General features: G+C 38.7%; 1 protein-coding gene across 2 annotated transcripts; it reads right to left on the bottom strand.

Moving 5' to 3' along the window:
• Positions 1–22,401: 22,401 nt before the first annotated feature.
• CWC22 (CWC22 spliceosome associated protein homolog) lies at positions 22,402–95,686 on the bottom strand. 2 transcript variants are annotated; one of them, XM_003406189.4, is made up of 20 exons: positions 95,556–95,686; positions 79,212–79,351; positions 74,657–74,724; positions 72,655–72,765; positions 68,433–68,678; positions 66,904–67,032; positions 60,626–60,794; positions 60,201–60,254; positions 58,634–58,769; positions 58,160–58,366; positions 58,008–58,070; positions 51,666–51,767; positions 50,334–50,415; positions 42,280–42,340; positions 35,302–35,379; positions 33,723–33,875; positions 31,962–32,089; positions 30,253–30,354; positions 29,939–30,159; positions 22,402–25,380 (listed from the first exon to the last, which is right to left on the bottom strand). In XM_003406189.4, the coding sequence occupies exons 2-20, from the start codon at positions 79,236–79,238 to the stop codon at positions 24,794–24,796; spliced, it is 2,724 nt and encodes a 907-aa protein (XP_003406237.1). In that variant the 5' UTR covers positions 79,239–79,351; positions 95,556–95,686; the 3' UTR covers positions 22,402–24,793. The 2 variants fall into 2 exon arrangements, with proteins under 2 accessions (XP_003406237.1, XP_023398565.1); XM_023542797.2 differs by lacking the exon at positions 95,556–95,686 and adding an exon at positions 83,191–85,535.
• Between the last annotated feature and the right edge of the window lie 48,313 nt (positions 95,687–143,999).

Raw genomic sequence — 143,999 nt, 5'->3', positions numbered from 1 at the left:
AAGAGGCACTCAAACAAATACATCTACGTGAATGTTCATAGAAGCACTATTCATAATAACCAAAAGGTGGAAACACCCACATGTCTATCAACAGATGAATGAATAAGCAAAACGTGGTATATATATGCCATGAAATATTACTTAACCATAAAAAGGAATGAAGTACTGATACATGCTACAATATGGGTTAGCCTCGAAAACATTATGCTAAGTGAAAGAAGCCAAACACAAAAGGCCACATATTGTATGATTCCATTTATATAAATATCCAGAATTGGCAAATCTATAGACATAAAAAATAGATTGGGGGTCACCAGGGGCTGAGAGGAAGGGGATAATAGTGATTGACTGTGTAATGAGTATGAGGTTTTTTAATGGGGTTATGAAAATATTTTGGAATTAGATAGAAGCAGTGGTTGTACAACATCGTAATATGCTAAATGGCACTGAATTTGGAAGAAGTACAACCAGAATGCTCCTTAGACGCAAGGATGGTGAGATTGCATATTGTCAGGAGGGATCAGTCCCTGGAGAAGGACATCATGCTTGGTAAATTACAAGGTCAGAGGAAAAGAGGAAGACCCTCAATGAGATGGATTGACACTGTGGCTACAAGAATGGGCTCAAGCATAACAACGATTGTAAGGATGTTGCAGGACCGGGCAGTGTTTTGTTCTGTGGTACATGGGGTCGCTATGAGTCGGGACCGGGTCAACAGCACCTAACGACAACACTGAATTGTACACTTTAAAAATGGTTAATTTTCAACCTATGACTGCCCTGACAGGGAACACAACAGAGAACCCAGGAGGGAGCAGGACAGCAGTGGGATGCAGACTTCGAACTCCAGTGAAAAGACCAGACTTAATGGTCTGACCGAGACTACAAGGACCCCAGAGGCCATGGTCCCCAGACCTTCTGTTAGCCCAAGACTGGAACCATTCCCAAAGCCAACTCTTCAGACAGGGATTGGACTGGACTAGAGGATAGAAAACGATACTGGCGAGGAGTAAGCTTCTCAGATCAGGTAGACACACGAAACTATGTGGGCAGCTCCTGTCTGGAGGGGAGATAAGGCCGAGGGGGTCAGAAGCTGACTGAATGGACATGAAAATAGAGGGTGGAGAGGAGTGTGCTGTCCCATTAGGGGGAGAGCAACTAAGAGTATATAGCAAGGTGTATATAAATTTTTGTATGAGAGACTGACTTGATTTGTAAACTTTCACTTAAAGCACAATAAAAATTAAAAAATGGTAAAAAAAAAAAAAAAAGAGGTTAAGAGATGTTGTAGAATGACTAAAGACACATGCCATAATGCTATAAATAAAAGCATGGGAATGATAAACATGAAATTCAGGATAATGATCATCTGTGAGATGGAGAGAAACATGAGATCATATGGGGCATATAGGACCTCAAAGATGCTAGTAATATCCAAACTTTTTCAACGTGGATGGTGGGTACCCAATTGTTCCTTTTAATTGCCACTCTTTATGCTGTAGATATATATTATAAATACTCTTTTACATGTTGCCAATATTTATTAAAAAGCATTTAAAAAGTAGCCTGAAAGAAAATTCTCCACAGTGTTAACTATAGTTGCATTTGAATCATTAGACTATGGTTATTCTTATTTTTCCATCTTTTCTGATACTTTTAGATTTTCTTTCATGAGGATATATTAATTTTACAATGAAAATATAATAATAAACACACTTAAAAAAAAAGAAGCATATCTTTTCCCAACATTGATAAATTTCTTTGCATAAAAGAGCAAACTCAGATCATCCTGTTATCTAGGATCTTTCTTATTTACAGAGAAATAGACAAATCTAAAAGCTACATACTGAAATTGGGAGGCATTGAGTTCTGTTTTTCCTCTGGTGAGCAAAAAACAATATATTCAGTTTCCAAAGAGTTAAGGAAGCCTTCTAATTGCTCTTTGGAACTTACGAAGGTTTTTAAACTGAATTACTTCAGTTTCTTAATTATATTTAACAATGAATTAATTAGGGATCTGGGACTAGTAAAATTATAATGAGACTGATGAGAATAAAACTTGTTTCACACAGAGTCTGTGGCAAAGATAAGATTGATTTAATTTTTGTTTTAATGTGTTTATCAAAAGATGGGGTTAAAGTAAGGCCTGTTGGTAAGAAAAGCACTGAGACTTGTAGGTTTTTAAATAAAGAATTGTTTAGGCTTCAAAACATTTTTAATAACTAGTTTAATAATCAATCCTAAGAGAAAATTAAAAAAAAAAAACTTTTAAATATCCTAATTCAACTTAATATGAAATTACAGAGTTTCTAAAACTACCTAAGCTAAAAAATTAAATAAAGCTTAAAATAATCTCATTGACAGTTGTTCAGTTTTTCTTACATAAAAAGTCAGTTATCTTGTAATATGCTTAAGCCTGAATACTGTTTCTAATTTTTAAAAGTATAGCTTAACTAGCATTTTTTAAGTATTCTTAAATAAGTTGTCATAAGTATTATTTTTGTTTTCAGCTACATTTATTTAAGTATAACTCTTACACAGCGAAATGTACAAATAAGTGTATAGTTTTGATAAATACATACACCTGTTTAAGCCAAACCCCTATCAAAATATAAACTATTTCCATCATTCCAGAAATTTCTCTTGTATCTGGTCACCCTCTGCAGTTCTAATTTCCGTTACCTTTAATTAGTTTTGCTTTTTCTAGAAGTAATATACATGGAATCATGTGGTATTCCTTATTTTGTGTCTGGCTTCTTTCATTCAGCATAAAGTTTTAAAAATTGATCCATGCTTTTTAGTCTGTTGTATAAATACAACACAATTTGTTTATTCATTTTCCTGTTAATGGACATTTCAGCTGATTCCAGTTTTTGGCTATTATAACAAAACTGCTACGAACGTTTCTGTACGAGGCATTTAGTGAACAAGGTTTTCATTTCTTTTAGATAAATACCTACATGTAGAGGTACAGGATCATAGAGTAAATGTATGTTTAACTTTTTAAAAAACTGTTAAATTTTCCAAAGTAATTGTACCGTTTTATACTCCCACCATGAATGTATGAAAATTTCAGCTGATCCATTCCTTGCCAACATTCTTTATTGTCAGAGGTTTTTTTGTTTGTTTTGTTTTTCGTTTTAGTCATTCCAGTGGGTGTGTAGTTGGCTGTAATTTTCTCTTCTTGAACCTCCTTGTCTGGTCTTATATCAGGGTAATTCTGACTTCACACAATGAGTTGGGAAATGTCTCCTCTTTATTTTTTGAAACTGTAGGATGCTTCAAGTTTATTTTATATGAAAATTTGATTTCTTTAACAGATAAAAGGCTATTGAGGTTTTCTATATCTTGTCATGCTAGTTTTTATAACTTGTGTCTCTGAAGGTATTTGCCTCTTTCACCTAAGTTGCTTAACTTACTGGCATAAAACTATTTATAATAGTCCTTCATTGTCCTTTAATGTCTGTGGGGTTTGTAATTATGTCTCCTCTGTCATTCCTAATATTGACAATTTATATTTTATCTCTTTTCTTGTTCAGTCCTGTTAGATACTTATGAATTTTATTAATCTTTAAAGAAAAAAAAATTCATTCTTGGCATTGCTCATTTTTCTCTATTTATTTTTTCATTTCATTTACTTCAACTCTTATTTTTTTCACTTTTACTTATGCCGGGTTTAATTTTCTCTGTTTTTTCTAGCTTCTTAAGTTGGAAACAAAGGTCATTTAATGTACACCTTTCTTCTTTTGTAATATAAGCATCTGAAGTTACAAATTTACCTCTAAGCTGCATGCCACACATTTTGAAAAGTGTTTAAATTATGCCTCAGTTCTAAGTATTTTTAATTTCCCTTGTAATGTCTTCTCTGATCGCAAATAATTTACAAATATGTTGTTTATTTTTCAATTATTTGGGGATTTTCCCTATATCTTAATGCTATTAATTTCTAATTTAATACTGTTGTAGTCAGAGAAAATACTCTGTATGATTTCAATCCTTGGAATTTATTGAGACAATCATAGCCCAGTGTATGGTCTGTCATGGTAAATGTTCATATGTGATTGACAAGAATGTATATTCCCTTGTTTTTGGCTATAGTGTTTCATAATTGTCAACTAGGTCAAGTGGTTGTTAGAGCTTTTTCAATCTTTTATGTCCTTTCTGATTTTTGTTTGCGTGCTCTATCGATTACTGAGACAGAAGTGTTAAAATTTCCAACTATATTTGTGGTTTTGTCTATCTCACCCTAACTTCAAGCATTTAGGAGCTGTGTTATTAGGTGCATACACATTGGCTTCTTTCTTATTACTATAAAATGTTTCTTTTTTCTAGTAACTGTCTTTGTTTTGAAGAGTCTGATAGTAATATAGCCATACCAGCTTTCTTATGTTTAGTATTTTCACGGCATATCTTTTTCTATCCATTTACTTCCAAGCTATTTGTATCTATGTTTAAAATGTATTACTGTTAAACAGCATATAGGAGCTCAACTTTTTATCCAGGCCGGCAATCTATAACTTTAATTGGAGAATTTACTACTCTTCAATTTAATGAAATTATTAATATGTTTGAGTTTAATTCTACCGTGTTATGTTTACTTAATTTTGTCTATGCGCTTTTTATATCTGTTTCTCTCTTTCTATAACCCTTCGGTGAATGAAGTAATTATTTAATATTCTATTTTAGCTTCTCTATTGATTTTTATTTGTGCCTCTTTGTGCCTTTTAGTGGTTTCTCTAGAGATTACAATATACACCTTTAACTTTTCACTATCTTCTAGAAAAAATTCTATTATTTCATCAACAATACAAATACTTTGCAACAGTGTACTTCTTTCTCACACTTTGTGCTATTCTTATCATAAATTTTACTTTCATATGTGGTATAAATCCAACATATTGTTACCGTTTTCATTTAAACAAGTAATAGTTTTAAAAACAAAATTTGAACATATATATTTCTATATAATATCTTTTTTTAATATCTGTAATTTTTTTTTTCTATTGAGTATCTTTTCCTTTAGTCCAAAGAAATTCTCTTAGCATTCCTTTTAATGCAGGTCTAATGAAGATGAATATTTTTTCAGATTTTCATCATGTGCAAATGCCTTTATTTCACTTAGAATTTTGAAGAATTTTTTTTGCTGGATATTAGGTTGAAGTTTTTTCTTCTGTCACTTGAAAGATATTGTTCTATTGTCTTATAGTCTCCAGTTGTTTCTAATGAGGAGTCAGTCAACATTCTTATTGCTGTTCACCTTATATAATGCACATTTTATTCTCTGATGCTTTTAAGATTTTTTCTTTATCTTTGTATTTTTTTTTTTAGCAGGTTGACTATGATGTGTCTCTGTGTGATTTACTTTGTATTTATCCTGCTTAGGGTTTACTGCTCCCACCTGTCTGTCACTTTGTCACCCTGTGGTGACTTGCATGCTGCTGTGATGCTGGAAGCTATGCCACTGGTATTCAAATACAAGCAGAGTCACTCATGGCGGACAGGTTTTAAAGAGCTTTCAGACTAAGACAAACTCAGAAGAAAGACCGGCAATCTACTTCTGAAAAGAATTAGCCAGTGAAAACCTTATGAATAGCAGCAGAACATTGTCCAATATAGTGCCAGAAGAGGAGCCACTCAGGATGGAAGGTACTCAAAAGACGACTGGGGAAGAGCTGTCTCCTCAAAGTAGAGTCAACATTAATGATATGGATGGAGTTGAGCTTTCAGGACCTTCATTTGCAGATGTGGCACTATTCAAAATGATAAGCAACAGCTGCAAACATCCATTAATAATTGGAATGTGGAATGTACAAAGTATGAATCTAGCAAAAATGGAAATAGTGAAATAAAATGCATAAAGATCAATATCCCAGGCATTAGTGAGCTGAAATGGACTGGCAATGGCCATTTTGAATCAGACAGTCATATGGTCCACTATACCAGGAACAACAACTTGAAGAGGAATGGTGTTGCATCCATTGCCAAAAAGAACATTTCAAGATTTATCTGAAGTACAACGCTGTCAGTGATAGAATAGTATCCATATGCCTACAGGGAAGGCCAGTTAATACAATTATTATTCAAATTTACGCACCAACCGCTAAGGCCAAAAAGGAAAAAATTGAAGATTTTTGCCAAGTTCTGCAGTCTGAAATTGATCAAACATTCAGTTAGGATACACTGATAATTGCTGGTGATTGGAACGTGAAAGTTGGACACAAAGAAAAATGCTCAGTAGTTGGAAAATATGGCCTTGGTGATAGAAATGATGCTGGAGATCACATGATAGAATTTTGCAAGGCCAACAACTTCTTCATTGCAAATACCTTTTTCAACAACATGAACAGTAATTATACACGTGAGCTTCACCAGATGAAATGCATAGGAATCAAATTGACTACATCTGTGGAAAGAGACAATGGAAAACCTCAGTATCATCAGCCAGAAGAAGGCCAGGGGCCAACAATGAAACAGACCATCAATTGCTCATATACAAGTTCAAGCTGAAGTTGAAGAAAATTAGAACAAGTACAAGAGAGCCAAAGTATGACCTTGAGTATATCTCACCTGAATTTAGAGGCCATTTCAAGAGATTTGACACACTGAACAGTAACAAACTAAGACTAGATGAGTTGTGGAGTGACATCAAGGACATGATATATGAAGAAAGCAAAAGGTCACTACAAAGACAGGAAAGAAAGAAAAGACCAAAATGATGTCAGAAGAGACCCTGAAACTTGCTTTTGAATGTAGAGTAGCTTAAGCATACAAAAGAAATGATGCAGTAAAAGCTGAACAGAAGATTTCAAAGGGCAGCTCAAGAAGACAAAGTAAGGTATTATAATGACACGTGGAAAGACCTGGAGTTAGAAAACCAAAAGGGACAAACACATCCAGCATTTCCCAAGCTGAAAGAACTGAACAAAAAATTCAAGCCTCGAATTGCAATATTGAAGAATTCTACTGGGTAAATATTAAACGATGCAGGAAGCATCAAAAGAAGATCAAAGGAATACACAGAGTCACTATACAAAAAAGAATTGGCTGATGTTCAGGCATTTCAGGAGGTAGCATGTCATCAGGAATTCATGGTACTGAAGGAAGAAGTCCAAGCTGCACTGAAGGCATTGGCAAAAAAACAAGGCTGCAACAGTTGACAGAATATCAATTGAGATGTTCCAACAAACAAATGCAGTGCTGGAAGTGGTCACTTGTCTATGCCAAGAAATTTGGAGGACAGCTACCTGGCCAACTGACTGGCATAGATCTATATTTATACCTATTCTAAAGGAAGGTGATCCAGCCAAATGTGGAAATTATTGAACAATATCATTAATATCATATAAGTAGAATTTTGCTAAAGATCATTCAAAAGCATTTGCAGCAGTACGTTTACAGGGAACTGCCAGAAATTCAAGCCAGATTCAGAAGAGGATGTAGAACCAGGGATATTATTGCTAATATCAGATGGATCCTGGCTGAAAGCAGAGAATACCAGAAAGATGTTTACCTGTGCTTTATTGATTACGCAAAGGCATTCAACTGTGTGGATCATAACAAATTATGGCGAAAGATAGGAATTCCAAAACACTTAATCGTGGTCATGAGGAGCCTGTACAATGATCAAGAAAAAGTCGTGTGAATAGAACAAAAAGAATATTGCATGTTTTAAAGTCAGGAAAGGTGTATGTCAAGGTTGTATCATTTCACCATACATATTCAATCTGCATGCTGAGCAAATAATCTGAGAAGCTGGACTATATGAAGAAGACTGGGGAATCAGGATTGGAGGAAGACTGATTAACAACCTACATTACGTAGATGACACAACCTTGTTTACAGAAAGCAAAGAGGACTTGAAGTGCTTACTGATGAAGATCAAAGACCACATCCTTCGGTATGGGTTACACCTCAACATAAAACAAAATGCTCACAACTAGACTAATAAGCAACATTATGATAAACACAGAAAAGACTGAAGTTGTCAAGGATTTCATTTTACTTGGATCCATGATCCATGGAAGCAGGAGCCAAGAAATCAAATGGTGCATTGCACTGGGAAAATCTGATGCAAAAGACCATTTTAAAGTGTTAAAAAGCAAAGATGTTACCTTGAAGGCTAAGGTGTGCTGACCCAAGCCATGGTATTTTCAATCACCTCATATGCATGAGAAAGCTGGACAATGTGAATAAGGAGACTGAAGAATTGATGTGTTTGAATTATGGTATTGGTGAAGAATATTGACTATACCATGAACTGCCAAAAGAACCAACAAATCTATCTCAGAAGAAGTACAGCCAAAATGCTCCTTAGAAGCAAGGATGGCAAGACTACATCTCACATACTTTGGACATGTTAAGAGGAGGGATCAGTCCTTGCAGAAGGACATCATACTTGGCAAAGTAGAGGGTCAGCGAAAAAAGAGGAAAACCCTCAACAAGATGGATTGACACTGTGGCTGCAACAATGGGCTCAAGCATAATAATGATTGTGAGGATGGTGCAGGACCAGGCAGTGTTTTGTTCTGTTGAAAGCAGGGTTGCTATGAGTTGGAACCGATGTGAAGGTGCCTAACAGTAACAATAACAACAACAGGTATACTGGGTTTCTTGAATGTGTGGATTGATGATTTTCCTCATTCAAGGATTGTTTTAGCTTGTTAGATTCATCCATGTTGTTGAATGTTTATTGTGGTTTTATCATTTTCAATGCTGTATAGTATTGCTGTACAGGAATATAACACAATTTAAATACCCATTCTACCGTTGATGGACGTTACATTGTTTCTAATTTTTTGCTATTATGAATAATGTCACTCTGAAAATCTTTGTACCTGTCTTTTGGTTCAGGTATGTTCATATTTCTGTTGGGTATATGCTTAAGAGTAGGATTGCTGTATCATAGGAAATATGTATGTTTAAATTTAGCCAATACTGTCAAATAATTTTCCAAACTGATGATATTCATTTACACTCTATGCATTTTTTTCCTTAACACACTTTTATGCATACATTTTACCTTCATGTTGGTGGTCTAGGTTTTAAGCTAATGTTTTCTTGTCTGCCATTTTCTCTTGCTCTATCAGAAAATGCACACATTTGGAGCCCAGCTGGGTTACTAGTATTTGACCCAGCATTTAAAACTCTATATATTCCCAAGAATCTCAAAGTATATCAAATTATTTTGCTTAGGAGGGAGCCAAAATAATTTAACTGTTCATCTATTTGTTCAACAAATGCTTATCAAGTGCCTACAAGATATTTTAGATTTGAACCTGAGTACACAAAGAAATATAAAATTGAATCCTACCTCCAAGCAGTGTCTACAGTAGTCGCTCAACCTTCTCCATCAGTAACTGTCTGTCCCTCTCCAGTGCCTCCTACCCCTTATCACTTCACCAATACTTGCCTCCAGCGTACGTGAGCAATGCATAGCAGGTTAGCTGCTGTGAATGCTATTATTTGTACTATTGCAAGCAGCATCTTCCATTAACCACAAACACAACTTCCCTCCTCTTTTGGATAACTATTCATAAAATTTTTTTTTCCTTTTTTAAACATGATATTAAGGACATCAGCAAAATAGTTCTCAAAACTTGAGTAATGGTGGTAATATTTGCTTTTCACAATTTTTCAGTATTTTGAGGAAGAGTTTCTGCATGTATATGGGTATAATGGGATTTTCAGACATTTATATTGTGTAAGAAGATTGAAAATGTTTGCAGTGTTATTACTGTTCAGTGTTTCATATTGTAAAATGATCAGGAGAATACATTAGTTGTTAAGGTAATGTGTTCAAGTATCTTTGTGGCTTAAAAGAGGTATTAAAGCTCCCAAAATAGCTGCAGTTAGTCCTCCTCACTGGTAATATGAAACCAATTTTTTTTGTGAACTGAATTGTTGCATCTGTATGGTACATTTCAAAGCCAAGTAGGGTCCTGTAGGAAAGTGAGTTTTTCTGTTATTTATAAAAATAGATCACTGATTTCTGGTAATAAAATTAACCTCATTGAAAATAATTTTAGATGTTTCCATAAAGTGTTTCCACAAAGTGTTTAGAGCTACCCAAAGGCCCTGGCTTGAATTTTCTCCACAGGCCAAATTAATTAGGTCTATATTTCCTTCTATAGTCAAAAGGAAGGGCTTCAAGAAAAAGTACAGTAAGGTGGGAATAGCTGTCCTTACCACCTGAATCCTTACCACTGTTGGTCAACAGGTTGTTGTTGTTTTTAGGTGCTGTTGATTCAGTTTTGACTCATAGTAACCATATGTACAACAGAACAAAACACTGCCCAGGCCTGTGCCTTGCTCAAAATCATTGTTGTGTTTGAACCCATTGTTGCAGCCCCTGTGTAAATCCATCTGGTCGAGAGTCTTCCTTTTTCACTGCCCCTCTGCTTTACCAAGCATGATGTCCTTCCCCAGGGACTGGTCCCTCCTAACAACATGTCCAAAATACTTAAGACAAAGTCTCACCATTTTTACTTCCAAGGAGCACTCTGGCTATATTTCTTCCAAGACAGACTTGTTCGTTTTTCTGGTTGTCCCTGGTATGTTCAATATTCTTTGCCAACACCGTAATTCAAAGTCCTCTTCCCTTTCAGCAAGCAAGCTTGTGTCATCTGCATATCACAGGCTGTTAGTGAGACCTCCACCAATCCTGATGCCGCATTCTTCTTCACATAGCCCAGTTTCTCGGATTATTTGCTCAGCATACAGATGGAATAAGTATGGTGAAAGGATACAACTCTGACACACACCTTTCTTGATTTTAAACCAGGCAGTACCCCTGTGCTCTGTTCAAACTACTGCCTCTTTGTCTATGTACAGGTGGATGAGTACAATTAAACGTTCTGGAATTCCCATTCTTGCCAACGTTATACATAATTTGTTACCATTCACATAGTTGAATGCTTTTGCATAGTCAATAAACCACAAGTAAACATCTTTCTGGCATTCTTGCTTCAGCCAAGGTCCATCTGACATCAGCATTGATACCCCTCATTCCATGTCCTCTTCTGAATTTGGAATAACTTTCTGGCAGTTCCCTGTTGATGTACTGCTGCATCTGCTTTTGAATCATCTTCAGCAAAATCTTACTTGTGTGTGATATTAATGATACTGTTTGATAATTTCCACATTTTTTGGATTACCTCTCTTGGAATGGGCACAAATATGAGTCTCTTCCAGTTGGTTGACCAGGTAGCTGCCTTCCAAATTTCTTGGCATAAACAAGTGAATGTTTATGCCAGCACTGCATCATTTTGTTGAAACATTTCAGTTGGTGTTCACGATGGTTAAGAATGGGTGTCAACTTCGCTGGGCCATGATTTTCAGTGTTTTGGCAGTTGTATAATGTTGTGACCACTTCCCTGTTGAAATCTGATACGTGATCACCCCCACGATAGAATCTGCTGAGTGGTATTGGAGGAGGTGGGGCCTGTGGCGGCTCACTACCCTTCAGCCTTCATTTTATCACCCTCCGCCACCTACTTCCTTTCTGCTCCTCTTGCCAAGGTTTTTGGCTTGTTCTGGATTCAGCAGCTGCCTCTTGTTGTCTGACCTCCGGTTCTTGGGATTTGAGCTAGCAGTTTACCTGTCGATCTTGGGATTCGTCGATCTTCAGAGTCTATGAGCATGAGTCCTTCTCCTTGACCTGCTGATCTTGGGATCACCAGCCCCTGCAGCTACGTGAATCAGGAGAAACCTTGTGGTCTTGCCTGTTGATCTTGGGACTCGTGGATCTTCACAGCACAAGCCCTGCTCTCTGACCTGCCAATCTCGGGTTTGCCAGGCTCTGTGGCTCCGTGAATTGGGAGAGGCCTCCACAGACTTGGGACATTCCAGCCGCTACAATCACTGAGTTGTTTCCTTGATATAAATCTCCTCTATTTATATTTATATGCTTTACTGGTTTTGTTTCTCTAGAGAACCCAGCCTAAGACAGTGTTTCATGAATTCCTGGAACCTTGATGTTTTGCCAGTGCCTTCAGTGCAGCTTGGACTTCTTCCTTCAATACCATCAGTTCTTGATCATATGCTACCTCCTGAAATGGCTCAACATTAACTAATTCTTTTTGGCACCTGATTTTGGGTACTCTTTCCATTTGCTTTTGATGCTTCCTGTGTCATCCAATATTTTGCAATAGAATTCTTCAAGTTGCAACTCAAGGCTTGAATTTTTTTTCTTCAGTTTTTTCAGCTTGAGAAATGCTGAGTGTGTTCTTCTCTTTTGGTTTTCTAACTCTAGGTATTTGCACATGTCATTATAATACTTTGTCTTCTTGAGCTGCCTGTTGAAATCTTCTGTTGAGCTTTTTTACTTCATCGTTTCTTTCATTCGCTTTAGCTACTCTACATTCAAGAGCAAGTTTCAGAGTCTCTTCTGTCACCAATTGGTCTTTTCTTTCTTTCTTGTCTTTTTAATGACCTTTTGCTTTCTTCATATATGATGTCCTTGATGTCTTCCCACAACTGCTGTGGTCTTCAGTCATTAGTCTTCAATGCATCAAATCTACTTTTGAGATGGTCTCCAAATTCAGGTGGGATATACTCAAGGTTGTATTTTGGCTCTTGTGGGGTTGCTTTAATTTTCTTCTGCTTCACCTTGAACTTGCATATGAGCAATCGATGGTCTGTTCCGTTGTTGGCCCCTGGCCTTCTTCTGACTGATGATATTGAGATTTCCATCATCTTTTTCCACGAATGTAGTTGATTTGATTCCTGTGTTTTCCATTCAGTGAGCTCCATAGTCACCATTTATGTTGTTGAAAAAAGGTATTTGCAATGAATAAGTCATTGGTTTTGCAAAATTCTATCATGCTATCTATCACCAAGGCCATGTTTTCCAACTACCAATCTTTCTTTGTTTCCAACTTTTGCATTCCAATCACTAGTAATTATTGATGCATCGTGATTGAATGTTTGATCAGAAGTTGGTAAAAATCTTCAATTTCTTCATCTTTGGCATTAATGGTTGATGCATATATTTGAATAATAGTCGTTGGTCCTTGTAGCTGTATGAGTATTATCCTATCACTGATAGCATTGTACTTTGGGATAAATCTTGAAATATTCTTTTTGACAATGAAAGCAATGCCATTTGTCTTCAACTTGTCATTCCCGGCATAATAGACCATACAATTGTCTGATTCAAAATGACCAATATCAGTAGATTTCAGCTCACTAATGCCTAGGATATTGATCTTTATGAATTCCATTTCATTTTTGATGACTTCCAATTTTCCTAGATTCATACTTGTACTTCTCATGTTCCGATTATTAGTGGATGATTGCAGCTGTTTCTTCTTATTTTGAGTCATTGCCACAACAGCAAATGAAAGCCCCAAAAGCTTGACTCCATCCACATCATTAAGGTCAACTCTACTTTGAGGAGGCAGCTCTTCCCCAGTCATCTTTTGAGTGTCTTCCAACCTGAGGGGCTCACCTTCTGGCACTATATTGGACAATGTTCTGCTGCTATTCATAAGGTTTTCACTGGCAATTTTTTTCAAAAGTAGACTGCCAAGTCCTCCTTTCTAGTCTGTCTTAGCCTGGATGCTCTGTTGAAACCTGTCCACCAAGGGTGACCCTGCTGTTATTTGAAATACCAGTGGCAAAGCTTCCAGTATCACAGCACCACGCAAGCTACCACAGTAAAACAAATTGACAGATGTATGTTGACTATCAACAGGAATCACCTTGAATTAGTAGACGCTTGAGGTAGCAAGTGATATCAAAGTAGCTTAAGTTAAAAAGAGAATTCATTGACTCATATAACTGGGAAGTCTAGGAGTGTAAATAACATCAGCATATTTGAATTCTAACAACAAAATCATTAGAATTCTTCCCCCTACCTGGGCTCTGCATTCTTTTGAGCTGCATTGATCTTCCCCTATTGCAGACTGGCTTTTTCAACATGGGACTGGATGCTCCAACTCCAATGTACATCCTTCCTGCTCTGTGTACCCTTAGAAATGGCCTTGTGCTTCATGCTCCAAATTAAAAACTACCTGGAAAGGACTCTGATTGGCCCAGTTAGGTCATATGCTCATTCCTTGACAAATTACTGTGCCCAGGGGAACAGGATACTCTTCATAGTCAGGCCACGGAGTTCTTTGCTTAGCATATTCACCAGAATTATTTGATTAGAGCAAAGACAAAAACGAATCTTCAGTACAGCCCTCACAGAGGTTTCTCATGTACTTGCCATAAAGATAGCTTTAGGGAAGGAAGATTTCTGGGTAAGCAAAACAGGATGATATATATAAAACATGGGACTCAAAACAAGGACTCCTCCAGTACAACTAGATGGTGCCCGGCTACCACCACTGACTGCTCTGACAAGGATTGCAATAGAGGGTCCCAGACAGAGCTGGAGAAAAAGTTTGGTCAAAATTCTAACTCAAAAAGAAAAACCAGACTTTCTGGCCTCACAGAGACTGGGGAAACCCTGAGAGTATGGCCCCTGGACACCTTATTGGCTCAGTAATGAAGTCGCTCCTGAGGTTCACCCTTCAGCCAAAGATTGAACAGGCCCATAAAACAAAATGAGGTAAAGGGGGACACCAGCCCTGGGGTAAGGACTAGAAGGCAGGAGGGGACAGGAAAGCTGGTAATAGAGAACTCAAGGTCGAGAAGGGGAGAGTATTGAGATGTTGTGGGGTTGTTAACCAATGTCATAAAACAATATGTGTACTGCTTAATGAGAAACTAGTTTGTTCTGTAAACCTTTACCTAAAGTACAATAAAAATAAAAATACAAAAAAAAAAAAGGACTCCTAATTCATACTAGAGATACTTATTTGGGATTTCATTTTTCCAGGACAGAAACTGACTTGTGGCAGATTTAATCCGATTTGCCCAAGCTTTTAGATCTCGTAATGCATAATATTACTGATTAAGCAACCAGTTAACTCAGTTTAACAACTATTTGTCAGTGAAGTGTTTGATTAAAAACTAAGGTGTTTGGATATTGGACAACTTAATTCTCTAATATGTTGTCGTTGTTAAGTGCCATAGAGTTGATTCTAACTCATAGCGACCCTACAGGATAGAGTACAACTGCCCCATAGGGTTTCCAAGGAGTGGCTGGTAGATTTGAACTGCTGACCTTTTGATTAGCAGTCTAGCTCTTAACCACTATGCCACCAGGACTCCAATTCTGTAATATAGGATTAAAAATAATACAATAGTCACAGCTGGTTGTTTTCTATTCCTAAAATAGGTTTTGGTTATAATAAACAGCTACAGTGAGCAACCAGAACTTGCATGGGACAACTGTAATAATAAGCTAATCATGTTCCCGTTTACAGAAGACCTAATTCTAAGAATGCCAACCAGAATATCTCCCCAGAAGGAGATATCAGAATATTCAGCCAAGCAAAAACAGCTGAAATACTGCTGTCCACCACTCTATTAAATGACAAGTTCCTCACAAAAACAAAAGCGCATTGTAAGTAGAAACAGCTTTATATGAGTGGACAACTGTGATATTGCACAGAACAGCACTATCATTGCCACCCACCAAAGAATATTTCCTGAGAGTTAGGTCTACGGTCATTGTTCTTAACTGGAGGTGATTTTGCCCTGAGGGTATATTTGGCAAGGTCTTTAGACACTTCTGATTGTCAGAAGTGTGAGGTAGGTGCTACTTGCATCTAGAGGCCAGAGATGCTGCTAAACATCCTACAATGCACCGTTCCTCACAACAAAGAATTAACTGGCCCAAACACCTATAGAGCTGAGGTTATGAAACCCTGATCTATAGCGAGACACAGAGGGAAAGGCAATGTTTAAGACAAAATTCCTGCCCCAAATGAATGTATAATCTACTTAGGAAGGTAAGATAAATAATAAAAATGACCTCACTGTGGAATATAATAAGCCCCATGTAAAGTCTTTACCATGCATGCCTTGAATTGCATCAAGTGCTATAAAAGGAAACACCACTGTTGTATTCTCTGTCAGAAAAAACTTCTCCTGAGTAAATAGCAGGGTGGATATGTGTGAATCTTGGAGGATCTGGATTGGCAAATAGAAAAGCACATTTCAGGTGGAGGATAAGAGGAATGCAGAAATTCAGAGATGAGAAAGAGTAATGTTTTCAGGGCAACAAATAACCAGCCTGGCTACAGCAAGGTTTGTGTGGCAGGGCAGCCTTAAGGAAAAACATTTCCACCTGTCACGTGGGATGATGGGGTCGATGGAGTCCTGGCTCTGCAACATCTTGGCTGGGTAGATACCAGCATATAACTTGTCAGCTGTAAAACTGGAATATCTCTTACTTTATTATAAAAAATAAGACACTCTAAAATGCCTGTCACATAGTACTACTCAAGATATGGAAGTTCATAGAGCAGACGTTAAGAAAGGCAGGTTGAACTTGAAAGCAGTTTTATTTTTTTCAATTTGATTTTTGGTTTTCCCCACAAGAATTTAGGTTCAACTGAGAACAGATGCCCTGTTGTTTGTTCATCAGTCTATCTTCAGCAGCTGAAACAGTGCCTGGCACACAGTAGATGATCAATAAACTCTTGCTGAACAGTTCAACCACAAAATAAAAAGGGCCAGAACCATGGTGGCAGCAGTTTGAGTGGGAAGATAGAGACATACACCAATTTTAAAAAAGCAACATTAATAGAATTTGGTTATTTGGGCACAGAAGAGCAGCACTGAAAACTCAAAAGTGACAGGGAATTTGTAGAACCAATTGTAGGGAAGTTAGGAAAGATGCTGACTGGAGAAAGAATTGTGTTTTTGATACGTGGAATTAGGAGAAGGTAGGCCAAAGAGAGTAGGCCAGTGCCGAACTAAAACTTGCCAAGTTTCAAAGTGATGTAGCCAGAGGGGACAGCTGAGGTTAGCAAAGTAAATGAGGTTTCTTAAGAAAAAAGGGGCCTTATCCACCATTGGCAAGAGCAGAAACTAAAAGATGGCCTTCTTTGTGTAAGAAATAACATCATCTCAAAATTAAGTGATAGTTTTTGAGCATCTAGACGAGTCAAAACCAGCTACTCAAAATCTGGTTTACCTGTAGATCATTTGTTTGGACTGCTTAATTTTGGTCCAGTTTTAAACTTAAAAAAATTATTGTTAAAAACATTTAAAATTTAGAAAGTACGTAAAATTCTGATCCTTTCTCTTGAAAAGCAGGCAGCTAGATCATCATCAACCTTAGGCCAGCTTTTTGGCAGGCACTATTGGAGGGAGCTGAGCAGTTGTTGCTGCCTTTAAGTGCCTCCAATTGACTAAAACAAACAAAAAAAAACCCAGTGCCATCGAGTCCATTCCAACTCATAGCGACCCTATCAGATAGAGTAGAACTGCCCCATAGAGTTTCTGAGGAGCGCCTGGTGGATTTGAACTGCCGACCCTTTGGTTAGCAGCTGTAGCACTTAACCACTACGCCACCAGGGTTTCCTCCAATTGACTAGCCAATTAAATTTTTCTCATTTGTGTTATCCACCTTACCTCTGTAGGTATTTAAGTTTGCAAGTCCTGGCCCAATGAGATTGTGTCAGCTTTAATGACAATGATAATTATAAAAATAATAACGGTAATAATACACTTTAGCATGAAATTCCAGAGCCCTGGCGGTACCGTGGTTAAAGCTCAGCTGCTAACCAAAAGGTTAGCAATTCGAATCCACCAGCTGCTCCTTAGAAACCCTATGGGGGCAGTTCTACTCTGTCCTATGGGGTCGCTATGAGTTGGATCGACTGGACGGCAATGGGTTTTTATTCTAAGCATGCCACAGAGATCATGCTTTGAGGGAGGTACTATCTGATGCCATTTTAGATGAGAAAACTGAGACAAAGTGGGAGATGAACCTGTCCAAAAGTCAACAACCAGCAAGTGGTAAAGTTGAGATAAAAATCTAATCAGACTTAAATGTGTATTTAGTCAAATAGTATTCAAATTAAATGGTAACGAATTGCTCTATATGAGCTGGAGTCTTTTTCTAAAAGCAAGCACCCCAACTAGAGTTACGAGGACTTGTGCTTTTTCCTGTAGTGTACACACACACAGACATGCACACCCGTATGTGATTTTGGGTAGCTGAATATCTCCTTTATTCTACTTGGTTGCATAGTTAAGGTGAACTCAACAGTCTGATTCCTCACCATAAAGAACGGACTTCAGGTGACAGAGGGGATAGATGGTAGTGGTAAGGAGACTTGTCCTCACTTTTACGTCCAGAAAATAAAATGAAATAAATGGAATAACTTCAAGAAATACATGTTTTAATTGGCGATATGCAACATATCACCAATATGTTTAAGGACCAATATTTTAAAGGACATTTGAATAGAAACATATAATGGGTACAATGGAAGTGGCAGACCTTGTCTAAGGCTTAAAAAAAAAAAAAAGGCTTAGGGGACAAAAAAAGATCAGAATAAGGATGTTGTTGTTGTTGTTAGGTGCCATCAAGTCGATTCTGTCTCATAGTGACCCTGCATACAACAGGACGAAACACTGCCTGGTCCTGATCCATCTTCGTGATTGTTGTTATGCTTGAGCCCTTTGTGCAGCCATGGTGTCAATCCATCTTGCTGAAAGTCTTTCTTTTCTCCCTGACCTTCTACTTTCTGAAGCAGAATGAGGATAGCCAGAAAAACCATTTGGAGGTGTTTCAGTTACGGTTGTGAAATATGTCATGTGAAGATGTCCACATTAAGGGGATAGACATTTCCTAGAGGTCACACTGGATGCTTTGGGATCACTCCTGAAATATCAGTAGATGTGGAAAAAAGTTTGCTTGACTGAAGCATTCAGTGGAATACACTGGAACAGAATAAAAGAATTTGAAAGAGCAAGAACAGAAACTAAAGGGCATTTGATTATATTGGAAAGTGACAAATGGGTTGGGAAAAGTGTCAGGGTTCTAAAACATCTCGATTCATGAAAGCATAAAAGTATGAGGTAGACATGAGTCAGAAAAAAAAAACTTTTTTTTTTTTTCCTTAAGGACACATTTGGGAAATGTGAAATAATGGGTATAAGAAGCAAGTTGCTTAACCTAAAAGGATGTATACATATGGGCAAGAAGTACTACGATAGGAGAAAAGAAAGTAAAGAACTACTCTCTTTGTAACACCTTGTCTCCAGAAAAATCCATATATTTTCCATGTACTGCAATGCTATTACAGACGAGATAAAACAAAGAAATCCTAACGAGCCAGTCTAGGAATTTTCTTCTAAGAGAAGTCTTTGTTGCACACCAGAAAAGAAGAAAACCATTTGTTGAATTCCTACTTCCTGGTACATATTCTAGTGCCCCAGAATGCATTATTTCATTTAATTATCATCACAACTACGAAAGGTAAACACAATAAATATTTTAAGATGAATCTGAAGGTTGGAGAGGTGAAATAACTCTCCTACGTTCTGAGAGCTGCTAGGTGTCAAAGCTGGGAATCAAAAACTTCTCTCTCAAGCTTTTATCCATCTCCACTTATGCTTTGGAACGAAGCCAATCAGGGTTAAAACCTGGCCCTGTTACTTAAACCAGCTCTGTGGCCTGAGCCTACTTAACCTCTGGACTTCAGTCTCTTCCATAATATGGGGGGACAGTATCAATTCCCTTACGGTTTTATTGTTAGAATTAGTTACTCTGTTTACTCACCCATTCAACAAGTATTTGAATGCCTACTATGTTCTAGGTATTAGCTAGTGACGAATAAGTTTCCTAATATCATGGCATTTACGTTACGAGAACGAAGGTGCAGTTAGAAGCTGATAACTAAGTAAGGCAATATCTGACTGTGAAAAATACTATACTTAAAATGAGGCAATGTGATAGAAAATAACTGGGTAGAGTGGGTAGCTCTTTTGGATAGGGTCACCACTGAGAAGATGGCAATTAAATTGAGATCTAAATGAATAAAGGGAGAATACTCTAGGAAAAGGAAAAAATGAATGCAAAAGACCTAAAGTGAGAAGGTGGTTGGCATGTCCTAGGAACATCTTCTAGCAATTACAATGTTTAGGTGGCAAGAGGAAAAGGTAGGATGGGGTCAAGTCTTTATAGGACAAGATAAAAATCCTGGGAATTAATGTTTTTAAAAGGCCACTTTAGATACTGTTTGAAGAAAGGTCGTAGAGGAGCTAGAAACAGGGCCAGTTAGAATTTTAGCACAGGAGAGACAATGGTGTTTTGACTACAGTGATAATGTTATTGGCACTGAGTCATCATTGACTCATGGTGACCTCATGTGGTAATAGTGGAAATAAAAGCATACACATCCAAGTTTTAATAATCCTATATTTTTGGCACGTGCAGTACTAATTTTTTATTTTCGTCATGTTAAATTTGAGATGACAGTATCAGACACCCTTACGGAAATGTCAAGCAGGGAGTTGTACGTGCAGAAGCCAAAACCGTGGTCAAAGAGTTAGGGCTGGAGAAATAGATCTGGGAATTATGTGTGTATAGATTCTATTTGGAGCCCTGGTGGTGCTGTGGTTAAGAGCTCAGCTGCTAACCGAAAGGCTGGCAGTTCAGTTCCACCAGGCACTCCTTGGAAACAATATGGGGCAGTTCTACTCTGTCCTATAGGGTCACTATGAGTTGGAATAGACTCAACAGCAATAGGTTTGGTTTTTTTGGTTAGATGGTATTGATAGCCACAGATCTGAAAGAGGTTACACACAGAGAAAAAGAGGCCCGGAATGGAGCTGTATTTAGACTCGGAGAACTTAAGAGCAAAAGAGATTAGGAGAGTGGTCAGCAAAGTAGAGAAAAACCAAAAATGTGATGTTGCAGAAGATATGAGGAAAGGGTTTCAAAAGTTAGAAAATGGTCAACTGAGTCAAATGCCATAGAGGTCAAGTAGAAAAAGATAAAAAAGTGACTTGGATACGGCAAAAGGGAGGTCACTAGTGACTTTGACCAGGGCAAAGTGGAACTGACTGACACAACAGGACACAGGTTAAGTAACAGAATAGTCAACTCTAGACATTTTAAGGAGTGCAGAAAAATGAAAATTGAACTAGAATATGTGCTTCATTGAAGTGAAAAATTGATGGTGTAGGAGAACGGATTGCTACGATCACTGGGAAGGCAAAGATGGGATCCAGAGAACAAACGGAAGTACTGATCTTTAATAGGAGAGAAGAGACTGAATGCTGGCACAGATGAGGACTACGCACTGGTTTTGGTGTTGAAAAGTTGAGGAAGTTCCTGTCTGACTTATATTTTCAAATACAGTATGATTATCAGCTGAGAAACAGTGTGTGATTTTTTTTGGGTAGATGGGTTTATAAAGAAGGTTGACAAGATGAGAAACAGCCATTTTGAAGAGTAGAAAAGCAAACACAATCAAGAAGTGTAGTGAATCTAGGAGCCCTTGTGGTACAGTGATTAAAGCACTCAGCTGCTGACCAAAAGGCTGGTGGTTTGAACTCACCAGCAGCTCTGCAGAAAGATGTGGCAGTCTGCTTCTGTAAAGATTACAGCCTTGGAAACCAAATGGGGCAATTCTACTCTTGTCCTATATGGTTGCCGTGAGTTGGCACCGACTCCACGGCAGTGGGTTTTTTGTTTGGAAGTGAATCTGCTGGGCAATATTCAGTGCTCATTTAAGATTTGTAGTCATGAGACTAGTCAACCCAGTTGTGTGTTTTTATCCAGCAGTGCCTACTAATGTTTAGTTGCTCAATAGTAGGCAGAGTTGGGTGTAACTGGAGTTGAGCCTTTTGACCAGGGAACAAAGAAAGTGGACAAATCAGGGGAGAGAGATTTCACTGATCTTAAGACAGTGGTAAGGTCAATAGATCAGAAATTTCTATGAGGTGACAGGATTCCTACAGCAGCAGTACTAAATCAGATAAGCTGGATGGGCAGTGCTCAAAGTGTGATGCTTGAAGGAGTGATTACAGAGGTTGGTATGGATTTTGATATCAACATATAGGGAATGGCCTTGAGAACAGGATGAATAAAAACTTGGAGGCCCATAAGTTTATAAACAAAAATGTGTAATTCATGAAAAAATATCTAGAACTCAGCTCACCTTAACACGTTAATCCTAAAAATACTATAAAAATCAGAAACAGCAAACCTAAGAAATGTTTTTTGTCTATACATTAAAAGATGAAAAATCTGCCTGAATGGCAGATAGTAGACATGAACACAGCATGTTTAATGCTGTAAGAAATGCACTGTGACAGCAGAAGAGTCCAGTTCTTCACTGTCTCCAATTTGCCTTACCCTAATGAAAAAAAAAAAAAACTTTTTTTTTTTAATGATTACATTCAAATATTTCTGCTTCGAGGTAGTCAGGCGTTCTGTTAATTGCTTTTATAAAAGTAAATAAAATAGAAGAAAAAAACTACTGATTAATTAGAATAGGAAATGTTAACAAAGGATTTTCAGTCAACACTTACCATTGATAAACATCTATGCATTGACTTTTCCTTCTGCCTAGGTTCTTCCCCTAGAAATTCACATGCTGGAGCCCTCACTTCCTTCAGGTACCTGGGTAAAGGGGATCTTCTAAGAGAAGATTATCACCACCTAATACCTTTTTAATACCTTAGACATTTATTTGTTTACTATCTTTTACTCCCCACTCCACTATGATACAAACTCCATCTGAAGGGAGACTGCTTTGTTCATTATTTTATCTCTAGTTCCTAGGACAGGCCTGGGCACATAATAGGAACTCAATGAAGATTAGTTACATTTTAAAAATAATACACTTTATTAACTCCTGAAAGTCTCAAGTACTCAATGACAAGGGTTTCCCATTTTAACATTTAAAAAGGAAGTTATCAACAAGGTTAAAATGAAGAAAATAAACTAAAATTTCTAGTCCATTTTTTATAACCCCCATCAGTGTTCAGGAGCCCTGGTGGTGTGGTGGTTAAGACCTCAGATGTTAACTAAAGATCAGCAGTTCAAATCCACCAGCCACTCCTTGAAAACCCTATGGGGCATTTCTACCCTGTCCTATAGGGTTGCTATGAGTCGGAATCAACAGCAGTGGGTTTGAGTTTTTTTTTTTTTTTTTTTGGTTTATCAGTGTTCAGTAAAAAAAACAAACTCTTATTTATCTCTTTTAGGGCTCATAGCCTATGTGTTCCTTAAATCCATTTTGCTAATTTCACAGTTCTGTGAAATGCACCATGTCTATGATGTTGTTAGGTGGCATCAAGTTGACTGCAACTCATACGAACCCACGTGACAGAACAGAACTGCTCTGGAGGGTTTTCTTGGCTGTCTTTATGGGAGCAGATTATCAGGTCTTTCTCCCCTGGAGCCGCTGAGAGGGTTTGAACCACCAACCTTTGAGTTAGCAGCCCAGTGTTTAACCATTACACCACTAGGACTCATGTCTATGATAAACCAAAAAAACCCACTGCCGTTGATTCTGACTCATAGTAGTCCTGATGTCATCTAAAGATACCACCTTTTAACTGCCACAAGGGAGAACACAAGTAAGAACCTTTCCAAGCTGCCATATTGTCAATACTTTTTTTTGTTGTTGGGGGGAGGGGTAATATTTCTTTATTTACATGGGCGTTATTGTTAATTATACCTAGGATTTTAAATAACAACAAAAATAGAAAACATTTTGAATCAGAGTATGCTTGTTGTTGTTATTAGGAGCTGTTAAGTTGATCCTATAGGACAGAGGAGAACTGCCCCATAGGGTTTCCAAGGAGTGGCTAGTGGATTTGAACTGCCAGCCTTCTGGTTAGTAGCCGAGATGTTAGCCACTACGCCACCAGGTCTCCAGAGTATGCTTAAGAGCCAAATATTAAGACGGTGGTCTCCCTATTCTTGAACTCATTGACTAATATGAATTTTATGTACTTTTATGAGCAAGCACAAGAAGTCTATCTAGTAAGTAAGGTTAAATATCTTTCAGAAAATCTAAGATCTCAGAGGCAACATTTTATTTCAAATGTAATAAATATAAAAAAAAAATTAATCATTGAGAGTTACAATGATGGAAACCCTTAAAATTCTTATAAAAAACTGGAATTATTTCACACTTAGGCTGTACACATTTTTTATGACTATATCTTTTCCAATGACCTATTAATCCAAATTAAAAATTAAATACACATTAATTCACCAACAGTGAAAAAACTTCAAGGCTGAGAAAAAGCACTAATCACAAAGAATTTCAATTAAATGTTATCTAGCAGTCCAGAAACGTTACTGAGAGAAATTCTAATTACAAACAATATAGCTGTGCATCTTTTAAATAACGAATACACCTAGCTTCACCGCAACACTTAGGAGAAAAATTATACATGCCTATTTGTTTTCAAGACACAATATGAAACTGGCAATAAACCCTCTACTGTTAAAAAAAAAAAAAAAAGGTTCATAACATCTCATTAACAAAGCGTAAATGTTACATTGAACTGGTTCAACTATTTTGGTCTTCAGTTACAAATAAAAAGCCACTACTAATTCATTAGTGGCTGTATGAATAGCAGTACTGTAAACAACTGGTAACATATTTTGAGAAAAAAATATTTTGTCAATGTAAAAAAATCACTGATGCAATGTGCATTTGATCATTTTATTCACAAAATATAAGCAAGTCTTACATCTCTCTCTGGAAAACTCTTCCCTTCAAATAAGTTTATGTGGAGGGGCTTGAGATGTATCAATTATAAAACGTGGTAAAATGAAAACATTTTTTAAATGTACAAATACAAATCAGTGCTTTATACAAGAATTTTCCATAAAGTTCGTCAATCAATGTCAATGTAAAAAATATTTTGTTTCAACTGAATGTAAGGCATGTTCAGTTTATATTATTTTTTAGAATTATTTTTGCCTTGTTGGAGACTTTTCTCTTCGCCGGTCCTGATTTTTCTTTGATTCTCTGGATTGTTCAGAGTAGCTGCTAGATTTTTCCCATCGCCTCTCAGCACCATTCTGATACCTGTTTTCATCGCTTCTAGAGCCTGAATGTTTGCTATTTTTTTCCCTTGACTTTGATCTCTCTTTTCTTCTAAAATTTTCACTATCCTTATTTCGGTGTCTGTGCTTCTCATTTTCAGAAAAAGAGTTTCTCCTCTCTTCTCTTTTCTTTTTGGGATCACCATGCTTATTTTCCAAATCTATGTACATTTCTTGGTCTCTGTCATTTGCAACCCTACTGTAACTATTTCGTTCAGAAGGAACACCTCTGTCTGAAGTGTATTTTGTAGTGGCCTCTCTCCAATTTGGATCTCTTGAATTTTGATCTCTCTGTTTTTCTGACCTTCTTTCTCTCTCAGTCCTTGTTTCCTGGTGCCTTTGTTCTGGTCTTCTTTCATCTTGCTTTCTATCATTTGTTTGTTGTTTCCTAATCAATTTATTTACTTCTTTACTTCTGGTCTTCCCTTGTGCCTTCTTTCTTATATTTTTAGCTGTGCATGTAAAATAAAATACAGTTAGCTTTTATTTTAGCGTTAACAAATTACATTTATTGATACATTATAGGTTTACTAAAGCAAACACAGCCAAACTGATCAAATGGAAAGTCTGATAAGAGAACATTTTACAAAATGCATGGTTTTAAAGAATATACAATGTTTCAACATTAGTTATTAAAGTACTATTCTCAACCTCAACCTCAGACTCAAGACAGTGAACAGAAACTTTAAACAAACTATACCAAACGTTGTAACTCTTTTTGTGGAAGTAACCAGAATGGTACATTTACACTTACAAATGTTATCCAAAAATGGGAATTTCAGTCCATGTGCATTGTGTCATATGAAATATTATGTTGGATCTGGTACATCCTCAAAACTCAGTGATCACACCCACTGGCAACACGACTTCCGAAAGGTAGGGGGAATGGGATGACTAGATTTGCTCAACCCCATGCATAGACATTTTTCAAATAAAAAGTGTTCCTATGAAAACGACAGTTCTGCTACCCGGTGCTGTCAGAGGGGCACTAACTGCACCAGTAAAAGAAACTATGGTAAGACATAAAATCATAGGCTTTATGAGAACCACTAAAGCTTGCTTTTTTGAAGAAAACTTCTCAAAAGGTCTTGAACAATTTTATTCATAACCCAGACCCAGTGCCCTCGAGTCGATTCTGACTCATAGTGACCCTATAGGACAGAGTAGAACTGCCCCATAGAGTTTTCAGGGAGCACCTGGCTGATTCATATAACCACAAATATAAAACAATTATACTATTATATAATTTGGGTACATAAACCAAAGGTGCTGAGATGACCAAAATTTCTGACAAATTCATATATACATAGAAAGGAAGAAAATATGGTAGAAAATTGCCTAACCTTGCCCTACCTCCACTCACACCTCACTGTGCCAACCTCGACTACTTCTGCCAAATGCTTACCCTTGGCACACTGCACAGTCAGTTGATTTGCAACTAAGGGCTTACTTCTTTGGTGCCTATCAAGCAGCTCAACTAAGCTGCAGCTACACAAGCAGAAACCATCTGGTTCTGTGTTAAACCAACATCTATCTCTCCAACCCAGCTTTATACTACTCAGTGCTTTGCTGACATGAAAGCCTTAGCCATATAACAATATATAATCCCCTCCTCGTTTTGCTGTGTGCTCTACAATTTTCTAATTTGAGGGCAGTTTATTCTGTTTTTATGCTATTTAAAATTTTATTAATAAAAGTTTTCTACTGAAATTGCATAAGGCAAATTAATTTTCAATCAGCAAGCTTCCTTATTGCAGCAATTCATGCTGTGTTATCATCTGTTCACAAAACAGATACCATGAAATAAATTCTTTAGAATTAAAAGAGGTGAATATTAAATGAACATTTTAAGTATAATTCAAGAGTAAGACTTCTTTTGAGTAAATGGAATCTTGCTTTGATAATATGAAATATACAACACTGAGAGCCCTGTAATTTTGCACTGAAACACCTCAAAGTGTAACAAGCTAGGGAACAATGATTAGCCTTCCAACTGAAGGCTGCATGGAAAAAGGCTGACTCTCCCAAATATGGTATGAAAAATAAAACAACAACAAAAAACAAGAATGACATGCATTTCAGACAAATGAACAATTACTTATAAGGACTAAGATACTATGATGAGAGAAAGCAGAGCTCATCTTGGGGAAAACAATAGACCTTTTCAGAAAATCTGAGCTAAAATCCAACTATGAAAAGGGCACATTTTTTAAAAAATCCTTTACTACAGCTCTTCTACTTCCAAGTAGGATGGAGAACTTGTAGCAGACCTATGCTTCTGCTGAGAACCAAAAATGCTGGATAAAACTAAAAAACCTTGTTTAAAGGCACTGAAGAACTAAAACAACTTGTGATGCCATAAAGGATGGAAGTGTTCTAAATAATAGGGGCATACCAAAAGAACACAGGAGTCAACCTGATGGAACTTGGAATTGCCAAAGCTGGAATGATCTGAACAACAAAATAAATAATAGTATTAGACTTCAACCCATAGAATAAGTTTCCTAGAGTCCATGCTGATATAAATATATAACTGAATAAATAAATAAATGGGGGAGAAGGAAGAACTCTTTCTTACAGAAGAATTCTAATTAATAAATACAGGAAGAAATGAGATAAATGGAAAGAGTACCATTAGGCAAACACCAGAGTAATACCTATCGCAGAAAAGAAACAAAGATGAATGCTAAAATTAATGAGTGAAAGTTTGAGGAGAAAAAGAATATTTGTGTCAAATTATATCACTACAAGTTATTTATTAATTTTACAAAAAGAAGCATCTGTGAAGAAACCCAGCAAACACTACCTTAATAAAGTGATCAAGGTTAACGTCACCAGTAAGACATACCAGTATTATGAATACCTTGAAAAGATGTACTAAGAGGAAAACATCATTTCTGTGGTATTCTTGCCAAAAATTCACCACCTTACTCTAATCATGAGGAAATATCAGACTAATGTAGGCTGAGGGACATTCCATAAAATAGCTTACCAGTGGAATTTAAAAGTACCAAGATCATTAAAAACAAGGAACCACTGAGTGCAACTACCACAGATTGTAGAAGACTAAGGAGAAATACAATTAAATACAAGTAGAATCCTGGAACAGGGAAAGGACATTAATGGAAAAACTAGGTAGTAAAATTCAAACAAGGGCTGTCATTTACTTAATTGTATTGCTTTAATATTAATTTCCTGGCTTTGATAATTGAACTATGATTATGTAAGATGCTAATATTAGGGGAAGCTGGGTGAGTGATATATGGGAATGCTCCATACTATTTTTGCAACTTTTTTTCTTGAGTCTAAAATTAGTTCAAGTTAAAAAGTAAACAAAAGCATCTTAGAGTTAGTGAAAAAACACTTAGAGGGGGTCAAGATTCAGAAAAGGTAGAACCACAGAGAAGTAAGCTGACAGTGACTTTCTCCCTGTGAACATTTGCTGATTCAGGATTTTGCCTGGGCACAGGGCTGCTGCTAAGGGTCAGGGAGACCAGCAGAGCTTCTGGCAGCCTTAGAGGGACACAGAAACAAAAGCAGGACTAGTTATTTATAATAAATATACACGACAAAAAGACACATATCCAGAATACATAAAGAACTACAAATCAATAGAAAAGACAATAAAAAAAAAAAAAAGGGCAAAGATTTGAGCAACCATTTATAAAAAAAAGAAAGGAATGATCAAATGGCCAATCATATAGAAAATGGTGCTCAACTTCAACAGTGATCAAAGAAAGGCAAATCAAACCACAGCGCAATACCACCACACACCTTCCAGTATGGCTAAAATGAAAAAGACGTTAAAGTGTTAGTGAGAACGGAAGCTACTGGAACTCTAACATATGGCTGGTGGGAGTGTAAATTGGAATACTCACCTGGAAAATGGTCTGGCAGTATCTACTAAAGCTAAATATATGCCCATCTTATGAACCAGTGATGATTCTACTCCTAGGCAAATATCCAATGGAAACGTGCGGGCATGCATGCATGCATGTGTGTGTGTATAGTCATTAAAAGATATATATGAGAGTATTCATGGGTACACTATTGTAAATCTAAATGTCCATTAAGAATAAACTAAAACCCATTGCCGCTGAGTTCATTCTGACTCATAGCGACCCTACCGGACAGAGCAGAACTGTCCCCACAAGGTTTCCAAGGCTGTAATCTTTACAGAAGCAGACTGACACATTTTTCTCCAGTGAGGCAGTTGGTAGGTTCGAAATGCTGACTTTTTGGTTAGCAGCCAAGTGCTTAACCACTACACCACCAGGGCTCCTTCCATTAAGAATATAAAGGATAAATTAATGAGCTACAATTAAATGCAATAATATGGATGACTCTCTCAAAAGTAATATTGAATTGAAAGAAATAAGCCAAATATAAAAGAGGTTATAATGCATAATTCTAAAGTTAAAAATAGGCAAATTTTGGAATTAGAAATAAGAATGGTAGTTGCCATAGGGAGATGGATGACAGGGTGGTTATAACTGGGAGATGGCACAAAAAGGGGTTCTGAGGTGTAATTCTTGATCTGCGCTAGCTACATGGATGTGTCCTCTTTATGAAAACCCATATAGCTACATAGCTGAATGCATACAAGGTGTGCCCTGAATGTATGGTACATGCCAATCACTAACCTTGAAACTTTACCATTAAAAAGGAAAAAATTTAAAATTTCTCTAAAGTATAAATGTCAAGAAGGCTCCTATCAACTAGATTACTGATACTGGAAGTGGTATTTCAGTCATCACTGAAGTATTTCATTTCTATGAAGGATTCCAAGATGAGATCTCAGCATTATAAATGTAGTATTAAAAAAAAATTTTTTTTTTTTCATACTAGACTGCAATAGTGCTAGATAATCACTTAAACGGTTAATGGTGCTTTTAAACAACTGAATACGAAAATAACTAAGCAATCGAATTATGTTCTTCCCTTATTGTAAATATCACCAGCAATATACTTGTTAGAAAAGAGAAAGATAAATTATATGAGTTTCAATACCTGAGGCAGAGCTATGACTACTGGTAGACGAAGAATCGTTCTCTTCACTGGAAGATTCAGAACTGTTATCACTGCTGTCAGAATCAGAGTCAGAGGAGTCAGACCCTGAAGAGGAGGATGCCGAAGAGGAAGAGGAGGGGGATGATTTGTTTTGCTCAACATCTGGTTTCTTAGCCACGATGACCTTTGGAGTATTTTTGAGATGCTCACGCAACTCATCCCTAATTAAAAATATAATCTGTTAGATCTGACTTTAAAGGCAATTGTGAGATGATTTTGTAAACTGAAAATAAGATTCTGAAAATAATCCTTACGTTAAACCTCCAAGACCTATAGAAGTAAAAAAGTTGATGGCAAACCGAGTGTTCCTTGGATTATCTCGGGGTAATAATCCTTCAAAGAATGGCTGCAGAGTTCTAAAAAAGAAAAATGAACAAAAGAGAACAAACTCCTTAAAAATAAAAGACATAATCCTTATAGTTATTTTTCAGATTTTTCTAAATTTTAAATTAGTAAGTGAAATACAACCAAGGAAGTGGTTTATGTCATTTATTACGTTAGGCTACATGCTATTTAAAGGAACAAGTAGAATCAAGTCATAATTTATTAAACTTGATTTCTATAATTATACAACAGCATTTCTTTTATATCACACACAGTATATATACATGTGTATTCACATATACATATGTATGTATACATACTCTGTGTATGTAACTGTGAAGTTAAAAGAAAAAACCCCCTGGGGTGGGTGGGTGGGTGTGTGTGTGCGTGTGTGTGTATACACACAGCACTATGCAAGGCACTGGAGGAGGGGAGAAAGTAATCAACAAAATGGAGAAATTAAGGGTGAAGACTGCACACAATCAGTTTTTAGTGAGGAGAAAAAACAGAAAAAGATTCATAATACAGTGTAGTTTTGGACATGTACTGAGTATCATCAATGAATGCTAAGGAGCAGAGTCAGGGAAAATTATTTCATAGAAAAAGGTGACACAAAAGAAGAATGATGAAGCATTTGACAGAAAGAACGAGAGCAGATTTCTAGCAGTGGAAATTGATGCAAAGAAGCGTAAAGAATGAGAGCTGTTTAACAAGATGGCAATGGTGGTGTACTAGAGAGCTGAAGAGAGAGTAGATGAGTATGGTGCAGTAGACAGGGACCAAGTAAATAAATACATGAAGCAAAGAGAAACGGATGGAATACCCCAGACAGAGCATGCAGAACCCCAGATATATCTCTGGTAAACTTTAACATTGGAGGGGCAGGCTCAGGAGGAGTCAGAGACTGAGAAAAAGATTAAAAGGAGGTAGATATTAAAAAAAGCAAGGAGCCACAGTGAGCAAGTGGTCAACTATGGAAGGGGGGCAGAGAAGTCAAGGGGCATGCAGACTGACAGACTACTGGATTGGGGAGGTGGTCACTGAGATATTTCACAGGATGATTTCAGTAGTGTGAACGGTGTAGAAGCCAATTTTAGTGGAAATAAACCATAAAAAAACCCGTTGCCATCAAGCTGATTCCAACTCATAGCGACCCTATGGTGGCAATGGACAATCTAAATAAATAAGAAATAAGAAAGTTGAGATAGGGATTATATAATAGTCTTGAAACAATATTCTAGGTCAGTGTGGTAATTTAAATGACTACATGTTTGATATTTATCTGCATTTATTTACAAATGTCCACTGATGACAGAAATTAATTACCATTCTAAGGCTCAACATTAGAGTTAAAATGAAAATAAACTATAAATATTCAGTACTAGAGAACTACAGTGACCGTACAAAATTAATTTTGTGTCTTCTACCTAAATGAAAGAGGTATTAACTCTATGTTCTCTTCACTTGGACTAAAAAATCACCATTAAAAGTTGCATATTGTCTGGTGCCACAGAATGAGAGTCAGTGTAGTGACTACTGGATGAACGAAGTCCTAGTGGGCTTAACTCTCTTGCTTTTACAACCGTTAGACTTATCTCTAAGGACAGTAAGAATATAAAGTGTTTAGTGATACACTCACTCATCCTTTAATCTTGCATTAAGTTTAGGAAGACCCATGTATTCACATAGTTCCTGGAAAAATATTTTGACAAAAATTCTACTGGATGATGTAGTGGTTTCTTCACTCAGCTTTATACATTCAAGAACCTGAAAATTAAAATTAAAAAAGACAATTTTATCTTGGTTTTCAAAAGGTACGACAAACTGGCTCATATTTATAACTTTAAGTGTCTCTTGAAATTATGATTTATTCTCATTTTCAAACAGTATCCCTGAGTAGCTTTCCTTGCGCTGATCTGTATTATTTCTCGGCAAAGTTTAAGATTCCTTTTCTACACCAATTTTCAAAATATCAAGATGCTACAGGGTTTATTCTCTTGCATAAGGAATTTGCTTGAATACCAGGGAGGATTTTGTGTCTTGAACATATAACATTGAAGCATATAATGTTAGCTCCTAAATGTCATTTATCAAAATGTGGTGAGTATGCAAATATGGGGCAAAACACCTCTTAGACCATTATAGCTTTACATAGCACAAATAATACACAATAAGGGTAAAGAAAGAGTGATGGCTTGTTCTGAATAGTAAGATTCGTGTTCAAAGACTAAAGCCCATGGAGAGATGTTTAAGGTCAAATAAAAATAAAAGCAGCTCCCAGTTTTAACAACTGAGGAACAAATGGATTATGTGTTCCAGGAACCCATTTGTTAGCCAATTGTTAAAACCTGAATTTCATTTTCCCAAAGGAAAAAAACAAAACAGAAGTCAGAAATGATTACAATTAGCCTCCTGGGTCAGCTTATAAATGTCTATTAATGTAGCTGGACACATTTAGTAGAGTGCTAAAAAAAATTATCCAATGTTTATATACTCAATGATACTGCCTTGTTCTACCATTAGATTACGGTATTCTACAACGGGATCATCATCTTTCTTCCCGGAATTAATTTCTCTTTTTTTTGAACTTCTTCAGCAGCTTTACTTTTCTTACCACTTTTTATTTTGTATTATTCTTATTCTTGGGTATGTCTTACATCTTCCCTTATATGCTAGCCTCATTGAAAGCAGGCACCATATTTAATTCACTTTGGATCCCCAGCTACTGTCTGGCCTGCACATCATCAGAAGCTCCATAAATAGTTGCTGAAGCTACAGTAGTTGTATAATAAATGTCAGCGTAATGAATGCATTTCAAATTCCAATCCAGTGTACATTTCCCATCAAGAATATATCTTTCTTTGGTCTAAAACTATAGGAATTCTTCCCTATCACTTACTCAACTTCAGTACTTGGTAAAAGAACACATCCTATTAGGACAATCACTTCTCTGCTATCATAAATCAAGGAACCATGGACATTACTCTCCCAGAAAACACGAGCAGTAGCTCAAAGAAGCATGTACCATCAAAATAATGGTCTATGTGGACATGAGTGTGAATGCATGTATGTATACAAAGAGAAGACTAAAATCTGCAACATTTACCCTGAAAATGCTCCTAACCATCACTATTAAAAAGCACTGTGATGTTCAGGCTGTTAATATAATCCAGGATATTTCTTAACACTCCTATATATCTATTTAGCTTTTTGAGCCCATGTTATATAACCAATATGAACACAATCTCAAAGACAGTAACTACATTAAATGTTGGCCCGCACGTTTTCATTTTAAAGCACATTTCTGAAATAGAGTAAGTATGGCTATATTATACTTAATACCTATTTGAGAATAATAAAGGATTAGAAAGGAAGTATAAATATTGAACCATCTACTTACACTCCACGGAAGCGAATCAGTGTATAAAAGATGAGCAAACATCTTGGCAACATTTCTCAATTTGTTTGTTTCCAAGCGATGAATGGTATCATATTGTTCTTTGAATATACTTTCAAAGGATTCCATGTATTCTTTTTTTAGCATGCAAAAACGCTAATAAATACAAAATTCAATATCAGTAATATAAGCATACTACATTCCCCTAAATGTACTGAATCACAGTCAATAAATATTCTGTACATCTTGAAAGAATGTATACCAAATCACTAAAACTTTTTGTGCTGTATGATGGGATGCTCAAAAAAGAAGTTAATATATATTTACCTGGGATTTATATGCTAAAATAAAATAAAAGTTACACAAGTAGCTAATCACAGACACCTACTTGCATACTCGACAACTATACTTCTTCCCAGTAGATACAGTTTGGATTTGAAAAAATAATTTAGCTTATGCTTTATTTGTGCTGCCTAAAAATGTCCTTGACTTCAGAAACTGCTCTGGTTTTTTTTTTTTTAATTTTTATTGTGCTTTAAGTGAAAGTTTACAAAATCAAGTCAGTCTTTCATATAAAAATTTATATACACCTTGCTATACACTCCTAATTGCTCTCCCCCTAATGAGACGGCCCGTTCCTTCCCTCCACTTTCTCTTTTTGTGTACATTCTGCCAGCTTCTGACTCCCTGTGCCCTCTCATCTCCCCTCCAGATAGGAGATGCCAACATAGTCTCAAGTGCCTACTTAATCCAAGAAACTCATCCTTCACCAGCATCTTTTTCTATCCCATTGTCCAGTCCAATCCCTCTCTGAAGAGTTGGCTTTGGGAATGGTTCCTATCTTGGGCTAACAGAAGGTTTGGAGACCATGACCTCTGGGGTCCTTCTAGTCTCAGTCAGACCATTAAGTCTGGTCTTTTTACGAGAATTTGGGGTCTGCAACCCACTGCTCTCCTGCTCCCTCCGGGGTTCTGTTGTCCTCCTTGTCAGGGCAGTCAACGGTTGTAGCCAGGCACCATCTAGTTCTTCTGGTCTCAGGATGATGTAGTCTCTGGTTTATGTGGCCCTTTCTGTCTCCTGGGCTCTTAACTACCTTGTGTCCTTAATGTTCTTCATTTTCCTTTGCTCCAGGTGGGCTGAGACCAATTGATGCATCTTAGATGGCTGCTTGCTAGCATTTAAGACCCCAGACGCCACTCTCCAAAGTGGAATGCAGAATGTTTTCTTTATAGATTTTATTATGCCAATTAACTTAGATGTCCCCTGAAACCATGGTCCCCAAACCCCCGCTACTTTGAAGTTTAAAAAAAACAGCATTTAATTGTCTTTTATCAGTAAATTGTTACAAAGCATGTGGAATTTAAAAAAGTTCTGATAAAAGATATGCAAATTAAGGTACTGCAAAGGTGATTCCCAAGTGGGGGAAACCTGAAGAAGGGAAGGAACAAGGTGATTTTAGCAAACATATGCTGTTTTATTAGATCAGGCCACAAATAAGAAACATTAATTCCTAACATTCAGGACAAGAATTCCTTTAGTGCTTTTACTAAATTCTGATGTAGAAAACGAGGCTGGAACTCACCCCGGCTAATAAGCCAAAAAATTTCTCATATGTCCTTTGCTGGGCACAGCAGTCAAGTATCATGTTGCAGAGTTCTTTCTATTTGGACAAAAACAATTGCATTAATGATTCAAAACACAATGAATCCACGCTATACAATAATTTGCCTATATGATAGAGACTGTCTGAATTTTTTAATAATGTTTTTAAAAAATAAAAAGCTTTCAAACTTTGTGAACTTCAGTTATTAGGAAAAAATAAAAATCTCGATCTTGGTTAAGCTCAGTTTTTTAAAGCCTTCTGTCTGGCTGACAGCTCTGACAGGCATTTACAGTAATTAGATTGATTTTAAAATTCTAAATTTATATAATATGAACCACTTCAAAAAAAAAAACCTGGTATAAGAAATAGATAAATCAGAGAAAGATTCATATACTCCATTCTAAAAGAATTCTGTGCAGAATTCTTTACAGACTCACCAACACAACATTTAACAATTCAGGCTAAATATTTCCCAAAGATTTAAGTTCAACTACTAACAAATAGAGTTAGTATGGAAAAGGTAAAACATGAGTCTTTAAGGAGAATAAATGAGCACAATTTTAATGCTAACTTAAAAAACCCTCTGGATGATAAAGTAAAAATATATTTTTAAAAAACCAAAAAATATCTCTGCAGCCAAATTGTCTAGCCTCAAAATAAATGTTATGCCCATAGATTCTCTCTTTGGGATACAAATAGATGGCATCATTGCATAACTGCTGGCATAATATATTGTCCAATAAGGCTATTTAAGTGACTTAATAACCCTTCAGTGAAAATTCTGGTGAACTAATAACTGTACTATTAAATCTCTGGTCAGGAAGTACCATTATTATAACAAATTGGAGACTCAGAATTAACAAATATTATTTAATTCCTGAAATAACTCTAATAAAAAATATACTGTAGCAACTTCACAGATAAAAAAATAGCCAATATGGACAAAATGAATAAAGGCATAAATTCCTACACATTCGACTAAATATCTTTTTCTACACCATAATCCTTATCCTTATCAGTAAAAATTACCTTTTTTTTAAAGATAGCAACTGCAAATAGATGCTTTCTGTAAATTTTAAATACTAAAAAAAATTAAGTCATCTCTATGAAAACAATTTGTCTGAGAGATTCCAGGAGGAATCTCAGGGCAAGGGAGAAGGGGACACTTGAGAGGCACAGAACAGACACTCTAGAACTGTGCTCTCCAACATGGTAGCCCATAGTTGTGTATCATTATTTAAATTAAATTCCTTACAATTACATAAAATTTAAAATTTTAGTTCCTCAGTCACACTATCCATATCACAGGTACTCATGAGCCACATGTGGATAGTGGCTACTGTACTACACAGTGCAGAATATATGAACCTTTCCACCATTCCAAAAAGTTTAAAAGTTCTAGAAACTGGTAATCTACTTAAAAATAATCTACTCAAAATTCTAACTTTAAAACAGGGTTATATTTAGATGCCATTATTGGCAAATTAATTTTTTTAAGATTAGCCAAAAGCTACTTTACTCAAATAAAATGTATATAAATGTTTAAGTTCTAAAAAGATATATTTTGTCAAAATTTAATACAGGTCAGAAACTTAAAACGAAACGTTTTTGAACTCTGCCATATTATGTTAACTTGATACGTTAAAATCCATTTTAACTTCTTCTACCAACTTTGTATTTAAGATAATAGAGCAGTTAATCAGGCTTTAAACAATAAAAAACGGTATAATACGCTGACAACACTGTTAATAAGTTCAACCTTATGTGCAAAACAAATTAGTTTTTTTCCACTAAATGCAATTACAAGAGTTATTCCCTGGGGTGTAAAATAATTAAATATTTTAACTAAATATTACATGATTTTAGGAAAGCCTTTTGAATAACTACATGCACGAAAACAGATAAGCCAAGACGTTCTTCCAAACATTATTGAAATATGTTGAGGTTAGTTCTTGAACAACTACCTTATGGATTAATATTAATAAAATTTAAAATGACTTAATTATATTCCTCAAATAACGGGACAAGATCATACAGTAATTTCAGTTTCAATTATAATCCTAAAGGTTGATATACTAATTTATTTTCTTCCAACAAAAATCCATCAAGTGAAGTTTGAGTACAAATAAAAACCAAAAGAAAACCTGCTGCCATTGAGTCGATTTTGACTCATGGTGACCCTACAGGACAGAGCAGAATTGCTTCAGAGGGTTTTGTATTAAGTTTTGCAAATTTTTTTTTTCACCACTTCAAACAGAAACTTTGTACCTATTAAACAATAACTTCTCTCTACCTCTTCTCCCCTCCCCCCAGACCCTGGTAATCTCTAATCTACTTTGTGTCTCTACAAATTTGTCCATTCATATATGTGGAATCATGTATTATTTGCTGTTTATCAAATAGGTAGTCTATTACTAGTACACCAATAAATAAACTTCAAAAGGAAAATTTTTAAAAATTTCAAAAAAGAAAAAAACCAGTTTTTCTCAAAATTCCATACCATGGCATTTCAAGAATTGAATCCATATTCTAGAACAAGTTCAGGAATTTTCTTCTGTAAAGGCTGGATAGTAAATATTTTAGGCTTTAAAGATCCTGTGATGTCTGTTACAACTACTCAACGTTGTTGCAGTAATGAGAAAACAGCCATGTTGTTGTTGTTGTTGTTTGTTAGATGCCTTCGAGTCGGTTCCGACTCATAGCGACCCTACGCACAACAGAACGAAACACTGCCCGGTCCTGCGCCATGCTTACAATCATTGTTATGCTTGAGAGCTCACTGTTGCAGCCACTGTGTCAATCCACCTCGTTGAGGGCCTTCCTCTTTTCCGCTGACCCTGTACTCTGCCGAACATGATGTCCTTCTCCAGGGACTGATCCTTCCTGACAACAAGTCCAAAGTATGTAAGATGCCGTCTCACCATCCTTGCTTCTAAGGAGCATTCCAGTCGCACTTCTTCCAAGACAGATTTGTTCGTTCTTTTGGCAGTCCCTGGTATATTCAATATTCTTTGCCAACACCACAATTCAGAGGCGTCAGTTCTTCTTCGTTCTTCTTTATTTCATTGTCCAGCTTTCACATGCATATGATGTGATTGAAAATACCTTGGTCTGGGTCAGGTGCACCTTAGTCTTCAGGGTGACATCTTTGCTCTTCAACACTTTGAAGAGGTCCTTTGCAGCAGATTTGCCCAATGCAATGCGTCTTTTGATTTCTTGACTGATGCTTCCATGGCTGTTAATTGTGGATCCAAGTAAAATGAAATCCTTGACAACTTCAATCTTTTCTCCGTTTATCATGATGTTGCTCATTGGTCCAGTTGTGAGGATTTTTGTTTTTTTTATGTTGAGGTGTAATCCATACTGAAGGCTGTCGTCTTTTATCTTCATTAGTAAGTGCTTTAAGTCCTCTTCACTTTCAGCAAGCAAGGTTGTGTCATCTGCATAACTCAGGTTGTTAATGAGTCTTCCTCCAATCCTGATGCCCCATTCTTCTTCATATAGCCCAGGTTCTCAAGATTATTTGCTCAGCATATGGATTAAATACATATGGTGAAAGAATACAACCCTGACGCACACCTTTCCTGACTTTAAACCAGTTAGTATCCCCTTGTTCTCTCCGAATAACCGCCTCTTGATCTATGTAAAAGTTCCTCAAGAGAACAATTAAGCATTCTGGAATTCCCATTCTTCGCAGCGTTATCCATAGTTTGTTATGATCCACACAGTCGAATGCCTTTGCATAGTCAATAAAACACAGGTAAACATCCTTCTGGTATTCTCTGCTTTCAGCCAGGATCCATCTGACATCAGCAATCACATCCCTGGTTCCACGTCCTCTTCTGAAACCAGCCTGAACTTCTGGCATTCCCTGTTGATATACTGCTGCAGCCGTTTTTGAATGATCTTGAGCAAAATTTTGCTTGCGTGTGATATTAATGATATTGTTCTATAACTTCCACATTTGGTTGGATCACCTTTCTTGGCAATAGGCAAAAATATGGATCTCTTCTAGTCAGTTGGCCAGGAAACTGTCTTCCATATTTCTTGGCATAGACAACTGAGCACCTCCAGCGCTGCATCTGTTTGTCGAAACATCTCAATTGATATTCCATCAATTCCTGGAGCATTGCTTTTCGCCAGTGCCTTCAGGGCAGCTTGGACTTCTTCCTTCAGTACCACCAGTTCCTGATCCTATGCCACCTCTTGAAATGGTTGAACATCGACTAGTTCTTTTTGGTATAATGACTGTGCATTCCTTCCATCTTCTTTTGATGCTTCCTGCATCATTTAATATTTTACCCATAGAATCCTTCAGTATTACAACTCGAGGCTTGAATTTTTTCTTCAGTTCTTTCAGCTTGAGAAATGCTGAGCGTGTTCTTCCCTTTTGGTTTTCCATCTCCAGCCCTTTGCACATGTCATTATAATACTTTGTCTTCTCGAGACGCCCTTTGAAATCTTCTGTTCAGTTCTTTTACTTCATCAATTCTTCCTTTTGCTTTAGCTGCTCGACATTTGAGAGCAAGTTTCAGAGTCTCCTCTGACATGCATCTTGGTCTTTTCTTTCTTTCCTGTCTTTTCAATGACCTCTTGCTTTCTTCATGGTTGATGTCCTTGATGTCATTCCACAACTCGTCTGGTCATCGGTGTTCAACGTGTCAAATCTATTCTTCAGATGGTCTCTAAATTCAGGTGGAATGTACTCAAGATCATATTTTCGCTCTCGTGGACGTGCTCTGATTTTCTTCAGTTTCACCTTGAACTTGCATATGAGCAATTGATGGTCTGTTCCACAGTCAGCCCCTGGCCTTGTTCTGACTGATGATATTGAGCTTTTCCATCGTCTCTTTCCACAGACGTAGTCAATTTGATTTCTGTGTGTTCCATCTGGTGAGGTCCATGTGTACAGTCGCCGTTTATGTTGGTGAAATAAGGTATTTGCAATGAAGAAGTTGTTGGTCTTGCAAAAGTCTATCATTCGATCTCCGGCAGTGGTTCTATCACCATGGCCATATTTTCCAACTACTGATCCTTCTTCTTTGTTTCCAACTTTTACATTCCAATCATCAGTAATTAGCAATGCATCCTGATTCCATGTTCGATCAATTTCAGACTGCAGCAGCTGATAAAAATCTTCTATTTCTTCATCTTTGGCCCTAGTGGTTGGTGCGTTAATTTGAATAACAGTCGAATTAACTGGTCTTTCTTGTAGGCGTATGCATATTATCCTATCACTGACAGCACTGTACTTCGGGATAGATCTTGAAACTTTTTGACAATGAATGCAATGAATACAACACCATTCCTCTTTGAGTTGTCATTCCCAGCATAGTAGACTATATGATTGTCCAATTCAAAATGGCCAATACCAGTCCATTTCCGCTCATTAATGCCTAGGATATCGATGTTTATGCGTTCCATTTCATTTTTGATGATTTCCAATTTTCCTAGATTGATACTACGTACATTCCAGGGCCCGATTATTAATGGATGTTTGCAGCTGTTTCTTCTCATTCTGAGTCATGCCATATCAGTAAATGAAGGTCCCAAAAGCTTTAGTCCATCCACGCCATTAAGGTCGACTCTACTCTGAGGAGGCAGCTCTTCCCCAGTCATCTTTTGAGTGCCTTCCAACCTGGGGGGCTCATCTTCCAGCACTATATCAGACAATGTTCTGTTGCTATTCTTAAGGTTTTCACTGGCTAATGCCTTTCAGAAGTAGACTGCCAGGTCCTTCTTCCTAGTCTGTCTTAGTCTGGGAGCTCAGCTGAAACCTGTCCTCCTTGGGTGACCCTGCTGGTATCTGAATATCTGTGGCATAGCTTCCAGCATCGCAGCAACACACAAGCCCCCACAGTACGACAAACTGACAGATCCTGTGATGTCTGTTACAACTACTCAACTTTGTTGCAGTAATGCAAAAAGAGCCATAGACAATATAAAAACGAATAAATGTGGTTATGTTCCAATAAAATTTTATTTACAAAAATAGGTGGTAAGCCCGGGCCATAGCTTGCTGGCTACTGTATCAGGCCATATTTAAAGTCTTTAAACAAAGGACTCACACCTAACAGCAAGCTTACTCACACAGCCAACAGATCCTTACAGAAGAATTAGAAAACCAACAACCTACAGGAGCTGATTCAGTCAATTCAGCATCTGTGCCGTGTCTACCACGTAAAATGCAAAAAAAAAAAAAGCCCCCAGGCCTTCGTTCAGGTTCCAAGGACCTAAAATCTAAGCAGGGAGCAGTATATATAAGAAAACAATTAGAAAAAAAGACAGTCTATTTAACCTGGTCTATATTTTCCCTGGCATTAGGGTTCTACAATACTTTGAACAGTATAATATACTGAGTTTTAAGACTGAACCCTATGGGGCTAAGAGTGACCATGTATACTTTATGGATCATTGACTATCTGACACCTCACAGAATGCCTGACACGTAGAATATGGTGAACACATTTTTGTTGAATAAATGAACAAATGAGAGAAATAATATAGATTCTTCCACATCCAATTAGAGCAATGAAACAATATGTGCCGTGATTGTCATAATTTCTACCACAAAAGCATGCTTTAGTGCATAATGAAAATGGACCAGGTAATTCATTAAAGAGCAAATTAACTGTATTTAAGCCACAATTCAATTTACAGGCAACCACTCAGAAATTCTATGTAAAGTGTGGTGGTTTGGAGAGTGCTCCTCCTCTTCCCATGTCCTGTCCAAGCAGCCAGGTTAATTTACTGGAACAAGTAGCATACAAAACACTACAGGACTTTTAAGTTTTAAGTTATTTAAAAATCTTAGAAAACTTGTATTTTTAAAATGTATACTGGATATATTTAGTACTGAGCTATTGTTTCACTTCACTTGCTATATCTAATTTTTAACTGTCTTAAGCATTTTTTATAACAAATATATATATTTTTAATTAAAAAGTACTAACGTACTGTTTGACTTTCAGGAAACTCCATTTTCAGCAGTTTGTGAGCACATTCTTCAAAATCTAAACTGTGAAGATAAAATGACCAAAATAGTTAGGATAATAGCTTGCTGCTTAACTGTAGCACTCTTTTATACACAAAAATCTTTTGAATAATCTTTATGTATAATTTCACATTATATACTGTATACAAAGAAAAACATACTTCTTAACTCTCAGAATACAGGTAACAAAAATATAACAATGTTCACTGAAATTAAAATAGTGTAGAAACTCCTTTAACCTCCCCTGAAACAATTTGGCAAATTCACTTGTGTCAAGTGGTGTATAGAGGATCCTGAACACCCCTGGCTGGTAGCCTACTTTCTACTAATATACCGCACTTCTCCCTGCAACTGAACTGCAGGCTTATCAACAGGTAATTGTGTGTGTTCCCAAATTTGCATGTGCTGGCTGTTTTTATTAGAATTGAGTATTTTAACTAAATGTGAAACCAGAAAAAAGTGCTTTTACAAGACTGGAAAAAAAAAAAAACTATAAAAATGTAAAAGGATTCTGAACCCAGATTACTCTGCAAGTGTCCTTATGATCTAATTTCACTTTAAAGAAACTGATTTTACAAACTGTAGGCTATTGGACATGGTTTATAAAAAAAAAAGATAACATGAAACTTCTGACTAACAACGAATACTCAAAGGAAGGGCCTGGACTCTCTATCAAAAGACTGGTGAATGAACATGTATTATGTGAGACTGGACCCCTAACTCACATCATACACAAAAATCAACTCAAAATGGATCAAATACCTAAATGTGAGAAAGCCATAAAATTTTTAGAAGAAAACACAGACACGTTTGTGACGCTGGATTAGGCAATGGTTTCTTTAAGTAGAACACGAAAAGCATAAGAAACAACAACAAAAACAAAACAGCTATGCTTCAAAGAAAAAAGAAAGTGAAAAGCTAATACAGAGAATGGGAGACGATGTTTACAAATGACATATTTGATAAGGGACTAGTATCTACAATATATTTAAAAAACAAAAACCTCTCACTTACAACTTAATAAAAGGACAATTAAAAATGGGCAAAGGATTTGAATAGACATTTCTCCAGATGAGATATGCAAATGCCCATAAGCACATGCCACAATGCAGAATATCATTTGTCATCAGGGAAATGCAAATCAAAACCACAATGAGATACCACCTCACACTCGCTAGCATGGCCGTAACTGAATAACAAGTCTTGGTGAGAATGTGGAGAGATTGGAACCCTCTTATGTTTCTGGTGGGTAAAGTAAAATGGTATAGCCACTTTAGAAAACAACTGGGAGATCCTCAAAGAGTTAAACGTAGAGTTAGTATATGGTTCAGCAATTCCAATCCCAGGTATATAACCAAGAGAAGTGAAAACACACGTTCACACAAAAACTTGTATAAAAATATTCAAAGCAACATTTTTCGTAATAGTCAAAAAGTGGAACTGACCCAAATGGTCATCATCTGATGAATGGATAAATAAAACGTGGTATGTACACACAATGGGCTATCATTCAACTATAGAAAGGAATGAAGCACTGATAAATGCTACAACATGGCTAAGAAGCCAAACAGAAAAGGCCACATATAGTTATGATTCCATTTACATAAAATATCTAGACAGGCAAATCCAAAGACAGGCAGTAAATTAGGGGAAATGGAGAATGACTGCTAATGAGCATAAAGGTTTAGTTTGGGAGTGATGACAGTGTTCTGGAATTAGACGGTGGTAGCGCACAACTTTGTGAATATACTAAAAACCACTGAATTGTATACTTTAAAGGGTGAATTTTATGGTATGTGAATTATATCTCAATTTTCAAAAAGACAAAAAGACGAAAAAAAGAAATGAAACACATGCATAGATTTTTATTATTCCCCCAATCAGCCAACCTCCGTTCATTACAAGTCAGACATAGGGCTTCAGCTGCATGATTTCATTTCAAGGTGACAAAACAATAAAATAGGTAAGTGTAAAAGCTTCTCTCATTTCTGCAATCATATTATGATGATCAAATGTTCTTCTTTAGTCAGCCCTAAATTGATCACCAAAGTGCCACTGTATTAAATGTTAGCGTTAGCAATATATTTTCCCTCAAACATTGGAGAATCTTAACTACACGTAAAGAATTTATTAACTGTTGTGATTTGATAATCCAATAATACAGGACAAATCTAAGTACTCCAACTCTGGGAAACCAATCAGGTCCCACAGCACAGATTTCAAGGAGAGCCATCCAATGCTCAAGGTTTTCCCTGAGAGCCAGCTGCCCTGTTCTATAGCCAAAAAAAGTCTCACTAAACCAAGCGCTGATATTTGTTAAATACATCTAAGGATGACAAAAACAAAAAACAAAAAACAAAAAACAGTAACTACATTCAAAAACTTAGATAAAACAACAGGTAGGATGCTTAACAATAAAGACTAAGAGAAATAAAAGTTTTTAAAATATAAATATTTTATCCAGCTCAAGTTTTTAAGAAATGTATTTTTTATTCATCAGTCATAAATGCACATCTAATGCAGTAACAATTACTATAGGTAAAACACCCTATAGGATACCATCCTGATTTAAGTTTATACATAATTAGGATTTCAGAGGTAGAGATAATATGACCCAACCCTCTCATTTTTTTTTTAAATTGTACTTTAGATGAAGGTTTACAGAACAAACCAGATTTTCATTAAACAGTTAGTACACATATTGTTTTGTGACATTGGCTGCTAACCCTACGACATGTCAATACTCTTCCTTCTCGACCTTGGGTTCCCTATCACCAGCTTTCCTGTCCCATCCTGCCTTCCAGTCTTGCCTCTGGACTAGTGTGCCCGTTTAGTCTCATTTTGTTTTACGGGCCGGTCTAATCTTTGGCTGATGGGTGAACCTCAGGAGTGACTTCATTACTGAGCCAAAAGGTTGTCCGGGGGCCATACTCTCAGGGTTTCTCCAGTCTCTGTTAGGCCAGTAAACCTGATCTCATTTTGTGAATTAGAATTTGGTTCTACATTTTTTTCCAGCTCTGTCCGGGACCTTCTATTGTGATCCCTGTCAGAGCAGTCAGTGGTGGTAGATGGGCACCATCTAGTTGTACTGGACTCAGTCTGGTGGCGACTGTAGTAGCTGTGATCCATTAGTCCTTTGGACTAAGCCTTCCTTTGTATCTTTAGTTTTCTTCATTCTCCCTTGCTCCCGAAGGGGTGAGACCAATGGAGTATCTTAGACAGCTGCTCGCAGGCTTTTAAGCCCCTGACACTACTCACCAAAGTAGAACTCAGAACATTTTCTTTACAAACTATGTTATGCCAATTCAGCTACATGTTCCCCGAGACCATGGTCCCCACAGCCCTCAGCCCGGAAATTCCCAACCCTCTCATTTTTATTGATGAGGAAAATGAGACTCAGAGGCATTTGTATGACTTGCTCTAGGCCACACAGGAATACTTATACTTCCTCATCCAACATTTCATAAGAAAAGGCTTTAATTAACATTTAACTTGAACAATGGTTTCTTGAAATACATTATATGTTGACAGAAACTACAAAAAGTCCTAATTAAAATTAAAACCAAAATAGGAGCCGAACACAGGTCAAGTTTCTCAGGCTTACCTTAAAATCTCAGCTTCAAAGATTTAATGATATATTCTATCATATAGTAACTCTTACTTTTACTAGGTATTGAAAATTATTTAAAATTTTACTACACTATTAAGTATTTCCACTTCCCCGATACAAATCAAAGATGCTATAGGAGCCCGGCAAGACACCTAATGCTCAATCACCATTTTTACAAGTTACCTTGGCTCACACCTAAACACAGGGCTTCTACATTTTCTAAGAATGAAATACAATATTAAAATAACCAAAATGACTTGTCAGAAAAAATAAATTGCTTTTCACAATGTTCAAATGAATTGAATTAAAACTATCTTCAACATACTTCATCTAAGAGAATTATCAATCTCAATGTGAACCTGATTCAGGAAAAACGCTAATATATTTGTACCTTTTGTACAATATTCAAACTTCCATTCTTTTGATAACACCAGTATAAAATCATCATTCACTAAACTATTAATGACCATGAATTTAGTTTTATAGCTCATCTGTATTCTTCAGCTCCTATTACTTATTAAGTTTCATAAGCATACCAGGTATTAATTCAGGATGGTACAGGGCAATGGAACAAAAAAACTAAGATTAAAAATAGAAACCTGTCAGGAAAGAGCTTTTGTAACACGTAACATTAAATAATATCTAGTACTAAGATTAAATTATTAAAGAATAGTTTATTATTAAAAGTTTATTCTTAAAAATTGTTATAGTTTATACTTCACTTTATTAAAGTATAGTTAAGAAACTTCAATAATTTACCAATATCAAAGAGAGTATTAAGGAGCCCTAGTGGTACAATGGTTAAGCGCTCAGCTGCTAACCAAAAGTTCAGCAGTTACAATCCACTCAGTGTTCTGAGGAGAAAAGACCTGGTGATCTGCTCCCATAAAGATTACAGTTTAGGTTTAGGAAAGCCTATGGGGCAGTTCTACTTGACCATACAGGATCACCATGAGTAGGAATTGACTTGATTGCACACAACAACAATGCCACCACCAGAGAGGGTAAAGGAAGACTTCACTTTTTCTTTTCTGGCTCTCTCTCTTTTCAAAACAGAATTAAAAAACCCATTACCGTCAAGTCAATTCCGACTCATAGCGACTTAGTAGTCAGGAAAAACCCTGAAATTTCTGAAAAAAATCAGTCAGGTAGTTGATGTAGAAATTTGTCAAGTTTCATGGTTTTCCTCTCTCTAATAAGTGAAATGTCATGAAGAAGGTTAGTTGTGTGACAGTATATTTTTCCTATTTCTGTTATATTTTAAAAATATTTGGTGATTCCCTACACCACAATCATTTCAAAGTTTCACAAACTGTAAATGTTAAATGAATTAAAATTACCTAATATTTCAATTCTTATTTTAGGGTGTTAAACCAAAATGAATTCTAGGTTTAACACAAATGGTGGCTGAGGGAAGGGTAAAGAAAAAAAGAACACATTTACTAAATTACCGTCTTCTCTACTCGACACCAGTTTTCAAGCTGTGGTGGCAAACAGTTCTGTTGAAATCTCCAATCTCAAAAACTTTAAATTGGTGAGAGCATAGTAGTCCCTCTGATGCTACAGCTTCAATAATGTAAATTAAGACGGAAACATCATTTAAAAGAACAAACAGGAATGCACTGTTTATAGCAACAAAGCCAATTCTGTAGTTTTACACTGTGAAAATAAAAAAGGGTCATTTAAGGAGCCTTAAGAAAGGAAGCCCTGGTGGCGTAGTGGTTAAGTGCTATGGCTGCTAACCAAAGGGTCGGCAGTTCGAATCCTCCAGGCGCTCCTTGGAAACCCTATGGGGCAGTTCTACTCTGTCCTATAGAGTCGCTGTGAGTTGGAATTGACTTGACGGTACTGGGTTTGGTTTCTGGGTTTTAACAGTAAGAAGAAGATAAGAGTATTAGTGACATCAGTCAATGGCTCTAAAAGGAAAGAAATTAAAACAAAATAAAATCCCCACATAGTTCAACTGCCAGAATTAATTTTGCTCTCAAGATTTCTAAAAGTGAAATTATATATAGTCATCTGACTTTATGATTAGGTTCCATTCTTGATTTCTAGCCTGATTATACTAAAACAAGGAGCCTGGGAAATGCAGTGGTTGAGCATTTGGCTGCTAACCAAAAGGTTGGCGGTTTGAACCCACAGCCACTCTGCATGAGAAAGATGTGGCACTCTGCTTCAGTAAAGATTACAGCTTGGAAACTGTATGGGGAATTTCTACTCTGCCCTTAGAGGGTCACTATGAGTTGGAATCGATTCAGTGACAATAGGTTTGGATTTTTGGTTTATACTACAAATAGGAGATTTTTAGGAAAAAAAAAAAAAGGCATTAAAAAACCTATAATTCAACTTTTCCTCAAGACAACCATGTTGGTATGTTATTCCTCCTAGAATTTACTTACCTATTTATACAATAAGAAACCCCAGTGGCACAGTGGTTAAGTGCTCGGCTGCTAACCAAAAGGTCAGCAGTTCAAACCAACTAGCAGCTCTACAAGAGAAAGATGTGGAAGTCTGCTTCCGTAAAGATTTACAACCTTGGGAACCCCATGGGGCAGTTCTACTCTGTCCTATAGGGTAGCTATGTGTCAGAATCGACTTGATGGCAATGGGTTTATTTTTGGTTTTATTTATACAATTAAGATAATACTATAGGCACAGCTCTATATGGTACTTTTTTCCCTACCTAATATTTTATCAGACCACTTGCTCAAATCAGTAACAATCTCCATTAATCTCATTTTCAATGGTGGCATAAAATGGGTATTTCTCAAATTTTTTTTTTTTTAGTGTCAATTTCGCATATAATTCTCAGTCAATAGTTATTTCTTTAGAAAATACAATAATGAAGGAAAAAAAGAGTCAGATAGCATGGATATGTAAAGCCCCTGATTCAGGTTACAAAATTGCTTTCCATGAGAAGTCTACCAATTTAAATTCCCACCAATAATTATTTAGGTATATCTCACCGTATCATCATTATTATTGACTACTGTTGCTTTAAAAACCAAAAAAAAAAAAAGTAAACCACTTCGGTAATTTTAACGAACAAATAATGGCACTTCTTTGTCTAGAGTAATACTATTTGCTAACTAACATTTTTCATTAAGTTTTATAATTCAATTATATAATCTTCCATTCCTGTCCTTTAAACATCTTTCCATTGAGGTCTTTGTTTCTTTTCTATAAACTTGCAAAATTTTTTAAGTATAGAAATACTTTATCAAGTATAAAATTGTTTTTTTAACAAATAACACATAAGGTAGTTGGTTATTACTACTAGGATTGGTGTCGTTATATAATAGCAGCTGTCACTTATCTCTTAACACTTTAATTTTTCATGTTTTTTGTCTGATTTGAAATTGACAAGATTAGGTCAATTAAAAAAAGTTTTATTTTAAATAATATTCAAAGAACTTCACTAGAACTCTTCAAAGTTAATAGCAGTTTTAAAACACTGAATCTGCCATTCACAAGTAATTATTTTTGGGTGTATTAAAAAAAGGACAAATTAAAGGCTAAACTCTATTTGAAAATACATTAATAAAACAAATTCTCATCTTCCACTTTAGGTTTGTATGAAAAAAATAAATAGTTTTCTCTTTCATGTGAAAGATAAATAGCTACGAAAAAACCCAAAACATTTCCAACCAGTGTTTTGCTGTTTAACATTCCTCTACTTGAAGATTAATCTAAAGCCAAAAAATTTTCAGACAGAATGAAAACAAGATGACTCTTACTTATGAATCATCGTTGCTATTACATCATACTAAATGGAAATATACAAAACCTAGTAACTGGGAAAACATCCTCCTCCAGTATAAAATGTAAACACTGTGCCCACTAACTCAGTAACTTGATTCTCACACAAAGTATCAGCTGCATTAAGCATTTAATATTCTCATTTATTTTTCTTTAAAAACAAACTCACAGGCTTCAAAGGGAATAGGTTTTGTTTTCATGATATCATAATAGTTCTTACGTAACATTACTTCAAAGGTTTCTCAAAACCTTTAATTCCTATTTTTATTTATATTCATTTCCACCTGCATAGCACATCAGTAACCAACAGTTATTTTAACATTACTTCTCTGCTTAGAACTTGAATTAGGAAAAATAACATTATATTTCTACTATACAATTAAATACTATGCTAGCTCTATAACAAACTATAAGAAACAACAGAGCTAAAAATGTTTAATTATTGTAACCTTCCAAGAAAGTAAAAAAAATTTGTTCTTGCAGTAAATAATCTAGAGGAGGAGTCTATGGATGAGCTTAGTTTGGGATGGGGGTAAAATATCAGGTAGCCTGAGAATCTATGTACTGTTTAGTTTTTCTGTCAGATTCTAAAATGTATCCTTGATCCACCTGACAATAAAGGCAATCTACCAAACTATCATATCTTACCTTGACTGAATAGCAAGGTAAATTGTGCGACGAAATGAGACCAGATTAATTTCTGTTTTGTCGTGAATAGTAACTTTTTGTCCTGGAAAAGATTAAACATAACAAAATTAAGAAACTAAAAAAATAAATGTGAAGAGTTAAAAATGTATTTCTGAATATTTTTTTTTCATAAAACTATTTAGGATCTCTCAGTTTAATGGTTCTCTTTTCTACTGTGTGGATTAAGTATAGAATTTGAAGTAACTACTTCAAGTTTTTAGTCAAATCTTAATATTTTAATAAGTTTTGTTTATTCAAAGAAGTCTACAGTAGAACCAAACCAGGAAAAAAAATTTTTTTTTTTGGTGTCACCTGCTCATTTAAAAAAAAAATAGAGCCCATAAAATACTGCACTCATGCTGATGTTTGGTAAAATATTTCAAGGGTTACAAACAATCTCTTGATTGTCTGAAATTCACTTTCAGAGAACACTGGCTCATCGTGACAGGTTGGACAGGTCCAATATAAATACATTTGTCAAAATTTCCTTTTGTATAATGCATGAAAACTGCCCTTATATTTAATAGTATTTATTTTGAATAGTATTTCCACATAAAATAAATTCTAAAATAAAATTTAGCACACAGATAGTTAGAAGATGTTTGAAATAAAGATGGTATTACTTAAACTTATTTTTATAAATGTTACAGAAAAGTCATTATACTCTAAGACAGAACTAAAATACATACGCCCTAAAAGGGAAAAACATACTTTTAATGTTTTCAAATATCTAATACATGTATTACAAAGTAAAGTTCTTAGCTTATTTTTCTGTAAAATAATGTAACCAAAGCTGAAGAGAACATCAAGCCTGCTTCTGTACAAAATACAGCTTTTGGCCTCCCCACTCTATTTTGCCATAATGAATAGCAAATATTTAGTCATCCTCATCTGTCACATTTTTGCCAGGGTTACATAAATCACATGTACTCAACATGGATGTACCTTTTTCATGGGTTATAATATAATCAAAGGCATAAAAGACCAAATAAAAATTATACTGATGTTAAAAACGAATTTGCTTATTTAGTACTTTTAGAACAGGATTTCTCAAACTTGGTAATACATTTTGGGCTGAGTAATTCTTTGTTGTAGGTCGCAGTCTTGTGACTTGTAACACGTTTGATGGCATCCTTACCATTTACCCTCCAGATGCCAGTAGCATTCCCCTACAGTTTAGACAACCAAAAATGTCTCCAGTAGTTGCTAAATGTCTACTGAGAACTACTGTTTAGAGGATAACATCAGAATTAGACTGTTTTACAGTCTTATTTGAATCAGCTGCACCTTTACCTTCTTCATCTTCTTCTCCCTCTTCATCCTCTTCTTCCTCCTCCTCACTACTTCCAACATCTCGGTCTGTGTTTGAGTCACTGTCTCCTTCATCGAGAATTTCTTTAGGAACAAAATTAAGGTAAAATTAATTAGCAAGTTATACACATGTATTTCATTCTGAGACGATAATTCTCAGTTGACGGAAATCCACAGCGATGTAACACTTTACCAAACAAAAAAGGATCATCACCCAGGCCTTGTGTTATTGTCTTGGTAATCAGAAAGCACTACAACTGATTTGACTAGAGAGAGCATATGTATCATTCTTCTGCCACAGAAAAAGTGGCTATGAAACAAAGAGGTGATGAGAAATAGAAGTAAATTTTCCAAAAGAGGAAGAACACTGGAAAAATAAATTAGGAATGGAAACAGCATATTGGAGCGAAATATCGTAATTTCTTCATAATTAGAATGAATTCTACAAAGCTAAGGCTAGACACAGAAAACAAAAATTTAGGTTAAGAATGTACTTTGATATACAAACAAGAGAGGACATAACTGCATAATTTAGTGCTCTCTTTAAATAAGTAATGAGATTTTTATTAGAATATATACCCATTAAATTGAACATTATAGGTTGTGGAGAGATTGGAACACTTATACACTGTTGGTGGGAATGTAAAATGGTACAACCACTTTGAAAATCGACTTGGCACTTCCTTAAAAAGCTAGAAATAGAACCACTACATGATCCAGCAATCCCACTCCTCGGAATATATCCTAGAGAAATAAGAGCCGTCATACGACTAGACATATGCACACCCATGTTCACTGCAGCACTGTTCACAACAGCAAAAAGATGGAAACAACCTACATGCCCATCAACAGATGAATGGATAAACAAATTATAGTATGTATGCACAATGGAATACTACACAACGATAAAGCACAACTAATCCACGAAGCATCTCAAAACATGGATGACTCTGGAAGGTATTATGCTGAATGAAATTAGTCACAAAAGGACAGATATTGTATGAGACCACTATTATAATAATTCAAGAGAAGGTTTAAACACAGAGGAAAACATTCTTTGATTGTTACGAGGATGGGGAGGGAGGGAGAGGGGAATTCACTAACTAGGTAGTAGACAACATACAACACAAGGGGGAGTCAGCACAACTGGACTAAATCAAAGGCTAAGAAGTTTCCTGAATACAACCAAACATTTCGAGGGACAGAGCAGCAGGGGCTGTGGTCCAGGGACCATGGTTTCGGGGGGAATTTATGCCAATTGGCATATCAAAGTTTATTAAGAAAGTGTTCTGCATCCCATTTTGGTGAGTGGTGTTTCGGGTCTTAAAAGCTTGTAAGTGGCCATAAGTGGTCCCAACCCACGAGGAGCAAAAGAGAATGAAGAACGCCAAAGACGCAAGGAAAATATTAGGCCAAGACACAAAAGGGCCACATAAACCAGGGACTATGCCAGCCTAGACCAGAAGAACTAGATGATGCCTGGCTACCACCAATGACAGCCCTGAGAGGGGACACAACAGACAGTCCCTGATGGAGCAGGAGGAAAGTGTGGTGCAGAATTCAAATTCACATAAAAAGACCATACTTAATGGTCTGACTGAGACTAGAGGAACCCTCGAAGACATGGCCCCCGGACTCTCTGTTAACTCAGAACTAAAATCATCCCCGAAGCCAACTCTTCAAAGATTAGAATGGATTATAAAACACAAAATAATACTGGTGAAGAGTGTGCTTCTTAGTTCAAGCAGATACATGAGACTAAATGAGTGGGAGGCAAGATGAGAAGGCAGAAAAGGACAGAAGCTGGTTGGATGGACACAAGAAACCCAGGGCGGAAAGGGAGAGGGTGCTGTCACATTATGGAGATTGCAACTAGTGTCACATAACAATATGTGTATAAATTTTTGTATGAGAAATTAACTTGAGCTGTAAACTTTCACCCAAAGCACAAAAAATTTTTTAAAAAGGTAATAAAGATAAAAAATTGAACATTACAATCAATTCAGTCTTTTCATATGTAAATAACTGACGTTTAAAAACCTTTAAGAAAATTGGCAAGATGTGCAACTTTATTGGATTATCATTTCTTAAATAAAGCTTACCTTTAGAAATTGATGAAAATAAGTGATATAAACAAGTGACTGACTACTTAAGGTCAGTTATCATATTAGTAAACAAATAACAAAAACTAAAATTATATTCTCCATCATGGTGTGTGCTCTATTAGCCTGATAATCTCATAAACCAGGCCAACACTTTACTTTGGCATTTCTATCAGAAGCAGGGAGCTTTTAATACAAAGTTTTGGGAGCCAATTAATTTTTAGGAAAATTCCATTTTCTTTCAAGTTAACCTAAGTAATATAAATCACAAGCCACACATAATTAATGTTAGGAGAAAACCTGATACTATAACGAACAAATCATTTTACAAAAATGCAGAGTTTTCATTCAGGCCTTATCTGATACACAAATTTCTTCAAGAATATTTCTAACAGGCATCTGGGGTCTTAAATACTAGCAAATGCCCATCTAAGATGCATAAATTGGTATCAACCCACCTGGAGCAAAGGAGAATGAAGAACACCAAAAACACAAGGTAAATATGAGCCCAAGAGACAGAAAGGGCCACATAAACCAGAGACTCCATCAGCCTGAGACCGGAAGAACTAGATGGTGCCCAACTACAACTGATGACTGCCCTGACAGGGAACACAACAGAGAATCCCTGATGGAGGAGAACAGTGGCATGCAAATCTTAAATTCTCATAAAAAGACCAGGCTTAATGGTCTGACTGAGACCAGAGGGACCCTGACGGTCATTGTCCCCGGACCCTTTGATAGCTCAAGATTGGAACCATTCCCAAAAGCAACTCTACAGACAGGGATTGGCCTGGACTATAAGATAGACAATGATGCTGGTGAGGAGTGAACTTCAAGGCTCAAGCAGACACATAAGACTATGTGGGCGACTCCCGTCTGGTGGCAAGATGAGAAGGAAGGAGGGGAGAGGAGCGGGTTTAATGGACACGGGGAAAACAGGGTGGAGAGGGAGGAATATGCTGTCTCATTAAGGGGAGCACAGCTGTGAATGCACCGCTGGGTGTGTATTGCTTTTTGTAAACTTTCACCTAAAGCACAATAAATTAAAAAAAAAAAAAAAGAATATTTCTAACAAGTGTGACTTCAAGAAGCAATGTGTAGTATCTAGTGTATCACTCTACATTCTGGCACTTTTAAAAGGAGGAAACTAGTTAGTATTCAATAGAAGGAAGAGAGGCACTCCTGCTGTTTTCCCAAATGCTGTAAGACCCAAAATACAAGTACACCTAGGTCACTCTAAGGTGCTAATTACTAAAGCTGTGCTCGTTTCCTGCTGTGGCCATATTTTTACGACAGCTCTGGAACAACATTTTATGAAGAAAGGAAGGTCAAATGAATTATCTAATTGTTTACATCATCCTCTCATCTTTCTACTTTAGAATGTACTTACTGGAATCCCTGAGGCAATGACAACTGGATTTTATTAACTGACAGAATGAAGTGGTGGTTTTCAAAGTATGGTCTATGAACTCCTGAGGTAAGGTTAGGTATCTGTGAGGTCAAAACTGTTTTCATAATAGTATCAAGATATTACTGACTTTTTCACCATGCTGACACCTGCACTGATGGTTCAAAAGCAATAGGGGTTACAACTACTGCAACCCAGTCCAAGTCAATGCACCAAACTGCACTCAGTCACTGGATTCTTTACTGCCACATTCTTGCAACAGGAAAAAAAAACGGTAGTTTCATTTAAAACTGTCATTGGCGAAGACGTAAAACTAATTTTATTAAATTGCAGCCCTTGAGTTGCCTTTATAATATTCTGAGTGACAAAATATGAAGTGCATATACAGCACTTCTGTTAAAGACAGATGTATAATGGTGACATTCGTCTCAAGGAAAAGCACTCGTGTGGCTGTGTTTCAAGACGAATTAGCTGTTTTTTAATTTTTTACTTGGAAGACTGGGTGACAAACTAGTTACTAGGTACTTGACAGACATCTTCTCAAATATAAACAAAGAGAGCCTATCACTTCAAGGAAAACAATTAACAGTATTTGCCACCATGATGAAATTTTCAAGAGAAAATTACAATTTTGCAAAACTTGTATCCATCAATGTAAGTTTGTCAGTTTCCCAATATCTAAGGCTTTTCTGAAGAGGCCTAGTAGTAGTCTAAACGAATGTGATTTTTTTGTTATTATAGAATGACATGTTAACATTTGAAAGATACACATAACTCAGTGTTCAGTAATTTCCAAAAGACCCAATGCAACATGTTACAAACTCATGGATGGGTAAGACATCCACTCAAAGAGGCAGACCAAGGAAATTTCATGTAACAGAGTAGGAAAAGTTCAAGGACAGTGTTTCAGGTTTAATAGCAATTAATCTTTAAGAAACTACCAGCTGTTAAATACTGCCACAGTATCAAGGAAGACTAAGTAGTCCTGGTGGCACAGTGGTTAAATGCTCGGCTGCTAACCAAAAGGTTGGTGGTAAAAAACCCACCAGCTGCTCTGCAGGAGAAAGACGCGGCAATTGGCTTCTGTAAAAATGCACTGCCTTAGAAACCTATAGGGTGGTTCTACTCTGTCCTACAGGGTTGCTATGGCTTGGAATTGACTTGAGGGCAGTAGGTTTGGGTGAGTAACAAGGAAGAATATACACAATTATCTGAAAAGGCTATTAAAATGGTCCTCACTTTTCCAACTACATATCTGTGTGAGGCTAAATTTTTTCAAATACTTCCATCAAAACAATATATTACAACTGAATGCAGAAGCAGATATGAAAATCCAGTTGTTTTCTATATAGCCAGACATTAACCAGATTTGCAGTACTATAAAACATGCCATTCTTCTCACTAAATTTTTGTTTTGTAAGTTATTTTTCATAAAAATATGCAATTTATGTTAACATATAATTGGTTTACTATCATTTTTAAACGAATTAATAAATTTTAAAAAAATTCTCAGTTTTAATTCCTAACAAAGTAAATGTCAATGGGTATAACCCACATAAACAAAAGCTAAGTTTTAAGAGTGTAAAGAAATCGTGAGGCCAGGCTTTAAGAACTGCTATAATAAAGGAAAGGGCTACTTTCCAGGTATTGGCCAACTGCCGAGACCACAGAGAAATGGATGGGGAACGCCTGAGTGTTTTTTTAAAAAAAAAAGGTTACAGTAGGTTTAAGATGAATTCCACAGAACTATTTGGCAGCTTTTGGAGAGACTAAAGAAAAAGGTTAGTAAGAAAAGCCAACATGGGCCTAAGGAGTTCTCGGTGTTTGAAAACTAAATTATAACATAAAAAGAAATCTAGCAGTTGTAGATAAACAGCCCAAGGAAATTAACATAAAAAATGAGAAACCTTTTGTACCAGGTTTGTAGAACGATAACATATAGAAATGAAGACCTTCTTACACCTTTACCTTCCACTTCAATATTCCACTCTTAAGCATGACTAAAGCATGGAATACAGGAAATAAATAAAATATTCAAGTGTAATCACAACTCAAGGAAAATGAACCAATAATATTACTATATAAGTAGCCCTGAATGGTAGATTTACAAAGAAAAAGGATACAAATCTGAAAATAATAATAGCTATCACTGCCTGAACGTTAACTCTGATAATACAAAGAACTTTATTTCATCTAGCGTTATACAAACTAGTAATATTTATCCTTACATCAAACAACTTGCCCCAGGTCACCAAGCTAGCAATGCAAAGACAAAATAAAAGTCAAAGTTTAACCAAAGCTAGTGCTTATAACATATAAATGATGTATAAATGGTAATAGTTACCAATTTACCATTTATTAGGCATCGATACTATATCCAGCACTGTGACTGCTGTTAGCAAAAGGAATGAGGGATAGTTATCCACTGCCTTCAAGAAATAATAAAGCACAGCATTTAACTGAATATGAAGCTAGGTGGCAGAGACTGTAAGTGGTAGAGAGATTTAATAAAGGGCTTGAGAAATCTATGACTATTTCTTGAGAGGTGAGAATTAAAGGTTATAGACAATTTAAATGGACGGAAAGAAAAAAGGGACAGTGAGATAAATAATTCAAAAAGAAGTACTACCATGGGTGAGCATAAAAAGAAAAATAACGCATAGGAAACAGTGAAGAGAATGGCTTCACAAGAACAAAGGTTTCTTTGTGCGGGGATCACTGATCTATAAATACTCCCTTTCTATCAGTATTTAGGTAATTACCTAAACTGCTTCTATTCATCCAAAATAAATTCTGTAAAAAAATTCTACATACCCTTCTTAATGGCTCTGTATTTCTCTTCGTTCTCCATAAAATTAGGATCCATCTTGAAAACATCTTAAAAAAAAGCAAAAACGAAGGAAGTGTTTATCTTCTATATTTACATTTATTGGTGACCCACTCCCCCAGCCCTGCCCCAGACTAACTAAGAACATCTTCAGGATTATAGTCATCCTCCAGGGGGAGCATATGCGTGAACTGATCATCTTCTTCCACGAGGTCAAGTCCTTCTAGGATAACTGGGTGATCCTTGAATCCATCCTTCCGTACTGCAAACATCACTTCAATCATATACTGAACTCTTTTGTCAATTTCAGACTCATGGAGAATGTTTCGAAGGCGTTCAAATATAGCTAAAGTAAACAGAAAGAAAAGACAATAAGATAAACCCATAACCCACTGCCATTGAGTTGATTCCGACTCATAGCAACCGTACAGCACAGAGTAGAACTGCCCCGTAGAGTTTCCAAGGAGCGCCTGGTGGATTCAAATTGCCAACCTTTTGGTTAGCAGCTGTAGCTCTTAACCACTATACCACTAGGGTTTCCAGACAATAAAATAGGCAGTGAATATTATAATGCTCAAATAAGAGCTCACTATCACAGCAAGAATACACTTACCATTAATTCCTCTTGGTGATACTTCTGTTAATTTGAGACCACATTCCTTGAGAAAACCAATAGCTACTTCAACACTATCATCTGTAGGTCTTTCCAGGAGCAAAGTGAGCATCTCCAAGCATAGAACTTCATGTGCCTTGAATAGAATGTAGTCATTTGGAAGAGAAAAAACATTTTTAGACATAATAACTCACTGTTGATAGAAAATTTAAAAATTAGTAAATCTGTGTATTGCAACATTAATATTACATAAATGATGGTCAAAGTTTTATAACATACACAGTAATACTCCAAATATGGGGTACAGCTTTTCTTTCACTTTCATTATCTATCTGTTAAGAACTCCCAGATGACTATCCCAAGAATTTCCTTTTCATATTGAGCATAATATAAAAGATACATTTTTTGAGGGGAGGGGTCGAACAGTCTTACATAAGTGATAAGAAAATTTTGTCCCATTCTACAGGAAGAAGAAGCAAAATATTTATCATTTTAACTACTTTGTGACAATGTCAAAAATATTTCCAATACAAGTATAATGTGTAACTGAAAACTGCTGTAGCACGTGAAACTACGTTCCCACGTTCCTCACTGGAAGAGTGTGTGAACTTACTAGGTTAAAACCCAAAGATTTCTGTAAGAGTGACCATTTAAAAGAATTTCATGTAGGAAAGAATTAAAAATTTTATTTTATGCCACAAAAATAAGATTAAGCGTGGCTTCAAAATTCTTCCACCGATAACAGATACTATATTTAAAATGATAATACGTACCTGATGGAAACCTTTGAGAATGAACGAGTAATTTTACTATTTCCAAGTTTAAAAAGAAGCTAAATAAAAATTCTCAAATATTATACCAATACAAAATAGAAAACCTGAGTAATAAAATTATTTGTATTTAAAACAATAATCTACATTTTCAGAAGCTGATTCTAAAAATATGGTTATTTTACAAAGTTGTAAGGAATCAAGTTTTTATAGAATCAACCAGATATTGATTAGGTTCTCATGAGCACTAGGTATAGGGGAAAGGAATGGAAGAGATAACAATTTTAATGTTTTATAAAACAATTAATTTGAAAGATGAGACAGGAAACTTAGGCAGTGGATTTATGTTAATGGAGGAGGAACAATTTGGAAAAGGAGGGTGAGAATGGTCGCACAATTTGAAGAATGTAATCAGTGCCACTGAATTGTACATGCAGAAATTGTTCAATTGGTCCATGTTCTGCTGTGTATGCTCTCAACAACAATAACAAAAAAATAAATTATAAAAATCAAAACAATTAAATTACATTCTTTGAAGGAATAATTTGTGGACAAGTAATCAAGTACAACATTAAGAGTTTAGATCAATTTGATAAAGAACCTAAAAGGGTTCTGGTCGCTTTTAATAGCAAAGAACGTTAAACGCATATGTTTTTGAAACTAAAATATCATCCAAGACACTTATCTCAAAAACTATAAATCAAAACAAATACAAAAAGAAATGTGTTACTGAAGTGGCACTGAGCCTATGGTCTAACACCACTGAATAAAACCAAGTAATGAAGGTAACTACTTACCACATTTTGGTTAATAAGATGGGCCACAAATTTTGAAGCGGTCAGACAAAGTTGCTGAAAGTGAAGACAGAGGCAGTTAACCTAAAAACTAAAACCAATTTTCACTCCTCTTTATAGAACCTACGGCCTACTAACACGTTTTATTTGAAATACGTAGTGCACAGAGCTGATTTTTATGAACGTTACAAGATAAAAACTAATAACTTATGAAAGAGTGTTATTTCTGGCTAAACAGTTAAAATTTTATAGTGACAGGCATCACTTTTTATGGCTGGGGGTATTTAATAAAACCAAAAAGGTTCTCAAGAAGTACACAGTTTTTAGAAAAGATTCCTCTGTATAATTCAACATTGCTTACTATTTTTGCTACTGGTTTATTAGTCTGTCCCTGCATGGCAGTCTACATACCAGTCCATCATACATACCTTATCGTTTCTTCGATAGCCTTTCCGAAAATTAAGAATTAACCTCTTGAGGATTAATTCTCCAATTTGTGGAAATTTTGAGTTGATAATTGCTACCAGTGCTGCATAAACATGAGTGAAGATTGGAGAAGCGCTCTGTGCTTGCAAAACAGACCTGGACAGCAGTCCTCTGTTTATTTGACAAAAAAAAAAAGAGATAAAGAAAACAAATAATGATCAATTTAATTAGAGGAAAAAACATAAACTCAATGAAAATGCCAATAACATTATTCTGTAAATAATCATCAAAGTTAAGACAGGACCAAATTTTCACTACTTTATTTAGGGAAAAAGTTTGTCTCACTAATAAATAAATACTATTTTTGAGAAAACAAAACTTGAATTTGTGCTTTTGTAAAATAGATTTAAAATTTTACAACAATTTTTTTCTTTCTAGATATAATTCCCCTTTTCCTACTCCTATCTACTACGCCTGAAAGTCATAAACTTGACTTTTTTAAACTTCTTAGAAATAATTTAACATTTTCAAAGTGAAGGAGGGGGGAGACCTTTTCCAAAAGCACTACATTTAATGTACAACTTTCACTATGGGCCTATGATTTATGTAAAATTAATTTTGTGATTAAAGACAAACCCGGGTAGCTTCACTCTTTAAGTCTATTCCTAATGAAACAAAACTGAAGATTTGGAACACTCCTTTGAGAGACAGACAAAATAAAGGCACTGCAAGATGACTGATACAACAATGGTGGAAAAATAAAGCATCCTACTTTTCGTTCATTTGGAAATGGCCATGTTTTCTGTATGTATTTGATTGGAAGGGAGAGATATAGAGTGGGCTAATTGAAGAGTTATTTCTAACAATGTAATAATAAATAATTACTGGACAGCTAAAAAGCAGGAAAAAAATGTCTTAACAGTTATCAGGTTTAGGTATGACAAGTGAATCACCCAGGCTAGAAAACAAGGAAAGACAACTCAGTCCACACAACAGAGGAAAACACAGGTGACAGCAGAGAATGTAAGCCTGGGAGTCACACAAAAGTGAGCTTATTCTGGCTAGACCACCTACCAGCTGCTTAACCTTGGCCAAGGAACATAACCTTGCTGAACCGACCTTTCAAAATGGTTGTAAGGAAAGATACATTAAGCATTTAACACAGTGTCTGGCATATAACGGCTCAGTAACCGTTAATAATAAATACTATACGTGATGATGATGACAAAAACGATGATGACGAGGCCAGTTAGCCAGTCATTGTATTTCTAAATCATACTATTTCTCTGGACACTTGGAAATGGTAATTTTTATCTGAAGGATGATAAATTTGTTCTGTACTCTTAAGTTCCCCCACGTGTCTGTCAGTTTGTCCTACTGTGGGGGCTTGCATGTTGCTGTGATGCTGGAAGCTATGCCACCGGTATTCAGATATCAGCAGGGTCACCTATGGAGGACAGATTTCAGCTGGGACCTTCCAGACTAAGACAGACTAGGAAGAAGGATCTGGCAGTCTACCTCTAAAAAGCACTGGCCAGTGAAAACCTTATGACTAGCAGCAGAACACTGTCCGAGACAGTGCTGGAAGATGAGCCCCCCAGGTTGGAAGGCACTCAAAAGATGACTGGGAAAGAGGTGCCTCCTCAAAGTATAGTCGACTTTAATGATGTGGATGGAGTAAAGCTTTTGGGACCTTCATCTGCTGATGTGGCATTACTCAAAATGAGAAGAAACAGCCACAAACATCCATTAATAATCAGAACCTGGAATGTACGAAGTATGAATCTAGGAAAATTGGAAATCATCAAAAATGAAATAGAATGCATAAACATCGATATCCTAGGCATTAGTGAGCTGAGATGACTGGTACCGGCCATTCTGAATCGGACAATCATATAGTCTACCATGCTGGGAATGACAACTTGAAGAGGAATGGTGTTGCATTCATTATCAAAAAGAATGTTTCAAGATTTATCCTGAAGTACAATGCTGTCAGTGATAGGATACTATCCATACACCTACAAGGAAGACCAGTTAATACAACTATTATTCGAATTTACTACCAACCAGTAGGGCCAAAGATGAAGAAATGGAAGATTTTTACCAGCTGCTGCAGTCTGAAATTGATCGAACATGCAGTCAAGATGCATTGATAATTATTGGCGATTAGAATGCGAAAGTTGGAAACAAAGAAGGATCAGTAGTTGGAAAATACGGCCTTGGTGACAGAAACAATGCCAGAGATCGAATGACAGAATTTTGCAAGACCAACAGCTTCTTCACTGCAAATACCTTCTTTCACCAACATAAACGGTGACTATACACACGGACCTCACCACATGGAACACACAGAAATCAAACTGACTACATCTGTGGAAAGAGACGATGGAAACACTCAAGATCATCAGTCAGAACAAGGCCAGGGGCCGACTGTGGAATAGACCATCAACTGCTCATATGCAAGTTCAAGCTGAAACTGAAGAAAATCAGAGCAAGTCCAAGAGAGCCAAAATATGACCTTGAGTATATCCCATCTGAATTTAGAGACCATCTGAAAAATAGATTTCACACATTGAACACTAGTGACCGAAGACCAGACGAGTTGTGGAATGACATCAAGGACATCATCCATGAAGAAAGCAAGAGGTCACTGAAAAGACAGGAAAGAAAGAAAAGACCAAGATGGATGTCAGAGGAGACTCTGAAACTTGCTCTTAAGCGTCGAGCAGCTAAAGCAAAAGGAAGAATTGACGAACGAAAAGAACTGAACAGAAGATTTCAAAGGGTGGCTCAAGAAGACAAAGTATTATCATGACATGTGCAAAGCGCTGGAGATGGAAAACCAAAAGGCAAGAACATGCTCAGCGTTTCTCAAGCTGAAAGAAATGAAGAAAAAATTCAAGCCTCGAGTTGCAATAGTGAAGGATTCTATGGGGAAAATATTAAATGATGCAGGAAGCATCAAAAGAAGATGGAAGGAATACACAGTCATTATACCAAAAAGAACTAGTCGATGTTCAACCATTTCAAGAGGTGGCATAGGATCAGGAACCGATGGTACTGAAGGAAGAAGTCCAAGCTGCTCTGAAGGCACTGGGAAAAACAAGGCTCCAGGAATTGAAGGAGTATCAATTGAGATGTTTCAAAAAACAGATGCAGTGCTGGAGGTGCTCACTCATCTATGCCAAGAAATATGGAAGACAGTTTCCTGGCCAACTGACTGGAAGAGATCCATATTTATGCCTATTCCCAAGAAAGGTGATCCAACCAAATGTGGAAATTATAGAACAATATCATTAATATCACACGCAAGCAAAATTTTGCTCAAGATCATTCAAAAACGGCTGCAGCAGTATATCAACAGGGAACTGCCAGAAGTTCAGGCTGGTTTCAGAAGAGGACGTGGAACCAGGGATGTGATTGCTGATGTCAGATGGATCCTGGCTGAAAGCAGAGAATACCAGAAGGATGTTTACCTGTGTTTTATTGACTATGCAAAGGCATTCGACTGTGTGGATCATAACAAACTATGGATAACGCTGCGAAGAATGGGAATTCCAGAATGCTTAATTGTTCTCTTGAGGAACTTTTACATAGATCAAGAGGCGGTTATTCGGAGAGAACAAGGGGATACTAATTGGTTTAAAGTCAGGAAAGGTGTGCGTCACGGTTGTATTCTTTCACCATACGTATTTAATCCATATGCTGAGCAAATAATCTTGAGAACCTGGACTATATGAAGAAGAATGGGGCATCAGGATTGGAGGAAGACTCATTAACAACCTGAGTTATGCAGATGACACAACCTTGCTTGCTGAAAGTGAAGAGGACTTAAAGCACTTACTAATGAAGATAAAAGACCACAGCCTTCAGTATGGATTACACCTCAACATAAAAAAAACAAAAATCCTCACAACTGGACCAATGAGCAACATCACGATAAGTGGAGAAAAGATTGAAGTTGTCAAGGATTTCATTTTACTTGGATCCACAATCAACAGCCATGGAAGCAGCAGTCAAGAAATCAAAAGACGCACTGCATTGGGCAAATCTGCTGCAAAGGACCTCTTCAAAGTGTTGAAGAGCAAAGATGTCACCCTGAAGACTAAGGTGCACCTGACCCAGGCCATGGTATTTTCAATCACATCATATGCATGCGAAAGCTGGACAATGAATAAAGAAAACCAAAGTGGAGTTGATGCCTTTGAATTGTGGTGTTGGCGAAGAATATTGAATATACCAGGGACTGCCAAAAGAACGAATAAATCTGTCTTGGGAGATGTACAGCCAGAATGCTCCTTAGAAGCAAGGATGGCGAGACTGCATCTTACATACTTTGGACATGTTGTCAGGAGGGATCAGTCCCTGGAGAAGGACATCGCGCTTGGCAGAGTATAAGGTCAGCAGAAAAGAGGAAGACCCTCAACGAGGTGGACTGATACAGTCACTGAACAATGATCTCAAGCATAACAATGATTAAGCATGGCTCAGGATCGGGCAGTGTCTCGTTCTGTTGTGCATAGTGTCGCTAAGAGTTGGAACCGACTTGACGGCACCTAACAACAACATAAGAATATTACCATATTTATTAGCCATACTTTAGAGCATGCCAAGTCAATGTTCAGAATTTCCCAAATTTTATTCCAAGAAACACTATGTCAGAAAGTTATTAATATCTCCTCCAAGAGGGTTTCATGGTACCTAAGTTTGGAATATAAGTGCTCTATATAACAACCACCTCATTAGACTCATGATGTTGTTGGGATATTAAAATGTCTGAGACGTCCAGGAACCAAGAAATCAGTTTCTAAAATGTTTTTTTCCTTAAAGCAAAGATATTAACAGTACTTTAAAAAGACTGCCTTAAATTAATAAATATGTGTATGGCCTCTTGCAGGATTAAAATAAAAGAAGTTTTAATCTACAGCAAAGAGGTATGACAAGATAACGCCTGCCTCAGGCAAACGCAGATTTCAAAAACATCTATGAAAATGTTAGATATTTAACCCTTGGTGATTTTCAAGGCTAGAAACTCACGATTGCCTCTGGTAGCATGTTCTGTGTTTTATCTATCAATCTTATAGTCACAATTTATGCTACAGAAAGGGCCTAGAAAAGTTAACTGACTAATCCAAGGCCACAAAGACTAGGTTAACAGAGCCAGGATATAATCCATGCTTTATAATAGGTAACTCTGAGAAAAACAGATATATTTTCATGAGAAAGGGACCCTCTTCCCACAAAGGAAGTGCTCTCCTTCTTTGAAGCAGAGCCATGTGGGAGCTAAGATCACTGAATTATGAAATAGGTTCAATTGTGGTTCTGAGGCTTACAAGTTGTTAACACCTTACATGAACCATGTACCTTCTAAGTCTGCTTCTAAGTAAAGGAGAGGGAACTCCACCTACCTTTAAGGACAGTAGCTGCCTCTTGGTCAACTTTCTGTACCCCTCTCCCCCTCCCACTAGCATGCTACACCTTACAACTGTAATCAGTGTTTTCTGAGATCATGAATCACGGTAATGTGAAATAATATGGGAAAAGAACCTTTAGTTCATAAAATAGCACATAGCATATACCAACAAAACCCATTGCCATTGAGTCCATTCCGAATCACAGTGACCCTATAGGACAGGGTAGAACTGTCTGATAGGGTTTCCAAGGCTGTAATCTTTACTACAAGCTTACAAGACTGCTACATCTTTCTCCATGGAATGGCTGTTGGGTTTGAACCATTAGCCTTTTTGTTAGCAGCTGAGCACTTAACCACTGGGCTGCCAGGGCTCCAAACAGCATACAGGAAAATCCTATTTTCTGGTCCTTTAAAATATCACCAATTGGCAAAAATCACACAGGAAATGGTAAATCATTCCCTTCTGCTTTTCCAGAATTTATTGATGATAAATTTTGCTCTCATATTCTCATTTTGCTTTCATCAGAAATTAAACTGGTTTGAGGTAGCTCATTTTTTTTCCCACTCTTTATTTTTAATATTAATTATTCCTCATGGATTTAAATCATTTGAGGCATTCAATAAACAAATGACTGTATAAAACTCATTATGTGACATCGAAGTTTCTTGAAAAGCAAAAGTTCCACACAATCTCAACAGTGAGGTGCAACTTATTTGTCAGTAGCTTACATTTTTCTAAGAACCGTATTTTAAATATTCTCGACTAGCTTTGAAATGAAGTAGGATGATAAATCAACTGTTCATGTAGATATTATGTTCCTTTGAACAATACTATGAAATGCTACAAATAAAATAGCTGATGCTTACCTTCCTCTAACTATATTTTCTTGAAGAAGTTCTTGAATAATAATACCTATGTTAGAAATGTTAACTTTGTTGATAAGTCCATTGATTGACTTCTTCAGTGCCTCCCAGCTCATCCTCTGGTATGCTAAGCTAAAAAAAAAAAAAAAAAAAAGATTTTAATAAAGATAAGATTTAGTCAAAAATTACAACAAGAGGTTTTAATAAAAACATAAAAAATACTTAGTGTTCCTTTGCTTTTAACTATTTTCACAATGACCCAAAAATACAATAAAATACAGATGAGCATAGGAAACAAATTATATCTTAAACCATATTCAACTTTCTGCATATATATGATGCTTAAGTAGAGCTCACTTCCCCTTAATAACATAATTATAGGGATAATATTTTTTCCTTATATCCATGTATATTTCAATTTACAACGTTTACTAACTAAATTCAATACGTGCTTATTTTACATTATAATGCCTCATTTACTTAAATTTGTCTTTAAAGGAAACCTTTTAAAACAAGACAATTATTTTTTGAAAAAACAACAGTATGAAACACCTGAAGAGAAGCCTAAAAAGGCAATTTTTATTACGTCCAATCTCATAAGAATGTAAGAGACAAGGTAAAACGTCTTAAACTATAGATAAATTGTAACAGTTACAGTAAAAGGAATAGAATCATGGGACTGAAAGAATACTCTACATATTATAAAGAACACCTCTACATTTAAGCAATAGTCCTACAGCTATACCAGCTGAATGTTAGATGACTATACTGTCTTTTTTTTTTTTTTTAAATAACCCTAAAATATTTACTTCACAGAAAAAGTTTGTGACTTCTGGTTTAGCACAAGTGTAAGGATCCATTTTAGGTCCAGGCTGTCAATAGTACTTTTCGTTCTACCAACAGGCACGCATGCAACTATGAGAAAAACAATAGTTTGAAAATTATTTTGAACAAAAGATAAGTGCTATTTTCCTCAAACTTGCAAATTTATTCATGACAAAAAATAAAGAAACTATAGACTCATGTCAGGGCAAGTAGTACGCAGAGCTTTAACGGAGCTTAAAAAAAAATTTTTTTTTTTTTTATGGAGTAAAGAAGGAAAACAGCTTCTAATTTGAAGTTTCTATTTCTGTGAACTAACATTCATTTTCAACAGCCAACATTAAATTAGGCCATAGATGATATTCTTTTCTTAAACAGGATATCATTGCTTTGCATACAGGTAGTCCCTGACTTAAGATGTTTTCGAGTTATGACGAACCACAGTTTTTTTTTTGTACATGTTATCATTAGTAATGCAATGCTGCAGTGAGAAACTTCCTGATGTTATCACTCAATGTCCACTCGCAAATGCTCAATGTTATGATTTATAAAGACACTGATAATAAAAGGTAATAATATTGAAAACTAGAAAAAAAAAAAAAAAAAAAAAGAGGTATTCAACTTACACCAGAACCAACTTACAACAGAGTCGTCGGAACAGAACCCAGTCATAAGTTGGGGACTACCTGTATTTAGTAATATCAACATGCCTGCTTTTATCTGTGATCTGTTCTTGCATCATCCTGAGCTTTGCAGGAGGAATATATGCTCCACCAGTGCGAGTAAGGAGAGGATCCAGTTCATCTTTCTTCTTCTTTGCAGTAGGTTCATCCTGAGCAGAGGAACTCTGGGTTACAGATGGTTCTGGGCTTCTTCTCCCAGGTGATGGGGACTTCCGGGACCTTTTCCGATCCGTATCTCTTTCTCTTTCTCTGCGTTTTTCTCGGTCCCTACTTCTGTAATGTTAATTTTTTTTGAATGGAGAAAAGAACATAAATACATTCTTACAATGAACTGCACATGAAACGAGCAAGAACTTAAGTGGGCCCACAAATTCAGACTAGGAAAAGTGGTTTGGAATGGTGGGAAAGTGCTTCACAGAAAAAACGTTAACTTAAACTAGGTCTTGAAGGTTTCATAAGGAGTCCTGGTGACACAGTGGTTAAGTGCTCGGCTGCTAACCGAAAAGTTGGTGGTTGGAACTGACCAGTCACTCCTTGGACAAAGATGTGGCAGCCTGCTTCCTAAAGATTATAGCCTTGGAAACCCTACTGGGTCATTATGCATCACAATCAACTTAACAGCAGCAGTTTGCTTTAGTTTGCAGGTTTCATAGCATTTAGACTGCGGGCAGGGAGGTGAGAAGGGAGAAGAACATTTGTAACTAATAGAAGAACTAACTGGTGAAAAAAGGAGAAGTGTTTAGGCCAGAATGAGTACTTGTTGTTGGGTACTGTCGAGTTGATGACAACTCATAGTGACCTCATGTGAAAGAGCAGAACTGCCTCATAGGGTTTTCTAGGCTGTAATCTTTACAGAAGCAGATTTCCAGGCTTTTCTCCCACAGAGCCACTGGGTCGGTTCGAAACACCAACTTTCCGGGTAGCAGCTGAGCTCTTAACTATTTCTTCCACCAGGGCTCCTTAGAATAAGTAGAACAATCAGGAAACAATAAAGAACCATATATTGCGGTTGTTGGAAAAATGAGTTGGACTTAGACTTTAAAATCTTAAAGATAAATGCCAGAGTTTAAGTTTTTTGTACTGAAGGTGATAAGGAATCATTATAAGTTTCTGAGTGGGAGAATGACATGAAAATAGTGTTTTAAGAAAACAAATTGGCCTGTGATGTATGTAATAAATTGTATAAAGGACAAACCAGAATTTATCACCAAAAAGACAATTTTTCTACAACCTGTCAGCTTGTCATACTGTAGTGGCTTTTACGTTGCTATGATGCTTACTTCACAGTATGGCTGTAATGATCAAGCTGGGCTTTAAGTATCTACGATGTACCAACCATAAACAGTTATACTGAAGTAATACAGCCGTGACTGTAGAAAGTGCATGAGTTTTGGAGTCAGAGAAAACTGAGTGCAAATGCCGGCTAGGTCATCTACCAGCTGTGTAACTGGAACCTTAGGTAAGTTACTTCATTACTTCAAAACTATTTCCTTATTTATAAACTGGGAATAATAGTGTCTACTTTGTTAGAGTTTTGAGAGTATTTGAGAAAGTATGCAAAATACCTACCACAGGAAGAAAATGTATAGGCATCCAATTACTGGTGTCAATAGCTCTTCTTAAGTTAACAGCAGATAAGCCTGGCTTTTTGGAGGTTAATGTAACAAGTGAGGATTAGGAATATAACAGAAAGTTGTGAGAAGGTAATTTTGGCTGCAGGTATCAAAAAATGTGCATAAACTGCAGAAGAATTTGATCAAACTTCTAGTGGAGGTATAGTCTGGGTAGTTATGGGATGTGTAAAATATTAAACATCAAAAAGGATATAAAACTTGGTGAACAAATAGAACATGGGAGACAAGTTTTTGAAACTGGATGACTGATAAAAACAAACAGGAAAATGAGGACAGGTAATCTCATGAAGAAAAGAAAGATGGTTTTAGATGTTTTTGAAGGAACAAGGGAAATGGTTGTTGGAGATACATAAAGAGAACTTGGGAAACAGATCACATGGTTTCTTTACAAACACTAAAATAACAGAATTTGTTAGCTTTGCCAGATTAATTAAAACATACAATCAGTATTTAACCACCTCATACAAAACTAGGAAATCTGAATTCTTCCACTGTTTTCTAAATACTATTTAATATGCCATTGGTTCACTTCTCTTCACTACTCAAATTGATATGTTAAAAAAAAATAATATTAAAAACTGTTATTTCTGAGGACCCTACATGGTGCAGTTTGTGCTCAATTACTAATCTGTAAGTTGCAGTGGAAGAAAGGCCTGGCAATGTGCCATTAAGATTGTTGTCACGTACCCTTTCAGCTCAGTAATGAGGTCACTCCTGAGGTTCACTCTTCAGCCAAAGATTGAACAGGCCCATGGAACAAAAGAAGAGTAAAGGGGCACTCCAGCCCTGAGGCAGGGACTGGAAGGCAGGAGGGAATAGTAAAGTTGATAACAGGGAACCCAGGGTTGCAAAGGGAGAGTGCTCACATGTCGTGGGGTTGTTAACCAATGTCATAGAACAATGTGTGTACTAACTGTTTGATGATAAACTAGTTTGTTCTATAAACATTCATCTTAAGTACATCAACAAAAAAATTGTTGTCACTAGTTGTCATCGAGTTGATTCTGACTCATGGTGACCCCATGTGTGCAGAGAAGAACTGTTCCATAGGGTTTTCAAGACTATAAACCTTTTGCAAGTAGATCACCAGGCTGGTCTTCTGAGGCACCTCCAGGTGGGTTCCAACCATCAATTGTTCAGCTAGTAGTTGAGGGCTTAACTGTTTCAGCCACCCAGGGAACCTTGATTATAGCCAAGAAAACCCTATGGAGCAGTTCTACTTTGTAACACTTGAGTTGAATTCGACTCAATAGCCATGTTTTTTTTTTTTTTTTTCTTTTTTACTATGTTCCAGACATGGGGTTAATAATGAAGTTATTTTCAAACCTCAAACAAACTGATCAGGCACATTATGACACTCATTTTACAGATGAGGAAATTGATGTTCAGAAGAAAACTGTTAAGAAACTTTCCCAAATCTGTGTAACTACAACTAAGAATCTAATCTGTATGAACGTGAAGTTTAAGGGTACTTTCTACTATACAACTCTATCTCATTAAAAAGGCAATAACAAAGACATTCCAAAGCCACTTTTAGATGATTAGCACACTGTCTGCACCACTACTCTTCTCAAAAGCATGGATATATACAAGTTAATAGAGCATTACTCATATAGTGACTATTTCAATCAGTTGAGAATATTCCTATCTCTTGCAGAATTTCAGTGAATCTCCTTTCCTACACTGAGCATTCTAGGTAATTGCTCACCTACTTACTCTCTTTGATGCTACCATTGTTTCTACCTGGGGATTTCTTTCTCCAGATCCACTAAGCAATTTTTTTCTCCATTCAACTTGCTCCTAAGCGAATACAGAGACGATTTAGTGAGGCTTTTTAGAGGGTCTTCTACAATATTAGCTTCATTGTAATATTCTCATTGTGAAAATTACTAATTTTTCCAAGGGAGAAAAAGAAATAACAATATAGATCAATAATAAGGAATTATAACACTCCACCTAGTTTTCAATGAAAAACAAATGGTACTTATGTCTGATTTCTCTTAAATATTGCCCTTGAGAGTTTCCAAAAGCCCTCCCTTCAGTTCCCTTACGCGTCTCTCAAGCAGGTATGTTCTGTACGTCCTGTTAGCAGGAGGAACAGGTGAGCAGTCAAGTTCTCAAAGACTCAAGTAAGAATCATTTATATTTAGAAAAAACTCCAGATGGGTAAAACCAATCACAATGTCTCTCTGCCATTACATAGGAAAGTAAGTTTAAATAATTCTAGGTCATAAAAATACATTATTTTCTTTCATTAAGTAAAGAATCTCAAAATATCACATAAGCCAACCCCTAATGCAGTCTAGTACAATGATTAAGAGCTTGGGCTCTAGAGTGAGACTGACCTACACTTGCCATATGCTTCGTAAATATGAACAATTTACTCAATTTCTCTAGGCCTCAGTTCCTTTAGCTGTAAAATAGATATAATAGTAGGCATACAACAACAAATTTACATATTTACTGCAATAAGGAGTTAATCCACATGAAGTACTTATCAGACAGCCTGACACCTAAGAATAAAAGCTAACTGCTATTTTTACTTATTTTGTTATTATAAAGCATAAACTATAAACAAATATAATTTTGCTACAGTTAAAATTTCCAATACTAACCGTGACTCCATGCCACTATCGTAAGAACGTCCTCTTCTTGAATGCTCATTGTCTGACTTGCTGTAATTAAAGTAATCTCTCTCCCGGGGGGACCTTTCTTGTTCTGCATATCTAACATAAAATAGGAAAACCAAAATTGTAAGTTGGAAACAACTGTGTTATAAATATTTAACTTAAGAAAGTCATACACTGGTAATGCTAAAGCAACCCTATGACTGAACAACTTCTTGTCAAACTGTTTTTAACAAACTATTTTCAACGTATAACTCATTCTGCTGATGTTCTTTCAGTCACGATTACAAAAGTTCCCAGCTTATGCAAAATTAAAGAATTTCTGGAATCCACTTAACCAAACTCGTTCATCCTGATTCATATCATCCTTAATAGAAGACATATATCTGTATATCGTATATTGTCAGCATGAAAAAAGGCTGTCCTGTACATGACTTCTTTCGTTTAGTTGGCTCATTTTATTGGCACACTTACAAATGAGACCAATGCCATTGGTTGGCATCCACACAGACCAGTTTAATTCCATGCCAGAAGATTATACTCATCAACTGTTCTTTCTTGAAACTGCATTATTGTACAGCAGAGAAAGGATTGAAATTATTAGCATACAACGAGAGACAGTGTAAGATCTGTTATTTATATCTTAAAAGTCAATAAAATCAGAGAACATTAAGAGAAGTAACATATACACATGTAACATATACAAAATAACATCCATAGATTATATATACACCTACAATTTATATACACACGTGTATGTATGTGTGTGTGCATAAATTAATTAAAGATGTGTATACACACACGTGCACAGGTGTATTTTTTTACTATAGGGAGTAGATGATTGGTGAAAGGTAGAAAACAGTATCAAACCATGGCAATTAACACGATGGCTATAAAGTAAAGGTTTCTGGAGATATTTAGCAAAGTGGAATAAGAAGAAAGTACACAGGGAATAGGGAGATATGAGAAAACTGGAAGCAAGTTTAGAGAATGATTTCCTCCTTCATAAATCATTTTTAATTATCGTAATGACATAACCTAAGTGATGAAACCTAAGTCCTGATATGAATGCATTATACACATTAACAGCAGCATTTTTGGATCTTCAGTCTTAACATAATTATGATAAAATTACATGTATATAAAATTTCCTAAATACGAAGCTATGTAAATGTAAGACAGTACCAACAGCAGAAGCAGCACTTCAAATAACATAATTTCAACTCAGTATTCTATTTTATCAATTTCTACTATATTTAGTATTTGAACTTTTAAAATTATCCTATATCACCTAAGGAAACCTTGGTGGCGTAGTGGTTAAGTGCTACGGCTGCTAACCAAGAGGTCGGCAGTTCGAATCAGCCAGGCACTCCTTGGAAACTCTCTGGTACAGTTCTACTCTGTACTATACGGTCGCTATGAGTCGGAATCGACTCGACGGCAGTGGGTTTGTATCACCTAAATTATTACATAAAATCCAGCATTATTCATTAGAAATTCCTGGAACAATGAGTCAAGGCTGATCCCTCCTGTTGTAGTTAGGTGTTGTTGAGTCGGTTCCGACTCATAGTGACCCTACGCGCAACAGAATACTGCCCAGTCTTGTGCCATCCTGACAAAACCAAAACCAACCAAACCCAGTGCCGTCAAGTTGATTCCGACTCATAGCAACCCTATAGGACAGAGTAGAACTGCCCCATAGAGTTTCCAAAGAGTGCCAGTCGGATCTGAACTGCTGACCCTTTGGTTAGCAGCTGTAGCACTTAGCCACTACGTCACCAGGGTTTCCCCATCCTGACAATCGTTGCTATATTTAAGCCCACAGTTGCAGCCACTGCTGTAGATTCCTCCTAGAGCTCATTAAAGGAATATTGGTTATAAAACCATAAAAAAGCTGTTCATCCTAAAATGAGGGACCTAAGAGCAGAGTTACTTCTCAAACTTAACATAAAAACTTTCAATTGTGTTCAGAACATATAAAATTGTTTACCTCTCTTCTGGAGAGGAGGTCCTCTGATGTGAATTACAGTTTTCCCTTCTGTCATGACCAGAAGAATGCTTTCAAAAGGAAAAATGAGAAAAGGCACTTCAAAAATTATTTGCAATGCTAAGAAACATAGGCAATGAAATGTGTACCTAGGAAAACAGGAAGTACTTCAGAAATTATTTCAAAACATTTTTTAATCATAAGGATAACTCATGCTAACTAAACAGTATTAAGATAAAACAAAATTTTAAGGCCATCCAAAGTAAATGTCTATGGCAGTTACCTGTTTCCCCCATGGACCAGATATTTTTTTAATGACAACAAAAAAACAAGGTAGAAGATAATTCTCAAATTTTAGATGCTACCTAGTCCATATTTTATTCCTATGTAGCAAATATAAATTTATATATGGCACCATTTTTTTTAAAGGGCTTCTCCTGGTGAAAACCAAAATCAAGGGCCAGGTGCTTTCTAGCAAGTACTCACTTTTGAATATGTTCAAGTCTTATAATACTACATTTACCTCATATTTCCTTTGGTTTATGAAAACCACAATTTTAGGTTACTAAATCTAGATGGAAATAAACAGCTAGAAAAAACTGCCTCTATATTAAAGAGAAATATTTATAAAAATTCATTTGTTTTCAACAAATATGAGTGTCTGATATATACAGATGGTCCTAGGTTAAAGGGAATTAAAAACATGACTCTCAAGATACAGACCCTAGGCCAAACTCTTTGAAAAACAGACAAAAAAGTAAGTAACTTCAATGTATCATAACAGAGATATAAACAGTACAGTTTGAGAATATATTCTAATTAACAAATCAAAAACATTAAAGAAACCAAAATATTTCTCTCTATAAATAGGTAATTTTTTAATACAACTGGCCAACATTCATATTGACAAGCTTTTTTTGCTTGTTTTTTTTTAGGAATTAAGATAATTTTAATTAGCCTAACAAGAAAAGAAAAACAAGAGTTTGCTAAAGTACCTTAATCTTGAAAGCTAAGGAAAAAAATAATGACTAATTTGTTTTGCACATTTAAATGCTTGTCTACTTAACGGGAAACAGATGCATTTAAAAATAGAAAATTATTCTGAACAGGAATGTAAACAAGCTCCAACTTCCTCTGAATTTATAACTACCTAATTAACACCAGTTTTAAGTCTAACATTATCACAGTTGCCAAAATACTTTCACTAACTACTGAGGTTGTAGGTTTGAGGCTACCCAGAGGTGCCTCGGAAGAAAGGGCTGGTGATCCACTTCTGAAAAAAATCAGTCCCTGAAAACCCTAGGGAGCACAGTTCTATTCTGACACACATGGGGTCTCCATGAGTTGGAGTTGACTTGATGGTAACTGGTGGTAATGATACAATAACCACACAAGTGAATGAATGTGTAATCCAAATTTATAATTTAAAGTAGCCATAATTTGGCTATTTTACACTAATTGCAACCGTCTTAAAATTCTGTTTCTAATACATTTTAAAAAGCTTCAAAAATTATTTCACTTAGCAACGCAATGAAGTAGAAGTGTTCAATACATATGATGTAGGGTTATATAAAACTTGACATCAAGCTCCTAAGCCAAATACAGAGTACAACATTCATTTAAATGAAATTGGTAACATAAATTATAGTGTTGACTATTTATTGCAAGACATAGCCCTGACTATTTATGGTAAGACGCAGAAGGGCAATGTCTTACAAATAGTACTGTAAAGGATACAAAAGACAGGAAGGACCCTTAAGGAACCGATGATCTTGTAGGAGAGAGAGAGTTATAAATATCGAATTACGTGTTCCAAAAGAGAACAATAAAACTGTACTGTCTACTTTTTCTTTTACAAGGCAATGCAATTATTTTGATTACATTAGAGAGAAGGCCTCAATTCTGTGCTAATGATTTTTAATACATTTCTCCAACATCTGTTGTGAGCAAGAGGGAGAAGCCAAAAATACTGAAGTCGTGAATCGGAAGGATTTTGTTAAATACGATCGAGTAACAGATGCCTGGTACAGCTAGAAAGTGTTAACAGGAGATCTCAAGTAGGGAACAATCACCATGACATAGGGAACTGAGGGATAACTTTGGGTAAAACCAAAAACCAAACCAAACCCAGTGCTGACGAGCTGATTCCAACTCACAGCGACCCGACAGGACAGAGTAGAACTGCCCCACAGAGTTTCCAAGGAGCGCCTGGAGGATTCAAATGCCGAACCTTTGGTTAGCAGCTGTAGCACTTAACCACTTTGCCACCAGGGTTTCCAACTTTGGGTCAAAAAAAAAGGGGGACTGAAATTGAGCTTTGGTGGATGAATAGGATCTCACTAAGTTGAAAGTCATTTTGGGGTGTAATTCAAACATTAATAACATGAATCTCTTTATTTCCCTTACCACAGAGTTTAGAGTGCAGTAGTTAAAGATAATATGTAGTCAAAATTACCTTTAAAAATTCTCTAACGTTGTTCATTTAGCAAAACAAAAATGGTTTGGCATATACAGTATCATGCACAGGATACATGTGAAGAGTACACATTACCTAGACTAACCTATGCAGGTAGTCTACATGGGTAGTACGTAGTAGAGAGAGCAATGTGAGACGGTGAGTGGACCAGGAAGCCTGAGTCCAGAAGGCTTTGAGTATCCACTAGGCTCAGGGAACAGGTCTTCAACAGCAAGAGACAGAAGGGACTAGATGAGGTAGAGAGCTTGCTTCCAGCTAGCTAAGGAAGCTACAGTAAGGCTCAAGTAGAAAAAAAAAAAAAAAGCAGGATTCTCAACCAAAGCCTCACAATCCTAACATACGCGTCCTTAGAACATTAGAAGAAGATCTGAGCTTCACCTGAGGTCAGAACGGGCCTGAGCCCAGCTAGTGGACCTTTTGTGGCTTACAGAAAGAAGATCCTGAGAAAGACTAAACATTTCTTCTTCTGTGTAAAAGGTATCAACCTAAATATCTGAGTACCCATCTAGCATGGTTTAGTCGAGAGTCAGTTCCACACAAGGTCTCCTTTTTCTTTATGTGCCCAGCTCCTAACATAGTCTGACACCTACTAGGTCCTGGAGAAGTTAACTGTTTGCATGACATTGGACCAATGGGTTTAAGTACCAAAACGGCAGATTTTAGAACAATATATGAAGGTGTTTACTGATAGATGGGGCTACCTTAGGAAACAGTGAGTCCCCTCCAACAGGGATATGCAAGCAGAGACTGGATGTCTACCCGACAAGAGAAGTTAGAAAAGATGGCAGCAGATCTTCCTTAGTCTACAGGTCTACCCCTTCAGTCTATTAAGTGCTTACTACACACCAGGCCATGTACTTGGTGCCTGCTGTCAAGGAGCTCACAGACTAGTTCTCCTTAAAGTAGAAGAAGGTTCAGTGGGGAAGAAATGATGGAGGAGAAGAAGGGAGGAACGGCTATATTTATAATCAAATAAAAACACACCTTCCCCAGGAAGTGACATACGAGAAAAGAGGGATGGGGCTGACTTGTAGATTCTTGTAGTTGAAAAGAAAAGGAAATGGAATGGTTTGCTCTCCAGCTAAGTCTGCTCACAGGCAGAAGAACAGCTTTGAAATCAGACGAAGCCAATGGTCCCTGTACTGCTCTGACCTCATCTCCTACTATTCGCTCTTTCTTATAGCATCCTCCAGCCACACTTGACTCTTGGCCTTTGCACTTGCTGCTCCCTCTGCCTGGCACACTCTTCCCCCAGATGGCTACATGACTAACTCCTTTACCCCCCTTTGTCTTTGTCCAAATGGCTATCTTTTCAATGGATCCTACACTTGCCTCCTTAATGAATGTTACAACCCCAAACACTACTGACCGCCCCCCTTACCCTATTTTATTTCTTTTCTCCATAGCACAAGTCTGGCACTAACACTCAAATTTACTGTATGAATTACTTATGTATTAAGTTCACAGTTTATTTTGTCTTTCTCCACTAGGATATAAAATCCATGAGAGCAAAGATTTCTGTTTTGTTCCCGTTTTACCTAGTACCAATAACAGTAACTGGGACATAGTAAGAATTCAATAAATATATGTTGACTACATGAATGGATAATGTCTAAAGTAATGTACATCACAGAAAAAAAAGCTCATCTATGAATATAAAATATGCAGTAAGATGCTCCACTGTGACAAACGTGGAAAACGAGACCAACTGTGGGAAGGAGATTCCTGTCTTTCAATTCACTCATTCAGGAGAGCACGCTTTTTGAGAATAATGGTAGAATTGCCTGCACTGTTTATTTATTTTCCTTTTGCATGTGCTCATTTTCATGTACTTTCTTGATTTGTGCAGATGCTGAGAAGGCATTCGCACACACACCCTCATGCTCTCTCAACTGGCCCTCTTGTACACTACTACTTCCATTTGGCCAAGTATCTACATCTGAAATTGTGTCAGTTAAATAAATGTGTGTATGATCTCTATGGTATGATTCAAACGGTGTAATTATATAAATGCATTTTTGTTTAAAGACTAGGTAATTGACTCTAAGTTTACTTTGTCTATTATAAGATTCCAACACTTACTTTTATCTGTGCCACGCTACTTTTCATTTTCTGTTGCCAACTGACCCAATAAATCAAACACTCCTTAAGTTGTTCCAAGTATCAATTACCCAGTAGTCTGAATCTCTTGAGAGTTTACTTTTTCTGTCTGCAATTGTCACCTATAAAACACACCAAGAAAGTTTTGTTAACGATGATAAAAATGTGTGTGTGAAATGACATATTATTTCAAAACAATGGACATCTGACCATTTTATATTTCTTAGCCAACAAGCAAAAACATAAACAATAATTAAATACAAAAAAATCAATAAATTCTTAAATAGTTCCATATAACAATGTATACCTAACACATATTAATAAAAAAGGAACCATGAACGAGAGAGCAAATAATAACGAGGGAATATAAACCCAAAAAACCCGCTGCTATCGAGTTGATTCTGACTCATAGCGACCCTACAGGGCAGAGTAGAACTGCCCCATTGAGTTTCTAAGGAGCGCCTGGCAGATTCGAACTGCTGACCTTTTCGTAAGCAGCTGCAGCACTTAACCACTACACCACCAGGGTTTCCAAATTTAAGCACCTAAAATATTTTACTCTAAGGACTGAGAGAAACAAAAGTCAATTTAAAAATAGATGTCCAATAACTTTATTCAAAATGTTGCAGCAAAGGAGCCCTATAGCTACATCATAAAATAGTTATCATGGTACATTAAAAAACAAAGGGACTGGGAATTATGTAAGAGAAATTCTCTATAAACTAAGTACAACACATCCAATGTTTCTACATAAACTAAAAGTGAAGTACCCAATATTCTTACAATAATGATTATTCAGAGATAAATGTACTTGACACGGAAATATAAAGTGCTAAACTAAAATGATTATGACTCAATGTTATCTATCAAAGGGACAAAGCTTCAGATATATTCACATTTTAGAATTAAGTATTTGGCTCACTGTAAGCCTAGTCATCGAAGTTAAATGCTAAAATATCTTTCAATAGCTACCTGTTAAGTGAATTTTAGTAAGTTTTGCAAAATTCTGGATCAATAGTTACATTTGCACAGAACTGCCATTCAAGCATTTTACTGGAATTACAAATCTAAATGGCTTATAGTGTAAAGTAATGAAATCACAAAAATAAAAAAAAGAGAAGATGTAGAGTATATAAAGACTTGTACTCAGTACTGAAATAAATGAATAAAATTTGGAAAAAATTTTTTGAGTGCTAGAAAGGGCATTATAGGTTATCTGGTCTAATTCTTTCTTTTTAAAACTGAGACCACTGAAGATTGGAGAAGTCATTTCAAAGTTTTAAGTTCTGATACCAGTTAGCCGCAGACCTGTAACTAGAAATCTAGTGTAATGACACCCAATTAAGCATTTCTTTCACTAGTCCACAGGTTAGATATGTAATACTCAAACAGCTCTGACACACTATAAACCCACGTAGAGCTGCTGTCTTTTTAATGCAGATGGAGATGTACACAAATCATTAGGTCAAGAAAAGTGTCTATTACAATTGTTAGCATGGTTTCAAGGTTAGTAAAAGCAATATACACAAAATTCTTTACAAACTTATCAATCTGTGAAATAACTGCAACCTAATGCACACCATAGCTTACATATTTGCAGCTGCCAATGTGCCTAACTTTATGTAAGGGGCCCATGTGCACCCTGGTTCTTCAATTAATTAATATACACTACTACATTTTTTTTTTTTTTTTTTTACATTTAGGATTGTTTCTGGCTGGCAGGTTGGCCCAAAACCTTTTGTTTGTTTGTTTTTAAAAGAGTTGCTCTGACCCTAAATCCTAACAGCCATATAACAGACCAGTCTGTCTAGGACTTTTATCATGTCAACAACTATGGCATTTCTGTTTGAATTCAGTGTTTGAACTCAGTTTCAGAACAACTTTTCTTGTTGGATGCTACCAATCAGAAAAACAAATGAGAATAAAATTATGAAGAACAATTCATAAAATCAGTCTCTGTGGTAGTAACGGGAAATCCTGGTGCCATGGTGGTTAATGCTACAGCTGCTAATGAGAAAGGTCGGCAGTTCGAATCCACTACGTGCTCCTTGGAAACTCTATGAGGCAGTTCTACTCTGTCTTATAGGGGCACTATGAGTCGGAATCAACTCGACGGCAATGGGTTTGGTTTGGGTTTTTGGTAGTAAGGGGGAGAGAAGAGGCACATCTCCCTTTAGTTGGTTCTGATATAATGAGTTAACAAACCTGTGTTACCAAAAGTCAAACTATAAAAAAAGAATTGCCTCAACGGGGAAAGAGGAGTAGATAGCAATGGACAACCCTAACAAAACACCCTGTCTGCGTGAAGTTTACATTCTAATTCTAAGTGGCAAATCTATAATGATAAGCAAAGCACCATGTCACTCAAAGTGGCTGGTTTGGTTTTTTTCTACATGCCAGTTTCAGATCATTATTTCACAGTGTAGAACTAATTCCTTAAGTGACTGTTAAAAAGAATCTGAATTCCGTAAAAGTGCATGACAAGAGAATTACTTGTAAATATATCGAAGCCACCTCTGACTTATTAAATCAAAAGATGGATGTGGAGGTGAAACGTAGGCCTGGGCATGCTTGTTTTATGAAAGCATTCCCAAGGAGACTGTAATGTGCAGCCTTCCCCCAAGTCTTCTCGGCTTCCCAACTCGGGGTGAGAAATCTGCTTCTCAATTTTTCTTAAGTCATGGACCACTTACAGAATATAGTCTATAGCCTAGTTACTTTATAATGAAAAACTCAGTAATCAGTTGGAAAGGGACAGATAAATTCCAATTAATACTTACTCCCTTATTGGTACAAAGCTTGTAGATGCACGTAGAAAAAAGTATCTATAGCAGCGTTTTTTAAAACTGAGAAATTATGGGCACGATTTACAGGAAAAAAAAAAATCTCATTTGTAATGAATGCACTGACTGTCACAGCTGAGGTTCTTTTGAGTTTCAGATACCTATACTATGTGAGCATTCACTTTTCCACTACTATTCTTTATCCAAACTACTGCAACTTTTTTTACACATGCTATAACCTCATTTGTTCCTCACCTGGCACAAACACTTCATACGCATATTATGGAAAGGGACACTTACTTATTTTCTCACTCCAAAAACCAAACCCATTGCCGTTGAGTTGAGTCTGACTCACAGAGACCCTACAGGACAGAGCAAAGCTGCCCCATAGAGTTTCCAAGGCTGTAGGTCCTTACAGGAGAAGATTGCTGCCACATCCTTCTCAATAACTGAAGTAATACTACTTATTACAAAATGATCACAAACGCAAATACAAGCACTGAGATAGAGTCATCCGGATGCCAGAACACAGAACATGTTTACAAAATGTTTTTATCATCTTTAAAATGAATACAAACAATGAAAATTTGAGAGAAAAAAAAGAAAACCCCACATCAAAAGAGAGGTTCAGCCTTCCTAGACTAACACATAAAATAAAATGTGATGACAATAAATGTTTCAAATGGAAACCTAATTTGCTGTCTAAAGGTTCATCATAAACACAGTAAAATAGTATTAAAAAAAAAAAAACTAGCCACATATGGCTAATGGTTACCAAACTGGACAGCACAATCCTAATGATTAGTAGACACTCCTGCCTTAAGTCATGGTACTCCCAAAATCCGTATCCTTGACCATCCCCATAAAAAAAAAAAAAAAAAATCCCCATATATGGGACTAATTCTTCAGATACTAGCAAAATTAAGAAATCCATATTCAAATTAACGGTAAAAGCCACCTGGTTATTTTATAAAAAGGATTAATTATAGGTCATGATAAATAATAGATAATAGGATAATCTTCATTCTAGAGTTTATCTATGTCAAAATGGCCAAATGTGTAACCTCCAGAGTGTTAAAATGCCACTGCTGTGATATCAAATGACTCAACATGGGATCATTCAATATAAAGAACACGAAAGCCTGGTACTAGAGATCAAGACTGCTACTATCACAAACCTGATACAGGATCATGACCCACTGAACAACAGTGCAGATATGGACTGATCACATCTCCAGAAGACAATGGTCCATCCTTCAGCTCAGGGTGAGTAACCAGAGGGAGTACTCATAAAATTAAAAACCAGCCCTGATGACAGCTGTGAGGGAAGAATTGACAACTGAAACAAAAACCACAACTTATAAAATGAATTCCACTAATCTGCAGAACAAATTATGCCGGACCAAACCACGGTATACATCATGGATTTTCTAAGTTCAAATTCTTATTTCTAAAATGTTCAGATCTATATCTGTTCCAAAGTAAGAAGACAAAACTGTCCTGACTGCTTCACGAACTCCCTAGTACAGAAATTCTGCCTAATCCTTGCTAAGATCTTCCGGTGTCTCACTCTAGCCCAGCAACCTCTATAATAATATGCCCCATGATTCCCCATAGTGTGCTTTCTCCCTTCCTGCAGCAAGCCAATAAACTTAACTTTGACTGCTGGTATGTTACTGAGGATCTTTGATTGGTGGGCTTTAACACACAAGGCAAATGACCCAGTTTATCCAACAACTCAATGGCATAGGAGATTAAAAACAAGAGAAGGACAGCTGCTGCTGTTAAATAAAAGAAACTTAAGACAGAGATATAACAACAAATATAACATATGAGTCTTGTTTAGATTCTGATTTGAACAATTTGCCCTACTTTAAAAAGGAATTTGTTCACACAGTAAAACCCCCATGTTAACTTAATTCAGCAGTAACTCAACTGACTAATATTCTCTACCCAGTCTTAAAACAGAGGTGGGCTAAAGTTCCTGTCTCAGCATAGGGGACAACATAATGGAAGAGAGCATTTTCTAATCCAGTAAAATTGTCAATTTGCTGTTCAATTATTGTTTAAAACCCAGCAAACAGGAGGATTGTCAAGGTATACAGTAGCACTACAACAAAATAACTTACCATCTATACTGATACGATTTTACAGCCATTTAAAAATGATGTTCCTAAGATATCCAGAGATTAACTACATTTTTGTTTTCGAAGTGAGAAATGTGTAATTTAAGTACAATAACAAGAACAATAAATGATAATTACATCCACAAAGATACTACGCTAGGCACTTCATTTATATAACCTCATTCAATCCTCATGATTTCTGTACTTTAGTGATTTTTTTCAAAGTGAGAACTGAGACGCAGAGAGCTGAAGCCATCTATCCAAGGTTACACAGCCAGTCAACGACAGAGCTAATATTCGAAGCCAGATATATCTGATGCCAAAACCATCTGATACTGTATGGCAATGAAAATGCCAACATTAATAAATTGATGTCAAATTAGTAAATTATAAAATGTAAGCAGGTATAGTCTCTAATACATAAATTTTTCCATCATAAACTGATCGATTCCTCCAAAGTTCCAAAAGTAAAGATGTGGATATTAATGAGATGAGGCACTACTTCTTTCCAAACATGCATAATAATAGTTTTAAGGATTCCTTTTAATCACCATACCTAGAACTCACTGTGACCAGGCACAATATGAGGAAATAAATCACCTGTCTTAGATTAAGCATTCTCCTTTGCTTTTTTCCCAAGGCCATTTTCCATTCCCAACTTACTTATTCATTAAAAACAAAAGCACAAATTACTATGTATTTTATTTCAAGTTATGCTACCATTTAAATTTAATGAGCTTTATTTCTAAACAGTGTCATCTTCCCCATTTCTTTCAACCTTCACTGCTAAATAATTTTCTGACAATCAAGTACAACCAGTTACACTTCCGTGTTCCAAAATGAGTGTGAAACTGACAACACTGTAGAGAACACTGCTACCGTAGTTCTAGTAAAAAATGCATAAAGTACTACCATGGTCCAGATTTAAAAACATGCCTGTGGAGAAATTCTGAGAGTTCAATATGTGTATGCTTGATACGCAGACTAACTGGAAATTCCTGCGATGAGAGCAATTTATCTAGGGTTTATAGCTCTTGCTGCTCTTTTTAGTATCACTGTGTGGATTTTACGACGAATTACTAAATTTCTTTTTCCATGTCACAAGTAAGCAACTCAGTAAAACCACACTTGCTCTCCCAAGCAAGGATATTTTATAATGAGAATGTGGCAGCACTTATGGGACCATTAGTTTAAAAATGAAGATTTTCCCATCTCTCTTAATTTCTGTAAGCATTGGAGAGCAAAATATTTAATAACATTTAAAAGGAACACTTTAGCTTGTTTACTGGAAGCTACAAAACTATAAATTCTGCAATTATCTCAAAAATTTAAGAAAATGAGAAAATATTCAAGTAATGGCTGAAATGTACTGCTTTCTAGATTATTTCAGGAGCAGAACACTTCTTCTATTGCCTCTCGGGGGTCCTTACCTGATGATAGAGGAACTCATGGAAACATTATAAAAATGATAAAGAAAAACAGGGAGTCAACACAGTAGATTCCCTTTGGCTTGCTCTTCTGCATTCTACAGAATTACACTAGGGTTGGTGAATTTCAAATACTATAATGGCTTGAAAAAAAAAAAAAACCCTAGTTGCCCAATAGGGAAAATGGTAATATTAAAAACATTCAAACCTAAAAACTGGTTTAAATTTGTTCTAAATGTAAAAATGTTCTAAATGTAATATGGGGTGGGGGAGATCCTCAGAAAAGCCCCCAAATGGGGGTCAAGTTCCTAGACCCTTTCCAAATAATGGTTTTCCTTGTCAGAGAAGGGATGAGGCTGGCCACTGTTCTTGACTAATATATGACAAGGTGGCTGTGTCCTTAACATTATCCATACTGAAGAAAAACCACTTGCTTTTTTTTTAAATATATATTCGTGGGAAACTTGTCCTATGATACACCACATAAAGAAAAATGATGTACTGTGATTTCATCATAGATCCACAATTTCAAGAAAATAAAAGAGTCTGAATACTTCTGTTCCCTTCTGGAAAGTTATCAGGTACAGGTCCACAATCCCTTATCTGCAATTCTGAAATACGAAAAGCCCTGAAAACACAGTTATTTTTTTAAGCTTGTGGCACACTCACTCGGCATCACTGACTCAAGATTTAATCGGATCCTTTACAGGATGCACTGCAGAATGATCAATAGGCTTGATTAGGAGGTGTTACCCCAGGCCCCCACAGGAGTTTACTTAACGGTATATGTATTGTATTTCTTCTCTAAAATATGAAAATTTCAGAATGTCAAAACAGTTCTAATTTCCAGAATTAAAATAAAGAACTGCAGACTTGTTTCCTAGTCGTTGTATATATCAGGTATGCTCTTTGACTCAAAACCATCTGAACGACTAAAGATTCCTTTGTTCAAGAACAGGGCTGGAAGCTGTGGAGATATTATCTAGATATCGTTTGGGTTTTGAAAGTGATAAGGAATAAGCACAATATGGAACCCTCTGTCTGGTCTCTGATTCTTTGTGCGGGGAAAACCAAAACAAACTCATTGCCATCAAGTCGATTCCAACTGATAGCGAACCTACAGGAGAGAGTAGAACCGCGATATAGAGTTTCCATGAAGCACTTCGCTGATTTGAACCAGCGACCTTTCAGTTAGCAGCCGTAGCACTTAACCACTATGCCACCAAGGTTTCCTTGTGCAGGGAAGACAGTCCCAGTTATGAAGTACCTTAAGACAGTAAGACTCAGATGAGTAAAAAAAGACAAAACCTAAAATCTTATAATTAAAAAAAAATTTCTATTTGTTTTGTTGTTGTTATTGAGAATACATACAGCAATGAATTCACTGATACCAATATGTATACTAAAAACTACTCATTATAAATTGTGAGGAGGTATTATGCCCCATTAATTTCCTAAAATATCATGAAGCCAGTCCATATTGGTCTATATGTAAGTAACCAAAGAAATAAAAGAGTAAGTGATACAATCATTTGGTTACACTATTAAAATTTTTTTAAAAATTCTTTTACTGGTATCATGGAGCTCTGGTGAAGCAGTGTTTAAGTGCCTGGCAGCTAACACAAAGGTCTGAACCCACCAGCTGCTCCAGGGAGGAAGATGTGACAGGGCAGTCTGCTTCTGCAAAAGATTCCAAACTAAAACCTGCTGCTGTCCTGATTCACAGAGGCCCCATAAAACAGAGTAGAACTGCCCCATAGGGTTTGGTGCCGCAGTTAAGAGTTACAGCAGTTCGAATCCACCAGTTGCTCCTTGGAAACCCTATGGGGCAGTTTAACTCTGTCCTATAGGGTCGCTATGGGTCCAAATCCACCGGAGAGCAACAGGTTGGGTTGGGTTTGGTGTTGCTAAATGCAGGGGCCACTTCCTTCCTCTACACAACACTAGCATTTGGAAATGCTAACTCCCTCCTTCTTCAATTTCTTGCTTCTCTTGATTGACTTACAAGGACAACGCCTTCATCTGGTTTTCCTCCTGTCTCTTTCCTCTGTCCATTCCTTTAATATTTACTGTACCTCAGTTTAATCTTCAGTCAGAAATTTTTGTTTTGTTCATTGTTGTATTTACAACACAGAAGGCTCTCAATACATACTTGTTAAATGGATTAATGAATAGCTCTTATCGTTTCTATCTCCATATTCTCTCTGGAAGACCATCTTCATCCCCACAGCTTCAACTAGCACATATGACAATGACTTTTTTATCTCCAGCCTAATCTTACAGAGTTCGAAATCTTTATGTCCAATTGCCTACGGAAACCTCCATTTGGATGTCTCAAAGTGTTTCTAACCAAGAAAGTCCAAACTGGAACTTATTTTCTCCTCTTCCTCACCACAAACCAGTTCTTCCTTTAAGATATTACCTATAAAACTTTCCTCTTTCTCACATTGCTGCATCTCCCTTACTTTCAGTCATGAGCGAACCCAAGTGGCCACCACAGGTGCGTATTCCAGGCTGTCTACTTGCTGGCTTCCTTTAGCTTCTAGTCCTGGAAGGGGGATCTTTTGATGCGGATTGACTTTTGCTGCCTCATTGCACCCAAGGGAAACCACTTGCTTGCTCTCAAAAAGCAAAACAGTCTTTTTTTTTTTTTCCTGCAAGTCCTTCCTTCAAACGCAAACCTTCTGTTCTCTCACCAGTTCTATGCAGGTCTGTGTCTTTTCAAATACAAAATCCCTAGGTGGTGCTCAGGCCCAATACTTTATAAGAAAAAAAAAAAATTTTTTTTTTTTTATACACAGGGCTAAAAAAACCCCAAAAAACAAACAAAAAAAACACCTTTGTTGTAGGTGCCTACTCATAGGGACCCTATAGGACAGAGTAGAACTGCCCTATAGGGTTTCCAAGTAGCGGCTGGTGGATTCGAACTGCCCACCTTTCTGGTTAGCAGCCGAGCTCTTAACTAACCACTGTGACACCAAGTGCTCCATACACAGAGCTAGTGCCTTCAAGCCAATGGCCTGTGTTTCTTTCAGGCAAATTCTAGCTCCCCTTTTAGCATATCCAATCAAGTATTGGCTGAAGGCAGACTTACGGCTCTGTTATCTATATATACAATAATCATTTGCATCATACGTTTAGGTCTGCTTTACAACACTAGGTAGGAGATACATTCAATATCCACTGTACATTCAAATAAACCCTTTTTAAAACATTCCAGTTTCATCTTCTACATACCTTGACTACCTTCTCATTCATATGCATATGACCTCAGGCTTCTGGCTACGTAGAATCAATCATCTTGCTTATCTGGCCTGGCTTTTGCACCAGGCCATTCCAGATGCAGCTCTTCTCCCCTCAGTTGCAGCATAATATCTCTTACTTTCCTTTCAGCCATTGCAGATAACCACAAAAGTAACCATCTAAGAATCAAAATTTTCACTTCCCATGCCCCTTCGTTCTTTCTCTTACAAAGACCCATGCTTCCATGAGTCTGGGGCCATTGCAACAAATCCCACTCCTGACACCAACCGCAAAAATGGTGTGGTAGTGGCATCTGACCTCCTCATCTAAGCTGAAAAGGCAGAAGGAGAATCATTACCAGGATCAACAGCCCAAGGTTTTGATTCCTATGAGGCAGGGGTTAGATATGCCTTCACCCTGCAGCCTTTTTACCAATTCTGATAACAACTGTCTCTCCCATGGCACTGTCTACTTCTCTGCTAAGTTTGATAATTAGTTGCCATGGCCACACAGAACTCACAGACCATACTCACACTTATGAGGTATATTAGGGAAGTAACAGGTTACATGAAAACCCTGGTGGCACAGTGGTTAAGAGTTTGGCTACTAACCAAGAGGTTAGCAGTTTGAATCCACCAGGTGCTTCTTGGAAACCCTAGGGGCAGTTCTACTCTGTCCTACAGGGTCGCTTGAGTCGGAATTGACTCAACGGCAAGGGCTTTTTTTTTTTTTTTAACAGGTTACAGATCAGGTTTAGGAACATTCAGGATACATTTCTTTGGTCACGACAGCCTCTTTACCACTGTGCCACAGTCAGGTCTCTCTCTAGCCATCAGCCCTCGGCCTGGCCTCTGCCCTGCTCCAGTGTTACAAAGCTCTTTTGGCTCTGCCAATAAGTGCCCCAAGGTGTCCCACTCTGCCAGAAAGTGTTGGCCCAAAGGTGCTCAGCCCTAGCTCTGTGGGTTGGGAGGCCCACTGTGCCATCTCTTGTCAGTCCCCTGGTTCTGCTCCTGCCACCGCTTCTTTTCATCTCAGGTGTTACAGCTCTCCCTCTCTGTCCTGGTTCCACTGCCCTTCTCTATCCTCTGTGTTACAGCTCCACTCTCCTCCTGCATCTTCCTTTAAGCCTAGCAGGATGGCAAAACTGACCAATCCCCTTGTTAGGGTTTTATATGCCTTATTTGCATGGGCCCACACCCACAAGGCTGCCATGCCCCTTATTTACCTTATTAGCAAGCTATCCAATCCCCTTGGTGGACCACAAGCACCTCATTTGTATAGCCCCACCCAGTCATCTGGTAGGAATTAGCCTAGGGCTAGAAGGGCCATATTATAGTAAATACTAATATATTAGAAGCACTAGAGCTTCAACAAACACTGCCTTTTTCATTTTGTGTTAAAGTCTGTATTTATTAACGAGTCTTGGTAAGAAAATAAAAATTGAAAAATTTTGTATAAACAGGGAAATAGGGCAAAAAATGATGAGGCTGGAGCCACAATTAATACTTACATTAGGAAGTGATTTTTGAAAAACAGAGAAAATGTGAAAGAGAAGTATGCTCATGGTCTTTTGATTACTTCTTTTTTTTAACTTAAGCCCTATTTTTTGGTAACAAATCAAGAATAGTGCTCTAAAGGACTGTGGATAAATGTAGGGTGATATATATGTTAAGCTGAACACAAAGCATCGAGGACTGAAAACTGAAAGTCCCTATTCTCAGAGAGTTCATGCTCTGGTAGAGAACATAAGTGTAAGTGCTCAGGTAATATAATAATAAACTTAGTAGTACAAAAAAGAGAAGCACAGCTAAGTGGGTCTAGGATATACAGAAAGAAGTGAGTCTTGAAAGACAAGCAGGAATTGTCCACATGGAAAAAAAGTCATTCAGGCAAAGAGATTAGTCTGTGTAAAAACTCAAAGATACAAGAATATTTAGGAAATTTTGAGTTGTTTGGTGAGTAGGGCACAGGATGCATATGGAGGACTGAATAGATATGAAATGGAACGTGTAAGACTTGTGAATTCTAAAATTAGTTCTATTTCTTCCCCGAGGAAGGTCCCTGGAGAAGGACATCATGCTTGGTAGAGGGTGAGCAAAAAAAAGGAAGACCCTCAACAATAATATGGACTGACACACTGGCTGCAACAATGGGCTCAAACAGACCAATGATTGTAAGGATGATGCAGGACCGGGCAGTGTTCTCTTCTGTTGTACAGACGGTCACTATGAATTGGAACCAACTCAACAGCATCTAACAACATTTCTTTCACCATAGAACTCCATAAAATATTTTGACATCTTCCTTACTAAGGAATACAATAGTTTTGTTCCACTTATTAATTCCTACTTCTTAGAATCACCAAACTGTGTCATCAATTGCATTAAGACAGCAGTATAAGACATCATTCCATATCTATCTTTAAGGAACTGCTTGAAAAAACATCCCTAACGAGTGAGATGAAGAAAATCCCAACTCCTCTACTAACACAGCAGGAAGGTGGTGTTGGCAGTTCACTCAGCTTACAAAAAGTCTAATTATTGAGTATGCAGTATGCCTTCACACATTCATACTTTGCTCCCTACTTTCCAAATTCGTTCCTCAGCTTGCCTAACAAATACATGGACTGCACAGTTTCTGCCAACTCACAGCACAGCTTTAAGAGTGTGTTTTCTGATTATTTAAAGAGTCATCTAATGAACTGTATTCTATTTTGAAGAAAACAACTAGGACGTGGTTAGCCTCCATTAAGGAATTTAGGAAGTAGTCTCTAGAAACACAGCACAACTGCATGACAGAACCTCCTACCACTTGTGCGTCCAGGTAGAAAATAAAATTGTCCTAATAAACTAAATCGGAAGAATTCACAGAGTAATTTTTTAGGTAGAAGTGCTGAATTTAGTCTAGCCTGATACATTAATGAGTTAGACTTATTAGACAGGATAAGTATGAGTCTCCTGCTAGGTCTCTCCCTTCCATTAGCTACCTCATTCTACAATCATGTCATTTTTGTTGTTAGGTGCTGTCGAATAAATTTCAACTCATAGGGACCCCATGTGACAGAGCAGAGCTGCCCCACAGGGTTTTCTAGGCAGTAATCTTTACAGAAGCAGATTGCCAGGTCTTCCTCCTATGGAGGTGCTGGGTGGGTTCAAACCACCAACCTTTTGGTTAGCAGTCAAGTGCTTAGCCATTGTGCCATCAGGCCTCCTTTCTATAATCACAGGACCCATCCCTTTGTATATCCCAGGCCAAGGAAGCCCATACCTTCTTTTTTTTTTTTTTTTATCTGTCCACTGGGAAAGATTTGTTAATACCTAGGATGCCTAAAAATAGCAAGATTTATTTTAATCCCTTGCTTCTCCCCCTGATTACATGTACTAACTCTGAAGCAAACTATGTGAAAAGCTTATACTTTCTTGCAGATACTGAAGTGTCTCCACAGTGTCTACCTGGGATATGCAAATACTGAGATAAAGTATTTAGGCTACAGATTTAGTTAAGTCTAGGAGTTTGCTGAAACTAATATGCCAAAGGCCTTACTGTTTCATCACCCTTCCATAGGACTCTCAAATTTAAAATGAAAAGTAGGGAAATGCAACAAAGGAGTCCTCAAAAGTCATCAGTGGGATCAGCTATACCACCAACAACCACTTCTTCCTTAAACTAGCTCTAAATCCATGTGGTCAACAAACAGAAAATAATGTTGCAGTTATGGCATGAGCATATACCCTGATGCTCTTGTGTCCTTTCAGGTGGCCTCAGGTTCAAGCCATTACAGGTCACTCGGCAGCGTACAATCATCAGAGAGGAGTTAACCACTAACAATTCAGCAACTGGGAAAGCTGACAGTTAGGAAAGCTGGTTTAGGAAAGACAGCTAAGTAGCCTAAAAAAACCAAGCTCCTTGTCGTCGAGTTGATTCCAACTCACAGGGACCCTATAGTCTAGGGAGTGTCTAACTACAGAAGTGGTTGGAGCTAAACTATCCAAAGTGAGGAAGGGGAGTAGCAGCTGATTCTGGAAAATGAAACAAAACACAAACAACAGACAAAAATAGATCTCTAGGCCCCAAGAGTATGGCCCTCAGCCACCCTTTTAACTCACTACTAAAGTCACTCCTAAGGGTCACCCTTTGGCCAAGATTTAGGCCCATAAAACAAACAAAAATACACGTAGCTCAACCATGTATAGGGGTTAAATGGGCACACCAGGCCAGCAGCAAGGATGAGAAGGCAAGAGGGGACAGGAAAGCTGGATGAACGTAAACAGGAAACTCAAGGTCGAGAAGGGACAGAGTTGACGCATTGCGGGGTTGGCAACTGGTGTCACAGAACAATATGTGTATTAGTTGTTTAATGAGAAACTAATTTGTTCTGTAAATCTTCATCTAAAGCACAATTAAAAAAAAAAAAACAGGTCTCTAGGGGATGTGGTTCTCAAACAGGCATGAGAATCAACTAGATGGTTTATTAATAATCAGACTGATAGGCTCCCATTCCTCCAGTTTCTGATTCAACGGACTGGGGTGGGCCCCAAAATATGCATTGCTAACAAGTACTGATGCTGCTGGTTCAGGAGACCACTTTTAGAACCACTGAGCCAGGGTATTAGATCAAGGTTCTTGGCCTCTGATAAGCAAGCAAGTATAAGCAGAGTCCCAGTAAAACCAGTAACCAGTTGCTGTTGAGTCAACTCCGACTCGTGGCGACCCCATGTGTGTCACAGTAGAACTGTGCTCTACAGGGTTTTCAATGCCAGATTTTGGGGGAGTAGATCACCAGGCCTTTCTTCCACAAAGTCCCAGAGCCCCAGCCAGATTAGTTACGAAAGGCGCCTGTACACTTAATAGTAGAAGGGCAACATGTAGAACAGTAGTAGTAGCAGCAACAGCAATAATAAAATAATAAAAACCAATTCCACTGCCGTCGAATCGATTCCGACTCACAATGACCCCAATGGGGTTTCCAAGGCTATAATCTCTATGAAAGCAGACTACCACATTCTCCCCTGGAGCCGGCTGGTGGTTTCCAAAGACTGATCCTCCCATTAACAGTAGATAATTTTGACCACTGTGCCACCAGAGAGCCTTAATATAATAAGGGCTAACACTATATAATAGAGTCCTGGTGGCATAGTGGTTAAAGGCTTAGCTGCTAACCAAAAGTTTGGTGGTTCAAATCCACCAGCCAGTCCTCGGGAGAAAGAGCCCTTCCGAAAAGATTTAAAAAAATACCCAGTGCCATCGAGTCGATTCCGACTCTATGAGTCCGAAAAGATTTACAGCCTTGGAAACCCTAAGGGGCAGTTCTACTCTGTGCTATAGGGTTGCTATGAGTCGGAATCCACTCGACAGCAATGGGTAACACTATATACCAGGCACTGTGCTTAATATCTAATGTGCATTATTTTCCTTCATCTTCAAAACAACTCGGTGAGGTAGATACTATAATCTAAGTTTTTCAGGTAAAGAAGCTAAGATGAGAGACATAAGGTGACTTATCCCACCCAGGTGATAGACCCAATAAATGTCAGGCCAAGACTGGAACCTCTGGCTCACTAGTCCATTAATCAACTCAACGCAAGGGAGTTACCTCCTCCTACAGACACAGTGTGCAGTAACTTTACCATGATCAAAACCCACACTATTAAACACCAATTCTAAAGTTGCTTTTCTGTTAACTGAAGCTAATTCCTGAGCTCAGAGACAATACTAAACCAAGACAAATCTAAACACAGAAAAGTAAAAGGTAGGTTAACCCGTTTTCTGAAAACCAAGCTTGTTTGCGTATCTACCTCATATGTCTAGTCTGTGGACACCCGAATATGCAAAGCAAATTCTTATCACGCTTTCAATCACTTCAATGCTTGCCTTTGGAACAGCCTTTCTCAGTATGTTTCCTTTTCCACTTACCTTGAAGAACTGCTTTGAGGATTAGGTGAAAATAAATAAAGCAGTTACCGCAGTTAATGAAACTACTAAAATACCATTGTACGCAAGAATGTACTGTTGGATCCGGAGCTCAGAAGGCAGGTGGACACCTGAGACTCAAATTTGGAAGTTATGATCACCCTACTGGATGTAGTTCCAGTGATCAAAAGATGAAGATGACAGTGAAAGAATACACATGATAAGGAAAGAGCCCCCCCCCCCGGCCTAAACACTGAGAACAATCAGTATTTACGAGGCAAACGAAGAAAAAAGAAACTAGTAAAATAAGTAGTCACAGGAATATTAAGAAGGAAATGAGTGAAAGAGTGCAACTTTCACTATTTCAATCAACTACAGTTTCCTAATCCCACCCCCATGACTCTAGGACGGGGACACTATGAAAGGTGCCTGGGAAGCCCAACTTAACTCTTCAGGCTCTAAGTACCCCGCGCCCGAACCGCACTGTACGCGAAGGAAAAGACCATCGCTACTGCTGGATTTCACTAACAAAGAAATAGGAGTCAGCCCAAAACTCTCAGGCGGAAACTAAGTTCATCCATGCAGGCGGGGAGCGAGCACACCACCGCCCCTTCCTCACCCGCTCTGACTCCTCGACCCGACCCGCGCTCACACCCCCACCTCGCGGGCCAGCGCACGGCGGGCAGGGAGCAACGCGCACCCGTTTACAGCCCACGGCTGGGCCAACGGGCGCGCACCCACTCCTGGGCCCCTTTCACTTCCCACCCGTTCAGGAAAACTGCCACACCTACGTCGGATCCCTGCCTACAGGGAGTCTACGGAGTTTGCGGTAATTACCTAGAGCTCCACCGCGCCGCCATTACACCGGATACACGTCACTTCCCGTTCCTGGGCTCTGGCGGCACAATGAAGGCGGAGCGTGAAATACATTAAAAATTAGCTGTGATATGTTATAAAAGTATTGATTTATTTTAACACTATTTCGTAGTACTAGATTCAAAGAACTCTGTGCATCCACTTGCTACCCCTAAGACGGCGACAAAAGAAGTTGATACAAACGACTAAATCAAACACCCACTGCCCGTACGAGCGGAAACGACGCTAGCGTAATTGTAGTTTTTGGCTGTGGAGGCCGCAGTGTAGGATGGGAATTGTAGTCATTGTAGGTAAGCGCCCCCCGAGTACATCCAGTCAACGCACCGGAAACGTGGTAAGGGTTAGGGTTTAGCGAGGTTTACTTTCGTCTAAAACTATTTTCTGCAGTTGGCATGACTGTAAGACTTAAGTCAGTTTTCCGTGAAAATCTTAAGAGCAGACAGCTTATTCAGACTCTTTACAGTAGTTTCACGAGAGCGTATTAAGCTTTACCAAATGTTAAAAAGTGCCTGTAAAGTACCAAGATTTCAAGCCTAAGTGAAGGAGAAAATACAGAACCATAAATAGTGTGAAGTAATGAAGAGAAGCTAATCCTGGAAAGAAAATGATGTCTCTATCTTAGGCTGGGTTCTCTAGAGAAGCAAAACCAGTGAAGGATAGAGAGATCCAGGTTTCAAGGAAATGGCTCCCAGGGTTGTAGAGGCTGGTAAGTCCCAAGTCCATGGGTCAGGTGTCAAACTGGAGGCTTCTCCTGACTCACTTAGCTGCAGGGGCTGATGAACCCAAGATCCACAGGTCAGATGTCAGGCTGCTGGCCCAAGTCCCAGGGACCGGAGGTCAGATGCTGACGAGCTGAATGCAGGATCCAGAGCAGAGCAGAAGCCAAGGAGCTTTGCCAAAAAGTCCAAATATATTGGATGCAGGCCACAACCCCAAGGAAACTCCCTTTCAGTTGATTGGCTACTCATAGCAGATCTTGTCATGGAAGTGATTACATCATTATACAACTGCCAAACTACATCATAACTGCCAAACCACAGAATCGTGGCCCAGCCAAGTTGACATGCAACCTTAAAGATCATAATACCAGTTTTTCACGGTCAAGATATCATGAGGTAAGGAGATTACCTGGCAGAGTTTGAATGGTAGTCTGTACAGAGTTCAGGGATCCAGCATCAATTAGTTTCATTATGCCTTACTTTCCAATAGCAACAAAAAAGTTCAACTACTTCTAAGTGTTTGGGGATATATCCTTCCCTAAAACAACTATGAGGAGCCCTGGTGGCACAGTGGTTAAGCACTGGGCTGCTGTTCATACCCACTCGCTGTTTCACAGGAGAAAAATATGGCACTCTCCTTCTGTAAAGATTTACAGCCTTCGAAACCCTATGGGGGCAGTTCTACTCTGTCCCATAGGGCTGCTATGAGTCAGAATCCACTCAAGGGCAATGGGTTTGGGTTTTGGTTTAAAACAACTATAGCATATTCACCAACCTTATATAAACCAGGCCTGGTTTCTCCAGATACTTATTTATTACATTTTTAGGGTGCTTCTGCTACCAACCCTTTTCAAGAGAAAGAAGAGTACAGTGGTTAATAATAAAGAAGCTGGAGCCAGACTATTTACATTTGAATTATGGCTTCCTAGCTGGGTGACCTTAGACAAGTTACTTCACACTCTGTGCCCCAGCGTCCTGATCTGTTAAGTAGGAATAATACCAATACCCATCCCCTTAAAAAAGAGAAAAAAAAAGCTGCACTGGAGTCCATTCTGGCTCATGGAGACCTCATGTGTTACAGAGTAGAACTGCTCCATAGGGCTTTCTGGTCTTCTGCTTCCATAAAGATTTACAGCCTTGGAAACCTGATGGGGCCGTTTTCTGCCCTATAGGGGCGTTGTGAATTGAAATTGACTCAACAGGAATGGGTAATCATTATGACTGTAACTTTTTATGGAAGCAGATTGCCAAGCCTTTCTTCCATGCAACTGCTTCATGGGCTCAAACCACCAACCTTTAGGTTAGTAGTCAAGTGCCTAGTATGTAATAACTGCTATCTGTTATTATCGATGGAAACCCTGGTGGCTTAGTGGCTAAGAGCTATGGCTGCTAACCAAAAGGTCTGCAGTTGGAATTCACCAGGTGCTCCTTGGAAACCCTGTGGGGCATTTCTGCTCTGTCCTGTAGGGTCACTGTGAGTTGGAATCGACTTGACAGTAACGGGTATTATTATTCATATGAAGAGAGTTGACCATAGCTAAAGTTGTGTTTTGGTGTTCTAAGGTATTTTAAGGGAATATGTTTCATTTGTACCAATACGTGGCACAGGAGATGAATCTGGTAAACATATCTAAAAGAAATATAATGAACACCACTGCAATTATCAGTGGAAATAAGAAAGTTAGGATTGAGCCTACAAGAGTTGAATGAACCCAGAAAAAAGTAGGTTTGTCATTTCGGTCCTCCAAGAAGAAGATACTGAGATAGAGTTACGAATTTTAAAAGAAAAGGGAAGAAGCAGGATTGGGCAGGGGTAGCTCCAAAGGGGAACTACCAAGAACTCATTGCTGTTGAGTTGATTCCTACTCAGAGTGACCCTACAGGACAGAATAGAACTGCCCCATAGAGTTTCCAATGAGCACCTGGTAGATTTGAACTGCCAACTGTTTGGTTAGCAGTGGTAGCTCTTAACATCTATGCTGCCAAAGTTTCTGAAACGGAGGGACTACTAAGGGATTAAATGACTAGGTCCTTGTACCATAGTGGTGGCACAGTGGTTAAGACGTACAGCTGCTAACCAAAAGGACAGCAGTTCAGATCTACCAGCTGCTCCTTGGAAAGCCCGTGGGGACAGTTTTACTCTGTCCTGTAGGGTCGCTGTGAGTTGGAATTGACTCAGTGGCAATGAGTTTGGCCTTTGGTTTTGTAATGGGTTTGGTTTTTGATTTTCTACTGCAGTATTGCTCAGAAGATTGTCCCTCTCCACTGTCTTCAAGGCTGTCCTGAATGAGGCTGTAATGTGGTTGCTGTCTATTTTCAGCTTTCAACCATGTGGTGAGCCAATCCATCCATAAACTTAGCTTGGCCTTTTTTTCTTTTTTCCTCTGGTAGTTTTAGCTCCACTCCCTCTCATATGGCTATCAATATGAACTGAGGGAGGGATGTCAGTGTAACGGGTGACATGGAGTTCTGTGCTACCTGCTCATGTAGGTCTCTTGTGCACTCTGGTGTTCTTTGTGCTTCATCCCAAATATGAGACTTCCATCTTATGATGAATTGTGCTTGGGGCCCTCAGAATTTATGTAATATGGGTTCTTGTCCTGTCCTATTAGCCAATTGAAATAAGACAGACACCACACCACTAGTTGCAAGGGAAACGGAAAGTGGCAGTTTATTGTTTGCACAAACAAGGAGCAATATGGGACCTAGCAGCCGAAAGACCATGCACTCCCCATCTGGGGTGGGGGGGCAGTTGAGGAGCTTCGTATTTCCAGTGGCATCTGGGGGTTGGGTTTGCTGCCCGGAACTTTCCACCCTTAGTCCTCCCATGTCCACATTTGGAGGTCCAAATGGTGAATCATGTTGGTGATGCTCAGGTCCAAGGACAGGTTGAGGATGCTGCTCTTCAGGTCCTGTGCATGGGCCAAAATCCTGGTTCACGCATGCGCTGGATTCTGGCACCAAATTCAAACTGCGGTTAGGTTGGTGTGGTCAGGCCAAACCGCAGTTAGAAGCCGTGGCTTGGCGGGCTGTGACGGGGGGAACCATGGTGGAGCAGCGGAAATCTCGGCAGAGGCTTCAGTTGCCTCTCTATCTTAAAAGGTGTTTAGGGCCGAAGGTCTCATCTTCTGTAGCTTCTTCCTGCTGGCTAGGGGTGCTGGCATAGAACTGGGCTCTAGCTGGAACCTGCTCAAGGAAGATGGGGTGATATCCCCGTTGCAGTATCATCTGCAGGTGGAACTTCTGAAGCCTGGAAGACACAAACTTTACTGAAAGGTTAAACAAACAAGGCCCAAATACAAGTAGCAGAATGACCATGGCCAGGGATCTTAGAAGGGGAAGGTACCATGTTAAGTTTGTGATTGCTGCCTTTACTACATCCCAGATATCCTGTGAAGTTGGGTGTTGGTTGAACTTGTGTAGCCATTTACTACAGAGGGACTCAAACCCTCAAAAAGGCGGCCACAGAGGGACTCAAACCCTCATTACCATGGAGGAACTCGAACCTTCCCCAAGGGGTCAGGAGCCCTATTACTGGACCTGCCCTGCTTAGGATTAAACCCAGTGCCCTCTTTCATCTACAGCCTGAGGCTCGTCTAGAGGCCTGGTACATGTGGACACTGGTACCTGAGGGGAATAAATATCTTAGGGAGCATTGACCTGTGGTAGTGACAGGGCTAACGTAAGGAGCCACCCATTCACAGCCAGGACAACAACAAGCTGGGCTGCGGTCATTCGGGCATGAGCCAGACCCACACATTCACACATCCACAGGGGGCACACAAAGATTCAGTGATAGTGCAGCCACCAAAGGTGGTGCCAGCCCACTCAAGCCAAGTGCTGCTCCACCATTTTGGGGCCAGGGTACCACAAAGCCCAGGTTGGCACACTCAGCACATGGGGCTTTGGTATTCTATCCCATGGCATTGCAAAAGTGCTTTGGAGGTAATTGAGTGTGCCCAGGGGTGTAGGCCCCACGTGGTTGGGCAAGCAATAGTCAAGGAGCAAACAAAAAGTTCTTAGGAAATTCCTGGATATCTTCTCTCAGTAGGTGACCCTGTGCAACAGACTTGGCTGGTCATGTTAGTCTGCAGACGAGTTGTTTCATTCCAGTTGTCTGGGGTTTTTGCAGTGGAGCTGGTGAAACCCCAGGTAGTCTGTTGGGCAGAATCCCCATTGTAATAATGAAAGATGGGCCTGGGGGAGATCTATCATGTGGAGAATCTAGTGGTGTTTTTAGTAGGTGGGGGCACCTGGGTGTAATTGGTGACTGGGACTGCCTCTACATTTTCTTTAGTTCTGGTGAGGGGGTGAAGCAGACCCAGTGATTTTTTAAGTGGAGAGCATTTGAGGTACTTATGAGATAGTTATTCTCCCACTCTCGGGGCCCTGCCTCTCCCCTAGAGAGACATAAAACCTAGAACCTAGTGCCGTCAAGTCGATTCCGACTCATAGGAGATTTAAAAAAAACAAAACAAAACAAAACAAAAAACAGGATATAAGATCACATGTGGATGGCAAACATGAACAGAGCCATGAACAGAGCTAGCTAATAGCCATGGAGCTCAGTGGGAAACAAGCACCAGGTAGAAAACAACTATTAGTAAGACTAAACTTGCAGTCATTAGGGGATGACTAATCAACTGGCATAATTGTCTATCACTTTAAATCCTCTAAACCTTGAGTCTCTCAATTATCACTGTCCTGCCAATTCTTACTGTTTTGCAGAGTTTGTTGGTCGATTATGGGAGTAGGAAATGGTTTGATGCAAGGGTGGTGAACCCATGCTGTCTTTCTGGTGATCTTGGCTGCAGTGGGGTTTGATGCCAGCACCTCACAAGGTCTCTTCTATTTTCCTGCCAGGTCTGTAGTGTTACAGGTCTTGACACGGAGAGAGACATCAGGTTGTTGAAGAGTCTGCTGCGTCGTGTTCCTGTAAAAAGAGTCAAGCACCTCTGCCACAGAATACAAATATTGTTTAATAGTGAGGTAGCTTTGTGTATGTCTTCAGCCTCCAAGGTGTTTTCAGGACCCAAAGTATTTAAGCCTTCCCAGAAGTTACGGAAGAGGGGATGCCCATACATAAGCTCAAAAGGACTTACCTTAAGTTTAGTTTGAGGTGCAACCCTAATCCTGAACAGAGACCAGGGAAGGTCCTTCACCCATGTTAATTAGGTCTTCTGGCAGTGTTTGGCCAGATGGGCTTCAACAGTCTGACTCACTTTTTTTTCCTTGCAATCTTCTCCTGGAACATATTTCTGGTACTTGTTCTCCTCTGACACTGCTAAGGTCTTGGTTATTTTATTTATTTTTTTTCCAAATAATGTCCTTTAATACTGAGGGAGACCTCTTCCCTCTCTTCCTTTTCACCTTCTTTCACTTTTACCTTACCTTCTCTCCTTTCTTCCAGTTTTCTTTCTCTTGCTATTCTACCCTCCTTTCTTTCTTTTCTTCTGTGCCTTTTCCTTTTCCCTTTCCATTTTCTCTTCATTCTTCCTGCTTTCTACCCCTCCAAATCTCATTAGCTGTTTCTTCCCTATTCAATCCCTATTTCTGCAATTATCATGAATGGGCAACATAAAGGTCTTCTGTAACTTGTTGCAAGCTAGAATTAGCCACTATTTTATTGGGATCATGGTTCTCACTGCCCACTTGACCTCTAAGTTGGCCCTTTGGTGGCCCTGGACCACTACTGTATCTTCCTGCTGATGTCCTTTGCAGTGTACCACAGCTGGAGTGGCAGGGAGTAACACTGCCTCAAGGAGTTGTAAAGCCTATTGTCTATGTTTGATTTCTTAATTGACCCAATTCAGAAGCTCCCTCTGCTTCCACAAAGCCCCATAGACATGTAAAACTGACGGCACATTCTCGGAACCTGTATAATCAGTCACTGGCTTGGACTTGGCCAGCCGCAAGGCCTAGACCACCACAACCAGCTTGGCTTTTTGGGCCGAAGGCTCTGTTTGGGAGAGTGTTTGCCTTGATGATCTCAGTGCAGCTGACAACTGCGTAGCCCTCTCTCCGTTGGCCACCCTTGTCGAAGCTACTCTCCCCTGTGAAGATTTCTAAACCAGTGTCCGCTAGTGGTTGATCTTGTGGGCCTGGGGAGCTGGCATGGATCAGGCCCACCACCCGGACACAGTCATGGTGGATGGAGTCTTCCAGGGACGGAGTGGGAAGAGGGGTGGCCAAACTTGGAGCGACGACAAATTGGGCCAACACGCTGGGATTATCATCAACCAGAGAGGCATGGTGTTGAATTGTTCGGTATTCACTCTTTCTCTTGGGACACTCTCTTTTCCCGTGGCCCTCCTGCTTACAATATACACATTGGGTCTTTTCCAGCAGGGGTCGGGGTCAGGCCCCGCTAGGGCCCGTAGATCTTCTCCTCTAAGGGAGCCCAATTCTGTACGGCTGTTGCTGGTAAGGTATCTTGGTATTTTCTGCCTTTGTCTTCCCTGTTATAGGCCTTGAATGCCATCTCGACTGGGTGTCTGATACTTATAGTTACACCCCCCTCTATCTTACAAAGTTTTTTTTCCCAATGTCTGGGGCACATTGTCTTATAAAAATACTATTGACCATTTGAGCATTTGCTGGGTCCCTGGATCCTGATCAGTACGTTGTCTAAAGGCTCTGTAAATCCTTTCAAGAAAAGCCGAAGGAATCTCATCTTTATGCTGTTTAATTTTACATACCTTGTTCCAATTTAAGAGCCTAGGCACTCAACCTTTTTTTTTTTAATTTAATTTTTATTGTGCTTTAAGTGAAAGTTTACAAATCAAGCCAGTCTCTCATACAAAAATTTGTATACACCTTGCTGTATGCTCCTAGTTGCTCTCTCCCTAATGAGACAGCACACTTCTTTACTCTCTATTTTTGTGTGCATTTGGCCAGCTTCTGACCTCCTCTGCTAGGCACTCCACCTCTAAGGCCCACTAGAAGACAGTCCTGATACTGGGTGAGCCTACCGCATTCTGCCGTGTGATTGTGTTCCCAGCAGGGGCATTGGAGGGGGAAGATGTCATCGACTGCATCTCCAGTCAGCTGAGCGTCATATCTAGGACCATCTGTCTTTCTTCCAGAGAGAGGAAGGTGCTTAAGAAGAGATTGACAGTCTGCCCATGTGGAATCAAAAGAGTTAAAGATGGCAGTAAATAGTTCATACATTTTCTTTGGGTTCTTTCGACATCCTGAGGTGTTATTCTTCCAGTTAATCAGGTCCACTGTACTAAAGGGAACCTGAACCCGAACCAGGTCCCTGTCCACCGCTGGAGTTGTTTGGCAGAGGGGATACTGGCTGGAGGCTGGCCGTCTCCATTGGCTCTGCCCTGGCTTTGCGGCACCCTGGGCCACATTAATTTCTCAGTGGGGTGTTCCCCCCCCCCATATAGGGTGACAGCAAGGGAAGATCCCCAGGACATTTGGATGGGCCTCCCTGTTTGATTCTCCGTTCCTTCCCTCTCGGCACAGGTCTGGGAGGAGAGCCTTGAACTCCGCTGTGGTCAAAAGGGTCGCGGTGGATTTTTCCTTTTTCCCTAGGATCACAGCCGAGTTTATCCCACTTCTTTAAAGTATAACCTAAGGGTGAACACTCCGGAATGTTTTTAGTATTATCCATGTTCTTACTCCTGTACGCTCACATGAAGACAAAGGACACTGGTTCTAGTCATACACAAACAAAAGGACTTCCGACCCAACCTAGAGGAGCCTCCACCAGACAGACAAAGAACACCAATACAAAAAGGACGTCCCCTGAACCAAAACCAGGACCATAAACAGAACCAAAACCTGAGCTTGATCAAAAACTAAGTTGCCCGTTTTCTGCTTTTGGAGAGCAGAGGTAGAGAGAAAGGGAAAGAGAAATGGAGAGTGTTCCGAAAGAAAGATCGTCGCCGATTGTGGGGGCGACTCCTGAGGGACTGAAACATCCTTGGTCACAGATGGGGCAAGGGACCCCAACTAGGCTGAGGATAGGTCCCAGGGGCCACGACTTACTACTTCCCTTGTTTTGTAACTTTTGGAGTCGGGCCTTAGGACTGCACTGTTGCCACCCTCTTCTTTGCCTAGCTCCCAGGGGAGAGGGCCCTGTACCCCCTCCCCCCCGGACCAGTGGAACAGCCTGGTCCCATGTTCACGATTACCTTACCTGAATTTAGAAGCCTTTCCCGTCCAGTTTCTGTTCCCGAGCTGAGGTGGGGACCCGATGGACTTCCTTCTAGGGTGGGGATCACAATGACCACCCGAAACTCCTTACCAAACAGTCAGGGTGCGCCTTAAGGGGCTGTGGGGGTCCGAATACTCACCACCCAGGTTTCGGAGTCCGCGTGTCCTGGCACAGTTGCCAGAATTTGTAACCTACCACGGGTTCTTGTCCTGTCCTATTAGCCAATCGAAATAAGATGGGTACCACATCACTGGTTGCAAGGGGAACAGGAAGTGGCCATTTATTGTTTGCGGAAGCAAGGAGCAGCGTGGGACCTAGGAGCTGAAAGACCACGCGCTCCCCATCTGAGGGGGTTGGGGCGCTTTGTATTTCCAGTGGTGTCTGGGGGTTGGGTTTGGTGCCTGGAACGCTCCACCCTTAGTCTTCCCATGTCCACATTTGGAGGTCTGACTGCTGAATCATGTTGGTGATGCTCAGGTCCAAGAACAAATTGAGGACACAGCTCTTCAGGTCCTGCGCATGTGGCATGCAGGGGATTCTGGCTCCGAATTCAAACTGCAGTTAGAGTTGCAGCGTGGTGGGGCCAAAGCTCAGTTAGAAGCTGCGGCTTGGCGGGCTGCGGGGGAGGGGGATGGCGGTTGGACTGCGGCAGAGCAGATGTCCCAGTGGAGGCCCAGGTCTGACAAGGCACATTTCATGATGGGTCACTTATGTAGTGCCCAATGGTCAAGCATGCCCTCTCTACCAGTAGCTTGCCAACAGCTGTTTTTCAAAAGACATGTAATTCTTCACTGCAGATGGATGGCACTAGGGGCCTGAAGTGTAATTCTCCTGCTGAGATTTCCATAAATCCCATGCTGCATCTTTATCTACAACTGACACCTCTAATACCATAGCATCTGCCAGATCATATGGCCTGTCATGGATTGAATTATGTCCCCCCCAAAAATGTGTGTGTCAATTTGACTGGGCCATGATTCCCGGTATTGTGTGATTTTCCTGTATGTTGTAAATCCTACCTCTGTGATGTTAATGAGGGAGGATGGGTAGCAGTTGTGTTGGTGAGGCAGAACTCAATCTACAAAATTGGATTGTGTCTTGAGGGAATCTTTTGAGATATAAAAGAGAGAAGTGAGCAGAGAGACAGAGGGACCTCATACCACCAAGAGAGCAGTGCCAGGAGCAGAGTGTGTCCTTTGGAGGGTCCCTATGTGGGGAAGATCCTCATCCAGGGGAAGATTGATGACAGGGATCTTCCCCAAGAAACAAAAGAGAAAGCCCTCTCCAGGAGCTGGTGCTGAAGTTGGACTTTAGCCTACTTTACTGTGAGGAAATAAACTTCTCTTTGTTAAAGCTATCCACTTGTGGTATTTCTGTTATGGCAGCACTAGATGACTAGGACAACCTGGTATATGTGGCAGAAAAATATACCTAGGTGTGGAATATGTTGTATCTGGAGCTCAAAGAAGCCTCCATTCTTGTAAAGGATGCAAGCTGTGGCAATTTGTTTACTTTGGAGGGGATGTCGTAACAGTCTCCTGAACACTGAGCCCTTAAAACTTTTACTGAAGGGACAGGTTCTTGATTCTTCATGGGGTTTATCTCCTACTCCCTGGAGCATAAGCGTCTTATCAAATCTCCAGCATGCTGGCCACCTCTTGCTCAACCTGTTCTATCAGCAATTATGTCACCGATGTAATGGATCTATATGATATCCTGTGGGATTTCCAGATGGTCCCAATCTCATGAGCTATATTATAAGAGAGAGCAAAAGGGTTAACATAGTCATGGGGCAAAATTGTGAGTGTATATCGTCTGTTTGTTTCATGTAGTTGTGAACTATTTCTAATGTTTTGATTGGAATAGAAAACAATGCATTCTCCAAGTCAATGGCCACATGCCATGTACTTGAGGCCATATCATCCTGGGCTTGTAGTGATATTATGCCTGACAGGGTAGCTACAGTTGGGGGCTGCTACTTGATTGAGCTTGGAATAGTCTACAATCATTCTCCTAATTCATTTAGTTTCTAGAGGGGCCAGAGAGGCGTTGCCATATGATGGGGGCTAGGAGCTCTGGTGGCATAGTGGTTAAGAGCTTGGCTGCTAACGGAAAAGTTGGCAATCTGAACCCCCTAGCTGCTTTAAAGGAGAAAGATGTGGCAATCTGCTCTGGTAAAGATTACAGCCTTGGAAACCTTATGGGGCAGTTCTACCCTGTCCTATAAGGTAGCTATGAGCTATGAGTTGGAATCAACTCCATTGCAATGGGGTTTTTTTTTTTTATAATGGGGACTACCACACCTGCATCCTTTATATTTTTGAGGGTATCATTCATCTCTACCTCTCTCCAGAAGGTGATATTGTTTATATTTACTCTTTTGACCAGTATTGGCAGTTTCAATGACCTCTCTTTGGCCTTCTCCATTATGATAGCTTTTATTCCACAGGCCAAGTACCATATATGGAAGTTACTCCAATGGTGAACCTATGTCATTCCCAGTTATACGCTTGAACACTGGATAAATAACCACTGGGTTGCTCTGTGAACCCTGTGAATCAATTGTGAGCCAGACTCATTACCTGGCCTCCATGTGCCTCTTCTGCAACAGGAGAGCCATGATGACTTCACATCTCCAGGTATCAGTATCAACTCTGAACCTGTATTCAATAATAATTAAAATGAGGAAGCATACTAGATCTGGCTAACTCATACAGTCACTCAAATAAGTGAAAGTGGGTCCTTTAGGGAAAGGACCAAGGGAATCATTATAATATATATTTGATTTTATGTTGCAGGATCTTTCTTCCTGAGATCAGTCAAGTCTTCAATGATTTGAAAACTGGCATGAGTCCAGGAACTAGGGAGGGGATTGCCTTGCCATTCTTACAGTTGGTGTAAGAAGTAGAATTTGTTGCAATGGCTCCAGATTCATGGAAGCATGGGACTTTGTAAGACGAAGAACGAAGGGGTATAGGAAGTGACACTTTTGATTCTTAGATCATTACTTCGGTTTTTGTTACCTATAATGACTGAAAGGAAAGTAAGAGTTGTTATGCTGCAGCTGAGGGGAGAAAAGGCGCATTTACAGTGGCCTGGGACAAAAGATAGGTTGATTAAACAAGATGATTGATAGGTGGCCAGTGTCTACTGGTTCTACCCAGCCAGAGGCCTGAGGTCATGTGCATATGAGTGGAAAGATAGTCAAGGTGTGAAGAGAAGGAGAAACTGGAATGTTTTCTGAAAGATTATGTGTTAATTTGAATGTATTTATTTGACTGTTGTTGTTGTTATTAAGTGGTGTTGAGTCAATTCCAACTCATAGCGACCCTGTGTACCCCAGAATGAAACACTGCACAGTTCTGTGCCATCCTTACAATCGTTACGCTTGAGTCCATTGTTGGAGCCACTGTGTCAGTCCGTCTCGTTGAGGGTCTTCATCTTTTCTGCTGACCCTGTACTTTATCACGCATGATGTCCTTCTCCAGGGACTGATCCCTCCTGACAACATGTCCAAAGTATGTAAGATGCAGTCTCACTGTCCTTGCCTCTAAGGAGCATTCTGGTTGTACTTCTTCCAGGACAGATTTGTTTGTTCTTTTGGCAGTCCCTGGTATATTCAATATTCTTCGCCAACACCACAATTCAAAGGCATCAATTCTTCTTCGGTCTTCCTTATTTATTGACCAACTTTCGCATGTATAGGATGTGATTGAAAGTACCATAGCTTGGGTCAGGTGCACCTTAGTCTTCAAGGTGACATCTTTGCTTTTCAACACTTCAAAGAGGTCCTTTGCAGCACGTTTGCCCAATGTAACGCGTCTCTTGATTTCTTGACTGCTGCTTCCACGGCTGTTGATTGTGGATCCAAGTAAAATGAAATCTTGACAACTTCAATCTTTTCTCCATTTATCATGATATGGCTTATTGGTTCAGTTGTGAGGATTTTTGTTTTCTTTATGTTGAGGTGCAGTCCATACTGAAGGCTGTGGTCTTTGATCTTCATTAGTAAGTGCTTCAAGTTCTCCTGACTTTCAGCAAGCAAGGTTGTGTCATCTGCATCATGCAGGTTGTTAATGAGTCTTCCTCCAATCCTGATGCCATGTTCTTTTTCATATAGTCCAGGTTCTAGGATTATTTGCTCAGCATACAGATTGAATAGGTATGGTGAAAAGATAAAGCCCTGACACACACCTTTCCTGACTTTAAACCACTCAGTATCCCCTTGTTCTGTCTGAACAACTGCCTCTTGATCTGTGTAAAGGTTCCTTAGGAGCACAATTAAGAGTTCTGGAATTCCCATTCTTCATGATGTTATCCATAATTTATGATCCACACAGTTAAATGTCTTTGCGTAGTCAATAAAACACAGGTAAACATCCTTCTGGTATTCTCTCCTTTCAGCCAGGATCCATTTGACATCAGCAATGATATCCCTTGTTCCGCATCCTCTTTTGAATCTAGCCTGAATTTCTGGCAGTTCCCTGAGGATATACTGCTGCACCTGCTTTTGAATGATCTTCAGGACAATTTTGCTTGCATATGATATTAATGATAATTGTTCGATAATTTGCACATTTGGTTGGATCACCTTTCTTGGGAATAGGCATAAATATGGACCTACCCCAGTTGGTTGGCCAGGAAGCTATCTTCCAGATTTCTTGGAATAGGCAAGTGAGTATTTCCAGTGCTGCGTCCATTTGTCGAAACATCTCATTTGATATTCCATCAATTCCTGGAGTCTTGTTTTTCACCAATGCCTTCATTGCAGCTTGGACTTCTTCTTTCAGTACCATCAGTTCTTGATCATATGCTACCTCTTGAAATGGTTGAATGTCGACTAATTCTTTTTGGTATGATAACTCTGTGTATTCCTTCCATCATCTTTTGATGCTTCCTGTGTCGTTTAATATTTTCCCTATAGAATCCTTCACTGTTGCAACTTGAGGCTTGAGTTTTTTCTTCAGTTCTTGTAGCTTGAGAGATGCCGAGAAACCAGGAAACCCTGGTGGCATAGTGGTTAAGAACCACCACTGCTAACGAAAATGTTGACAATTTGAATCCATCAGTTGCTTCTTGGAAACCCGTTGGGGCAGCTCTACTCTGTTCTATAGGGTTGTTATGAGTTGGAATCAACTCGATGGCAATGGGTATGGTATTTATTTGACTGGGCGGAGGCATATCTGATCCTCTGCCTCATATGAATCAGCCTTGGGCTGTTATCTTGATTCTCCTTACCCCTTATGAAGTTAGAGGAGGCCAGATGCCACCCCTAGGCCATTTTTACACCTTCTGTGGAAAATAATTTTCTGGTAGGTTTTCTGGCCTCATGTAATATATCCACTTTGGCCTACTACCCTGAACTTTTTACTTTCTCTCTGGTCAGCTGTGGCAATTCAGGTGTTTCGGTTTTGCTCAGCATGAGCCATTGCTTTCTCTGGACTTCTAGAAGACACTCTAGCAGCAAATTTTCTCAGTCTCCTTGGATCCTTGCTAGGGTGTTAAATTTCATATTTTAAGAGAGCACCCTCAAGTCAGTAAACTCTCTCTTATCTGGTATTTTGTTCCAGCTCTTTGTACCAGTTAAATGTTTTACTGATTGCATTACCACATTGTGCCCCATATACTACTTGGAACAGGATCCTCTTTGACAGTCTCAAAATCCCAGTTTACCACTTGCTTTTTCTGATCATTCCTGGTATCACTGTGTCAGTTGGATTCTCTAGGAAACAGATACTGAGTTGGAGACAGAAGTGCAAAAAGTTTATGGGGGAGTGACAACTGCAAAAGGAAAACAGAAAAACATAATTGGGAAGGGGGAGCCATCAGACCATGATGCAGTTTTGATAAAGTCTGTGGCAGCCCAACAGAGAGGTCCAGGGCAAGGATTTTCTAATAGAAGAGTCCTGCACTGGGTGAAAGTATAAGCTTTTATATCACAGTCTTGCTTGGTCATTGGCCATAAGAACATTGTTGCCAGGTAGAAACCCCAGGTTTTGCTCGGTGCGGCTTGTCTCAGCCAATAAACAAGAGGCTGAGGTGAAAAATTAGAAAGATGCCTTTATTTCATTGCACAAAGAAGGGAACAGTCGGGGCTGCTGCCTCCAAGACTGCTCAGTGAGGGTGAGAGGGAAGGTTACTTTTATGAGAAGTTCATATAAATTACATCAGCAACATTCTTAATCATACTATGCAAGCACAATTGGGTTTATATATAACTTCATGCATTACGTATTCAGAAAATGGTGGTTTAACTCCACCCAGAGATGGAGAGGTTACTAGGTATGAAGTACTTAATGAGCTAAAAGATTATCCAGAATGTCAACATGGCACCTAAACCAGTTTCTGCCAATTTTCTCTAGTTCTGGGCAGCAGTTAAGGACAGGGGAACCAGGATGTTAATGTAAAGCTACAGGGCATGCCAGGTAAGGTGTTTGAGGCAGTGGAGTTTTCCACAGCATGGGGACTTCTGTCTTATTCCTTTCTTTTCTCTTTGGATATTGGTCATTCAGGACCAGTGTTCATTCTGAACTATGTAGCCCAGCTCGGAATTGTTTGGTGTGTTTTCGGGGGAGAGGTAAAGGGATTATAGGTAACCTTTGCCCTACATACAAAGGGGAGTGTCAACAAATCCAGCAATTATTAGCCCAGGTAGTATGGTTTACAAGAGCCTGGTGCAATCTATTAATCTATTAAGAACACTGAAGTCCCATTCACCTTGAAAAGTTGGCCTTTTTTAACCAGGACATGCAGGTGGGATACATTACACACAACAGCAGGAGCATATACGTATGGTCATTATTAACGCTATAAAAGCAACCAATGATTTCAGCCATCCTAGACTGGGTAACCATGATGTCAGCCAGCTAAAATCAGGACCGAAAGCTGTCATTAATTGTTCAGCGGTCTCGTTGTAGTTGTCTAACTACTGAACTCAACTTTTCTTGGTTGTATTCAATCCGTCCAGGTGCACTGACTAAGGAACAACAGCTACCATTGATACGTATATATACATACACACACAAACTCCTCTGTAAGAAGCCAACGTTAGACCTAAGGCAATTCAATTTTGTAGAATCATGGTTCCAGTGGAGTCTACTTCAGACTGCAAAGCCCGAGTCAAGCTTTTGGTAGTATTGGCCACTGTCTCAAGTGTCAGAGATGCATTCTTAATGAACTAATATGGGATATGATGTCGTCATAGTTTTTCCCAGCCCCAAGCATTGGGAGTAACCACACTCTGTGCCTTTTCCTAAGCACTGTTAGTAGTATCTGTAATTTCTCTTTTAAACCTATGGATGCTTCTGGTGGAATACAGAACCTCTTTGTCTTAGGCTGGGATCTCTAGAGAATCAAAACCAGTATAGCATATAAATAAATATATAGAGAGAGATTTATGTCAAGGAAAAGGCTCACCTGATAGTAGAGGCTGGAACGTCCTAAGTCCGTGGGTCAGGATAGAGGCTTCTCCTGATTCATGTAGTCACAGGGGCTAACGAACCCAGGATCAACAGGTCAGAGAGCAGGGCTCTTGCTCACAGGCTGTGTAGGTTGATGAATTTCAAGATCCGCAGGCAAGACTGCAGGTAAGCTGCTAGCTCAAGTCCCAAGAACTGGAGGTCAGACAAATAGGAGCCAGCTGCAGGATCCAGTGTGAGCAAAATCTCCTAAGCCTTGCCACAGTGTCCGCTTATATTCAACACAGGCCACACACCCAAGGAAACTCCCTTTCAACTGATTGGATACTCACAGCAGATCCCATAATGGGGGTGATCACATATCAGATCTCAACAGGGAAGTGATCACAACATTATATGGCTACCAAAACACTGAGAATCATGACACGAAATCTTAACCATCATACTCCTCTAGGGGGAGTAAGTGTATGTTTCCTGCCCATATCCAGCCCAGCGTACGTGTGCCAGTACGAGTAGCTGGCCATGTCTTATAGGCTGAATGCCCACACAACCAATAAAGTCTTTGGTGTCTTAATGAGTATGCTGTAGGGGGAAATTGGAAGACTTGTTTTATAATGCTTTGATTGGTTATATTGTACCCTAATTTTTCTGACATAACTGTGCTAGTGCTGTCCCATTCAAAAGAGGTGGTGTTGCATTTAGTCCATGTTCGGTTAGCATAGACCCAGGTAATATTGCATTGTAGCAACTGACCTACTGTTGAGGTACTATGGGTAGGATACCAGTATATGCACCAAACTGCTTGATAGTCAGACCTTGTAGTGGTGTATTGGACCCTGCCTAAGGTTTTGTTTTTATTAATTGTACCCCCTCTTCTTTTATTCAGTTAAGTTGGTTGAAAAGGTAAAGGGATTATGGGTAACCTTTGCCCTACATACAAAGGGGAGTGTCAACAAATCCAGCAATTATTAGCGCAGGTAGTATGGTTTATAAGAGCCTGGTGCAATCTATTAAGAACACTGAAGTCCCATCCAGCATTTACACGTAGGAATAACCACATCATCCTGTTCATGGTTGATTCTGCTCACTCAAAGGTCTATGGTATCTAACCTGTTCAATTAAAGTATACAGGTATAGGAGAGAGAATACTAACACCAACGTTATTAGCAGCGTTTAGAGTCTTTGGGGATCTCACCCATGCAGAAGGGTGTTGGGAAAACCAATACTTAAGGTGCTCAACTGGCTCACAAGTCTGCTTCTCACAGTTCTGATGGGTTTGTCCCTAGTCGTATGGCAGGGTGGTTTACTTTATTATGGTGGATCCAAGCTTTGATCTCATTGAGTTCAACAGCCGTTGGTGTAGCCAAGAGGACTTCAAAGGGGCCGGTCCACTTCTGCTGAAGTGGGTTGGCTTTTTACACCTCGAGGACCTAATCACCAGGCTGGAGTGGATGGAAGGGTACCTCTGGCTCAAGCAGGCTCCGTAGGCGAGCATATCTGTGGAGAGAAGACAGAGTCTCCCAAAGAGACTGCAAGTATTTAGTAACTTCAACATCTCCAATCTCATGGAGGGAGGGAGGTTGGTCATTATTAAGGCAAGCTATGCTGGTCTCTAATAAAGGGCACAAGCTCAAATGGAGTTAGTTTGACTCTAGGGGAAGACCGAACTTTCAAGAGGGTCATAGGCAGTGCCTTTGCCCATACCAACATGGTCTCTCAGCACAGCTTTGCTAGGTGTCTCTTCAGAGTCTGGTTATCCTGTTCTACTTTACCACTGGACTGGGGTCTCCAGGCTGTGTGTAAGTTCCAATTAATGTCCAGGGCGGTTGCCACTGATTCCAAGGCCACAAAATGCCAATGGAGATGGGAAGTCCGAATTGAGGGATGGTTCCATTCAGGAGGTGCTTTACAATCTCAGTGGCCTTTTTGTCCGGCAGTGAAAAACTTCAAACCAGTTAGTGACCAAACTTAAAAACCAAACCCGTTGCTGTTGAGTTGATTCCGATTCATAGTGACCCTATACGACAGAGTAAAACTGCCCCATAGAGTTTCTAAGGAGTGCCTGGTGGATTCAAACTGCTGACCTTTTGGTTAGCAGATATAGCTCTTAATCACTGTGCCACCAGGGTTTCCCCAGTTAGTGAAGGCATTGATAAAGACTAGCAGATATTTATAATTCCCGGGCGCTCTCAGTGTAATCTACCTGTCACCTGTCTCCAGGCATTGCCCTGGTTCGCTGGACCCCTGGGGACGCTTCAGCAGTGTTCTTGGGATTATTTCTTGAACAAGTGAAGCAGCTCTTTACCACTGCCAAAATAGTGGCATGGACCTTATTAAATATCTCTTAACATTGTGTCGTTAACGGGTGGTTGGTGGGTTCTTTGTAGGGTAGGGTGCATGAATTTTGATGGAATGAAAATCTTTCTGTGAGGGGTATACAGCCATCCACCCTTGTTTCGAGTGGTCTTCCAGGTCTTGGCAACATCTTTATCTTGTAGAGAGTAGTCCGGGTGGAGGTCAGGTGGCGGTAACTCCAAATGGGTATTTAGCAGGGCTACTAAAACAGGTTTCTGTTGGATTGCAGCTTTCTTTGCTGCTGCATCTGCTTTGTAATTACCCTCGGCCTGCATCCCCTTTCTGATGCCCTCTGCAGTGTGCTACTGCTACTTGGGTGGATAGGAGAATGGCTTGTAAAAGTTGTAAGATCTCTTGAGAATATTTAATGCCCTTGCCTTCTGCTGTCAGGAGCCCTCTTTCCTTCCAGATTGCCCTGTGTGTGTGCAATACCACAAATGTGTACTTGGAATCAGTATAAATAGCTGCTTGCTTACCTTTGGCGATTTTAAGGGCCTGCAGCATGGCAGTGAGCTTGGCCTTCTGGGGAGAGGTACTGGGGGAAGCACATTAGCCTCTAAAACCTCTTCCAAAGTGACCACTGCATATCCAGCTTTCCTTTCTCCTTGTTCCATGTGACTGCTTCCATCAGTGAACAGTTCAAGGTCTGGGTTTTAGAGCAGCCAGTCAGTGAGGTCAGCTAGACTGGCATATACCATGTCAATGGTCTTTAGGCAATCATCTTCCTTTTCTTGCTTCAGCAAGATAGGCAGTAGGGTGGCTGGGTTTAAACCAGTGGTTTCTCGTAGGGTGATGGCTGGGTCATCTAACAGCACTGCTTGGTACTGGGTATTCGCCCTGGGGAGATCCAGTGTGACCCTCTCTGCTGTAAGATGGTCAGAACCAAGTGGGGCATGGTCCTCTGAAGAAGTTGGCCAAGGGCGAGTTTCTTGGCTTCCTTGATGATTGATACTATTGGTGCTGCTGCCTGAAGGCACACTGGCCATCCTCTGGTGTCTGGGTCTAGCTGCTTTAGAAGTATGACACCGGCCGCTTCCATGTCCCAAGATTCTGGGTAGGTACCCCAACTGCCACTCTGGTGGACTCATGTACAAACAGGTCAAATGGTTTATTCATATCAGGGAGTCCTGAGGCCGGGCCTCTATTAACTTTGTTTTAATGGTATCAAAAGCCTATTGGCATGAAGAGTGAGCTAATTATATCAAGTGGACACTTGAGAGTGTGTTGGCAGCTCTTGTCTGGAGGGGGGATGGGAGGATAGAGAGAGAGGGAAGCTGGCAAAATTGTCACGAAAGGAGAGACTGAAAGGGCTGACTCAATAGGGGAAGAGCAGGTGGGAGTACGGAGTAAGATGTATGTAAACTTATATGTGACAGACTGATTGGATTTGTAAACATTCACTTGAAGCTTAATAAAAGTTAATAAAAAAAAAAAGCCTATTGGCTCTGTCCTGGTCCATTGTAAGGGGTCTGTGTCTTTTCCTTCTAAGGCTCGGCATAAAGGCTTGGCAATTAGTCTGAAGTTTGGGATCCACATGTAGCAAAAACCAGCCATTTCCAAGATATCTCAGAGCTGTTTCTTTCGGTAGGGGCCACCAATCTGCAGATAGCGTTTTTTCAGGTGGGGAGGAGTTCTCGCTTTCCCTGTCTGATTTTAAAACTCAAATAAATCGCCTCCTTTTGGTTGACCTGAGCTTTTTCTTCCAAGACCTGTTACCCTGCATTTCCCAGGACATTCAAAACTTCTATGGTGTTCTGGACTGAGTCGTACTCACTGCAGCTGGCGATGAGTAGGTCATCCACATGTTGGAGGACACCATTGGTCAGGGTCAGTTGTCTCAGGTCTTGGGTCAAAGCTGATCCAAAAAAAGTAGGACTATTTGTAAAGCCCTGTGAGAGGAGTCTTGCCAGCACAACTGCTGATTCTGTCCTGTTCCTGGGTCCTCCCACTCAAAGGCGAAGATTTCCTGACTTTTCTCCTTCACTTGGACGCAAAAGAAGGCATCCTTTAGGTCTAGCACAGTGAACCTGAAAAAGTGGGCAGCAAGGTTCACAGCAGGGTATACGGGTTGGAAAGTACAGGGCAGACTGTGACTGTTACCTGGCTGTTGGCTCACAGATCCTGAATGAACTAGTATTCTCCGTTTTTCTTCTTCACCAGCAGGATGGGAGTGTTGAACTGTTACTGACATGGTCTGAGCAGTCCAGGCTTCAGGTATCTGGTGATGATTTGCGCAGTGCTTGTTGGGCCTCTGCCTGGATGGGGTATTGCTTAAGTCAGGGGAATGGGGACTCTGCTGGGTAAGAGCTTGATCGCCACCGGGGAACATTTTTTGGAGCATCCTGGCACCTTATTGGCCCATACCCACAGGACAACTATGTCCTTGATGTCTGGCCCTACCAATCCCTGGTAGTGTCCCTCCTCACAGCAGTAAGGGCCATCTCCAGCTGCCATCTGTTCTCTGGTGGTACCTGCATCTGCATGATCCTTTTATCAAAAGAAGTTTGTGCTTGCAGTTTGCACAAGTCTCTTACCAGCAAGGGAATGGGACAGTCAGACATGTAGAGAAAATAATATGTTAATAACTTCTCTTGCATAGAGCAGGTTGGAAGCCAGAGGAAGGGAGGGTTCTCCCCTTATCTGAGTCTCTCATGACCAACACAGTTTGTTTCATTGGGCTGTCTTTTTCTGGATCAGGATAGAGTGGGTTGCTCTGGTATCCACTAGAAACCGTGTAGGTTCCCTCCCCCATTCATTAACCAGAGGCTCAGATGGGAGACTTGCCTCCAGTCCTCCTCAATCCGAGTCTCCCCCCATTGGCATAATGGGGCACTGGGTAGCTCCAGGCTCTTTCTTACCTCTGGATAGGAATTTAGGGCACTTTCTCTTCCAATGTCCTCACTCTTTGCACTGGTCTTGGCTTAACAGGGGTTGGGGCTTCTTACCTCCTTCTCTCCTCAGGGACCCTCCTCTTCTTGGGCTGCCAGTAGATGGGTCATTTCCCTGCAAGGCAGTGGCCAGGAATGTGGCCTGTCTCTTCAGATCAGTGATTTTTCTGTTTTCCTGTTCCCTGTCCTGATTGGAATACATCTGGTAGGCAAGCTCAACAAGCCGTGAGATCTCCAACTCCACACCTCTCTCAGGTTTCTAGAGTTTTCTTTATATGTCCAGGGCACTCTGCCTAATGAAAGTTATATTTACCATGCGAGCATTTTTGGGACTCTCAGGGTCAATGTTTGCGAGCTGTCTAAAAGCCTCATAAATTCTTTCCAGAAACTTACGGGGATCTTCGGTTGGTTCTTGTGTGATCCCATATATTTTGCTAAGGCTTTTTTTGTTTGTTTGTTTAGGCATCCCTTTCTTCAACCCTTCTGAAAGGTGCTCTCTATGACAAGCAAGGTGAGTCCATGCCTCGGCTGTATTCTGATTCCAGGGAGTGTCTGCCACAGGGAAAGTTTCTTCTCCCTGCTGATTTACTGCCTGCACTTCATGGTGCCTGTCTGCCTTGACCCTAGCGTTTTCTAGGACCATATGCCTTTCTTCTGGGGCCAGGAGCACATCTAGCAGCATCTGACAATCTGCGCAATTAGGGTTATGAGTGCAGAAGATGGAGGCAAAAGATCCTGCATTCTCTTAGGGTCTTTCTGATACTCAGGGCAATGGTTTTTCCAGTTGTAAAGATCACTTGTTGAGAAAGGTTGGTGGACCCAGACTATGCCAGCATCTCCCTGGGACTTTTCATAGGGAGCGTATGCCCCTGGGCTCAGCTATGCTATGGCTGTTCCAAGAATCGATCACCCTCATGTTACTTTTGTTCTCCATAGTTATCAAATTGGGGTGCCCAAAACCTGTTCTGCCCTGTGTATGGGGCAGTGAGCCCAACACCAGGGTGGAAGGGCTTGGAGGGGGGTGCATACGAAGGTTGGGGGGCTTAACAGTGGAGGCTGTCACTGGCACAGTGGTTGCATTGGGTAAAGGCAGGGCAATAAGGCAGGGGGTTGCGTGGGTGCCAAAGTGGCAGGCAAGGGCAATAAGAATTCTTCTTGAGGGTCAGAGGGGAGAACTAGAGTTTTACATTTCTTCTGCAATCTCTTGGTCCAATACGAAGTCATGGAAGCTTCGACATAATACTTTTTATCCCACTTTACCTTGAGAGTACAGAAAAGGTCTAACCGAAGGATGGTATAATTTAGGGACCTATTCGCGTTTTTTTTTTTTTTTCCGGCTAGCCATTCCTTTCCTTCTTCCAATTTTTATTGTGGCTGGGCAGTGTTGCAAAGGAAAATCATTTCCTTCTTTTACATGGGGCTTGGCCCCAAATATTTCCAATTCATAAGGATGCATCCTAAGGGACTACACTTGGGAATCCCTTGAACATTCTCTGTTCTCTGAACACACACACACCTTACACACTCACATAACCCTATTCACCCTCAATGGTCAGCTCTTTCACTTCTTGGGACTCTTCTAAGGCTTACTTAGGAATTGCCCTGTAATTTACCAACTAACCCCAGATACCTACAGCCTTTAATGCCCTAAACAGTCAATTCCTCTTGCTTCTTGGGACTCTTCTAAGGCCTTACGTCAGAATTATCCTGCTACTTACCAAATAACCCAAATGCATTTCATGTTTCCCATGGAGTCAACTGTTCGGTCCAAGGTGGGTTGGCTTCCAGGGCTGCTCCAAGGTCTCTAGGAGAAATCTCCTGGTGGTTCCCGATGTTGGGGCCAGGCTATTGTCCAATCCAACTCCGGAACAGAATGGATGACTCCTGGCTGGCTCACTAGAAATGTTGCCAGGTAGAAACTCCAGGTTTTGTTTGGTGAGACTCATTTCAGCCAACAAACCCAGAGGCCGAGGTGGGAGATTAGAAAAGTACCTGTATTTTGTTGCTCACAAGGAAAGGAAGAGTCAGGGCTGCTGCCTCCAGCAATGCTCAGCAAGGGAGAGAGGGAAGGTTACTTTTATGGATTTTACAAACAGGAAGTTCATACAAGTCACATCAACATTATAATCATACTATGCAGGTGTAATCGGGTTTACATATGACTTCATGGATTGCATGTTCAGCAGATGGTGGTTAAATTTCACCCAGAGGTGGGGAAGTTACTATGTATGAGGTACTTAATAAGCTAAAGGTTATCCAGAATATCGACATGGCGCCTAAACCAGTTTTTGCCAATTTCCTCTAGCTTTGGGCAGCAGTTAAGGAAAGGGGAACCAGGATGGTTATGTAAAGCTAGGGGAATGTCAAGCAGGGAAACCAGGATATTAATGTAAAGCTATGGGCTGGGATGGGATGTGCCAAGCAAGCTGCTTGATGCAGTGGAATTTTCTGCAGCTGAGGGCCCTCTGTCTTAACATGACCTCAGCTCAAAAGCTGAGGCTGACCTGAAGGAGTTACCAGCTCAAACCACAGTCCTTCCTTGAAGAAGGATCTGAGCAGCACACTTCTTTTCTGCCCTACTAGGTACTAGCACCAGAGAAATGCTAGAAATAATTAGATTTGTTTGGCGTGCTCCATATTTCTTAATTGGTGCAACACAGTTTTAAGAGTTAATGGAAAAGATTGTCAAATCAGAGGAGATGGTCAACTTTCTTTAGGTTAAGTTTGCATAGGTAAAAGATAATATAAATATTTCAGAGATTTCATATTTTAAGGAAAGAACCTGGAAATTTGTCGCTGCTCTTGCTGTCCATAATAAGTACTTACCTTTGGGGGAACCATTAATCAAACCCTTATGAAATAACTAATACAGACTTTTATACACCTTCATTCTGATATTATTGGTACCGTAATAATTAACCATAACCATTCAGTCTCATTATCAAACAGGTTTCTGTTTCTCTCTGAAGCTAACCTGAAGACTCTGCTTTAGACAACAGACTGATCTTTATATCTTAAAGCAAAGGGCAGTCTCAGAATCCTTGGAAAAGACTGTACTGGCTACTCTAAACCATTGCCATTTCAAAGTATACCCTCGTGTTGTATAGGCTTCCCACCTAACATTGCTTAGAAAACTTCCAGGGCAGTAGACTAAGTTAGGATTTCCCAGCATCTTTTCACTTCGGAAGTGGACGTATTTAATCAAAGCAGATGGGTTGATCCAAGGTCCAGCAGAATAAGAATTAATTACAGTAGTTTGAATAAACTAATGAGGGAATGTTATTGTGGTTATTTATTTAGAATATTTTTCGTATTATGTTAATTTTTTTTTTAGATCTACGAGAGAGCCCTTTCTTGGTCTTCCGAAGCTATTTCAAATCCACCACTTAGTGGACTTGGCATTTGGGATATGATTCTCACTGACACCTAAGAAGTGAGAAATTCTTTCACTGAGTCTCCTTACTTTCATAGCAGTGTAGGTTTTTGTATCGGTAAGGATCAGTGAGAATATGTCCTTCTTTTTAGCTTAATGTAATTAGACAAATCATACAAGCTTATACCTGGAGTGTCATATTTGAGGACAATTCTATTTAATCGGATATCAATAGGGTTGTTTTATATGTGGGGACCAGCTCATCAATGACTTTACTGTTGACGGTACCCATGAAAGTCAACCAGCTGAGCAGTGACCATTGCCTTAAAAAAAAGAGACCGGAAAACCCAGGGACACTTCACTGATAAAAGGATCCTCACTAATCCCTTTTCTCTTTTCCTGTAAAACTCAGAGGCCATCTTGAACAGGAGGTGGGGGAGGAATAAGTCTGACACACTGGAAGGTTTACCTAAAATATTAGAGCATAACTTAGGTTTGTTTTTTGGTGGGGGCGGGGTGGGGAGGCGAAGCAATACTGACCACCAAAGCGGTGTTAGGAAATGTGTAAGGGCAGTTTGGGTTGTCATCATGCCTGAAGAAGGTGCCATTGGCATTTGTAGGGAGAATAGGGTAAGGATGGGGAGGGCACAGGGAGTGCTCAATGTCTACAGAGTACTAAGAAGAACTGTTTCACCCAACATGCCTCTTGAGTTACCACAAGAAACACAGAAATAGGTTGCTTAAATCATTCCCTTTATTTGAGTTTAGAGGAGTGGCTTAATTTTTTATTTTCTCCGTACAACCCAGTTGGTAGGACTCTTGAGAAATATAAGATTACTTTAAATCAAATACACAATTACATTTGCTTGCCATATCCAATTGCAATGTGACTGGCTCTGTTACTTCTGTACTTAAAAGCACAGTTAAACAGAATAATTACAGTCATATTTTAAAAGCCAGGAGTTACAGAGATTCCTGGAAGTGACAAACCTATTCTTTAATTTTCTTTAAAATATGTTTTTTATCAGGGTGCCTGAATCTCAGATAGTCATGTTAGTCACACTGAAAAGCTAAAGCTTTGACTCACTGCTGTGTTACTGAAGTCATATCGTATTTTCAGTGTTTTAATGAGTCTCCAGTGCTTATGTAACTGACATGTAATAACTTAAAAGTGCTCTTGGAACTATGTCTGACAGTTTCTACAAAAACACTTTAATTGGGGCGGACAACAAATTTAACTGCCACAGGACATGTTTTGATACAGGGAGTGGGTGGGAACAAAAATGAGAAAACCCACTAGAAGAGAGGGTTCTGTTCCAACCCCCCACACCTACCCCCACCTGTGTTTTTCTTTCTGGTGTGTTTCCGGAAAGCTGTTCTTTTCAGACAAATTTTAAAGTTTCCAGAAAGTAAATAGCACCTTCTTCTGTAAGTGAAAACTGCTTTCATGTGCATTGATTGTGGATCCAAGTAAAATGAAAATCCTTGACAATTTCAATATTTTCTCCATTTATCATGATGTTGCTTATTGGTCCAATTGTGAGGATTTTTGTTTTCTTTATGTTGAGGTACAATCTATACTGAAGGCTGTAGTCTTTGATCTTCATCAGTAAGTGCTTCAAGTCCTCTTCATTGTCAGCAAGCAAGGTTGTATCATCTGCATGTCACAGGTTGTTAATGAGTCTTCCTCCAGTCCTGATGCTGCGTTCTTCTTCATATAGTCCACCTTCTTGAATTATTTGCTCTATGTCCCTGTAGATCTTTAAATAGAACATTTATTAAATAAAGCATCCACGTGATATCTATTAGCTCCTTAATATAAGTCTGATATATAAAACTTAATCTCCTTTTTTTTTTTTTCTCTCTCCTTTTTTTATTGGTGAATTTTCTGAAGAATTCAGTCCTCTGACTTGAATCAGACTAACTTCAAACATGTTGTTGGGGAAATTCCCTTGGTCACAGCCTTAAAAAATAAAAAGAATAAATAAAACATAATAAACTGTTAAGGAGGAGCCATGGAGTAGCAGAAAAGAAAACTGCAGTCCAGTCAAGAACTCTGAGTTATACCAATTTGAGACCTCAGGCAAATCTCTTAACCTGGCTCAGACTCAATTTTCTCATCTGTAAAGCATTTGAACACTATGATTTACTGAATGGGAAAAAATATATGACTGGAAAATTTCTGTTTCTTTTATTTTTGAAATGACTTTCTCTTTCCACAGTTTCTATGGCAATAGAGATATTGGATCCTTCTCTTGATACAGCTCTCTCTCTCAGTCTCTTGGTTCTAGGAGCTTCTCAACACAGGGATCTCAGGTCCAAAAGACACACTCTATTCCTGGCTCTTCTTTCTTGTTGGTGGTGAGATCCTCTCTTTGCTCTGAAATTGCCTCTCTCTTTTGAGCCTAGCATGATGGCAAAATTGACCAATCCCTTTGTTAGGCTTCCATATACATTATTTGCATGGCCTCACCCCTGCAACGGTGTCATGCACCTTATTTACATTATTAGCAAGCTGTCCGATCCCCTCGGTGGGCCACGAGCCCTCATTTGCATGGTGTCACCCAGTCTTTTCGTGGAAATTACAAGACCATAGTGAGAAAGGCCAGATAAAAACCATCAAGTCACAGGGGGCAAAGCCTGAAGGCCTGGTCTTTCATCCTTTGAGACCTCAAGATGTGGGACAGCCTGTTCTAGGAGAGTTTGGGCTTTAGGGACAGAGATTTAGGTATTATTTTTTTCCTCACATGATTGATAATCACCTCTAGGGTAATTCCAGGGCAATTAAGAGTTCCCGAAAAGACATTGCCTGCTAGAATTATTGCCACAGTCCTACCATTAAACGAATCTCTGCAGATTGCTAAGCTTCTGAAGGCTCATTTCTCAAGCCAGTAACCCCTATGTGCAATACAAAGTGGATGTTCCATGTAATCCCTGTATTCTCAACAACTTATTCTGAGAAACCCTGGGGAATGGTACATGGAGCTTATTTGAATCGTTAAAAATGATAAATGTCCAACATTACTTGGTGGCAAGAGATGATGCAATCTAAGAAAGTGTCCTAGAGTAATAAATGGTGTTATTTAAAAGTTAATTGGCTAATTCATAAACTTATTTGACTTTTATATGTCTTAAGGTCCAGAAATTGGTGATGCCCGATGTTATATCATCAGGGCAGAGTTAGCTGTAGGCAAATTTATGAAAAAGCAAAAGTTTTCTTTGGCACCTTCCAAACATCATTTTACTGTACACTTTTTATCTTCCTGAAGACCCTCAGCACTCAAATTCCTCTTTATGCCTCATGGTGGACCAGGTACTCCTCTGTATTGTCCCACTCAGATTGGCCTACCCCAAGCAGGGCCTCCTTATGTGGGTCAATACTTCATACCAACTTTTAATCAAAACTTAACTTTTCATATATTCTACTCATATTAGTCTCTTTTTAGCTAAAAGAAAAACAAAAAAACTTATTCATTACTAAGAAGTTAAAATTCATTATTAAGCATCATTAGTCATTTATCCTAGTTATATTAAACACTAATATATTAAGAAGAATACCTATTAAGATCCACAGTATTTTTCCACATGACCCTTTGCCAGAGTTAGTGACCAAGTGATAATCTCCAGTGCCCCAACTTCACACGCCTCAAGCAAAGATTTTGGCATGCGTTAAAGCACAATGTCAAGTTAAGGGCACACTTTAACCCATCCTTTTCCCCAGTATAAGCAGATAGGAGAGTTTATGGATGGAATTGAAGGAATATAGAAATCTGATGTTTCATCCTACACTTTTTCTTCTCTTTTGGTAAATCTTTGGTGATCCAGCCTTTTTCTTCAGGACACTTCTGACTATAGTTATCTGAGGGACCATGGTTTTAACCTGGGAAAAGAAAAACAAACAATCTGGATGCTCAAATATTGGTCTTATAGTGATTTTAAAGGATTGTTGTAAAAGGAGGTATTTATGTGTAATTCACCTGGGAAGGAAAGTGGAGATTCAAGATAAAAGCTCTGTTTAGTAATTAAAAATGAACTTGACCAGTATTGGTCTTTAGTGTTGTCATGCTTGAGAATCTGAGTATTAAAGGGTATGTGGATTTGATGGAAGCAAATACTGTATTAGGGTGAGTTACTCATAGTTTTTTTTTTTTTTCTAACGATAATTCCCTTTTCCTAACAATAAATTTCATTGTTCTGGAGACTTGCTTGTCCCCTTCTGTACAAAACAGCTAAGCAAGAAATTTCTTTTTTGTTCCCCTTTCACAAATTGGATTTCTCCTTGTTTTTATCTTCCAGTATGCTAAAGTAAAAAAAGAAAGAAAGAAAGAAAATTTTCTCTTTGTATTTTCCAGAGCCAGAATTCTGGGCTCCCCTTTGATCATTGGAATTTGGATCACTAGAAATGCAGAGGACCCAGTAGCAAATAATGCTCATACAGTAAGTTCGTATCAGTGGAGACACTCAGGCTTTGTCATTGAGAAGCTATCACCCTGCACCATTTTCCCGTTAGGCACAGTGACCATGGTGTGTGAGTTTGGAGGGCCTAAGAAAAGTAATAGTAGAAAAAAGTTAATGGTTCCAATACAAACCAAAAGTCCTAATTAAATATCTACAAAGAAATATTATGTTAACTTCATTAATCATTAAATTTAATATTAATGACAATTTCATTTTTCTGGAGAGCAAATTGTCTCATTTTAAAATAATCCCCTAGTAAGCAGGAAGATTCTTATTACTATTTTGTATTCTACCTGTGGTAATTCCAGGAATACCTCTTTGTCTGGAAGATTCCTTGATTCTTTGTTTTGAGAGCTTATTAAAGTGATCATGGTCTGCTTCCTTATGTGACTTGATATTGACTGTTGTCTCTGTGCCATCTATAATTTATTGTATTAATTTATTTTGTTTGTTTACTATATCTTAGCTTCTTGCTTTTTTTTTGTTTTGTTTTGATATACCCAAATAGGCTGCTTGAGTCAGCTAGCTTGATTATTTGTACCTTGGAAGCTCTAACATCCTGTCACCAGATGGCTAGAGCTGTTACCAGGCATATGAGGCTAAGAATCCATTCACTTTTCTTGTATGGATTCAGCTTAGGTGTCCAGGTAGTTGGTCACCAAGGTGTGTGGTGCAGGCTCTGTCCTACGGTCTTAGAGAGGCATGGGTGATTGGTGTAGGCACAGGTATCTGGTTGCAATAGGGTATCACACTCTGAGCAAGGCAGGGGGCTGACAACCGTCTCCCAAGTGTTTGTCAAGAAAGTGTGTCCCTGTTGCTTAAAGTGCACAGGTGGGCATGTTCTGCAACTGATCCATAGGTACCCGGTGCTTTTGGTTGTGAACACTGGGAGACACCACTTATCCTTGGACCCCTGTCATGGGTGGCTAGGTGGTGTGGGTAGAGCCGCCAGTCTGTAGGCCCTTGGTGTGGGTAGGTAATGACCCTGTTTAATAGGCTGAATGGTGTCAAAGGTAAACCCCCCCCCCCCCCCCGCTTCTCCACCACACAGCTGAAACAGATGAAGTCAGATCTCAGGCACATACACCACTGCAGTCTGCCAATAAGGACCGAAGCTCTGGAAATAGGCCCATACAGGTCCATGCAGGGGTAAAAGGCATTCATAGTCCATGGACTGTTTGTGCCTGGACAGGAGTCACTTCTGCCCTGAGTTCCCAGCTTAGAGGAGCTGGCAGATTATCTTTCCCCCCATTGTTAATTTATTCCTTCTCCAAGGCTGGGAGAATGGCTCAGAGCACACAGCAGGACCTATCTCAGGCCCAGGGAAATTGACAGCCGCTGAAGCCGGCTTGGGGGCTAGGGGTGTGGTAAATTAGATGCAAGTACTTATATTTTGTTGAGAGTGCTGTTCTCCTCTGATTCTGGAGGTGTGAGTAGACTGTGTGGCTCACTGTCTCCCTGAGGAAACCCCATCCCAAATGCTACCACCAGCCCTGCCACAGTCATGCCAGAGGATCATGCCTGAGGGGCACCAGTTTCCCGAGTCAGGTCTACCAACTCCTCACTGCTTTTATACTGTCTCTCCCTCCCCCTGCTGCTCAGTCCAGTTTCCTAACTTTGCCTTTGATGTTCAGGGCTCCTCCTATAATCACTTCACTTGTTTTTTTGGGTCTTTGTTGTAAGAGGACTGAAAGTGTCTGACTACCCTGCCATCTTGGCCCTGCCTCCAGCAGGATGATTCTTAAGAAATCAAAGCTAATCATAAATGAAATAATTTTAAAACTTGAAAATGTTAAAGGTATTTAAGTATTTTTTCACTGCACAAACACTACATTTAATCCTGCATGTGGGTATACTGGAAACCGTGGTGGTGTAGTGATTAAGAGCTACAGCTGCCAACCAAAAGGTCAACAGTTTGACTCCACCAGACACTCTTCGGAAACTCTGTGGGGCAGTTCTACTCTGTCCTATAGGGTCGCTATGAGTCGGAATCGACTCAATGGCAACAGGTTTGGATTTTTTGTTGTTTGTTTGGTGGGTACATTTAAGTGTATTTGATATGATGTGTGTTTGATATGATGTGAATTTCTAAATAATTCAAATTCAGATAATTCAAAAATGGTTGCAGCAGTACATTGACAGGGAACTGACAGAAGTTCAAGCCAGATTCTGAAGAGGACGTGGAATGAGGGATATCGTTGCTGACGTTAGGTGGATCTTGGCTGAAAGCAGAGAATATCAGAAAGATGTTTACCTGTTTTTGACTACCCAAAGACATTTAACTGAGTGAGTCATAACAAATTATGGATAACGTAAGAACACTCGTGCTTATGAGGAACCTGTACATAGACCAAGAGGCAGTCATTTGAACACAGCAAGAGGATATTGCATGGTTTAAAATCAGGAAAGGTGTACATCAAGGTTGTATCCTTTCACCGTACCTATTCAATATGTATGCTGAGGAAATAATCTGAGAAAGTGGACTATATGAAGAAGTATAAGAACATGGCATCAAGTTTGGAGGAAGACTCATTAACAACCTGTGATGTGCGGATGACACAACCTTGCTTGCTGAAAGTGGAGAGGACTTGAAGCACTTACCGATGAAGATCAAAGACCGCAGCCTTCAGTATGGATCAAAGCTTAACTTAAAGAAAATAAAAATCCTCACAATTGAATCAGTAAGGAATATCATGATAAACGCAAGAAATATTGAAGCTGTTAAGGGTGTCATTTTACTTGGATCTGCAATCAACGCCCATGGAAACGGCACTCAAGAAATCAAACAATGCATTACATTGGGCAAATCTGCTACAAAAGCCCCCTTTAAAATGTTAACAACCAAAGATGTCACTTTGAGGACTAAGGTGCGCCTGACCCAAACCATGGTATTTTCAGTTGCCTCATATGCATGCGAAAGCTGGACTATGGATAAGGAAGACTGAAGAAGAATTAATTGATGCCTTTGAATTATGGTGTTGGTGAAGAAATATTGAATACACCATGGAGTTCCAGAAGAAAGAACAAATCTGTCTTGGAAGAAATACAGCCAGAATGCTCCTTAGAAGGAAGGATGGTGAGACTTGGTTTCATGTACTTTGTATGTATTACTGGAAGGGACCAATCCCTAGAGAAGGACATCATGCTTGGTAAAGTAGAGGGTCAGCGAAAAAGAAGACGACTGTCAGCGAGATGGATTGACACAGTGGCAGCAACGATGGGCTTAAACAGCAACGATTGTGAGGATGGCGCAGGACTGGGGCAGTGTTTCATTCCGTTGTACCTAGGTTCACTGTGAGTCCAAACTGACTCAGTGGCACCTAACAACAACAGCGATTACTGAGCCAGAATTAACATGTTCTAATACTTTCTTTTTTTTTTTTTTTTTAATACTTTCACAAATTATCTCATTTCATTCTCACAATAACCATATGACATAAATAACATTATTATCCCTGCTTTATAGGTAGAAAACTGAGGCACAGGGAGGGTAAGTAACTTTCTCAAGATCAAACAGCTAGTAAGTGATAGGGCACAGGTACAAATTCAGGCAACTTTACCCTCAGGGCCAGTCATCTTAACCACTATATAGTATCTTGTTTCTCAGGACAGTCTTACAGGACAAGTACATATTCCCTGTGAATTTTCAGAAATCAGGAGGGAAACCTGATAAAAGATACTGTATGTCAAACCAGGTGCATGACTTCAGAAAAGCTCTGAACTAAATGGAAAGCTTTTTAGAAGAGTACTGTTTTCTAGACTTCATATTCCTCACAGGACCTCTTACAGCACTTGGTAGTAATTTCCTGATGGGAAATACAAGTATGAGTAATGATGTTTATTTTTTGTATTCCTAAATGTGCCAATGCATTCAACACTGACCTTAGGCCATCAAAATAGTTGGCATTTTCGCTTGCACAGCCTTGATTTTTTAACAATATTTGTTGTATTCTAATATAGTTCTAACTAATTTGATGACTATAGATTTAAAACTTAAAAATACTACTAAGTTATATTAAATTTTAACTCAGTCTAAACCTAAATCTCAAGCAGTAAAATCCCCATTATTGCTGTTTCAGGAGCACTTTCATTCTGACTTAGTCCAAGGATTACAGAACAAATTCTGCGTAATCAAATGATCTTCATGATACGGCCTCACCATTTTCCTTTGCTGAATTGCTTATTCATTCATGTCCATTCAGTTATGTCCATAATATTTACCAAACTGATCATGTACAATAATTAGAAAACAAAGACCTTTTTTATATGGTAGATCTGATTTAAGCAGGAGAAAGCTCAGCACTCACTCAACTGTTCCTTTCTGGGACCTGCTCTTTCCCTGCTATTTTCCCAAATATTTGGTCTCCACTCCAAACTTTCTGTTTCCATAAGGATCTACCCAGGCTTTTGGAAGCCAAACCAGGGAGACCAGTAGGTCTTCAGCTTCCCATTCTGCCAGATTCCTCTCTTAAGAATTAATCAAAGGCAAATCAACTGCTAGCATGGGGGAAAGGAAAATGAAATCCCTAAAGGAAAAAAAAAAAGTTTTTTAAAAGGTAAATATTTAAAATATATTGTTTTGTGTAAGATACCATGCTCAGTATTTTATGTACGTTATTACCTCATTTCATCCTTAAACAACTCTGTGAGATAAATATCTTTATACTATCTTAGACTTGAGGAAACTGAGGCTTGGTTGGTTGGGTTACCTAGTTAGTATGATAGCAGCCTCTGAGATGGTCTCCAGTGATCTTCCTGTGGCCTGGTATTCAAACCCTTGGGTAATCCCCTCTCCTTGAGTGTAGACTATCTCCAGTGACTGAATTCTAACAAATGGGATTTGGCAAAAATTGTGGGGTGCCACTTTCAAGATTAGGTTATGCCCTTTCTCACTTGTTTGCTCTAATAGGAAGCCAGCTGTCATGTTGTGAGTTCCTCTATGGAGAAGTACCACATCAGTGACAAGGAACTGATGTCTCTAACCAACATCAAGAGAGGACCTGAGGCCTGCCAACAGACACATGAAGTGGCTTGGAAGTGGATTCTCTCCCATTGGAGCCTTGAGATGACTACAGCTCTGTCATGATGACACCATGATTGCAGCTTTGTAAGAGACCCTGAACCAGAGGACACAGCTAAGCTGTACCTGGGTTCCTGACCTACAGAAACTGTGAGACAGTAAGTATTGTTTCAGGTTTCTAGATTTTAGAGTAATTTATTACATACTGATAAATAACTAATACAGCTGGGATGAAGAACTGGGATTTAATCCTAAATAATCAGCTTGATGACAACTAACAACAACAGTCTTGCTCTGGATATCATGTTTTAATAACCATGCTCTACTGCTTCCTAAGATTTGGGGTTGGTCTTCTTGGCTTCCCTCAGAGAAGCCAACTTTTGCACCCTGGTGAATTAGCCAGGCCAAGCACTTCTAGTGGCCCAGATAGTGCTAAAATTCTAGCACGCAGCATACGCCATATTTAGCTCACTCTCTTGTCTTAAATAAAGATTCCTTGTCTTTTTGCTTGCAACCACAAGGTCATTGTTGATAATTCTTGTTGGATTGTGGTTCAGAAATACCAATTCTTGTTACCATTTCATTTATTTCTCTGTTTCTCTACTTTCTCTCTCTTTTTTATTATTGCTTTTATACACATTTTGCGCTTCTCTTTTTTCTTCCCATTTTTCTCTTCAACTCCACGGTCTCTGTCCTGTAAACTTTTTTGTTTTGACATATGGCTGCAAATGACCTCTTTTTAAAGTGTTAAAAAGCAAAGACGTCATTTTGGGGACTAAGGTGGGCCTGTCTCAGCCGCCTCATATGCATGCGGAAGCTGGACAATGAATAAGGAAGAATGATGAACTGATATCTTTGAATTATGGTGTTGGTGAAGAATATTGAATATACCATGGAATGCCAGAAGAATGAACAAATCTGTCTTGGAAGAAGTACAGCCAGAATGCTTAGAAGCAAGAATGCTGAGACTTCATCTCATGTGCTTTGGACATGTTATCAGGAGAGTCCAGTCCCTGGAGAAGGACATCATGCTTAGACCCTCTAAGCATGGGCAGAAGTGAAAGGGCAGAAGACGCTCAATGAGCTGCATTGACATGGTGGCTGCAACAATGGGCTCAAGTGTAACAATGTGAATATGGCACAGGACTGGGCAGTGTTTCACTCTTTTGTATGTATGGTCGGTATGAGTCAGAACCATCTTAACAGCACCTAACAACAACAGCAACAACAGGGACTTGTTGAAAGAGAGGTCTTGTTCGTCATTGGATTAGAAAAGCACTCACGTGATGATGGATGTCTGTGTAGTCAGTTTCTTCTGATTTTTTTCTTGGTTTGTCAAATTAGCACCTAAGTGGAAAACTGCAGGTAAATGGCTTGCTAAGAGTAGGGTGTAACAAATGATGATGAAAAAATGTCCTGTAGTTAAGTGTTTGGAAACACTGCATAAGTGTGTTTACTTCACTTCTCTCCACCAACTTGTTCCCCTCCCTCACCTGAATTGCTTCCAGAGGGGCAAAACCATATGTATTCCCACCAGCTACATATGTGTATACCAGTTTCTTCACTCTCTTGCCAACACTGGGCACTATCAGTCTTTTTTATGAAATTTGCTACTCTAATGTGGTAAAGGCACCCTGGTGGCACAGTGATTAAGAGCTATGGTGAGCTAAGGCTGCTAACCAAAATATTAACAGTTCAGATCCACCAGCCATTCCTTGGAAGCCCTATGGCGCAGTTCTATTCTGTCCTATAGCGTTGCAATGAGTCAGAATCAACTCGACTGCAATGAGTTTTTTGGGTTTTAATGTGGAGAAGTAAAGTTTAGTATTTTATTTTGCATTTCCTGATTTCTAATGACATTAGAATATTTTCTTACATAGCAGTAATAGTCAACACATATTGAGTGTTTATACTGTGACAATTATTTGCTAAATGCTTGATATGGATGTCTTATTTACTCCTTTTGTTATCCCTATGAGGCAGGCTAGCTAATCAGTTTTATTTTGCAGATGAAACTGAGGCATAGTGAGGTCAGTGATTTGACCAAGGTCACACAGCTAGGCATGACAGCCTGAGTTTGAATCTGGATAGTCTGACTCTAGAGCCACATGCTCTTAAGAACTATACATTATGCTGCCTTTTTTCATATGTTTATTGACCATTTGTATTTTTTTTCTGTGATTGATCCATTATTTTGTTCTGTTTTATTTATATAGCCACTTGATGATGAAATTTTATTATTTAAATCAGAGTGATGCTTCTTGATTGTTTTCAACACCTTGGCCTTGTAGTAGATCAAAAGACCAATTGTTGTACATCAGGAAGAATGGCTTTAATGATTTTTAGAAATTCTCAGACTTATGAAGTTATGCTTTTGTTGTAAACTCTTCAGAATTATTTCAGAAGTTTTATGCTTTGAATAATGAAGCAGTTTCTGGGTCTTCATTCTTAATACCCCTAAAAAGTAATTTGTAAAATGTTTGCAAGATTTTTAAAATGAATATTTTATGGTTAGGCCTACTTAAAGCATTCTTAAATTAACCACTTAGAAAATAACCAACCCACAATTTCATTTTTTCCTAGGAGTTGTAGTTGCCGGAAATATTTTAATCTGGTAATATTTCACAATTTTAGCTGGCAAAATATTTTTACCAACCAAGTTAAAAATTGCTAAGAGAGGCTCCCAGCCAAAATTATCAATCAGAGATGTTGACTTCCTTTTTCATGTGGAAATAGTGAAGACCACAGGTTCCAGTTAGTATGTTCTGGTTAGTTTTACAGAAATGAATACTCAGAAGCAAGAATGCTGAGACTTCATCTCATGTGCTTTGGACATGTTATCAGGAGAGTCCAGACCAACTCCTGCACATCACTTTCTCCTTACTTTGTTGAATTCATTTGTTCATTGGTTAACAGAGTTCTTGCCTTTCAGTGAACTTTGTTATTTGATTGTTTCCTTTCAAAGGAACGCAGAAAAGTTTTCTGCTTGACTTCAGTAAAATAAACTAGCCAGAGTAAACACACACACATACAATTACACTCACACACACTCACATACACACATACATACGATTGTGTTTGAAGCCAAATGAATATTTCAAGTGTTAGTCTCAGTTGTTTGAATCTATAATTATTTGACAATAAAAATTATGCTATTATAGCAAGAAATAGGGGAAACAGTTGCTGAAACTGTGGCGAATCATGGATATTTCCTTGGAAATGCCTAGTTAACATCACTGCTATGATGTTTACAGTGGGTGCACCATGAATATAGGTGGGAGACAATGGCAGATCTGCCTAGCTGACATGGGCAACACTGGACTTTGGCCCAACCAGCTGGTGGATCTCTCATTTATCAGAATGGACACACAGAAATAGTCTCCTGGGCTCAGGCTATCACCTTCCTTCTAGCTACTCCAACCTGGCAGATTTTCTTCTGTGTATATTTTCTTTCTTCTTGCTTTCTCATAATCGTCTCATCCATTTCTCTTTCTTTCATTGTCTTTTAATGTGGGATCTATGAAAACAGGAGGAAGAAATATTGCAGAGAGATAGGAGGAGAGAGAGTCAATCCATAAGCTACTGAGGCAGCTGTTCCCTTTCCCAGGCTTGCCCTCTCTCAGACTCAGGGTTGGCCTCAGATTGAGCATTTCCCACCAACTCTCCACAGCCTTTCCCTTCCCCCATTTAGCTCCTTACCTAGAGACTGTGTCCCATATGCTCTTATGAAATACTTGGGGGTTCTTGTGAACATCAGACAAATTTTCCTACATAAACCTGCTGTTATCAACTGTGCCATCTTTATCTTTCCTGCTAGAGTTGAAGCAGAAGAATAAGAGAAAAAATAAACTAGGTGTGTAGGAAATGACTTTTTAAGTTACATTGTATCTTTAACTGCTAAAAGTAAAATGGTGAGAAAAACCACAAAAATAGTTCCATGCTTTAAGGCCAAGAGAATAGAGTAAATGCTGTGAGATTACTGTATTATGTTTCTTATTGGGCTAGGAAAAAGCTCTAGACAGAAGAAGAAAATGTGTTCCTAAAAGAGGAAGCAGCTTGTCCAGTTCCTGAGGCTTTCAGGAAATAAGAATGGAGGTGACAGGGCACTATCCAAGATGGAGACCTGATTTATCATCACTCTCAGAAGCTCGTGACTCCAGTTCCCAAGACCCCCATCAAGCCACATTCTGCTGGAGCCCCTCCTAGGTCATGAGAAGTGCATCAGAAGTTTGAAGCTGGGATTTTGAGGAGGTCTTAGGGAGCAAATCGATGAACCATTGCTCAGCTTACTCTGTCACTCTTTTGTTTGGTCTATACAATGTTTAATTTTTTTTTTTCTTTAGATATGAAGACTTTTATGCATGAGTATGCACTCTGCAGTTTAACACAGTCCCTACTACTCCCTGTTACAAAATACAGAACACTTGCAATTTATGTTGCCTGCCCAACCTTGAAGGCATTTATGATCCTGATTATACTTCCATAGTTGTAAATGAAGTATGAGGAGGTGTATTCTTACTTCTTCTCAGGACTCATGTAGGATGAGATTTTTTATGGTTATATCTAGAAGGGCTGTTCTGATACCATATAGGTATTTTTTTTCTTTGTTTTTTCTAGATTTAGTTTCAAAGCCAGCCTCATAGATGGCATTCTCCACTTCTGGTCTACCCCCTTTCACAGTGAAGTTCCCATTGTGCCCTGTACTACAAGTGTTCATGCTGAAATGTTAAATACAGTTCTGTATAAGAACATTTTTCCACATGATATTTAAGTTTTGTAATGCTACAAATACACGTTTCTCTTTTGAAAATAACAAGAAAATAGAACAAAACAAATTCTGGTGCACATACCTCTGACTCTTGTGATTTTCTCCAGTAAAAATAGCTGAAAGGAAAAGAAATTCATTTATTGATATTTATAGTTTTAAGTTTAATGTCTTTGCATTTTAGTGAGTAAAAACACATAATATTTATTAATTAGGGTTGAAGATGCATATATTTTTTAATACATTGCCTATAATTTTTAATGTAATGAAACAGAAAACTATTACTATAATAAATTTCAAACTTTGATCTCATTCTTACCGTACCTCACAATGTAATCTATTATCTTTTGACTGTTCACTTTCACTGTTATGTTCTGTGGATAAGGTTACTATTGAGTATGAAGAATCAAAATCTGAAAAAAAAAAAAAAAAGAACCTGGGCCAATTCCCTCCTCCCTTTCTTTTCTTCCAGTAATTTTCCTGCAAAACCAATCAGTGAGCTGACTTAATTTCATTTCCAGGGAGATGTGGGCGAGAGCTGGACACAGACTGAAGAAAAATGTCTGATAAGATAAATCAACAGGTGTATTATTTAATTTGAAAATGTGATCAGAAAACAATGTGTTTTTTGTTGTGACCTGTGGCTGATATCCAGTAGAACTCAGTAAGAACTGAGGCATGTCAAGATTTGTGAGCTGATAGGAGAACTTTAGTTTCTAAAGATCACAAACAGTCCAAATAAATACAATGACTGTTCAAGTAAAAAAGTCAATTAGCATTACTTTACATTCTTAGCTGTCAACTGGGATTAAGTTTTGACATTTTCCCTCTATAAACTATGATAGCTTCAGCAAAATAGCAGGAAAAAGCAAAGCAAAGGAAAAGAAACAAACAAAATGCATGGCAGAGAATATTCTTGGAAGTTGATACCCTCCACTGACATTTGGTACAATTTGAAAGCAAATGTTTTAATTTGGGTGAAAAATCAATTAAACATCCATTAAGGTGATGCATCAGAGTGTTGTATCACTAAGTAATAGCAGTTGCTAGTTTTTTTTAACCGCAGATGGGAAACGTGAAGACAAAATTGGTATAAAAGGGACATTTTGGAATAATGTGGTTGACCTGTAAGATGTGCTCTGAAGTTGTTATAATTCTGTCTGGCTCATTTATTATTCTTTTTGGGATTTCAGTTGTGTTTGTTAGTAGTAGAAAGGGGAAAGAAACTGAAGGTTCGAAGGGACCAAGACAGGAAAATTGGACCTCTCTCCTGAAGATGGATCTTTTTTTTTTTTTTTAATAACTTTTATTAAGCTTCAAGTGAACGTTTACAAATCCAATCAGTCTGTCACATATAAGTTTACATACATCTCACTCCCTACTCCCAATTACTCTCCCCCTCTTGAGTCAGCCCTTTCAGTCTCTCCTTTCTTGACAATTTTGCCTGCTTCCCTCTCTCTCTATCCTCCCATCCCCCCTCCAGACAAAAGTTGCCAACACAATCTCAAGTGTCCACCTGATATAATTAGCTCACTCTTCATCAGCGTCTCTCTCCCACCCGCTGACCAGTCCCTTTCATTTCTGATGAGTTGTCTTCGGGGATGGTTCCTGTCCTGTGTCAACAGAAGGTCTGGGGAGCATGGCCGCCGGGATTCCTCCAGTCTCAGTCAGACCATTAAGTTTGGTCTTTTTATGAGAATTTGGGGTCTGTATCCCACTGATCTCCTGCTCCCTCAGGGGTCCTCTGCTGTGCTCCCTGTCAGGGCAGTCATCGATTGTGGCCGGGCACCAACTAGTTCTTCTGGTCTCAGGATGATGTAGGTCTCTGGTTCATGTGGCCCTTTCTGTCTCTTGGGCTCTTAGTTGTCGTGTGGCCTTGGTGTTCTTCATTTTCCTTTGCTCCAGGTGGGTTGAGACCAATTGCTGCATCTTAGATGGCCGCTTGTTAGCATTTAAGACCCCAGACGCCACATTTCAAAGTGGGATGCAGAATGATTTCATAATAGAATTATTTTGCCAATTGACTTAGAAGTCCCCGCAAACCATGTTCCCCAGACCCCCGCGCATGCTCCGCTGACCTTTGAAGCATTCATTTTATCCCGGAAACTTCTTTGCTTTTGGTCCAGTCCAATTGAGCTGACCTTCCATGTATTGAGTGTTGTCTTTCCCTTCACCTAAAGCAGTTCTTATCTACTGATTAATCAATAAAAAACCCTCTCCCACCCTCCTTCCTTCCCCCCCTCGTAACCACAAAAGTATGTGTTCTTCTCAGGTTTACTATTTCTCAAGATCTTACAATAGTGGTCTTATACAATATTTGTCCTTTTGCCTCTGACTAATTTCGCTCAGCATAATGCCTTCCAGTTTCCTCCATGTTGTGAAATGTTTCACAGATTCGTCACTGTTCTTTATCGATGCGTAGTATTCCATTGTGTGAATATACCACAATTAATTTACCCATTCATCCGTTGATGGACACCTTGGTTGCTTCCAACTTTTTGCTATTGTAAACAGAGCTGCAATAAACATGAGTGTGCATATATCTGTTTGTATGAAGGCTCTTGTATCTCTAGGGTATATTCCTAGGAGTGGGATTTCTGGGTTGTATGGTAGTTCTATTTCTAACTGTTTAAGATAACGCCAGATAGATTTCCAAAGTGGTTGTACCATTTTACATTCCCACCAGCAGTGTATGAGAGTTCCAATCTCTCCGCAGCCTCTCCAACATTTATTATTTTGTGTTTTTTGGATTAATGCCAGCCTTGCTGGTGTGAGATGGAATCTCATCGTAGTTTTAATTTGCATTTCTCTAATGGCTAATGATCGAGAGCATTTTCTCATGTATCTGTTGGCTGCCTGAATATCTTCTTTAGTGAAATGTGTGTTCATATCCTTTGCCCACTTCTTGATTGGGTTGTTTGTCTTTTTGTGGTTGAGTTTTGACAGAATCATGTAGATTTTAGAGATCAGGCACTGGTCTGAGATGTCATAGCTGAATATTCTTTCCCAGTCTGTAGGTGGTCTTTTTACTCTTTTGGTGAAGTCTTTAGATGAGCATAGGTGTTTGATTTTTAGGAGCTCCCAGTTATCGGGTTTCTCTTCATCATTTTTGGTAATGTTTTGTATTCTGCTTATACCTTGTATTAGGGCTCCTAGGGTTGTCCCAATTTTTTCTTCCATGATCTTTATTGTTTTAGTCTTTATGTTTAGGTCTTTGATCCACTTGGAGTTAGTTTTTGTGCATGGTGTGAGGTATGGGTCCTGTTTCATTTTTTTGCAAATGGATATCCAGTTATGCCAGCACCATTTGTTAAAAAGGCTATCTTTTCCCCAGTTAATTGACACTGGTCCTTTGTCAAATATCAGCTGCTCGTACGTGGATGGATCTATGTCTGGGTTCTCAATTCTGTTCCATTGGTCTATGTGTCTGTTGTTGTACCAATACCAGGCTGTTTTGACTACTGTGGCTGTATAATAGGTTCTGAAGTCAGGTAAGGTGAGGCCTCCCACTTCTTCTTCTTTTTCAGTAGTGCTTTGCTTATCCGGGGCTTCTTTCCCTTCCATATGAAATTGGTGATTTGTTTCTCTATCCCCTTAAAATATGACATTGGAATTTGGATCGGAAGTGTGTTAAATGTATAGATGGCTTTTGGTAGAATAGACATTTTTACTATGTTAAGTCTTCCTATCCATGAGCAAGGTATGTTTTTCCACTTAAGTATGTCTTTTTGAATTTCTTGTAGTAGAGCTTTGTAGTTTTCTTTGTATAGGTCTTTTACATCCTTGGTAAGATTTATTCCTAAGTATCTTATCTTCTTGGGGGCTACTGTGAATGGTATTGATTTGGTTATTTCCTCTTCGGTGTTCTTTTTGTTGATGTAGAGGAATCCAAGTGATTTTTGTATGTTTATTTTATAACCTGAGACTCTGCCAAACTCTTCTATTAGTTTCAGTAGTTTTCTGGAGGATTCCTTAGGGTTTTCTGTGTATATAATCATGTCATCTGCAAATAGTGATAACTTTACTTCTTCCTTGCCAATCCGGATACCTTTTATTTCTTTGTCTAGCCTAATTGCCCTGGCTAAGACTTCCAACACGATGTTGAATAAGAGCAGTGATAAAGGGCATCCTTGTCTGGTTCCCGTTCTCAAGGGAAATGCTGTCAGGTTCTCTCCATTTAGAGTGATATTGGCTGTTGGCTTTGCATAGATGCCCTTTATTATGTTGAGGAATTTTCCTTCAATTCCTATTTTGGTAAGAGTTTTTATCATGAATGGGTGTTGGACTTTGTCAAATGCCTTTTCTGCATCAATTGATAAGATCATGTGGTTTTTGTCTTTTGTTTTATTTATGTGATGAATTACATTAATGGTTTTTCTGATATTAAACCAGCCTTGCATACCTGGTATAAATCCCACTTGATCAGGGTGAATTATTTTTTTGATGTGTTGTTGGATTCTATTGGCTAGAATTTTGTTGAGGATTTTTGCATCTATGTTCATGAGGGATATAGGTCTATAATTTTCTTTTTTTGTAATGTCTTTACCTGGTTTTGGTATCAGGGAGATGGTGGCTTCATAGAATGAGTCGGGTAGTATTCCGTCATTTTCTATGCTTTGGAATACCTTCAGAAGTAGTGGTGTTAACTCTTCTCTGAAAGTTTGGTAGAACTCTGCAGTGAAGCTGTCTGGGCCAGGGCTTTTTTTTGTTGGGAGTTTTTTGATTACCGTTTCAATCTCTTTTTTTGTTATGGGTCTATTTAGTTGTTCTACTTCTGAATGTGTTAGTTTAGGTAGGTAGTGTTTTTCCAGGAATTCATCCATTTCTTCTAGGTTTTCAAATTTGTTAGAGTACAATTTTTCATAATAATCTGAAATGATTCTTTTAATTTCATTTGGTTCTGTTGTGATGTGGTCCTTCTCGTTTCTTATTCGGATTATTTGTTTCCTTTCCTGTATTTCTTTAGTCAGTCTAGCCAATGGTTTATCAATTTTGTTAATTTTTTCAAAGAAGCAGCTTTTGGCTTTGTTAATTCTTTCAATTGTTTTTCTGTTCTCTAATTCATTTAGTTCAGCTCTAATTTTTATTATTTGTTTTCTTCTGGTGCCTGATGGATTCTTTTGTTGCTCACTTTCTATTTGTTCAAGTTGTCGGGACAGTTCTCTGATTTTGGCTCTTTCTTCTTTTTGTATGTGTGCATTTATCGATATAAATTGGCCTCTGAGCACTGCTTTTGCTGTGTCCCAGAGGTTTTGATAGGAAGTATTTTCATTCTCGTTGCTTTCTATGAATTTCCTTATTCCCTCCTTGATGTCTTCTATAACCCAGTCTTTTTTCAGGAGGGTATTGTTCATTTTCCAAGTATTTGATTTCTTTTCCCTAGTTTTTCTGTTATTGATCTCTAGTTTTATTGCCTTGTGGTCTGAGAAGATGCTTTGTAATATTTCGATGTTTTGGACTCTGCAGAGGTTTGTTTTATGACCTAATATGTGGTCTATTCTAGAGAATGTTCCATGTGCGCTAGAAAAAAAAGTATATTTTACAGCAGTTGGGTGGAGAGTTCTGTATAAGTCAATGAGGTCAAGTTGGTTGATTGTTGTAATTAGATCTTCCGTGTCTCTGTTGAGCTTCTTACTGGATGTCCTGTCCTTCTCCGAAAGTGGTGTGTTGAAGTCTCCTACTATAATTGTGGAGGTATCTATCTCGCTTTTCAGTTCTGTTAAAATTTGATTTATGTATCTTGCAGCCCTGTCATTGGGTGCGTAAATATTTAATATGGTTATGTCTTCCTGATCAATTGTCCCTTTTATCATTATATAGTGTCCTTCTTTATCCTTTGTGGCAGATTTAAGTCTAAAGTCTATTTTGTCAGAAGTTAATATTGCTACTCCTCTTCTTTTTTGCTTATTGTTTGCTTGATATACTTTTTTCCATCCTTTGAGTTTTAGTTTGTTTGTGTCTCTGAGTCTAAGGTGTGTCTCTTGTAGGCAGCATATAGATAGATCGTGTTTCTTTATCCAGTCTGTGACTCTCTGTCTCTTTATTGGTGCATTTAGTCCATTTACATTCAGGGTAATTATAGATAAATAAGTTTTTAGTGCTGTCATTTTGATGCCTTTTTATGTGTGTTGTTGACAATTTCATTTTTCCACATACTTTTTTGTGCTGAGGCGTTTTTCTTAGTAAATTGTGAGATCCTCATTTTCATAGTGCTTGACTTTATGTTAGTTGAGTCGTTACGTTTTTCTTGGTTTTTATCTTGAGTTATAGAGTTGTTATACCTTTTTGTGGTTACCTTATTATTTACCCCTATTTTTCTAAGTAAAAACCTAACTTGTATTGTTCTATATCGCCTTGTATCACTCTCCATATGGCAGTTCAATGCCTCCTGTATTTAGTCCCTCTTTTTGATTATTGTGATCTTTTACCTATTGACTTCCATGATTCCCTGTTATGTGTATTTTTTTTTTAATTAATCTTAATTTGTTTGTTTTTGTGATTTCGCTGTTTGAGTTGATATCAGGATGTTCTGTTTTGTGACCTTGTGTTGTGCTGATATCTGATATTATTGGTTCTCTGACCGAACAATATCCTTTAGTATTTCTTGTAGCTTTGGTTTGGTTTTTGCAAATTCTCTAAACTTGTGTTTGTCTGTAAATATCTTAATTTTGCCTTCATATTTCAGAGAGAGTTTTGCTGGATATATGATCCTTGGCTGGCAGTTTTTCTCCTTCAGTGTTCTGTATATGTCGTCCCATTCCCTTCTTGCCCGCATGGTTTCTGCTGAGTAGTCAGAACATATTCTTATTGATTCTCCCTTGAAGGAAACCTTTCTTTTCTCCCTGGCTGCTTTTAAAATTTTCTGTTTATCTTTGGTTTTGGTGAGTTTGATGATAATATGTCTTGGTGTTTTTCTTTTTGGATCAATCTTAAATGGGGTTCGATGAGCATCTTGGATAGATATCCTTTCGTCTTTCATGATGTCAGGGAAGTTTTCTGTCAGGAGTTCTTCAACTATTTTCTCTGTGTTTTCTGTCTCCCCTCCCTGTTCTGGGACTCCAATCACCCGCAGGTTATCCTTCTTGATAGAGTCCCACATAATTCTTAGGGTTTCTTCATTTTTTTTAATTCTTTTATCTGATTTTTTTTCAGCTATGTTGGTGTTGATTCCCTGGTCCTCCAGATGTCCCAGTCTGCATTCTAATTGCTCGAGTCTGCTCCTCTGACTTCCTAGTGCGTTGTCTAATTCTGTTATTTTATTGTTAATCTTTTGGATTTCTACATGTTGTCTCTCTATGGATTCTTGCAACTTATTAATTTTTCCAGTATGTTCTTGAATAATCTTTTTGAGTTCTTCAACAGTTTTATCAGTGTGTTCCTTGGCTTTTTCTGCAGTTATCCTAATTTCATTTGTGATATCATTAAGCATTCTGTAAATTAGTTTTTTATATTCTGTATCTGATAATTCCAAGATTGTATCTTCATTTGGGAAAGGTTTTGATTCTTTTGTTTTGGGGGGTTGGAGAAGCTGTCACGGTCTGCTTCTTTATGTGGTTTGATATGGATTGTTGTCTCCGAGCCATCACTGGGAAACTAGTTTTTCCAGAAAATCCGCTAAAAAAAAAAATGCAGTCAGATCCCTATCAGAGTTCTCCCTCTGGCTCAGGCTATTCAGATGTTAATGAAGCCGCCTGGGGAGGGTGGGGGAGGGAACAGAGAGATAGGAGAGTAGCACCTCAGAATATAGCCAGAGTTGCTTGTCTTGCTTGGAATGACTATTATATCTGAGATTCCCGCTGGTGCGTCGCGTATATGTGCTGGCTGTGTGGAGATTGCCCCCGGGGGGTCTGGCCCGCTGGAGTCACGGTCAGATCCTCCGCTTCCAGCCCCACGCCCAACGTCAAGTCTCCCCTACTGGGACGGTGCACTCTCGACTCCAAAATCAGTCGCTGCCTCCCGGGGACTTCTCGTCCCTCCAGCCGCGTGGCTGTGCCGCCCCCGAGAACCAGTTGGGCCTCCTCCCGGGGTTAGTTCAGATGGGTGGAGCAGCTCCCCGTGCTTGTGCCGTGACCGAGTGTCCCAGCTGGGACGCTGTTCTCCCCGCTCCAATACCAGTCGCTGCCTCCCGGGGACTTCTCCTACCGGCTGCGTCCCACGCCGCCCGCGTGACCCGGCTGAGCCCCTTCCCGGGGTTAGTTCTGGGGGTGGAGCAACTCTCCATGTTTATGGCGTACCTGTGTCCAGTCCAAATCCCTGCAGGACGGTTCCCCGGCTCGGATGCTGCTCTTTCTGCTCCAAGACCCGTCACTGCCTCCCAGGGACTTCTCCTACCGGCTGCGTCCCACGCCGCCCGTGGAACCGGCTGGTCCCCCTCCCGGGGTTAGTTCAGGGGGGTGGAGCAGGTCTCTGTGCTTGTGTCGTACCTGACTGGTACGCTGGCTCCAGGCTCTGGAAACAATCGCTGCTTCCCCGTATTAGTTCGTTCTCCGTCTCTAAATCTGTGTTTGTTGTTCAGGGTTCGTAGATTGTTATGTATGTGATCGATTCACTTGTTTTTCCGTGTCTTTGTTGTAAGAGGGATCCGAGGTAGCGTCTGCCCAGTCCGCCATCTTGGCTTCGCCCCCCTGGAGATGGATCTTAAACGTCTTTTGAGTTGTGGGTCCTTTGAGGCTTTGATGAAAATACATTTCTGTATGCTAAAAACTATACATAAAATTAATGTTGGAGGTTCATAGATTGCCTGTAACTTATCTGTGAGCTATTCAAAGGTCTTTGAACTTTAAGAACCCTTCTCTAGGGTTTGCCTTCAAGTTGGGTAGTTGGTAGCCTAATATACAGAGTAAAGTTTGACTAAATGGTGGTCCATTCTGGAAGATGGTAGATAGCAGTAGGAGGATTTCAGCAGAGATGACATGAAAAGGTAGACAGGCATTATAACAAATTCTCCAGATCATCACACTAGTTCCATATCTTCACAAAGGAACAGTTTCGAATAGGTTAACCAGGTTCAGAATCCTTGTGTATGCATATGTCTGCCTATCTGCATTGCGCGTGCAGAAAGGCTGTGCCTCAGACTTCCAGGCAGTCATGAGACTACAAGGAATGAGACACATACACTCACTGGCATCAACCATTCTCTGGGTATTACGTTCATCTGTGATTGAGACACTTCATCTCAGACACAAGTAATACTTACACAGTGTTGGCAAAATGAAAGCCATTATTACTACTTATAGAAATCA

Source organism: Loxodonta africana, chromosome 6 (assembly GCF_030014295.1).
Source record: "Loxodonta africana isolate mLoxAfr1 chromosome 6, mLoxAfr1.hap2, whole genome shotgun sequence".
NCBI lineage: Eukaryota > Metazoa > Chordata > Mammalia > Proboscidea > Elephantidae > Loxodonta > Loxodonta africana.
This window is presented reverse-complemented; position numbering and strand designations above follow the sequence as displayed.

Coding starts and splice junctions, on each gene's coding strand:
- CWC22 (XM_003406189.4), bottom strand. CDS start 79,238: ATGAAAAGTAGCGTGGCACAGATAAAA. Junction 51,768..58,007: donor ATACAGAGCCATTAAGAAGG/GTATGTAGAATT, acceptor TTGTTCCTAAAG/AAATTCTCGATGAAGGAGAC. Junction 30,160..30,252: donor ATAGGTCTTGGAGGTTTAAC/GTAAGGATTATT, acceptor ATTTTTAATTAG/GGATGAGTTGCGTGAGCATC.